General features: G+C 44.2%; 1 protein-coding gene across 3 annotated transcripts; it reads left to right on the top strand.

Moving 5' to 3' along the window:
• The first annotated feature begins 27334 nt into the window (after positions 1–27334).
• Positions 27335–126497, top strand: AP3D1 (adaptor related protein complex 3 subunit delta 1). Of its 3 annotated transcripts, none has more exons than XM_040417652.1 (33): positions 27335–27513; positions 49701–49796; positions 63390–63470; positions 63971–64051; positions 65142–65249; positions 68662–68791; positions 68873–69012; positions 69337–69410; positions 70011–70060; positions 73970–74019; positions 75340–75388; positions 75467–75612; positions 75710–75858; positions 78253–78483; positions 79976–80207; positions 85425–85570; positions 85861–86002; positions 86854–86925; positions 87130–87205; positions 96493–96692; positions 100838–100911; positions 101261–101426; positions 102264–102377; positions 102576–102623; positions 111641–111748; positions 112060–112233; positions 112757–112804; positions 113283–113472; positions 116264–116352; positions 120386–120471; positions 121552–121673; positions 121763–121842; positions 125018–126497. In XM_040417652.1, the coding sequence occupies exons 1-33, from the start codon at positions 27418–27420 to the stop codon at positions 125111–125113; spliced, it is 3744 nt and encodes a 1247-aa protein (XP_040273586.1). In that variant the 5' UTR covers positions 27335–27417; the 3' UTR covers positions 125114–126497. The 3 variants fall into 3 exon arrangements, with proteins under 3 accessions (XP_040273586.1, XP_040273585.1, XP_040273584.1); XM_040417651.1 differs by having other exon boundaries at positions 102261–102377; positions 112063–112233; XM_040417650.1 differs by having other exon boundaries at positions 102261–102377.
• Positions 126498–144179: the final 17682 nt, after the last annotated feature.

Here is a 144179-nt window from a genome sequence, read left to right as displayed (position 1 = left end):
TACCTTGTAATTTTTGTCAGCACTTGAACTTTATATACAAGTAAATATACAGGAAAGAATGTTTCCTAACAATTTTTCCTCTAAAATTGATTTTATCTTCGGTTTGGTGCGTATTATTGTCAGTCTGTAAAACTGGCGTACAACTCGGAGAACATCGTTCCAAGCAGCGACCTGGGAGTCCAAGATGTATCCAGACATCCTCCCCATGCTGTTCCTGAACCATTTAGGTGGTGTTTCCATCATTTTCTGACCTTTTCCTATGAACCAGGCACCCTACCCTCTTCAGAGCAGGGGGTGCCTGGTTTAATGCTCGGGTTCTCCCATTGACTTCCATTATACTCGGGTGCTCGGTCAGAGCACCCGAGCACTTTAGTGCTCGATCAACACTAATATACAGCAGTGTACTCATATGTGAGGTACGAGGTAAATTAGACGCACTGTGAACAGATATATAGCATATACAGCAGTGTACTGATATGTGAGGTACGAGGTATAATACACGCATTGTTTGGAGTGGAGTCTCAAGAAAGGGGTGTGTCCACACAGGCTGGACTGGCCCACAGGGGTATAGGTGAATCCCCCGGTGGGCCCCTAGTCTACTACCCCCTGCACAAGTGGCACATAACACAATAGAGTGATGTACTAGATATAGATAGCATACAACATCTCAACCAGTCTATGTTCATATAACAAAATGGATAGATTATTTAAGAAACTATCCAGTTTATTATCATAGATACATCAGGTGGCTGAGATGGCTTCTAGGTACAGAGACAGGCCAACCAGTATCCTCTTTTTTTAGGAACCCACCTTATTAAAGTCGTTGCAGGGACCCTTTTCTGCTGCTGTGTGAACAGGTCATATTTGGTCCCCCAAAATAAATTTTACTGGTGAGCCCTAGGCACCCCAGTCCGACACTGATGGGCCTGATTATACCACTAACCCTAGAATCAGCTACATTAAGTATAGGAATAGAGGACATCCCTTCTGAATTCAGATGGGTGGTTGCCTATATAACGCCCCAGAGCGGCAATACCACTTTTGTCTGGCCCCCACTATTTTTAATGGTGCATCCTGTGTCATTTTGTACATCTAATATCATGTCCTGCATAATGTGTATATATATTTCCTCGCAAATGACTGTTAAAGTGTAATGTGCCTGGTTCACCAGCAAATGGCGGCAACAGTGGCAGAGCTAGTTTCCCTGGAGTGGAACCTTCTAGCCATTCCAGCCCACTCTAGAGAGGGAGGTGTCCAATGTTAGTGAGAAAAAATACAATGCAACAGCACTCTGCAAACAAAATAACGTACAATAATGCCATATTAATAGAAAATATTCTGATGTTGATTGACTCCCTTTTCCTTTGCAGTTTGTACTGGAGTTGTGGCTGACTCCATTTAGTCTTGCACCCCTGACCAGCCAGTCTGCCCAATAGGCTGATTTTAATTAGTGCAAGTATAAGGCCTCATGCACACGGACGTTTTTTTTTGCAGTCCCCAAAACGGATTTCCGTTGTTCCGTGATCCGTGACCGTTTTTTCGTCCGTGGGTCTTCCTTGATTTTTGGAGGATCCATGGACATGAAAAAAAAGTCGTTTTGGTGTCCGCCTGGCCGTGCGGAGCAAAACGGATCCATCCTGATTTACAATGAAAGTCAATGGGGACGGATCCGTTTGACGTTGACACAATATGGTGCAATTTCAAACGGATCCGTCCCCCATTGACTTTCAATGTAAAATCAGGAGTTAATATACCATAGGATCTGAGTTTTCTCCAATCCGATGGTATATTTTAACTTGAAGCGTCCCCATCACCATGGGAACGCCTCTATGTTAGAATATACTATCGGATTTGAGTTAGATCGTCAAAACTCAGATCCGACAGTATATTCTAACACAGAGGCGTTCCCATAGTGATGGGGACGCTTCAAGTTAGAATATACTAAGAACTGTATACATGACTGCCCCCTGCTGCCTGGCAGCACCCGATCTCTTACAGGGGGCTGTGATCAGCATCAACTGTGGTTAATTGTGCGTATCATAGCCCCCTGTAAGAGATCAGGTGCTGCCAGGCAGGAGGGGGCAGACCCCCCTCCCCTGTATTTAACTCATTGGTGGCCAGTGCGGCCCCCCTCCCTCCCCTGTATTTAACTCATTGGTGGCCAGTGCGGCCCCCCTCCCTCCCCTGTATTTAACTCATTGGGGTACCAGTAGGAGGAGCGCCCGGCCGGTCACAGACATCGCAGGTAAGTATAATGCTTCTAAAAATTGCTAAGTAACCATGGCAACCAGGACTGCAGTAGCGTCCTGGTTGCCATGGTTACCGATCGGAGCCCCAGCGATTAAACTGGGACTCCGATCGGAACTCTCCGCTGCCACCAATGATGGGGGAAGATGATTTTAATTAGGGGGGGGGGAGAGGGGAGGCCGCACTGGCCACCAATGATGGGGGGGTGATTTTAATTAGGGAGGGGGGGGAGAGGGGAGGCCGCACTGGCCACCAATGATGGGGGGGTGATTTTAATTAGGGGGGGGGGAAGAGGGGAGGCGCACTGGCCACCAATGATGGGGGAAGGTGATTTTAATTAGGTGGGGGGGAGAGGGTAGCCGCACTGGCCACCAATGAATATAATACTGGGGAGGGAGCGAGGTGGGCCGTACTGGCCACCAATTAGTTAAATACAGGGGAGGGGGGTCTGCCCCCTCCTGCCTGGCAGCACCTGATCTCTTACAGGGGGCTATGATACGCACAATTAACCCCTCAGGTCCGGCACCTGAGGGGTTAATTGTGCGGATCACAGCCCCCTGTAAGAGATTGGGTGCTGCCAGGCAGCAGGGGGCAGTCATGTACACAGTTCGTAGTATATTCTAACTTGGAGCGTCCCCATCACTATGGGAACGCCTCTGTGTTAGAATATACTGTCGGATCTGAGTTTTCACAAAGTGAAAACTCAGCTCTGAAAAAGCTTTTATGCAGACGGATCTGTGGATCCGTCTGTGTGAAAGTAGCCTACGGCCACGGACGCGGATGCCAATCTTGTGTGCATCCGTGTTTTTTCACGGACCCATTGACTTGAATGGGTCCGTGAACCGTTGGCCGTCAAAAAAATAGGACAGGTCATATTTTTTGGACGGACAGGAAACACGGATCACGGCCGCGGATGAACAACGGTGCATTTTCCGAGTTTTCAACGGACCCATTGAAAGTCAATGGGTCCGTAGAAAATCACGGAAAACGGAACAACGGCCACGGATGCACACAACGGTCGTGTGCATGAGGCCTAAAGCTGTAGCCTGCTCTCCCTGGAAGCCTTTTGGCACCAGGAGAGGTATAGAGTGGACTCTCATTGCATTTATTGGAAGCCGTCTGGCACCAGGAGAGGTATAGAGTGGGCTCAGCATGCATATTTGTACCTGCATTCCCTAAATTTAATGGAGGCCATTTTGGCACCAAAAATGATAAAAAGTAGAGTGGACCAGCATGCATGTGGAACCTGCACTCCCAGAATTTTATGGTATCCGTCATGGTACATAACAGGTAGGATTTAGTGTTAGGTTCCCGTCTTACAGAGATCGCTTTGACGTTTGGCAGACGGGCCTAAATAATTTTGTACAAAATGTATTTGCCAAGAATCTCAAATTTACAAAATAAGCGTAGCATTAGCAGCAAAATATTTTCTATTACTATGGCATTATTGTACTTTATTTGGTTTGCAGAGTGCTGTTGCATTGTATTTTTTTTTCTTTGTTTTTCTAGCCATGGCAGCATGCATCAGAAATGTGCTGACTGACCCCCTTTCTCTTTGCAATGTTAGTGAGAGGCAGAGTAGCTTACACCCTGTAGAGGAAGCAGCAGGCCCTCGTCCCTCCTGGATGAGCCTGCAGAAGTCAGTCTAACCTACCCTATCTTGGGGAGAGGTTGTGTCTAGCTTACCCCCTGTAAGGGAATGGCTATGTGGCAGCCAGCAGAGCACTGAGCCAGGAGGAGAGATTCCCTGGATAAAGATAAAGATCCAGACAGAGTCAGACTACAGAAAGTTAAGCAGAAGAGAAAGGAAAAGTTCCTATTTAGTCCAGCCAAAATAACAGAGCTGAGCGGGTACAGACGTAGCAGTGCTGATTGTGTTTTCCTGCCAGAAGTTAAGCCTAAATCTGCTGATAACCAAGATAAAGTTTGGAAGACTGTTCCTTGATAAAAGTTTGCTGTGTTCAATTTTAATAAAAGTCTGGAATCCATTTCTTCCACCAAATCCCTCAACTGTTAACCCTTTTTAGCACTGCTTCGGATGACCACGCTTGGGGTTCTGGATATCCAGGTAGGAGCACAGTGACAAGTGCATAGCTGCACCTTAAAGGGACACTATAGGCAACCCTTACACCACTCTGGCAGTCCTACACCTTATACATAGGGGGATCTAATCCCTTGTTGCTGAAATGCAACTGGCGTCACAACAAAAACTCCAGAAACTCTCATAACACCTGTAGAAGAGACTCCTGGCATCGGTTATAGTCCGGTGCACCCACATCCTCACTGCCTCCCGGAAAGTCATAGCCAGAAATTGGAAACTCCCTCATATTCCCAATATCTCTGAAGTAGCCCAGTTGCTTAACTTTCCTATGCAATGTGAACTATCTTACGCACCATCCTTGCGATCCAGGATAAAAGCCCACAACCAATGGTTGCCATAGTTACCTTGCAAACATGCTACCCCTCTACCGGATGGAATATGGTAACAACTGTAGCTCACCATTTGTGATGATGTACTCTACTGGTGAGCGACATGATATATGATGTTATATTTGCTTTTCTTGTTTGTGTATTATCCTCATTTGTTTGTTCATGTAAATTGTAAACATTCTCAATAAAAACCAATTGATACTAAAAAAGCAGTCATATTTTCTCAGGGTCCGAGGGGAGGATAAATGGAAAACAGTAGAGGGCATTATAAAGACCTAGTAATGTCTTTTAGGCTCTGCAATGTTGTAGATGTCCAGTATCTTGGACAAGCCCTCTAATAGCCAAAAATAAAAAATCATGTTATACTCACACCTTTCTCCAGCTCCATTCTATGTGGTGCTGGTCCTGTCTTCCTGCCTCTGTTTGTATATAAACTAGTGGTGATGTGCTGGTATACTGTACATGACCAATCCAGCCAACCACTGTCCTAGGCGGTCTAATAGTGATTGGCTGCAGTGGTCACAAGCTATTTTCTGAAGTGACAAAACCGCTTTAACCCTTAATAGCAATCAGGTGTTATGTTCTGTGATGCCATTAACTACCATGGTCGTTCCCATCTGGTATTTGTGAAAGGAACATTGCCCACCCTTTGGAATGTCTAGGACACCGTGGAACCAGTCCTACAGCCTTTTTTGACTCAGGATAGAAGATCCTTCTATCTTCATTCAGCAGGACCTGCTCTGACGTCACCACGTGGTGAGCGCGATTACGTACTCAAAGGTCCTTTTGCAGGTCCTCAAAGAGAAAGAAGACGATGCAGGCTGCGCGATCAAGTGGATGGGGTGAGTTAATTTTTTTTTTTAACCCCTCAAGCATCATTTTACTTAGCATTCTGTATTAAGAATGCTATTATTTTCCTTTATAACCATGTTATAAGGGAAAATAATACAGTAAATTGGCTTTAATCTATTTACTAACATCTCCTAGAAACCATGCGTGAAAAACTTATTGCATCCGCACTTGCTTGCGGATGCTATGCGATTTTCACGCAGCCCCATTCATTCCTATGGGGCTGCGTTGCCTGACAAAACGCAGAATATAGAACATGCTGCGATTTTCACGCAACGCACAAGTGATGCGTGAAAATCACCGCTCATCTGCACAGCCCCATTAAAGTGAATGGGTCTGGATTCACCTCACCCATTGCACCTGCACGGAATTCTCGCCCGTGTAAAAGAGGCCTAAGGAGTAAGTGTTCCTCTGTCTTCAGAGAACTTCCTAATATGCTTTACAATATTAATTTCCACTAGGCTAGTATTGTATATGCGGTAAGAGATCAGGCAGGCTGTTCTCTGCCAGAACAGTACCACAATGGGGTCAGGCGGAGATCCAGCCGCTACCTAGCAAATATGTCGAGAATTGGCTGGACAATTCACTTTGGTTAGTTAATGGGCCGCCAGGCATTCTGGTACCATCCGGTAATGCCGGACACAGAGAGCCCCGGCAGGCTGTTCTCTGCCTAAACAGCTTGTCAGATCTCTTACTGCATATATGAAACTAGCCTTACCATATCACTTATGTCTTCTTGATGTTTTCAGTGTTTCTCTCATATACTGTTGTATGAAATAATCAATATAACTCATGGTTGCTTGAATGGAATGGAAGCCCCTTTGGTTTTATTACTGTCTGCCTTGGATCAAATCTGTGCACATCAGCCAGATGCAATGTCTGGAGGTCAGCAGAAGAAGGGCCGCTTTGTTTGATGGCTGCTTGGCTTTTTGAGTCACATGGTTCTATGTTAACTTGGCTGACTTCCACCTTCATGTGCCCATTCTCCTCTGCATCCGAAAATTCACTAGATGCATGCACCATTCTGATATAATTCACAAGTGAGCTCTCTGGACTATGCAAGCTCAATATTTAATGCATTCTTTAATGTAACCTCTTGACCAAGCTGCTGACACGGAGAAATGCATGTCAATTTGATAGTTGTGGTCTGTACCATAGCCAAACATGTCTAAGAGTAAGAATGCTTGATATATACACTATTGCAGGGCTGGCCAACCTGCGGCTCTCCAGCTGTTGTAAAACTACAATTCCCACCATGCCATGCTGTAGACTGATAGCTGTAGGCTGTCTGGGCATGCTGGGAGTTGTAGTTTTGCAACAGCTGGAGAGCCTCAGGTTGGCCAGCCCTGCACTATTTCATGTATTGAACTGTGTGGCCTTAGGAGCTCAAGGATAGGATGTTGGCTCAGGTTATGTTGGATATGCTAGAATAATTACTTGCTCCAACCTGGTCATTACCATGTCAGTTTTACTGATGCTTAGTGTGTATCGTCACACAAATGTTTGTAAAGAACAACTGGGTAGATGATTGATTTTACAACCTGTGACAATGGGACTAAATGAAACAGAGGTGTGGCCCAATACTTTTGTCCATACACACCAGTGGGAAAAAAAAAACACCTGGAAAATGTTGTAATGCGAGTGAGCTCAGACTGACAAACTTTAAACTGCTAGTGGTGCTTCGTCAGGGGCCACACAACTAAGGAGGTGCATCATTTATTTTGGCTTCTGCATCTGGGCATATGTTGAGGCAGGGGTGTCAGGGTCACAATAATACTGGGTGGCTGTTCTCCTTAATGTGATACAGGTTGCCACTCTGCATGGTAACAGTCATACTGATGCTGGATATCCTCCTGTGGTATGTCATTCCAAGCTCTCCCAATTTGGACCCATAGTTCTGCCAAGGTAGTTGTTGGCTATTGTGTATGGGAGATCCATAGACCTCATCCCATGCCAAAAATTCTTGATGGAAAAAAAAATCTGGAGATTGAGCTGGGCAGTGTGTGCATCCTCTTGTTGAAATACCACATCTCCTGAGTCAAAAAAGGCAGTAGGACTGGTTCCACTGGTATCAAATACCCGGCACCCGCCCTCTATGACAGGGCGCTGCGATCCCTGGCAGTTAACCCCTCAGGTGCCGAACCTGAGGGGTTAATTGCCGGGGATCGCAGTGCCATGTCATAGAGGGCGGGTGCCGGTTATGTGATACTGCTGCCTACACTTAAATTAATGTGTTAATTATATTCATTAGTGGCGCAGTGCACCCCCCCAACCCCAGTATTGTAAAGAATAATCATTGGTGGAGCAGTGCGCCTCCAACCCCCCAGTATTATAACCATTATAAGCAGTGGCCACAGGGCCCCCCCCTCCTCCTCATTGGTGGCAGTAGCAGTTCTGATCGTAGCCCCAGCAGTGAAGTCATGGGGCTCTGACCGGTTACCATGGCAGCCAGGACGCTACTGAAGCCCTGGCTGCCATGGTAATCTCCCTGCTGCCCTCTTGCTGTGTGCTTGGGAGAGGGAGAGTGTGAAGGGAGCAGGGAGAGTGTGAAGTCCTATTCACCCTAATAGAGCTCTATTAGGGTGAATAGGACAAGGGATGAAAAGATCCCAGGAAGCAGATTGTGAGGGGTGGTGCACGGAGAGCGGTCTTTGTAGAGAGAGGGATGCACGGCAAGCGGTCTGTGTAGATAGGGATGTATGGAGAGCGCTCTGTGTAGATGGGGATGTATGGAGAGCGCTCTGTGTAGGGGGGGGGGGGTGTATGGAAAGCGCTGATGCCTGCTAACGTGTTCACTGGTTGCAGTGGCGCCTCTCTTAGGTGATTGGGCTTTTAAGGAGTCCAGTGAGGATAGTTTTTTTTAACCCATTCTGTGTCACATATAGAAGAATATTGGTTTGAAACCCCCTTAAAAAAATTAACTCCTTAAAGGGTTTGTATAAACTAATTTCTGAGACTGGCAGGACCTTTGTTGGTGATCATACTTACCTGATTCCCAGTGCTGGGTCCCGGCTCGTTTGCTCCCCAGCTTCCGTTGTTTGTTTTGAATCCCGTCATGAAAACTTCCTCTTTGACGCCGTTACAGCCAATAACTGACCACTGCTTCCCTTGCATTATGTTAAATGGTCATGTAATACAAGGGGAGCAGATCTCCACTTTGGCCAATGATTGGCTGCAGCGGCATCAAGATAAAAGTTTTCATGGAGAAACCAAAGACAAGCAGCGGGGGCCTGGAAGCGAATGAGCCAAGGCCCAGCACCTAGGGATCAAGGAAGCATGATCAGCAACACGAATCTGGCTAGTCTGAGAGTTCATAGAAATTAGTGCACAACCCCTCAAGATTGATGGGGTTAGAAGAACGAATCAAAAGGAGAGACAAATGGGCAACTACACAAGGTAAGACACGTCTTTTTTTTTATTATACCATAATTATTTGCATTTTAAATTTGGCGACTAAAAATTTAATTTGGCTCCTAAATTTTTAAGGTTAGGAGCCAATGGCTCCTTGATATTGTTTATTAGTTTGGAGCACTGTCTTGTTACCTCTGTGTGCGCCATGCAATCAAAGAGATTTTATCATATCAGAATGAGGGCTTAGTCCAGGGATGGCAAACCTGCAGCTCTCCAGCTGTTGCAAAACTACAACTCCCAGTATGCCCAGACTGCCTACAGCTATCAGCCTACAGTAGGTCATGGTGGGAATTGTAGTTTTACAACAGCTGGAGTGTACATTAATTTCTGTGATTTTTCTTTAATAAATGTAGCTATGGGTAGCTGCATATTCATTACATCATGTAGGATATTTTTTTTATCCTTTTCTGTGATTTTTTAGTCTGTAGTATATACTTGAAGGAGTAGCACCTTCAAGTGTGAATGCGCTTCCATTTTATCCTGGGAGTAGCATTCATGTCCCCTTTTCCCCCGCCTATCCCACAGGTGACCTTCATTAGGAGGTACATATAGCTGTGTGTGCTCCTCCTCTCATTGGTTGCTTGGTGCACACAGAAGTGACTAGGAGCAGCACACTATATGTGCAGAGTCTGCTTGTCACGAGGGTGTCAAGAGCCACGCCTGACTCCGTTATACCCGGGGTCAGGAAGTCGCAGCGGGTGGCTGCGCGCTATATGTCTAAAGACAGTGCTGTTTATTAATGGTAGCTTTCTGGGTTTGCCTTGCAGCCCTTTTTGGCTCACTCAGGAATCCGTAGCTTCTCCTCCTCAGCTGTTTCTTGTCCAGCAATCCCAACCTCCTTATATTCCCCTCTCCCACTTCTCTGGTTGCCAGATATAGAGCTTCCTGCCTGGACTTCTATACTGACCCACTGGAGCTGTGTAGCTGTGTTCCCTGGTTGTTGTTCCAGAACGTTACCCTCCGGATCCCTGTTGGGCTTTTGTTGTCTGCTGTGGTCGCCCACCTGGGATTATATGTTTGTCTGTCCTCTCCTTGGTGTTTTCCTCTTAGTGTCAGTGGTGCGGACTAGTGATCCCACCGCCCCGTTCACTACATAGGGCTCATCTTAGGGAAAGCCAGGGTTTAGGCACGTGATCGGCGTACGGGTGAGGAACTGTCACGAGGGTGTCGAGGACCACGCCTGACTCCGTTATACCCGGGGTCAGGAAGTCGCAGCGGTTGGCTGCACGCTCTATTTAAGATAGGGCTGTTTTCCTTATGGTAGCTTTCTGGGTTTGCTTAGCAAACCCTTTTGGCTCACTCAGGGATCCGTAGCTCCTTCTCCTCAGCTGTTCCTTGTCCAGCACTCCCAGACCTCCTTATATTTCTCTCTCACACTTCTCTGGTTGCCAGAGATAGAGCTTCCTGCCTGGACATCTATTCTGACCTTCTGGAGCTGTGTTGCTGCGTTCGCTGGTAGTTGGTCCAGTACGCTACCCTCCAGATCCCTGTTGGACCTTTTTGGTTTATTGTGGTCGCCCACCTGGGTGTATGTGTTTGTATGTTTTGTCTGTCCTCTCCCTGGTGTTTCCCTCTTAGTGATAGTGGTGTGGACTAGCGATCCCACCGGCCTGTTCACTATCCAGGGCTCATATTAGGGAAAGCCAGGGTTTAGGCACGCGATCGCCGCACGGGTGAGGAACCCGTCTAGGGACGTCAGGGCAGTCAGGTGCCAGCCGCAAGGTGAGTTAGGGGTCACCACCTTTCCCTCTCCCTTGGGCAGGGCTTTCCCTGTTTTCCTCCCTGTGCGTGTCGTCGGTCATTACATTATCTCTGGCCATTATTTTGTGTAGGTAAAAATTTTTTTTTTACCTACTTAGAATCCAGTATGGATCAAATTGCTGCTCTGTCCAAACAATTTCATGGCCTGTCTTTGGAGGTGGTAGGATTGAAGGCGTCGGTCCTCCAGCAACAGCAGCAATTACAACTGACTGCAAGCCCAGCGGTTGCTACTGGTAACCAAGTTGTTGCGGAACCCAAGGTCCCTCTCCCTGACAGACTTTCTGGGGGAAGGGACAAGTTTTTGACATTCCGTGAGGCCTGTAAGTTATATTTTAAACTGCGCCCTTACTCCTCTGGTAATGAAGATCAGCGGGTGGGGGTTGTTATTTCCCTGCTGCAGGGGGATCCGCAGTCCTGGGCGTTCTCTTTACCTACTGATTCCCAGGCTCTTCGGTCAGTGGATGAGTTTTTTGGGGCCTTGGGTCTCATATATGATGACCCTGACCGAGTCGCCCTGGCTGAATCAAGATTACGGAGACTCTTACAAGGAGAGCGGCAGGTAGAGGAGTATTGCTCTGAATTCCGTAGGTGGGCTACGGATACCCAATGGAACGACCCGGCTCTCAGGAGTCAGTTCTGCTCTGGGTTATCCGAAAGGGTTAAGGATGCGCTTGCATTATATGAGACCCCCTTTTCCCTTGATGCGGTTATGTCCCTTTCTATCCGAATAGATAGACGCCTTAGGGTCAGGTTGAAAAAACCGGAGCAATTGGTAACCCCTCCCAAGCAGCAGTTAGTCTGTACGGACTTAGACGAGCCTATGCAGCTAGGAGGAACTACTCGTCAGGTCCGTCCTCCTGAGGCTCGCCGTAGGCGTGGGGTTTGTTTTTTTTGTGGGGAGAGGGGTCATTTCATTAATGTCTGTCCTTCTTTCCTCAGAAACAAAAGACCGTTGGAAAAACTACTAACCCCAGGCTGTGTGGAGGATGTCAGCCGGGGGGTATACGTTTCCTCCATACGTACAGTCATGTGAAAAAATTAGGACACCCTTTGAAAGCATGTGGTTTTTTGTAACATTTTTAATAAATGGTTATTTCATCTCCGTTTCAACAATACAGAGAGATTAAAGTAATCCGACTAAACAAAGAAAACTGAAGAAAAGTCTTTTCAAGATCTTCTGTAAATGTCATTCTACAAAAATGCCTATTCTAACTGAGGAAAAAGATAGGACACCCTTGCCCCTAATAGCGAGTGTTACCTCCTTTGGCTGAAATAACTGCAGTGAGACGGTTCTTGTAGCCATCTACCAGTCTTCGACATCGGTCTGAGGAAATTTTACCCCACTCCTCAATGCAGAACTTTTTCAGCTGTGAGATGTTTGAGGGGTTTCTTGCACGTACAGCCCTTTTCAAGTCACCCCACAGCATCTCAATGGGATTCAAATCTGGACTTTGACTTGGCCATTCCAGGACTCTCCATTTCTTCTTTTTCAGCCAATCTTTGGTTGATTTACTAGTATGTTTTGGGTCATTGTCATGTTGCATGGTCCAGTTCCGCTTCAGCTTTAATTTTCTAACTGATGGTCTCACATGTTCTTCAAGCACCTTCTGATACACAGTAGAATTCATCGTGGATTCTATGATGGTGAGCTGACCAGGTCCTGCTGCAGCAAAGCAGCCCCAAACCATGACACTTCCACCTCCATGCTTCACAGTTGGTATGAGGTTCTTTTCTTGGAATGCTGTGTTTGGTTTACGCCAAACATGTCCTCTGCTGTTGTGTCCAAATAATTCAATTTTGGACTCATCTGTCCAAAGAACATTATTCCAGAAGTCCTGGTCTTTGTCAACTTTATCGCTGGCAAATGTCAGTCTGGCCTCGATGTTTCTCTTGGAAAGCAAAGGTTTCCTCCTTGCACACCTCCCATGCAAGTTAAACTTGTACAGTCTCTTTCTGATTGTAGAGGCATGTACTTCTACATCAACAGTAGCCAGAGCCTGCTGTAGTTTTCGAGATGACACTTTAGGGTTTTTGGATACCTCTTTTAGCATCTTGCGGTCTGCTCTTGGGGTGAACTTGCTGGGGCGACCAGTCCTGGGCATGTTGGCAGTTGTTTTGAAAGCCCTCCACTTGTAGACTATCTTCCGGACAGTGGAATGGCTGATTTCAAAATCTTTTGAGATCTTTTTAAATCCCTTCCCAGACTCATAGGCTGCTACAATCTTTTTTCTGAAGTCCTCTGACAGCTCTTTTGCTCTCACCATGGTGCTCACTCTCACTTCAACAGTCAGGAGCACACCAAACTAAATGTCTGAGGTTTAAATAGGGCAAGCCTCATTCAACATGCAGAGTAACGATCTACTAATTATGTGCACCTGGTGTGATATACCTGTGTGAGATCTGAGCCAATTTAAGAGGGAATACATGTGAGGGTGTCCTATCTTTTTCCTCAGTTAGAATAGGCATTTTTGTAGAATGACATTTACAGAAGATCTTGAAAAGACTTTTCTTCAGTTTTCTTTGTTTAGTTGGATTACTTTAATCTCTCTGTATTGTTGAAACGGAGATGAAATAACCATTTATTAAAAATGTTACAAAAAACCACATGCTTTCAAAGGGTGTCCTAATTTTTTCACATGACTGTACATCGCAATTTGTGTTGCCAGCGGTTATTATTTTTGGTGATAAGACGGAGACTATTTCTTTCTAGACAGTGGAGCAGGGGTAAATTTGATAGATGCCCATTTTGCCCGCACTTTGGGTTTGTCTCTCTGTACTTTACAGAGACCCATTCCCATATTCGCTATTGATTCTGCTCCCCTGTCTCAGAGAAACCTCACGCACATGGTTCATAATTTACACCTTCGGGTAGGGGACCACCATAACGAGATGCTTTCAGGTTATGTTCTGGAGGGGCTTCCCACTCCGGTAGTGCTGGGTCTTCCCTGGTTGGTAGCGCACAATCCAGTGGTGGATTGGCAGGCCAGGGAGATATTGGAGTGGAGTGAGCAGTGCAGAGAAAATTGCTTAAATAGCAATTGCTCAGTCGCCTCCATAACTACCCTACCTACATTTATTTCGGACTTTGAGGATGTTTTTTCTGAAAAGGGTTGTCAGAAGTTACCACCTCATCGTCCTTATGATTGCCCGGTTAACCTTATTCCCGGCGCAAAATTACCCAAGACCAGGTTATATAATCTTTCGGGTCCAGAGAGACAAGCCATGAAAGATTATATCTCCGAGAGCTTGGCTAAGGGACACATCAGACCCTCTTCTTCACCCGTGGCTGCAGGGTTTTTCTTCGTTAAAAAGAAAGATGGGGGCCTGCGTCCTTGCTTAGATTTTCGCGAATTAAATCAGATAACCATCCGAGACCCATACCCTCTTCCTCTCATTCCTGACCTGTTTAATCAGATTGCGGGTGCTAGGTGGTTCTCCAAACTTGATCTTAGGGGTGCCTACAATCTGATTCGTATTAAGGAGGGGGATGAGTGGAAGACAGCGTTTAACACCCCTGAGGGGCATTATGAAAATCTAGTTATGCCTTTCGGTCTGACCAATGCTCCTGCCGTCTTTCAACATTTCGTTAATGACATTTTTAGTCATCTAATCGGCAGGTTTGTGGTAATATACCTAGATGATATTTTAATTTATTCGTCCGATCTGAAAACACATGAGGTGCATGTCAGACAAGTACTGCAGGTCCTACGGACGAATGAATTATATGCTAAAATTGAAAAATGTGTCTTCGCCGTTCAGGAGATACAATTCCTGGGTTATTTTTTATCTGCGTCAGGTTTCCGTATGGATCCTAGGAAGGTCCAGGCAATTTTAGATTGGGATCTTCCTGAGAACCTCAAAGCACTACAACGGTTCTTGAGCTTTGCGAATTTCTATAGGAAGTTCATTAAAAATTATTCACTTATTGTAAAACCGCTTACTGACATGACTAGGAAGGGGACTGATTTTTCTAAATGGTCTGACGCCGCTAAAGTTGCTTTTTCCTCTCTAAAAGAGAGGTTTACCTCAGCACCTGTACTGGTCCAACCTGATGTCTCTCAGCCTTTTATTGTTGAAGTCGATGCGTCAGAGGTGGGAGTGGGGGCGGTGCTGTCTCAGGGTCCGTCTCCTGGCAAATGGCGTCCTTGTGCTTTCTTTTCTAAAAAACTATCTGCAGCAGAAAAGAACTACGATATTGGCAATAGGGAACTATTAGCTATTAAACTTGCGTTTGAGGAGTGGCGTCATTTCTTAGAGGGGGCAGTCCACCCCGTCACTGTAATTACGGACCACAAAAATCTTCTGTACCTCGAATCAGCTAAGCGTCTCACCCCTAGACAGGCTGGGTGGTCGCTATTTTTTACCAGGTTTAACTTTGTGATTACCTATCGTCCTGGGGCAAAGAACACCAAGGCTGATGCACTATCTCGTTGTTTCCCTGGAGGGGGTAATGTGAGTGATCCGGTACCCATTCTTCAAAGAGGAGTGGTTGTTTCTGCGGTACACTCTGTTTTGGAGGGGAAGGTGTTAGAGGCCCAGGGGGACGCCCCGGTCTCTTGCCCCTCAGAGAAATTGTTTGTACCGTTGAACTTACGTTTCGAATTATTAAAGGAACATCATAATTCGGCACTTGCTGGGCACCCGGGTAGTAAAGCAACCTTGGAACTATTGTCTCGTCGTTTTTGGTGGCCAAGGTTGCGTCAGGATGTATTGGATTTTGTGTCTTCTTGTTCTACCTGTGCGCGCGCAAAAGTTTCACATACACGTCCTGCAGGGTCTCTATTACCACTCGTCATTCCCAATAGACCGTGGACACATCTGTCAATGGATTTTATCACTGACTTACCTTTGTCTGCGGGTAAAACAGTTATTTTGGTAGTAGTGGACAGGTTTAGCAAAATGGTACACTTCATTGCGTTACCCACACTACCTAATGCTAAGACTTTTGCTCAGGTATTCGTCAGTGAAATCGTGAAGCTTCACGGGGTCCCCTCCGATGTTGTTTCGGATCGGGGTACCCAGTTTATTTCTAAATTTTGGAAAGCTTTTTGTTCTCGTTTGGGGGTACACTTGTCCTTTTCCTCTGCTTTCCATCCTCAGTCGAATGGACAGACTGAGCGTACCAACCAAAACCTTGAGACATATCTAAGATGTTTTGTGTCTGAAAACCAAGAGTTGTGGTCATCATATTTACCGTTAGCTGAGTTTGCCATAAATAATCGTCGTCAGGAATCCACTGGCAAGTCACCATTTCTTGGTGCATATGGTTTTCATCCCCAATTCTGTACTTTCAAAGAGGGGGGGTCTTCTGGGGTTCCCGAAGAGGAACGTTTTTCGTCATCTCTTTCATCGGTATGGCAGAAGGTGCAAGCTAACTTGAAAAATATGGGAGGTAAATACAAATGCATGGCTGATAAGAGACGGTCGCCAGGTCCGGACCTAGGAGTGAATGACTATGTGTGGTTGTCTACTAGGAATATTAAATTGAAGGTTCCCTCTTGGAAACTGGGTCCTAGGTTTATTGGCCCTTACAAAATTGTAGCCATCATCAACCCCGTGGCTTTTCGCCTGGAGTTACCTCAGACTTTTAAAATTCATAATGTTTTTCATAAGTCGTTACTCCAAAAATATGTTCCACCTCTAGAACCATCACCGCTGCCACCCCCTCCTGTTGTCGTGGATGGTAACCTAGAATTTCAGATATCCAAAATTGTTAATTCTCGTCGGGTCCGCCGCTCTCTTCAATATCTGGTGCATTGGAGAGGTTACGGTCCCGAGGAAAGAATGTGGGTTCCTGCGTCTGAGGTAAACGCCGACAGGTTAGTTCGGGTTTTTCATGCCTCTCATCCTGGGAGACCTGGTCCTGAGGCCCCTCGTAGAGAGAGGGGTACTGTCACGAGGGTGTCGAGGACCACGCCTGACTCCGTTATACCCGGGGTCAGGAAGTCGCAGCGGTTGGCTGCACGCTCTATTTAAGATAGGGCTGTTTTCCTTATGGTAGCTTTCTGGGTTTGCTTAGCAAACCCTTTTGGCTCACTCAGGGATCCGTAGCTCCTTCTCCTCAGCTGTTCCTTGTCCAGCACTCCCAGACCTCCTTATATTTCTCTCTCACACTTCTCTGGTTGCCAGAGATAGAGCTTCCTGCCTGGACATCTATTCTGACCTTCTGGAGCTGTGTTGCTGCGTTCGCTGGTAGTTGGTCCAGTACGCTACCCTCCAGATCCCTGTTGGACCTTTTTGGTTTATTGTGGTCGCCCACCTGGGTGTATGTGTTTGTATGTTTTGTCTGTCCTCTCCCTGGTGTTTCCCTCTTAGTGATAGTGGTGTGGACTAGCGATCCCACCGGCCTGTTCACTATCCAGGGCTCATATTAGGGAAAGCCAGGGTTTAGGCACGCGATCGCCGCACGGGTGAGGAACCCGTCTAGGGACGTCAGGGCAGTCAGGTGCCAGCCGCAAGGTGAGTTAGGGGTCACCACCTTTCCCTCTCCCTTGGGCAGGGCTTTCCCTGTTTTCCTCCCTGTGCGTGTCGTCGGTCATTACAGGAACCCGTCTAGGGACGTCAGGGCAGTCAGGTGCCAGCCGCAAGGTGAGTCAGGGGTCACCATCTTTCCCTCTCCCTTGGACAGGGCCTTCCCATTTCCTCCTTTTTGCGTGACGCCGGTCATTACACTGTTCTCCTAAATGTAGATGCCCAGCAGCATGGATAGGTTTAGAATAGGACCTGCCTGACTGCGAGACCACCTTGTCACTAGTAGGCGGGCACAGATGTGTTTTGGCGATGAGTCTCAGATTGTATCATATCAGAATGATGTCTTAGTCCATTTATAATGTTTGCATCTAGTGCATTATTTTCAGTGATTTTTCATCATTAGTACCATGCCAGGTTCTGCTTTCATCACTGCACATTATTGTTTGGCATTCATGATGCCAGACAAAAATGTCTGTGGAGCATCTGTATTTAAAATAAAGATTTTGGAAATTTGATCACTACACACTCTCCAGCACTGTCATATGGTAAAACTGAAATTTTATCTTAACTCTCACAGTTTCGTTTTCCACCACCCAGACACAGGTGGCATCTTCCCTACACACACCTGTCTCTGCCTGGACAATTTCCAGGAGCTTAGCAGCAGGAAATTTGAACTCCATGTTCAGCAATGTATGAAGGTCTGCAGTACCCTATAACCGGACACTCGCAAATTGTTTATTCTGTAATGCTATTTAATGTTTTGTATGCTATTTTACATGTTTATACCTTGTATTGTATCCAGTATAGCTTTTGTATGGATGAGACAGGGTTAATGACCCTGGCTCAGCCCCTGCAGGATCCGCCCCTAGCTCAGGTTACTGAGTTCTAGTGTAGTCTAGCAGAGGAAAAGAGAGGAAGCTGCTACACGTGTTCCACTCCTTAACCCCTTAGTGACCACCCATACGTGTCTTTACGGAGGTCACTAAGGGGCCTTAGGCTGGGCCACCGCATTTTTACGCGCAGCGGGGAGCGGAGAGCCAGCTCTCACATGAGAGCCGTGGCCCTGCTCTAACAGCCTGGACAGGCAGGAGTGCCGATGCGGGCTGTTTAATACTTTACATGCCGCGGACAATGGCGCTCCCTCTGTCTCCCATCGGCACCCTGCAAATGCGATCGCTGGGTGCCGATGTGTGTGAAGGCTGCCTTGGGTCTGATGTAGGCCCCAGACCAGCCTTCAGTAACTTCCAGCAGGCTGTGCCTCTCTGGTGCAGCCTGCTGGTCAATGTCAGAATAGCATTGCCATTAAAATGCAATACACTATAAGGATCGTGCACTGCATTTTAAAAGCAATCAAAAAGCTGTCTGTTATAGTCCCCTTGTGGTAAAAAAAAGTATAATTTTTTTTTTATTAAATAAGAAAATCCCATTAAAAAATTACGCTTTTTTCCATTGCAAAAAAAAAATCTTCCCCATATGTTTGGTATTGTTGCGTCCGTAACAACCGGGACTACATAAATATCATGTAAATTATCCCCTACAGTGAACGCCGTAAAAAATGTTTTTTTTAAAAGACAGAATTGCTAATTTATTCTTAGTTGCCACCGAAAAAACTTAATAACAAGCGATCAAAAAGCGCCATTTACCCCCCCAAAAAAATACAAGTCGTCCTGCAAAAATCAAGCCCTCACACAACTCCATAGAAAGAAAAATAAAAAAGTTATGGATCTTGGGAAGTGGCAATGCAAAAACTTTTTTTCTTTAAAAAAGAAAAGGGGTTTTATAAAAAACTATATGTATTTGGTATCACTGTAATCGTACTGACCCAGAGAATAAAGATGTTATTTATACCGAAAAATTTACGCTGTCAAATTTATAACGTAAAAATGCAGTGGCAGTATTGCTGTTTTTCCTGAAAGATGAAGAAAGAAGACTATGTCGGCTGCGCGAACAACAGGATGAGGTGAGTTATTATTATTTTTTTAACCCCTCAAGCAACATTTTAGTAAGCATTCTATATTAAGAATGCTATCATTTTACTTTATAACCATGTTATAAGGGAAAATAATACAGTAAATTGACTTTTATCAATTTACTAACATCGTCTCCTTGCAACCATGCGTGAAAATCTCATTGCATCAGCACTTGCTTGCGGATGCGTTGCGATTTTCACGCAGCCCCATTCATTTCTATGGGGCCTGCGTTGCGTGAAAAATGCAGAATATAGAACATGCTGCGATTTTCACGCAACGCACAAGTGATGCATGAAAATCATTGCTCATCTGAACAGCCCCATTGAAGTGAATGGGTCCGGATTCAGTGCGGGTGCAATGCGTTCACCTCACGCATTGCACCCGCACAAAATTCTCGCCCCGTGTAAAAGGGGCCTAAGGGGTTAAAGGACTAGACCAAAGTTACAGAGAATTACCTTCTCTGAGGATTATTTACTGAATGAAAGACTTCACCTTTTCTGCAGTACTTAGGATAGAAAAAGGAAAGCACCAACAAGGGCTAGTAGCGACATGGTTCGATTTTTTTGCGGTGCGGACGGATCACGGACCGATTCAAGTTGAATGGGTCTTGATCTGTCCTGCCGCCACACGGACGTTGACCGTGCATTGGGGACTGCAAATAGCGGTCCCCAATGCACGGAGCGGCCGCGCAACGGCTGTGTGCATGAGGCCTAAAGCTGAGAGTCTGCACTTTAAGCCCATATTGATTACATAACTGTATCTTGAATACGTTTTGGTAAACAGCTAAAATACCAAAACTTGTGTCACTGTCCAAATATTTCTAGAACTAATGGTATACGGTGCGGGGAAATATGCTTATTGCACACTTATGAACTGTAGAAGCTTTGCAACAGGTTTTAGGCTCATGCATTTTAAAAAAAAAGTACTGTCTCTTTAACAGCTCATGTCTTGTGAAGTTATGAAGAGCCCTGGCTACAGACACAGTACGATAATTACCTCTACTGATAAAATCTGAGTAATTCAATCTACCTACCTAAATATAGCTTCTTCACAATCCCTACCCTGTCCCTGCAAGACCCTAAAATGGCTGGCCTGTGTGTCTAATTGATATCTGTAGAGACACCCTCACATCAGTGGCTGTGCTTCAGAGCTGCTAATATCCTCCCTCCTGACTGGCTGTCAGGTTGACTGCAAAGCATTGTGGGGTCCGACACTGGGTCATGTGACCGTCCGTTCTCGCCCTCCTTACCTCACGAGTGTGCTCAATTTTAAAAGTAAAATGGTGGGCACCATTTTGTGCCATTCATCCAAAGCCAATCACCAAAACTTCTGACTCTTTTGGAAGGAGATTCTTTTTGAAATTTGTGGCCATTTTGCTCATCACTACTCAGACAAGAAATGTCATGGCTATTAAAGCGGCTCTGTCACCTGAATCAACCCTACTGGGGTTGATGATGCTGATTAAAACATCTCCGGCTTCCTCCTGACGAACGTGCCGTTCTGGACACAAGTGCAGTCTAGAACTGTCAATATAAGGTAAGGGGGCGTGATAAAAAGCACAGACATAAGACAGGTATCGTTTTAATCAGCGTCATATATGCCTGGTAGGGTAGGGTTGATCCAGATGACAGAGCCGCTTTAAGAAAGTGCAGTGTGGCCTCCCATTGAAAATAATGGGAGGGAGATACAGCGCTGCTTCTGAAGGCTTTTTGCTGCAGCATCTGCCCCAAATTCTGCAGGTGCGGGGAAATATGCTTATTGCACACTTAAGCACACAAATTCTGCAGGTGCGGGGAAATATGCTTATTGCACACACAAATTCTGCAGGTGCAGGGAAATATGCTTATTGCACACAAATTCTGCAGGTGCGGGGAAATATGCTTATTGCACACGTATGCACACAAATTCTGCAGGTGCGGGGAAATATGCTTATTGAACACACAAATTCTGCAGGTGCGGGGAAATATGCTTATTGCACACACAAATTCTGCAGGTGCGGGGAAATATGCTTATTGCACACTTATGCACACAAATTCTGCAGGTGCGGGGAAATATGCTTATTGTACACACAAATTCTGCAGGTGCGGGGAAATATGCTTATTGCACACACAAATTCTGCAGGTGCGGGGAAATATTCTTATTGCACACGTATGCACACAAATTCTGCAGGTGCGGGGAAATATGCTTATTGCACACACAAATTCTGCAGGTGCGGGGAAATATGCTTATTGCACACTTACGCACACAAATTCTGCAGGTGCGGGGAAATATGCTTATTGCACACACAAATTCTGCAGGTGCGGGGAAATATGCTTATTGCACACACAAATTCTGCAGGTGCTGGGAAATATGCTTATTGCACACGTATGCACACAAATTCTGCAGGTGCGGGGAAATATGCTTATTGCACACGTATGCACACAAATTCTGCAGGTGCGGGGAAATATGCTTATTGCACACGTATGCACACAAATTCTGCAGGTGCGGGGAAATATGCTTATTGCACACACAAATTCTGCAGGTGCGGGGAAATATGCTTATTGCACACACAAATTCTGCAGGTGCGGGGAAATATGCTTATTGTACACACAAATTCTGCAGGTGCGGGGAAATATTCTTATTGCACACGTATGCACACAAATTCTGCAGGTGCGGGGAAATATGCTTATTGCACACTTACGCACACAAATTCTGCAGGTGCGGGGAAATATGCTTATTGCACACACAAATTCTGCAGGTGCGGGGAAATATGCTTATTGCACACTTATGCACACAAATTCTGCAGGAGCGGGGAAATATGCTTATTGCACACACAAATTCTGCAGGAGCGGGGAAATATGCTTATTGCACACAAATTCTGCAGGTGCGGGGAAATATGCTTATTGCACACTTATGCACACAAATTCTGCAGGTGCGGGGAAATATGCTTATTGTACACACAAATTCTGCAGGTGCGGGGAAATATGCTTATTGCACACACAAATTCTGCAGGTGCGGGGAAATATGCTTATTGCACACACAAATTCTGCAGGTGCGGGGAAATATGCTTATTGCACACACAAATTCTGCAGGTGCGGGGAAATATTCTTATTGCACACGTATGCACACAAATTCTGCAGGTGCGGGGAAATATGCTTATTGAACACACAAATTCTGCAGGTGCGGGGAAATATGCTTATTGCACACACAAATTCTGCAGGTGCGGGGAAATATGCTTATTGCAAACTTATGCACACAAATTCTGCAGGTGCGGGGAAATATGCTTATTGTACACACAAATTCTGCAGGTGCAGGGAAATATGCTTATTGCACACACAAATTCTGCAGGTGCGGGGAAATATTCTTATTGCACACGTATGCACACAAATTCTGCAGGTGCGGGGAAATATGCTTATTGCACACACAAATTCTGCAGGTGCGGGGAAATATGCTTATTGCACACTTACGCACACAAATTCTGCAGGTGCGGGGAAATATGCTTATTGCACACACAAATTCTGCAGGTGCGGGGAAATATGCTTATTGCACACACAAATTCTGCAGGTGCTGGGAAATATGCTTATTGCACACGTATGCACACAAATTCTGCAGGTGCGGGGAAATATGCTTATTGCACACGTATGCACACAAATTCTGCAGGTGCGGGGAAATATGCTTATTGCACACACAAATTCTGCAGGTGCGGGGAAATATGCTTATTGCACACACAAATTCTGCAGGTGCGGGGAAATATGCTTATTGTACACACAAATTCTGCAGGTGCGGGGAAATATTCTTATTGCACACGTATGCACACAAATTCTGCAGGTGCGGGGAAATATGCTTATTGCACACACAAATTCTGCAGGTGCGGGGAAATATGCTTATTGCACACACAAATTCTGCAGGTGCGGGGAAATATGCTTATTGCACACTTATGCACACAAATTCTGCAGGTGCGGGGAAATATGCTTATTGTACACACAAATTCTGCAGGTGCGGGGAAATATGCTTATTGCACACACAAATTCTGCAGGAGCGGGGAAATATGCTTATTGCACACACAAATTCTGCAGGTGCGGGGAAATATGCTTATTGCACACGTATGCACGCAAATTCTGCAGGTGCGGGGAAATATGCTTATTGCACACGTATGCACACAAATTCTGCAGGTGCGGGGAAATATGCTTATTGCACACACAAATTCTGCAGGTGCGGGGAAATATGCTTATTGCACACTTACGCACACAAATTCTGCAGGTGCGGGGAAATATGCTTATTGTACACACAAATTCTGCAGGTGCAGGGAAATATGCTTATTGCACACACAAATTCTGCAGGTGCGGGGAAATATGCTTATTGCACACACAAATTTTGCAGGTGCAGGGAAATATGCTTATTGCACACGTATGCACGCAAATTCTGCAGGTGCGGGGAAATATTCTTATTGCACACGTATGCACACAAATTCTGCAGGTGCGGGGAAATATGCTTATTGCACACACAAATTCTGCAGGTGCGGGGAAATATGCTTATTGCACACTTACGCACACAAATTCTGCAGGTGCGGGGAAATATGCTTATTGTACACACAAATTCTGCAGGTGCGGGGAAATATTCTTATTGCACACACAAATTCTGCAGGTGCGGGGAAATATGCTTATTGCACACACAAATTCTGCAGGTGCGGGGAAATATGCTTATTGCACACTTATGCACACAAATTCTGCAGGTGCGGGGAAATATGCTTATTGCACACACAAATTCTGCAGGTGCGGGGAAATATGCTTATTGCACACACAAATTCTGCAGGTGCGGGGAAATATGCTTATTGCACACACAAATTCTGCAGGTGCGGGGAAATATGCTTATTGCACACTTATGCACACAAATTCTGCAGGTGCAGGGAAATATGCTTATTGCACACACAAATTCTGCAGGTGCGGGGAAATATGCTTATTGCACACACAAATTTTGCAGGTGCGGGGAAATATGCTTATTGCACACGTATGCACGCAAATTCTGCAGGTGCGGGGAAATATTCTTATTGCACACGTATGCACACAAATTCTGCAGGTGCGGGGAAATATGCTTATTGCACACACAAATTCTGCAGGTGCGGGGAAATATGCTTATTGCACACTTACGCACACAAATTCTGCAGGTGCGGGGAAATATGCTTATTGTACACACAAATTCTGCAGGTGCGGGGAAATATGCTTATTGCACACACAAATTCTGCAGGTGCGGGGAAATATGCTTATTGCACACACAAATTCTGCAGGTGCGGGGAAATATGCTTATTGCACACTTATGCACACAAATTCTGCAGGTGCGGGGAAATATGCTTATTGTACACACAAATTCTGCAGGTGCGGGGAAATATGCTTATTGCACACACAAATTCTGCAGGTGCGGGGAAATATGCTTATTGCACACACAAATTCTGCAGGTGCGGGGAAATATGCTTATTGCACACTTATGCACACAAATTCTGCAGGTGCGGGGAAATATGCTTATTGCACACACAAATTCTGCAGGTGCGGGGAAATATGCTTATTGCACACACAAATTCTGCAGGTGCGGGGAAATATGCTTATTGCACACTTATGCACACAAATTTTGCAGGTGCAGGGAAATATGCTTATTGCACACGTATGCACGCAAATTCTGCAGGTGCGGGGAAATATTCTTATTGCACACGTATGCACACAAATTCTGCAGGTGCGGGGAAATATGCTTATTGCACACACAAATTCTGCAGGTGCGGGGAAATATGCTTATTGCACACTTACGCACACAAATTCTGCAGGTGCGGGGAAATATGCTTATTGTACACACAAATTCTGCAGGTGCGGGGAAATATTCTTATTGCACACACAAATTCTGCAGGTGCGGGGAAATATGCTTATTGCACACACAAATTCTGCAGGTGCGGGGAAATATGCTTATTGCACACTTATGCACACAAATTCTGCAGGTGCGGGGAAATATGCTTATTGCACACACAAATTCTGCAGGTGCGGGGAAATATGCTTATTGCACACACAAATTCTGCAGGTGCGGGGAAATATGCTTATTGCACACACAAATTCTGCAGGTGCGGGGAAATATGCTTATTGCACACTTATGCACACAAATTCTGCAGGTGCGGGGAAATATGCTTATTGTACACACAAATTCTGCAGGTGCGGGGAAATATGCTTATTGCACACACAAATTCTGCAGGAGCGGGGAAATATGCTTATTGCACACACAAATTCTGCAGGTGCGGGGAAATATGCTTATTGCACACGTATGCACACAAATTCTGCAGGTGCGGGGAAATATGCTTATTGCACACACAAATTCTGCAGGTGCGGGGAAATATGCTTATTGCACACTTACGCACACAAATTCTGCAGGTGCGGGGAAATATGCTTATTGTACACACAAATTCTGCAGGTGCAGGGAAATATGCTTATTGCACACACAAATTCTGCAGGTGCGGGGAAATATGCTTATTGCACACACAAATTTTGCAGGTGCGGGGAAATATGCTTATTGCACACGTATGCACGCAAATTCTGCAGGTGCGGGGAAATATTCTTATTGCACACGTATGCACACAAATTCTGCAGGTGCGGGGAAATATGCTTATTGCACACACAAATTCTGCAGGTGCGGGGAAATATGCTTATTGCACACTTACGCACACAAATTCTGCAGGTGCGGGGAAATATGCTTATTGCACACACAAATTCTGCAGGTGCAGGGAAATATGCTTATTGTACACACAAATTCTGCAGGTGCGGGGAAATATGCTTATTGTACACACAAATTCTGCAGGTGCGGGGAAATATGCTTATTGCACACACAAATTCTGCAGGTGCGGGGAAATATGCTTATTGCACACACAAATTCTGCAGGTGCGGGGAAATATTCTTATTGCACACGTATGCACACAAATTCTGCAGGTGCGGGGAAATATGCTTATTGCACACACAAATTCTGCAGGTGCGGGGAAATATGCTTATTGCACACTTATGCACACAAATTCTGCAGGTGCGGGGAAATATGCTTATTGCACACACAAATTCTGCAGGTGCGGGGAAATATGCTTATTGCACACACAAATTCTGCAGGTGCGGGGAAATATGCTTATTGCACACACAAATTCTGCAGGTGCGGGGAAATATTCTTATTGCACACGTATGCACACAAATTCTGCAGGTGCGGGGAAATATGCTTATTGCACACACAAATTCTGCAGGTGCGGGGAAATATGCTTATTGCACACTTATGCACACAAATTCTGCAGGTGCGGGGAAATATGCTTATTGCACACACAAATTCTGCAGGTGCGGGGAAATATGCTTATTGCACACACAAATTCTGCAGGTGCGGGGAAATATGCTTATTGCACACTTATGCACACAAATTCTGCAGGTGCGGGGAAATATGCTTATTGCACACACAAATTCTGCAGGTGCGGGGAAATATGCTTATTGCACACTTATGCACACAAATTCTGCAGGTGCGGGGAAATATGCTTATTGTACACACAAATTCTGCAGGTGCGGGGAAATATGCTTATTGCACACTTATGCACACAAATTCTGCAGGTGCGGGGAAATATGCTTATTGTACAAATGGGGTAGAATTGGGAAACAATGCAATTCTGATAAATGTTAAAAAAAAATTTTTACACGATACACTATGCGGTAAAATTTACCTGTTATCTTCATTTTCCAGGTCAGTACGGTTACGATACCACACTTGTATAATGAAAAAAAAATAAAACTTTGAGGAAATTCTTTTTTTTAGAACCATATTCTAACCCCTATAACTTTTTTGTAGTTATGTGTACGGAGCTGTTCTTTTCAGTGATACCAATCTGAAGTGTGTGCGACTTTTTGATCACTTTTTATAAAAAAAAACTGGTGGAGGGCTGTGCCTGCGCAGTGTGCCCCCCACCAGTTTCAGGGCTCAGTTATCGATATAAGTGCGGGTGCCAGCGGTGGACCCCGCACCTATTACTATTCTTCTACCCTTATAGGTGCGGTATTAATAGAGAAATAGGAGGATGTTTCCTGAAAATATCATGGCGGGTTGTCTGCATCACCACTAAGTTGACAGAGCGGAAGAACGCCGGCTACGTCCATCAAGGGGCGGGAATACAGGCAGTTAACCCCGCCTTCCTCGCTGTCAGTCACGTGAGCCCGGTGGGCGGGGAGTTGAGTCAGCTGAGTTGCGGCCATTTTGTGTGTCTGTGTCCGGTGACAGGAGAGTCCGGTGGGGCCCGAGCCACTGCACGACCATGGCGCTCCGCATGGTTAAGGGCAGTATTGACCGTATGTTCGATAAGAACCTGCAGGACCTGGTTAGAGGGATCCGTAACCACAAAGAGGATGAGGTGAGAGGTCTGCAAGTGGTGTCAACAGAGATGAAGGGGGTTCTGGGAAGTGGGGAACTGTGCTGGGGGCGTGAGTACAGTGGGCAGGGATCGGTCTTGGGCTCCTGCCGGGTGCCTGACAGTCATCTGACTAGTGGATGTCTGCAGCCGGGTGGGGAGAGGGGCAGCACAGGAATCGGGGCTGTGGGTGCACTTAGAAGAAAGGGTTAGTTGGCAGCTGCTTAACATTTGGGGGAATGGATGACTCTGGGGTGCGGAGACTCCTATCTGCTGAGTGGATGATGTGGCATCCTAAAGGCGTGAATGGTCGCAATAAATGAAGAGACTGTGATCTGCATCCACATACCTGACATATGCAGGTGTATCATGTGTACATGTGTGTGACACATCACTGCTGGTCTGCATCCCCATACATGACCTATGCAGGAGTCACCATGTGTACATGTGTGTAACACATCACTGCTGGTCTGCATCCCCATACATGACCTATGCTGGAGTAATCATGTGTACATGTGTGTGACACATCACTGCTGGTCTGCATCCACATACATGACCTATGCCGGAGTAATCATGTATACATATGTGTAACACATCACTGCTGGTCTGCATCCCCATACATGACCTATGCAGGAGTCACCATGTGTACATGTGTGTAACACATCACTGCTGGTCTGCATCCCCATACATGACCTATGCAGGAGTAATCATGTGTACATGTGTGTGACACATCACTGCTGGTCTGCATCCCCATACATGACCTATGCAGGAGTCACCATGTATACATATGTGTGACACATCACTGCTGGTCTGCATCCCCATACATGACCTATGCAGGAGTCACCATGTATACATATGTGTGACACATCACTGCTGGTCTGCATCCCCATACATGACCTATGCAGGAGTAATCATGTACATGTGTGTGACACATCACTGCTGGTCTGCATCCCCATACATGACCTATGCAGGAGTCACCATGTGTACATGTGTGTAACACATCACTGCTGGTCTGCATCCCCATACATGACCTATGCTGGAGTAATCATGTACATGTGTGTGACACATCACTGCTGGTCTGCATCCCCATACATGACCTATGCAGGAGTAATCATGTACATGTGTGTGACACATCACTGCTGGTCTGCATCCCCATACATGACCTATGCAGGAGTCACCATGTGTACATGTGTGTAACACATCACTGCTGGTCTGCATCCCCATACATGACCTATGCTGGAGTAATCATGTGTACATGTGTGTGACACATCACTGCTGGTCTGCATCCCCATACATGACCTATGCAGGAGTCACCATGTGTACATGTGTGTAACACATCACTGCTGGTCTGCATCCCCATACATGACCTATGCAGGAGTAATCATGTGTACATGTGTGTGACACATCACTGCTGGTCTGCATCCCCATACATGACCTATGCAGGAGTCACCATGTATACATATGTGTGACACATCACTGCTGGTCTGCATCCCCATACATGACCTATGCAGGAGTAATCATGTACATGTGTGTGACACATCACTGCTGGTCTGCATCCCCATACATGACCTATGCAGGAGTCACCATGTGTACATGTGTGTAACACATCACTGCTGGTCTGCATCCCCATACATGACCTATGCTGGAGTAATCATGTACATGTGTGTGACACATCACTGCTGGTCTGCATCCCCATACATGACCTATGCAGGAGTAATCATGTACATGTGTGTGACACATCACTGCTGGTCTGCATCCCCATACATGACCTATGCAGGAGTCACCATGTGTACATGTGTGTAACACATCACTGCTGGTCTGCATCCCCATACATGACCTATGCTGGAGTAATCATGTGTACATGTGTGTGACACATCACTGCTGGTCTGCATCCCCATACATGACCTATGCAGGAGTCACCATGTGTACATGTGTGTAACACATCACTGCTGGTCTGCATCCCCATACATGACCTATGCAGGAGTAATCATGTGTACATGTGTGTGACACATCACTGCTGGTCTGCATCCCCATACATGACCTATGCAGGAGTAATCATGTGTACATGTGTGTGACACATCACTGCTGGTCTGCATCCCCATACATGACCTATGCAGGAGTAATCATGTACATGTGTGTGACACATCACTGCTGGTCTGCATCCCCATACATGACCTATGCAGGAGTCACCATGTGTACATGTGTGTAACACATCACTGCTGGTCTGCATCCCCATACATGACCTATGCAGGAGTCACCATGTACATATGTGTAACACGTCACTGCTGGTCTGCATCCCCATACATGACCTATGCAGGAGTAATCATGTGTACATGTGTGTGACACATCACTGCTGGTCTGCATCCACATACATGACCTATGCAGGAGTAATCATGTGTACATGTGTGTGACACATCACTGCTGGTCTGCATCCACATACATGACCTATGCAGGAGTAATCATGTGTACATGTGTGTAACACATCACTGCTGGTCTGCATCCCCATACATGACCTATGCTGGAGTAATCATGTACATGTGTGTGACACATCACTGCTGGTCTGCATCCCCATACATGACCTATGCTGGAGTAATCATGTGTGTGACACATCACTGCTGGTCTGCATCCCCATACATGACCTATGCTGGAGTAATCATGTACATGTGTGTGACACATCACTGCTGGTCTGCATCCCCATACATGACCTATGCAGGAGTCACCATGTGTACATGTGTGTAACACATCACTGCTGGTCTGCATCCCCATACATGACCTATGCAGGAGTCACCATGTGTACATGTGTGTAACACATCACTGCTGGTCTGCATCCCCATACATGACCTATGCAGGAGTAATCATGTACATGTGTGTGACACATCACTGCTGGTCTGCATCCACATACATGACCTATGCAGGAGTAATCATGTGTACATGTGTGTGACACATCACTGCTGGTCTGCATCCACATACATGACCTATGCAGGAGTAATCATGTGTACATGTGTGTGACACATCACTGCTGGTCTGCATCCACATACATGACCTATGCAGGAGTAATCATGTGTACATGTGTGTGACACATCACTGCTGGTCTGCATCCCCATACATGACCTATGCTGGAGTAATCATGTGTGTGACACATCACTGCTGGTCTGCATCCCCGTACATGACCTATACTGGAGTAATCATGTGTACATGTGTGTGACACATCACTGCTGGTCTGCATCCCCGTACATGACCTATACTGGAGTAATCATGTGTACATGTGTGTGACACATCACTGCTGGTCTGCATCCCCATACATGACCTATGCAGGAGTCACCATGTGTACATGTGTGTAACACATCACTGCTGGTCTGCATCCCCATACATGACCTATGCTGGAGTAATCATGTGTACATGTGTGTGACACATCACTGCTGGTCTGCATCCCCATACATGACCTATGCAGGAGTCACCATGTGTACATATGTGTAACACATCACTGCTGGTCTGCATCCCCATACATGACCTATGCAGGAGTAATCATGTACATGTGTGTGACACATCACTGCTGGTCCGCATCCACATACATGACCTATGCAGGAGTCACCATGTATACATATGTGTGACACATGACTGCTGGTCTGCATCCCCATACATGTACACATGATTACTCCTGCATAGGTCATGTATGGGGATGCGGACCAGCAGTCATGTGTCACACATATGTATACATGGTGACTCCTGCATAGGTCATGTATGTGGATGCGGACCAGCAGTCATGTGTCACACATATGTATACATGGTGACTCCTGCATACGTCATGTATGTGGATGCGGACCAGCAGTCATGTGTCACACATATGTATACATGGTGACTCCTGCATACGTCATGTATGTGGATGCGGACCAGCAGTCATGTGTCACACATATGTATACATGGTGACTCCTGCATATGTCATGTATGTGGATGCGGACCAGCAGTCGTGTCACACATATGTATACATGGTGACTCCTGCATACGTCATGTATGTGGATGCGGACCAGCAGTCATGTGTCACACATATGTATACATGGTGACTCCTGCATACGTCATGTATGTGGATGCGGACCAGCAGTCGTGTGCCACACATATGTATACATGGTGACTCCTGCATACGTCATGTATGTGGATGCGGACCAGCAGTCGTGTGCCACACATATGTATACATGGTGACTCCTGCATACGTCATGTATGTGGATGCGGACCAGCAGTCGTGTGCCACACATATGTATACATGGTGACTCCTGCATACGTCATGTATGTGGATGCGGACCAGCAGTCGTGTGCCACACATATGTATACATGGTGACTCCTGCATACGTCATGTATGTGGATGCGGACCAGCAGTCGTGTGCCACACATATGTATACATGGTGACTCCTGCATACGTCATGTATGTGGATGCGGACCAGCAGTCGTGTGCCACACATATGTATACATGGTGACTCCTGCATACGTCATGTATGTGGATGCGGACCAGCATCTAAGGCCTATCTAAAAAACAAATGCCAATGGGTTTCTTCAGAGATTTTGAATTTCAAATCAAAATCTAAAAAATGTGCTGCAGCGCCTCAAGGTGGATTTAGATGGACCAACTGAGCGGCCGATTGTCGGGAAGGAAACGTTCATTCTTTACAGACGGCTCCTCGTTCAGTGAAGGAGACTGCGCATTTACATGCAGCGATCTCCTTTACTGTATGAGGATGAGGTATCACCATTGCGATCCCATGTTCTTATACAGAAGCAGATCACGGTATAGACCGCATTATCTGCTACCCAGAAGCCATGATCGGTGGTGCCTGCATGAACTACAGGATCACCCCATGAAGGAGCGATTCGCTTGTTTATCGGGTGATTGGCGGCACATTTAGATGGCTAGATGATCGGGAATAGCCGTTCCCTGTAATCTGGACCATTATTGGTGCACCTAAATCCACCTTCAGTCTGTAAAAGTTTGTACAGGCAACTACACCACCAGATTACCTGACAGTTTTCTGACCAATCAGAGGGTCACAGTTAGAGGGAGGGAACCCTCCGTCACCCTGTCATTAAAATAAAAATGTGAAAAACCTTTTTCCCTATGACAAAATGCTTTATTGTGCCAATATGTTTATAAATGATTTATCCTGCATGATACACCCTGTAAAAGAATACTTTTTTTTATTTTTTTATTCCGCCCCCTCCAAAAAAAAAAAAAAAAAAAAGTGTTCCAAAAAGTGTATGCAGACCAAAATATGTTACCAATAAAAGGTTCTGGCTCTATTATAGGACGCATAAGTAAAGACGGCCGGTGCCGGGTGGACGCTGCCACCTATGGTGGAGTCCGTCTGGAGTGCAGACACAATAGTGCAGCATGCACTAATGTGAATTTACCAAAAATGTATAGAATATAGTTAAAGTGGTTATCCGACCCTTTGTAACTGATGTCCTATCCTCTGATCAGTAGGCGCTCGACACCCAGGATCCCCGCTGATCAGCTGTTGGAGAAGGTCCTAGGTTAGTGATGTCACATGGCCTAGGCGCAGCTCAGCCCCATTCACCAGTCACATGCCGATGACCTATCGTGGATAGGTCATCAGTAACCCCATATACCATTTATACCGCACAGTGAATGCAAAGAAACTAAAGAAAGTGGCAAATTTGCAGTTTTCACAACATTATATGTACCACAAATGGTTAATTGAAAAATGCAACTTGTCCCACAAAAAAACAGCCTCATATTGCTCAGTTGACGGAAAAATAAAAAAGATGACTCTTGGAACACAATGCTGAACAAACTAAAAAGATAAAAAGCCCAAAATAGCTGCACTCTTAGGGTACTTTCACACTAGCGTTATTCTTTTCCGGTACTGAAATCCGGTAAAGGGGCTCAGTACCAGAAAAAAACGCATCTCTTTTGTCCTAATGCATTCTGAATGGAAAGCAATCCGTTCAGTATGCATCAGGATGTCTTCCTTTCCGTCCCTTGTACAGTGTTTGACTGGCCAAAATCCCAGAACACTACCGCACTTGCGCACTTAATTTCCATTGAAATGTATTAATGCCGGATCCAGTACCAAGTGTTCCGGAAATTGCCGCATTGCCGGATCCGGTTTTCCAGTCTGCGCATGTGCAGTTCTTTCTAGCTTTGAAAATATTTAATGCTGGTATTTTAATGCATAAGTGTAATGGATCTGGAAGAAAAAGATATCCGTTTGCATGCCGGATTTTTCTAACGCTAGTGTGAAAGTACCCTTAGGCTTCATGCACAAGACTGTATTTTAATAGAAATTATTTTTTTTTTTGTCTGTGTCCAATCCACTTTTTTTTTGTGAATTGCACAGAGATCCATTCAATTCAATGGGTCCGCAGAAAAAATAGACATCACGCGGACGTCAGCTGTGTGCTGACCGCATCCGTGTGGCTGGGACGCAAATGATAGAACCTCAGCTTTTTTTTACAGTGAGTTCCGTGAAAATTGCGGGATGCACACGGACTGCATCTGTATTATGTGCAGGAGGCCTTAAAAGGGTTTTCCAGATTTTTTATTTTTTTTTTCAAATGGGAATGGGGCTCACAGGAGTGTTGCTGCCTTCTCAAACAGCTGATCGGTGGGTGTCCTGGGTGTCAGACCCTCACCATTCAGATACTGATGACCATTCCAGAGGGAAGTAAAAAACTTGGAAAACCCCTTTAATCTAGGATTTTGATATTGAGGGCATATCACCAGGTTAGACCCCGCACCCCTGCCCAAAATCTTTTTAGTTGTAGATCTGGGGACACAGGTCTGTTTGTTGTGTAGTCAACGAAACAGAAAACACGGATACCAGCTGTGTGCGTTCTGCATCTTGGGGATCAGAACGTCCTTCCCTATGATAGAAATGCTAGATCTTTTTCGCCGGGCTGGGGAACTGAAGTGCCGACGTGGACAGCACACATTATATTGTCCGCATCTTTTGTGGCCCCATTGAAATGAGGTCTGCATCCAATCCACAAATTGTGGAACGGATGCGGACAGAAAAATGCGGTGGGGTGAATGGGCCCTTAGGTTAATCACAGGAATGAGTGGCTTTTGCTGGAGCGGACACTGCTCCCTTCAGTTCTTTGTTTGCCAGCACTTCTGAATGAGTTACTACATGTATGCTGGCTGTATGAACAGTCTAGGCACCACAGAAGTGATGGAACGCCAGCAGTCAGCCGACAGGAACTTCAGCCATGTGATTCTCATGTTGAATAGTGTGAAGATGGTTATGCTTGAGGCTGAAACTGAAAAACGTGAAGACCTCAAAAGCCTTGAGATAATTTTCTATTTAGGACTGAAGTGGTCACGGAGGAAAATTATAAAATGGAAATTATATAAGTACGGTAATTTAGTTAGTATTTGACTCCTTTCACATGATGCATTACTGAGTGCTATACAAAAGTAATATGTCTACTTATAATGCTTCGTAACCTATGTTATATCATCTCTACAGCATGCCCCATCCTTATTATCCCAGGGAGATAAGCTGCTGCCAGCCTACTCTTCTCTCCCTCTATAGAGCACACGTATGCTCAGGTGTGCCAAGCGTGGTTGGGAGAGATGGCACTGTCATCGTGTAACATCCTGAATGCAATGTAGAATCCTCTGGCTAGTCAGATCTAAGTGGCACATGAGAGAAGTTGGGCAAAATAGTCCATTTCGGCCTTTTTGATCAACTATTGTTTAAAAAGTGAAAGCGATGAGCGACAGCAAACTTCTGTCTGTGAAAATGTGACTGGGCAGCTAGGAAATTTCTGCTGACTTTGGCTCATGTATATGGCATTTGTCATTTTGTCCAAAGGCCAGTCAGGCAGCCAGTTTAAAAAAACAAACCAAAAAAAAAACTTTAGTGCTGTTGACCGGTATTTCTCTTGTGGCCCGCCTTGTCTCTGGTACAATAGTCTGAAGAGATATTCAGTGTAAAACATGTCTGTAGGTCCTGTCGCTCCATCTTAAAGGGATTTTACAGGATTATGGCCCCGAGAATATGATCCATAATGAAAAAAAATCATACTCATTTGCTCCATCGACGCTTTGTGCTGGCACAGTTCAGGGATCTGCCTGTCCCACCCTATTTACTTCCAGACGTGGTCACTGACTCCAGCAGCGTATGTGACCCCGTCGGTACACTGCTGTAAGTAAACAGGGTGGGGACCAGAAGATCTCCAAATAGGAGCCAGGGCGCTGGAATGGAGCGGTGGGGAGCAGTTAAAGAGGACCTTCCATCAGGCTAGCTCTAGTCTAATTACTATCCTACCTTTTATAGGGCGGCCCCCACTGATGCCATGGCACTTTTTCCCTACAATTCGTCCGCTGTTGGCCCTGTATATTTTGGCGCCTTATATTCTAATGATGTAACTCGGTGATACTAGGCGGAGACTTGTATTTTCCCTGGGCGCGGTTATCTTCTCCCTGTCTGTGAGCACATCCAATCAGAGCACCCCGCTCTTAGCCAGGGAGAATGAGCTCAAGTTCTCACGAGAACTAGAGCGTGTAGACATCCTTGAGCTCATTCTCCCTGGCTAAGAGCAGGGCACTCTGATTGGATGTGCTCACAGGGAGAAGATAATCGCGCCCAGGGAAAATACAAGTCTCCACCTAGTATAACCGAGTTGCCTCATTATAATATAAAGCGCCAAAATATACGGGGCCCAAAAAAAAAGTGCCATGGCATCAGTGGGGGCCACTCTATAAGGTAGGATAGTAATTAGACTAGAGCTAGCCTGATGGAAGCTCCTCTTTAAGTAGTATTTTTTTAATGAAGTTACGACATTCTCCGGGGCTAGTTAAAAAGGGCCATAATCCTGGAAGACCGGTTAACAAAGCAGTGTTGATATCTGTAGGCATTACTTAATAGTAGTGGGGAGACCTGTAATTATAGTACCTGTGCTTTCAGGAAACTTTATGAATAAAAGCCCTCTGTTTAAAGGCCATTTTCATCATTGCATAGCCCATTGATCGCTCATTCTAAGTGATACAAGTAATGAGAGGGCACAAGTAATGCCTTTATTTTCTATTAAGCATTTACATTTCAAGCTCAAAACTCTGACCCCAAGAACTGACCTCTACGACCGCTTTGTGCAGGATGAGTTTTTAATTTTTTATATTTGTTCGCTTGCCATAGACATCAGTAAGAACCCACAAAAAAGGCACCAGTGGCAAATTGGGATTTTTCGAGCCTTGTCATATGCACAGAAGGCACTGAACAAACCTTGTGACTTGTAATGTGTAGGTGAATCTATCTTGGGTCCGAAATCCTGTTAGTTTTTACTGGTTTGATCTCATCAACCACCAGAAGTCTAACAATTTCAGCTGGAGATGGCGGTAGGGTGATCTAGTAAGCTTGGCAGTTATACAACACTATGGAGCTCCCACGCACCTCCCTTTGTCCAACCTGCATCTCCCAATTTCTCATTTAGGGTACGGTACCTGCTGTTAACCTTTGTGGAAAATCCTCAGGGTTTACACTAGTCGCAGAGTGAATAAGATTTCTCCATGAATCTGCACATAACTTGTCATGCAGCCCAGACATTTTTGCGGCAAAGCTGTCACGTGTAGTGTACATACACACATTGTGGAGTTGAAGTGAACATTTTCCGCAGTAATCCACAGGAAATTTGTGCATCAAGTTTAGGAGTTGAGGATAGTAACTCCTATCCGCGTCTTGAGGATAGCGGTGTATTTCCACATCTTATTTCTCGTGCCAAACCCAGTGGTATAATCTCAATATAGCCAAAAAAAGAGATGAAAAACTGCAGCACTCCCAGTCTTGAATCCAAGCTTGTGTTTATTAACACCGAAAAAAATAGCAACGTCTTTTTCAAACTATATAATGTTACAAGTGAACACTAAAGAATTATTTTTATTTTTTTTGGGTTTAGGGTCATGTTCTCATTGCTGGTATGGGTTTCTATTACTATTTTGACTTATGCCCAGCATTGGATCACCGCATGGGTCCATTTTTATAAAGTTACAATATTGTACTGTACAGTTTTTGAGCTATAGGAACACAAAAGAAGGGGGCATATTTATGGGGCCATGTATATATCGCTAAGGCCTCCTGCACACGGCCTTTTTTTCCCCCGTTTACTGGCCGTTTTTTGCGTTCCGTATACGGTCCGTATACGGAACCAATTATTTCAATGGTTCCGCAAAAAAAACGGAATGTACTCCGTATGCATTCCATTTCCGTATTTCTGTTTTTGCGTTCCGTTTTAACATAGAACATGTCCTATTATTGCCCGCAAATCACGTTCCGTGGCTCCATTCAAGTCAATGGGTCCGCAAAAAAACCGGAACACATACGGAAATGCATCCGTATGCCTTCCGTTTCCGTTCCGTTTTTTGCTGAACCATCTATTGAAAATGTTATGCCCAGCCCAATTTTATCTATGTAATTACTGTATACTGTATATGCCAAACGGAAACACAACGGATCCGTGAAAAACGGACCGCAAAACACTGAAAAAGCCATACGGTCGTGTGCAATAGGCCTAATGGTGAAGGCTATGGGGGGCATTATACTATGCTGCTCTCTCTATATATGTTATCCAGATATGTTGTACGATCGAGCTGACCATTGGCCATTTCTCTGTGTCCCCGATTTATTGTCCTTCATATGCAGTTATCTATTCACTGTCCTCTATACATTGTCTCCACCTGGCATATGCGCATCGCTCTGGTGCGCTGTTTTGCTGACATTGTAGCGACGCTCCTATACCTGGCTGTCTGTGGGCCGGCCGACGTGCGCCCGTGTGTCATGTGATCGGACCCGGGGCGGGGAGGTGTGGCTGTGTGATGTCAGATGCGGCTCCCTCCCCCCTCCTGGTCTGGTCATGTGACGCGATGGGCGTGCCTCGCCTTGCTCTGTAAGCTGGGTGGCGTGTCTTTGATGTCATCCCTGGAACACTGGGCGGATGCGCAAATTAGCTGCCAGCTGTGGACCACACCATTTAAGGACGAACTCAGTTTGTTACTTTACCTCCTGACGAAGCCTCTCCAGGGGAAACGTACGTCGAGGGGCAGCTTTTGGTCACACGCTCTGGGTCCAGCATATCATGGGTAATATATGTTTTGTTGTTTTGCTCAGTTAGTTGTTATATTCCAATTACACACTTGCCTCTGTCTGTATCATACAGCTCAATGGCTATGTGCATACCTCATGCGGCCATCCCAGGTCTGTGGGTGGGCTAGTTTGCCTTGTGCTATTTGTATCTTTTCATTTACTTTTACTTTTTCTGTGCATACAGCATACATACCAGCACATGTTACTTTGAGTTCTCACAATTTGTGCCTTATGTCTTGTATATTGTTCGTTATTTGGTTATGTCTTAATAAATTACATATATTTTATATGTGAGTCTCCCATCTTTCTTTGGGGTATATATACATCCAATTCAAACAGGATTGGTTGGGGGGCTGTCCTGAGGTACCAGAAATACCCCCCCCCCCCCCCTAGACAATTCCACCAGTGATATCCACAGTGACCTCATTACCAACAACCTACATATGTGACAAGAATCCATGTATAAACTAGTACTTACATCGCAGCTGAGTCCAAGGAACAAACAGACAAATTGAATGAGGTGAACAGCGTCGCCAGCATGCTACTGCGCATGCCTGACGCTCATTTCCTGGTCTCCGCAGTAGGCCGAGCACATGATCGCTGGAGATGCCGGCCTACTGCAGAGACCAGGAAATGAGCGTCAGGCATGCGCAGTAGCATGCTGGCGACGCTGTTCACCTCATTCAATTTGTCTGTTTGTTCCTTGGACTCAGCTGCGCTGTAAGTACTAGTTTATACATGGATTCTTGTCACATATGTAGGTTGTTGGTAATGAGGTCACTGTGGATATCACTGGTGGAATTGTCTAAGGGGGACGGGGGGTTATTTCTGGTACCTTAGGACAGCCCCCCAACCAATCCTGTTTGAATAGGATGTATATATATGTATTAGTGTTCACTTGTAACATTATATAGCTTGAAAAAGACTTTGGTGTCAAAACGTTGCTATTTTTTTCAGTGTTAATAAACACAAGATTGCATTCAAGACTGGGAGTGCTGCGGTTTTTCATCAATTTTTTGGGCTACAAAGGGGGCCCTCAGGTCGGGCCTGGCACTGCCAGCACCACCGCTATTTTACACAGAAATAGACTAACAAGTGGTGCTGTCCGGTCTTCACTTTGACAAATAATCTCAAAATAGATACAATCACAGCGAAGATGAACACTAACGTGGGCCAAGGTAGTGCTGGTGTGGGTAGAAGCACTCTTTTGCTAACAGACTGGCCCAGGGGGAAGCGCCTTGGCTATAGATGCACCAGTTAGCACCAAAGTTGGGCCACAATTCTGGTGTAAAATAAGTCAGCCAATAGTTGTTCTAGAGCTAGACAAAAATGTCTAACCAGGCACCATATCCAGCCAAAGCCTTTGTGATTTATTCTGATGCAGGTCTAGACAGCCTTAAGTTTACACCATCCATAGGATTAGTAAATCTGAGCGATGATATCCAAACTCTAGGCAGCAGGAACCAAGTCCAGATGATAAGAGTTAACCATATAACATTATAACAGAAGTTCCAAAAACTGACTTGTAGCATCCTATGATAGGGCCATGTTTGAGGTTAGTGAAGTCATCACTACGACCCATGGAGATTGCATAGCCATTAACAATGGAATTGGCTGACACACTTGAACTCAATAATTGGGAGTGGTGTCTACATACTTTTGGCTATATAGGCTAAAAGTGGTGTTTACTTTACCCAGCATGGGACAGGAGCAGGAAGCGACATGGGTGCTTCCTGAACACTTTACATGGCATTTATTTAGTGCTGCGTTTTAGGGGTGGGCGATATGGCCTAAAATCTATATTGCGGTATAATTTGAAGCATGTGCGATTTATATATTGCGATATATTATTTTCTTCTGTATGTATACAAAAAATACAAATTACAAAACTTGGCATTTGCCATTGTCATACATAATTGTCCCTCAGAGCCAGTGCCATCAGCCCCATGGCATTTGCCATAGTCATACAGGATTGTCCCTCAGAGCCAGTGCCATCAGCCCCATGGCATTTGCCATCATCATCATACATGTCCCCTTGTGACCCAGAGCCAGTGCCATCAGCCCCATGGCATTTGCCATAATCTATCAGACTGTCTGATGATGGCAAATGCCATGGGGCGCTGATCTGATGGCACTGGCTCACTGGGGGACTCATGTCTTATTCAGACATGTGTCCCCCAGTGAGCCAGTGCCATCAGATCAGCGCCCCATGGCATTTACCATCATCGGACATGTCCCCCAGTGAGCCAGTGCCATCAGATCAGCGCCCCATGCCATCATCAGACATGTGTCCCTCAGCATTTGCCATCATCAGACTCAATGTGTCCCCCCCTGCTATATATTCAGATAGAGCAGCCGGTCTCAGTGCCATCAGAAGATGATCAGGTTCTGGCCATCCTTTGCAAAAAGATCCTTTACCTATCCACCCCCCCCCCCCCCCCCCCCCTCCAACCCCGATTTTCCAGCAAGAGTCCCCGTCCCCCAACAAGAGTCGCTGTTATTATACTTGCCTTTCCTGCAGGGTGCTCGGCAGCGGCCGGCTAACGGAGTCCGCAGATGTGGCGTTGTCTTCAAGCACTGGGCAAAGCGGGCTGACGCTGTGTGCACGCCGGCCCTGGCCAGTACAGCGCGGTGCAGAGTCGGGAGGCCAAGGAGCGGTGAGCCAGAAGCTTCTGCGCAATCATTCACTACCGTTCTGTGGTCATATCGCGGGGCGGCGATATAAGCGATATACACAAAATGCATATCGTGGCACATATCATATCGCCCACCACTACTGTGTTTGCAGCGATCCCAATCATGAGGCGGTAATAAATAGTTTCTACCTTCTCTGGGAGGAACCCAGCTGTTACTAACAGCTGGTTCTCCGCTCCTGCCAATCTCCGTTTCAGGAACATTCTTGCAGAGTATCTTAGTCACACTGGGCATTTTAAAGGGGTTCTGCAGTTTGTTTAAACTGATGATGTATCCTCTGGATAGATCATCAGCATCTGATTGGCGGGGGTCCGACACCTGGGACCCCCGCCAATCAGCTGTTGGAAAAGGCAGCGCCGCTCCAGCAGTGCTGCGGCCTTCTCACTGTTTACTGCTGGCCCAGAGACGTCACGACTAGTATTAATGGCCTGGGCGCGGCTAAGCTCTGTTCACTTGAATGGAGCTTAGCCCTGCCCAGACCAGTTGATACTAGTTGTGACGTCACTGGGCCAGCGGTAAACTGGACCCCCGCCAAACAGATGCTGATGATTTATTCACCTTTAAAAGCCTATCTTGACATGTGAACAGTCTGTGGAAGGACATAATTTGTCTTTCCTTTGATCAGTAATGCCACCATTGGTGCATGCAAGAATGAATATGAATAGACGTGCAGTCGTGTATTTCCACATTTCTTATGGCAGAGCTTCTGTATGTGGAAAGTGTTGAAAAGTCAACAAAGGTGTGTCGGGTAATTCATATTATACATGGAAGGTTTACTTCTCCCAACAAGGAGCCTTTGTAAAAGCAAAATTGCACATCTTATTTGTAGATATACCTTACTGTGCAATAGTTTAAGGGTACTTTCACACTTGCGGCAGAGAATTCTGGCAGGCAACTGCCTGCCGAATCCGGCAATACGGATGCAAACTGATGGCATTTGTCAGATCCGTTTTGCTGGAACACTCTGGGCTGGATCTGGCATTAATCCATTTCAATGGGAAAAAATGCTGAATCCGGCATTCTTGTAAGTGTTCGGGAATTTTGGACGAAGATAAAACCGCAGCATGCTGCGGTATTATCTCCGTCCTGAAAAGGCAAAATGACTGAACTGAAGACATCCTGATGCATCCTGAACTGATCGCTCTCCATTCAGAATGCATTAGGATAAAACTGATCAGTTCTTTTCCGGTATTGAGCCCCTAGGACGGAACTCTATGCCGTAAAAGAATAACGCTAGTGTGCAAGTACCCTTAGGCAGGTGTGAAAAATGATGCAAAGTAAGAATGCTTTCAAGCATAGAAGTGTTAGGTTTAATTTTATCAATGAACAAATGCAAAGTGATTGAACAAAAGAGAAATCTAAATCAAATCCATATTCGATGTAACCATCCTTTGCCTTCAGCATCAGTTCTTCTAGGTACAGTTGAAACAGTTTTTGAGGAACTCTGCAGGAAGGTTGTTCCAAACATCTTGGAGAACTAACTACAGGTCTTCTGTGGATGTAGGTTTGCTCAAATCCTTCTGTCTCTTCATGTAATCCCAGACAGGCTTGATGATGTTTAGATCAGGGCTCTGTGGGGGTCATATCATCACTTCCAGGACTCCTTGTTCTTCTTTACACTGAAGATAGTTTTGATTGCATTGGCTGTATGTTCGGAGCCGTTGTTCTGCTGCAGAATGAATGTATACAATTAACTATATTAACACTTTTTTATATTTATGAAAGAATTGTTTGCAGCATTTTTCCACCCCTGCCTGCATCTTTTGCACTAATAAAAAAAAAAAAAAATATATATATATATATATATATATATATATATATATATATATATATATATATATATATATAATTTATATTTTGTGGGGACTCGCTCTGGTAGACAGGATTAGCGGACGCAGTATAGAGGCAACAACAAGTTCTTTGGATCAAACCGTTCAGTGTTTTATTCACACTTTAGGCAAGTGACAAAACAAGCAGTCATTCAAACAAAAAAGTCACCTTGCGGTGTTGGTGGTAATTCACACCATGCGGCAATTCTGCCTCAGAGTCCTTGCTGATAAGCCTTCATCCAGACACAAAGCTCCCAGATCCCAACACTGAGACATGGCTTCTGAGCCCAGCTGCCTATTTAAGGATAGCCAGGTGCTGCCAAAACCTGGACTGGCATTTAAAATTTGGTACGGTATTTGACCTCACCTGGCTGTAAATCAGCCCAGCAGCACATGCTGGGAGGAAAATACCTGTTTTCCCAGACCAAACCTCTTGCTGTGTCAGGCCCTGCTCATTGGAGCCTCTTTACAATGCAGCATTGAGTGGTCATTTCAGAGGGGTTTCTATCTATATGTATATGAAATGAATAGCATTATCTTATGACGCCTGTCAAGAGGAGGAATATGTTGAGCAGCAAGTAAGCAGTCGGTTTTTGAAGTTGAAGACCTGAATAACTTTTGATAAAACAATTGACAGTAAAGAATTTGGCACATTATTAATCCTTTCCCGCCCAGCACCGTACATGTACGGAACTAGACGGGTCTTTAAAGATTAATCCCACTCTTGAGCACAGTGGACGCCATAGCTGCCAGGTATCTGCTGTTTTAAGCAGCAAACACCCAAGGCTAATGTATGCGATCATCGATGATGTTGATCATACACTATTTGACCACGGCATTTGACGGGTTAAAGTGACCATGCCAACTGGGAACTAAAAAAACCCAGGAACGAATGATCCCAGGCCTGCAACGGTTACCCCTAGCAGGGATTGGGGGAGCCAGAGAGTGTTTGTGGCAGCCTCGGTCCTCCTGAATGATTTCAAGGCTGCTGCAGATAGGTTCCAATAGAGTAATTGTGTAATTCTAATGCATTGCGGTCTATAAGTTCTCTATGGGAACTTATAAAAAGTCTTTGGTTGGGAGAACGACTTGTGTGCTTAGGGCTGTTATCTTGCTGCAATGACCCACGTTCTCTTAAGATTCAGCTCATGTACATATGTCCTGACATTTTCCTTTAGAATTTACTGGTATAATTCAGAATTCATTGTTCCATCAGTGATGGAAAGTCATTGTGGCCCATGTGCAGTAAAATAGGCCTAAACTATGATCACCCCAAAATTGTGGGACTCCATTCGGTTGCCATGACAGCGCAGGGAATTGTGAAGGCTACCAGTACTGGCAGTGAGCTGCCTAATAAGCCGTGGGGACTTGTGAAGGCTACCAGTGCCGGAAGTGAGGTGCCTAATAAGCAGTGTCCGAGGAATGGCCACATAAGCAGCCTGTCATAATCCTATAGACTTCAATAGTACTGTATGTTATTGCAGTCTCTGGGACAAGCGATCAGATCACATGTTCAAGTACCCTAAGGGGTCTAAAAATTACAGTAAAATAAAATTGTTGTGTTTGAAAATGTCTGCTATCAAGTTATGTGAAAAAAAAAAGTATAACTGGCCCAGTCCTTAAGGGGTTAAATGCTCCTTTACACAGGCCGAATGAGTAGGCAATTGAGTAGGCAATGAGTAGGCCGAATGAGTAGGCAATTAAAGGGGTTGTCTGGGTTCAGAGCTGAACCCGGACATATCCCCCATTTTCACCCAGGCAGCCCCCCTGACTTGAGCATTGGAGCATGCTCCGATGCTCTCCTTTGCCCTGCACTAAATTGCGCAGGGCAAATGCATTTTCTGGAGTTCCGGTGACGAACCGGGCTCGCCATAGGGCTGCCAGACAGAGGCTTCCGCCCAGCAGTGAGCCCGGTGACATCACCGGCACTGATGGGCGGGCTTTAGCGCTGCTCTATCCTGTAAAACGGCTAGGGCAGCGCTAAAGCCCGCCCATCAGAGCCGGAGTCGTCACCGAACACACTGCTGGGCGGAAGCCTCCTCTCGGCAGTGTGTTATTGTAAATAAGAGCCCTTGACCTGCGCGATCCAGCAACCCCTTTTAATGGGAGCAAACTGTGTGTTCCCGATAATTAAATGATCGTTGACGGAAGTTGAAAGCTTCATTTACATTCGGCAATCACCTCTGCTGTATGGAGACAAGTTATTACTACTGTGATGAATTGCCCTCATACAGATTCAATGTTGTAGGCAGCAGATTGCTGTTTACACCAGGCGATTTGCTTCCCAGAAACAATGGGGCACATTTACTAAGACCTGCTTTTTACATCGGTCTTAGTTTTCCCCTTGTGCTGCCATTCGATTTGTCAAATTTAGGGTGAGGTGTGTACCTTTTCAGAAATTAGCCGCATCTGTGGCTGTCCTTGTGCCTGGTGTACATACTACTCCAGCCCCTGATAGTAAATTACTGGGGTCCCAGCCCCGACATAGCCAGTTAAAAATGCTGACTATTTTATGCTTAGAGTAGTTGCAAGTCCCTTAATAAATGGGCCCCGTTACTTTGGGTGTTCATTACAATAAAGCTTTCACCCACTGAATGTGATATACTGTATATTATTAAAGTGTCATCGCACCCTTTGTGGTAACAATGTACTTTCATTTGGGCTTTTTTTTTTTTTTTCCTATTAATCCATTTCTTCTGCTTTGTGTCCTCAATTTTCACAGCATCCAGCATTTTCAGTTTTAGGGTCCATTCACACGTCCGTATGTGTTTTGCGCATCCGCAAAACACGAACACCAGCAAAGTGCCTTCCGCATTTTGCAGACCGCACATCGCCGGCATTCTCATAGAAAATGCCTTTTCTTGTCCGCAATTGCCCTTTTGAAAATTAACAGGTCCGCACCTGTTCTGCAAAATTACGGAACTGATGCGGGACCATTTTGCGGACGTATGAATGGACCTTTAGGCTCCATTCACACGTCCGCAATTTCGTTCCGCATCTTGCGTAACGGAATTGCGGACCCATTCATTTTTATGGGGCAGCACGATGTGCTGCCCCGACACGGAATTGCGGACCCGCACTTCCGGGTCCGCAATTCCGTTCCTGAAAAAAATAGAACATGTCCTATTCTTGTCCGCAATTGCGGACAAGAACAGGCATATTCTATTAGTGCCGGCAATGTGCAGTCCGCAAAATGCGGAACGCACATTGCTGCTGTCCGTGTTTTGCAGATCCGTGGATCCGCAAAACAGGTTGCGGACGTGTGAATGGAGCCTTAAACTGGGATGTTTCAAGCTGTTATTACCTGTTGCTTCTTTCTGCTTTCTCTCTGATCCAGGTTACGTAGACACGAGTTGGGTTTAAATATTTCATGACTGCTTACCATTCTTCAGCACAGATGTTATCCGATATTGCACACACAGATCTAATTTCCTACTGCTCACACAAAGTGATGAATTTTTGTTATTAAAGTGGGTCTGTCAGGTTTCCTATGCTTCCCTTTCTGAGGACAGGAAACGCAAAGCTTGGGGTATATAATTTTCTACATTTATCAGTTCAGCTTTCTGTAATGATTCAGTATTGTAACATATAAAGAGCCCATGAGCCTGCTTTTAATGCTGGTAATGCAGAGTAATTTACAGGGCAAGCATACAATATCTGGTAGATCAAAACCTGCCAGAGCGAGAAATGCTATTTTCAGCCAATCTGCTTTTGTACAATTTCAGCCAATCTCTTTCATTTTGTACAATTCTGATTCCCAGCACCCCTGCCAATCAAATTTTTTTTTTTTCCGCTTTTTCATTTACGAATTTCAAAAGCCATAACGTTTTAGTTTTTTTGTCAGTGCTTGTTATATTTTCTAATGGCATACATTTTGAGGCATTTGATATGTATTATACATTTTTATACTGAGCTGTCTGAGGGGTTGTTTATAGCAGGACAAATTTTGGTGTTCATTGGAGCCATTTTGGGGGTCACATTTATTTTTTGGGTTGCTTTTTATTGCATGTTTTGGGAGGTTGAATGAACCAAAGAGCAAATTTTCACATATCTTTTTATTTACGATGTTCACCATGTGGAATAAGAAAATATGATAATGCTGTCACATGGGATAAAAAATTATGTCCGTGTTATCCAATACATTCCAGAGCTGTAAGGGTTATATAGCATCATAAATCAATATAATGCTATGTGACCCCAGCAGTGCAGAAAATTCAGGACGGGAGCTGCTCCATACTCGCGCTGCAAAACCGGAGCGTGGAACTCATCCGTCTGAAAGGGGCCTTACAAGATGCATAGCCCCCCCTTCCTTTTGGGGGAATAAAAGTGTGTAAAAATACGGTACTTGGTATCTTACAGACTTCATATTGTGCTGACCAACAGAATAAATTTAAATTTAACATGTCAGTAATTTTCACTGTGCAGGATATACCCCTGTTGTCTGATAGGTGCGGGTCCCACCTCTGGGACCCACGCCTACAATGAGAATGGAGCGGGGAAATGAGCGGAGGAAGCACTACGCATGACACCCTCCATTCATTCCTACGGGGCCGCCCCCGAAAATAGCTATTTCCGTCTGCCCCATAGAAAAGAACGGGAGCAGGGGCCGCGCGTGCGCGGTGCGCTCCCATTCACTTCTATAGGAGCAGCGCTTGGTGGTGGACGGACCACGGGAAATCCGGGGTCTTCCAGCCACAGCTCTCCCCGCTCCGTTCTCATTGTACCATCTCTGGGACCCGCACCTATTAGACAATGGGGGCATATCCTAGCAATATGCCCCATTGTCTGAGATGGGAATACCCCTTTAAGAGCAAAACCCGAAAAAAACTATTATGAAATTATTATTTTTTTTTGTACTGTTGACTCAATAATGTTTTAAAAGTTAATCAATTCACCTGATATTCCCCAAAATGATGGCATAAAAAGTACAGCCTTTTGAAATATGATCAAGTAACAACAAAAAAATGCATTGCCTTAAAGGGGTTGTCCGAGTTATGAAAAAAATAAAAATATAGCACTGAAAATCTGATGGGCAGCAATATATAAGCTAAGCAAGTTTCAGGCAAAAAAATAAAAAATATTTCCTCATTTCCCTGGTTCTTTTCTGGCCCTTTGTTTACATGCAATAAAAACAATCTCTGCCCCCCCCCCCCCCTGCTCTGCTAAGGGAGTGAATACAAGTACTGCCCTGAGTGACATGTCGTCCTGCTGGGAGACTCTGTTGTATGTGTAGGACTACAAGTCCCAGCTGTATAATGACACTGCTAAGGGAGTGAATACAAGAGCTGCCCTGAGTGACATGTCTGCCTGCTGGGAGACTCTGTTGTATGTGTAGGACTACAAGTCCCAGCTGTATAATGACACTGCTAAGGGAGTGAATACAAGAGCTGCCCTGAGTGCTGGGAGAATCAACAGCAACTTGTAAGTGTAGAACTACAAGTCCCACCTGTATAATGACACTGCTAATACACACAGGATCTTCCCCCTACCTTCTTGTGCAATGCTCTCTCTAGTCTGTCAGCTCCTGTGCCCAGAATTGTCACTGCCTGCAGGTACCCAGTCGGTTCAGCTGAAGGGGTTAAGAATCCTAGGAGAGAGCAGACAGCCCGGCAGTGAAGGGGGGCGTGGCCAGCACAGTGACTTCTTGTTTACAGGCTTGTGCAACAAACTTTATCAGAGCAGAGAGAGAAGCTGACATCACAGGTCATGTGACCCTCAGTCAAATCTGATAAACCAGCCACTGGAGATAAAGTGAGTTAATTGTAAAGCTGTTACATTTGCCTAATTAGGAACATAGAACAAAAAAATAACTCTGACAACCCCTTTAATTGCCAAACTCGGCTTCGTTTTTAAGGTGTTAAAATAAGAGTATACCTGCACTGAGTATTCATCTATTTAAAGTGATTCCGCACCCATATACAGTTTTTTTTTGTATACATTCTTGGGGTGCCATTGAGTGCTTTTAAGTCCTTCAGATGACATAAATGTTCAGTATCGTCCGTTACGGTACTTGATGCTGCATTTGAACATTATATGACTGTAATCGATGGGGGAGCTTCACTTTAATAATTGAACAATTTACTAACCTGTAGATCAGCTGCACAAATCCTCCTCCTCCGCATACTTACTGACATTCCTGTCCTGGGGTGTACAACTTTGCAATGAATCTAACAGGTTTTCCAGTTTGCAACGTCCTTTAAATTCATCGTTCATGAAGGGAGCTGTCATTTTGTAATGTGTTTTTACCTGTTTTGCTCTTATCTTCCTTTCTAGGCTGTGGTCACATGAGGTCCATGCAGCTCTGTCTTATATTCTATGATGTTATGTCCATGGCCATGTCAGAGCAGCCACAGGGGCATTGATGAGGGATATGTAACAAGCTATAATCTACAGAAGTATGGAAGTGCAGTAGTGATGGGGAACGTAGTACGTTCGCTTCCAATCATTGGCCTGACTGTTGGGCCATATACATTGTTGTCCCTACATCTCTATATCTGGGTGGTAGAAACTGTGTGTTTTTTAATGTTGTCAGCTTGTTATTGTTCTATGCTTACTTTGCATTTGTTTTTTCTTCCAGGCAAAGTATATCTCTCACTGTATCGATGAGATCAAACAAGAACTTAAGCAAGACAACATTGCTGTGAAAGCAAATGCCGTCTGCAAGCTGACCTATGTGAGTAATTGTCTCCTTTATTATCTGCCGTTTTCTGTGTGTTTTAGTTTTTTTACAGTACACATTTGAATGCAGTTGCTTATGGATGTCACCCTTAGCGCAGTGCAGAGGGGGAAACCTGCAGCAATGCTGCGATTAATTCCGCAACAAAATCGGCACCATTTGGTTGCTGCAGAATTGGAAATGCAGATTTCTCCCTAACTTCATCTGAGAAGCTCTAACCAGAATTCAGCTCTGGTCATTAGAAACTATAAATGTACAACCACACATGGTATAAATGCTGCACTCTCTCCATAGTGGAATTTATGTAGCATTACAGTACAAGCATAGAAGATACATTATTATTTTTTTTTTTTAGAAATCTCATTGCCATGCTGCAAGAAAACACCGGAGTGTAGACTGACTTTCCACAAGGTTTTACCACCACATTCAAGCTTTGCAGTTGTGCAAAGAGGTATCTCTTAAAGAAGAGCACTGTCTCGCCTGCGCCACCTCTTCGAAGTTGCTCCCTATGAGACAAAATCCAGTTGACAAGGGAATATAACCATCTTGGCTATTCACCTTTAAAGGTCCAAGGGTTGTTGGAAAGGCGGATTTGACTCTTAGGAAGCCACTTCCTATAGGTGTTGTCAGTGAGATGGTTCTCTTCCTTGGGAGATACCTCTTTGCATTTTCTTTCCCTAGGAGCATTGCTAATAAGTCTCCATACATGGAGATTCAGCACCATGCCTAAGCCTTTGCCATTCAAATGGTACAAGCAGTGGAATACCTGCCATGCTGCCACAAAAATGGCTTATATTCTAACCAATATTTTTATTATTACTGTATACCGAAAACACCGGAACTCTCTGCCTGAGGAGGTGGTGACGGTGAGTACAATAAAAGAATTCAAGAGGGGCCTGGATGTATTTCTGGAGCGTAATAATATTACAGGCTATACAGTAGCTACGAGAGAGGGGTCATTGATCCAGGGAGTTATTCTGACTGTCTGACTGGAGTCGGGAAGGAATTTTTTATTCCCCTAAAGTGGGGAAATATACTTCAGTTTTTTTTTTTTGCCTTCCTCTGGATTAACTTGCAGGATAACAGGCCGAACTGGATGGACAAATGTCTTTTTTCGGCCTTCTAAACTATGTTACTAATATATCCTGGTGCAAGTTTTGGTACAGAAGTAAAAGAAAAAGGTGACTGGAAGCTACTTTACCACGATGATGATTAGAATTTCTTCTAGGTTTGTGATCTGCTTGTTATCGGTGAGCAGTGTTCATGCAGTACAGCTGCTGGTAATATAAGGCAGCTCTTATCTGAATAGAAAAGTAAATATTATGGAGGGCACTCTGTTTTCTGGCTGTTGCAGGGAAGCATAGCACAACAAGAGCAAAAAGAAAAATAATCTCATCTATAAAACACTATTTAAACCCAAAGAGAGAGATATATATATATATATATACACAGTGGGGGAAATAATTATTTGACCCCTCACTGATTTTGTAAGTTTGTCCAATGACAAAGAAATGAAAAGTCTCAGAACAGTATCATTTCAATGGTAGGTTTATTGTAACAGTGGCAGATAGCACATCAAAAGGAAAATCGAAAAAATAACTTTAAATAAAAGATAGCAACTGATTTGCATTTCATTGAGTGAAATAAGTATTTGAACCCCTACCAACCATTAAGAGTTCTGGCTCCCACAGAGTGGTTAGACACTTCTACTCAATTAGTCACCCTCATTAAGGACACCTGTCTTAACTAGTCACCTGTATAAAAGACACCTGTCCACAGAATCAATCAATCAAGCAGACTCCAAACTCTCCAACATGGGAAAGACCAAAGAGCTGTCCAAGGATGTCAGAGACAAAATTGTAGACCTGCACAAGGCTGGAATGGGCTACAAAACCATTAGCAAGAAGCTGGGAGAGAAGGTGACAACTGTTGGTGCGATTGTTCGAAAATGGAAGGAGCACAAAATGACCATCAATCGACCTCGCTCTGGGGCTCCACGCAAGATCTCACCTCGTGGGGTGTCAATGGTTCTGAGAAAGGTGAAAAAGCATCCTAGAACTACACGGGAGGAGTTAGTTAATGACCTCAAATTAGCAGGTACCACAGTCACCAAGAAAACCATTGGAAACACATTACACCGCAATGGATTAAAATCCTGCAGGGCTCGCAAGCTCCCCCTGCTCAGGAAGGCACATGTGCAGGCCCGTCTGAAGTTTGCCAATGAACACCTGAATGATTCAGAGAGTGACTGGGAGAAGGTGCTGTGGTCTGATGAGACCAAAATAGAGCTCTTTGGCATTAACTCAACTCGCTGTGTTTGGAGGAAGAAAAATGCTGCCTATGACCCCCAAAACACCGTCCCCACCGTCAAGCATGGGGGTGGAAACATTTTGCTTTGGGGGTGTTTTTCTGCTAAGGGCACAGGACAACTTATTCGCATAAACGGGAAAATGGACGGAGCCATGTATCGTGAAATCCTGAGCGACAACCTCCTTCCCTCTGCCAGGAAACTGAAAATGGGTCGTGGATGGGTGTTCCAGCACGACAATGACCCAAAACATACAGCAAAGGCAACAAAGGAGTGGCTCAAGAAGAAGCACATTAAGGTCATGGAGTGGCCTAGTCAGTCTCCGGACCTTAATCCAATCGAAAACCTATGGAGGGAGCTCAAGCTCAGAGTTGCACAGAGACAGCCTCGAAACCTTAGGGATTTAGAGATGATCTGCAAAGAGGAGTGGACCAACATTCCTCCTAAAATGTGCGCAAACTTGGTCATCAATTACAAGAAACGTTTGACCTCTGTGCTTGCAAACAAGGGTTTTTCCACCAAGTATTAAGTCTTTTTTTGTTAGAGGGTTCAAATACTTATTTCACTCAATGAAATGCAAATCAGTTGCTATCTTTTATTTAAAGTTATTTTTTCGATTTTCCTTTTGATGTGCTATCTGCCACTGTTACAATAAACCTACCATTGAAATGATACTGTTCTGAGACTTTTCATTTCTTTGTCATTGGACAAACTTACAAAATCAGTGAGGGGTCAAATAATTATTTCCCCCACTGTATATATATATATATATATGTGTGTGTGTGTGTATGTATGTGTATATATATATATATATATATATATATATATATATATATATACCAAAATAATTAAATAAGAAACAATAAAATTTATTTATTTTTTTAAAAAACCTGTTTCAATATGTAGATAATGTGCGCGTACATTCCACCAAAACATAATTGGTGTAGGTCGTAGTTTGTAACTAGACCTGATGGGTGATTATGCACGTACACTTTATCTGGATATCTATTGTATCATAACTGGTACGTGGTTATCTTCACAACAAGCTGTTTCCATAAATCACAATATATAATTGATCAGAAGATGCAAATCAAATGGATAGGGCAAATAGCCAGCAGTAATCTATATGAGTGTTATAATACCCTGAGAACGAAAATATCAAGGTCCGATTTGGAACAATGTCCTTACACTTTACTTGATTGCACCTGCGCTGTATCGATGTAAACTCTAGGTAATAAGTATCCACTTTAAAGAGGACCTTTCACCGATTCTTACCCTATGAACTAACTATACAGACATGTGGAGCGGCACCCGGGGATCTCACTGCACTTACTATTATCCCCGGGTGCCGCTCCGTTCTGCCGCTATGCCCTCCGGTATCTCCGCTCACTAAGTTATAGTAGGCGGAGATACCAGTCCCTAAGTTATGGTAGGCGGAGTCTGCCCTAGCGCTGGCCAATCGCAGCGCAGAGCTCACAGCCTGGGAGGTTATTTTCTCCCAGGCTGTGAGCTCTGCAGTGCGATTGGCCAGCGCTAGGCAGACTCCGCCTACCATAACTTAGGGAACGGAGATACCGGAGGGCATAGCAGGAGAACGGAGCGGCGCCCGGGGATAATAGTAAGTGCAGTGAGATCCCCGGGTGCCGCTCTACCTATCTGTATAGTTAGTTCATAGGGTAAGAATCGGTGAAAGGTCCTCTTTAAATGAGAGTTATAGACAGTCAGTCATCAGTGCAGACAGCCTTACTTGTTATCACTGGATTATAATTGTTGCAGTGACCGCTGTGATGGGTATTGATTTTCAAATGGATGCTTACATTACCAGTTCATCCATATGATCACGGAGCCTGCGTGCAGAGTAAAGGTATTAGCTGCAGTCTAAACACCTTTGACACTTCCACTATGCCTGGCGTCCCACGTGTTGCAGGGATGCCTATCTTTCCTGCTCCGAATTGCTTAAATGGGTGGTGAGGATTGCGGAGCGCTCCTTCTTGCTGTGAACAAATGAGTAGTAAATAGTCCAGTAATTTCAACGTATGGATAATACTGCTCCCATGTGTACTGTCACTTCTTTAGAATCCAAACGCTTTTCGCAGCTTCGTGCTCCTTCATCAGTGGTGGGAGGCGGAAACTCAAAGGTGATCTGCCGGGCTAGGAGGAGAGCCCCAACATACTAGAGAGTCCAATTGGTGCGCGCCTTTTCTTGTGAGCCTGTAGCCGCACTACTTCATAGATTGTATACAGGCAGCCTTCCCTGAAAACGTGTACTGTAGGAAAGGCATACTTTCCGGAGAAAAGTAGCAACTGACTCAAATTCGCTCTATTTAGAGAGGTAAGGTTGCAGATCCATACTCCTTCCGAAACCTCTGCCCTCCCAGACTTTCGAAAGGTAAAGTTGTGGTGTTTACTGTCCACAAATTAGCCGGTTTACCGGGGCTTTCTGAAAGAAGGCTGCAGGGTCATCACACACAGAACAGTACAAAACTGCTGCTACTTCTTAAACATGCATGTACAGTTTTTGACTCCCTGTTGCTCCCTACTATAACTTCTTGTTCCTGAACTAAGCGTGCCCAACCAGCAGGCTGAAGTTAAGCTACAGACTGTGATCCTAGGCAGCAAGCTCTAGACATGGCCTTTTAAAGGGCATCTGCCAGCAAATGATGTTTTAATATATGCAACTAAGCTTCTAGGAGCAACAGGGGCGTTGCTGTTACACCTAGAGGCTCAGATTTCTCTGCAACTGCTGCACCCTCTGCACTTTGACTGGACCAGGCAAGGTAAATGTCATCATGCCTACCTGGCCCTGTCAATCAAAGTACAGAGGGTGCGGCAGTTGCAGAGAGAGCAGAACCTTTAGTAACTGCAAAACCTCAATTGCTCCTAGAGGCTCTTTTGCATACAGTGAGGAACAGAAGTATTTGAACACCCTGTGATTTTGCAAGTTCTCCCACTTAGAAATCATGGAGGGGTCTGTAATTCACATTGTAGGTGCATTCCCACTCACATTGTAGGTGCATTCCCACAGAATAAATAAATATATCAGGAAATCACATTGTATGATTTTTAAAGAATTTTTGTCTTTCACTGCTGAACATAAGTACCATATTTAAACACCTGAGAAAATCAGTGTTAATATTTGGTACAGAAGCCTTTGTTTGCAGTTACAGAGGTCAAACGTTTCCTGTAGTTCTTGACCAGGTTTGCACACTGCAACAGGGATTTTGGCCCACTCCTCCACACAGATCTCCTCTAGATCTGTCAGGTTTCGGGGCTGTCGCTTAGCAACACAAAGTTTCAGCTCCCTCCAAAGATATTCTATTGGATTTAGGTCTGGAGACTGGCTAGGCCACTCCAGAACCTTGATATGCTTCTTACGGAGCCACTCCTTGGTTATCCTGGCTGTGTACTTTGGGTCGTTGTCATGTTGGAAGACCCAGCCACGACCCATCTTCAATGCTCTGAGTGAAGGAAGGTTGTTGCTCAAAATCTCACAATAAATGGATCCAATCATTCTCTCCTTAATACAGTGCAGTCGTCCTGTCCCCTTCGCAGAAAAGCACCCCCAAAGAATGATGTTACCACCCCCATGCTTCACAGTAGGGATGGTGTTCTTGGGATGCAACTATACCTTATTTTCCCTCCAAACACGACGAGTGAAGTTTAGACCAAAAAGTTCTACTTTGGTCTCCTCTGACCACATGACTTTCTCCCATGCCTCCTCTGGATCATCCAGATGGTCATTGTCAAACTTCATACGGGCCTGGACATGTGATGCCTTGAGCAGGGGAACCTTCCGTGCAATGCATGATTTGAAACCATGACGGCGTAGTATTCTACCGACAGTGACCTTTGAAACTGTGGTCCCAGCTCTCTTCATGTCATTGACCAGCTCCTCCCTTGTAGTTTTGGGCTGATTCCTCACCTTTCTTATCATCAGTGATACCCCACGAGGTGAGATCTTGCATGGAGCCCCAGTCCAAGGGAGACTGACTGTTGTCTTTAGCCTCTTCCATTTTCTAACAATTGCTCCAACAGTTGATCTATTTTCACCAAGCTGCTTGGCAATTGCCCCGTAGCCCTCTCCAGCCTTTTGACAGTTCTTTGGTCTTGCCCATGGTAGTAGTTGGCGTCTGACTGTGGGGTGGACAGGTGTCTTGAAAGAGCTCAGGTGCTACTAAGTTAGATAAATGACTGGAGTAGAGGTGGACTCTTTAAAGGCACAGTAACAGGTCTTTGAGAGCCAGAATTCTTGCTGTTTCTAAGGTGTTCAAATACTTATGTTCAGCAGTGCAGGACAAATAAATTCTTATGTCTCCCAGAGTGGGAATGCACCTACAATGTGAATTTCAGACCCTTCCATGATTTCTAAATGGGAGAACTTTCAAAATCACAGGGTGTTTAAATACTTCTGTCCACCATGTCCCATTTGAAGCCCCCCTGATGCACCCCTAGAGTAGAAACTCCAAAAAAGTGACCCCATTTTAGAAACTACGGAATAGGGTGGCAGTATTGTTGGTACATATGATTTTTGGTTGCTCTATATTACACTTTTTGTGAGGCAAGGTAACAAGAAATAGCTGTTTTGGCACCGTTTTTATTTTTTGTTATTTACAACATTCATCTGACAGGTTAGATCATGTGATATTTTTATTGACCAGGTTGTCACGGATGCGGCGATACCTAATATGTATACTATTTTTTTATTTATGTAAGTTTTACACAATGTTTTCATTTTTGAAACAAAAAAAATCATGTCTTAGTGTCTCCATAATCTGAGAGCCATAGTTTTTTCAGTTTTTGGGCAAAAATCTTAGGTAGGGTATGATTTTTGCGGGATGAGATGACTGTTTGATTGGCACTATTTTGGGGTGCGTATGACTTTTTGATTGCTTGCTATTACACTTTTTGTGATGTAAGGTGACAAAAAATGGCTTTTTTTTTTTTTTTTACAGTATTCACCTGAGGGGTTAGATCATGTAATATTTTTATAGAGCAGGTTGTCACGGATGCGGCGATACCTAATATGTATACTATTTTTTATTTATTTATGTAAGTTTTACACAATGATTTCATTTTTGAAACAAAAAAAATCATGTTTTAGTGTCTCCATATTCTGAAAGTCATAGTTTTTTCAGTTTTTGGGCGATTATCTTCGGTAGGGTCTCATTTTTTGTGGTGTGAGGTGACGGTTTGATTGGTACTATTTTGGCGTACATACGACTTTTTTTTGATCACTTTTATTACCTTTTTTGGGAAGTAAGGTGGGCAAAATTTCAATTTCATCAATTTCAACGGCGTTCACCATTCGGGTAAAGTAACATGACCGTTTTATAGATCAGGTCGTAACGGACGCAGTAATATCAAACATGTGTAGGGAATTTTATTTTTTTCATTTTTAATCAGTGATAAATGTTACTTTTTTTTTTCACTTCTTTTTTTTTTACCCAGACCCACTTGGTTCTTGAAGATCCAGTGGGTCTGATGTCTGTATAATACAGTACAGTACACTATATAGTGTACTGTATTTTCACTTTACAAAGTCTGATTAGACTTCTGCCTTTAGCAGAAGTCTAATCAGCACCTTGGACAGCCTCTGGTCAGAACCATGGACAGCCGGACGCCTGTTGGTACCCATCACTCGCTGCCACAGCAGAGCAGTGGGTGATGGGGAGGGAGGGGGTCCCCTCCCTCTCCCATCGGGGGCTGAAAATGCACAGTAGCCCCCGATGGGAGAAGGAGGGAGCTCCCTCCCTCTTAACCTTTTCCATACAGCGGTCCCTACGGACCGCGGCATGGAAGGGGTTAAACGCATGGCATCTGTGCCAGCACAGATGTCATGCATTTCGAGCAGAGTGTCAGCAATGTGCTGACACTCTGCAAACCGCTCGGCCATCCTGAGAGAGGGGGCGGGCGGATGATCGCATGCCTGCCCGCCCCCCCAAGCACCGCCCTCCCTGCCTCACTCCCCCCCGCTGCGCCCGCCGGCAGATAACAAAGAGGGCAGCAGGTGTGTGTGGGGGGGGGGGGGGTTGAACATTAAAATTAAGCTTATTTGAAGTTTCTGATCGGATCAGAAACTTCCAAAACCGCAGGTCTGAATTGGGGGGGGGTCACAGGACCTAGCCAAGGTGCCTGCTCAATGATTTGCGGCGGTGATCGGACCCATACATGACGTACTGGTACGTCATATGTCCTAAAGAGGTTAAAGGGGTGCACAACCTTTTCTGGTTGGGGGCCACATTGTCAGCCTGAAATCCAAGATGAAATAAAACTTAAAGGGGTATTACCAACTGAAATACTATATTTCTGGCATACTGAATATACAGTATACCATTAATGTTTAGGTACACTTCCAGGTGAACATGAAAGATACATGTGAGCAGCCACAAGACATACATCATGTCTTTTACCTGATGGTTGGGGGCTGCACAGAATGATATCGAGGGCTGCAGGTGGTGCAACCCTGGTTTAATGTAAAAAGTGCCCCAATTTTCTTTTCTTTGTACACCATGTCCAACCCTTGACAATTTTTGTCCAGTCTCTGACAAGCCCTTTAATGCTGGGTGCTACGTACAGAAAGGATATCATCTAATTACACCACTGTTTCTGTAAAGGGATTGTGCCCCGTTTATAAGTTATCACCTATCTACAGAACAGAGCTTGGCTATTGCCGGTGCTCCCATTAAGAATGAAAGGAGTGGCATGCACATGTATGACCGCCGCTCCATCATAACTGTGGATAAGGCATAACATAAACTTGGCACAGCCCCTTTAATATTTTGTGCCTGACTGTAACTGGCTGTAACAGTCCTGCCACCCTGTTTTCAGTGGGGCATACAGGTTGCTTAGCCTGCACTTCAGCTTTTTGGCTGTCTAAAATGGATCAAGTTAGCAGGAAATAGGATAAAAGGCTTCATTCTAGGAATGCAGACTGACAAAAGGCTGAGGTCAAGATTATGTCTGGTTTACTTTCACCATTCACTTCTAGTTTTAGTGTTCCTTTAAAGCAGTGTCCTCTGACTATTAGCTCAGCAGCCACATAAGCCTCTCATGTCCCCAACTTCTAAATTATCATCCTGTTGTACGCTAGTAGCACCACTGATATTACTAAAGCTTGGCATCATAACCATATCACCAGGGTAAGAAACATTTCATGGCAATCTGTTACTGAATGATCATGTTAGGGGCTGTTCACATTTCATTTTTGTTGTACGTCAAGCGGATACGTTTGTAAATGCAAAAAAAAGGTATAGAAACTTATGGCTTGACGTACCCATCTATAATAATATAATCCCTGTGTGAGTGCGCTGTGTCCGTGTGTGTGTCACCAATTTTGCACTGGGCATGTGCGGCGTCCAATCAGGACACAGCCCTCCACACGGACACAGTGCTACACACAAGTTTCCCTGCAGCCTGACTGCCCATAGATGCCTTCAAATGCCACAGCTTCACCGCCGCCATCTGCTCCTGCCACAGTTCCCGCTCAGGAGATGCAGAGCGCGCAGCCCCCCTTTCAGGATGGCAGCCGGCAGAGTGTTAGCTGTAATGTCCAGCTAACACTGCTTGAAACGGCCGACATCGGTGCTGGCACCGATGTCGGCCATTTAACCCCTTCCATGCAGTGGTCCTTATGGACCGCTGTATAAAGGGGCTAACCATCGGGCCGCTGCTCTGCTGTGGCAGCGGCCAATGCTTGAAGGGTAAACTGAGGGAGGGAGCTCCCCCATCGGGCTGCTGCGCTGTGGCAGCATCCTGATGGTTACCATGGCTACCGGGGGCCTTCACAGGCATCCAGCTTGCTGTGGTATATCTAAGCCTGATCAGCCTCCTGCTAAAGCCAAGAGCCTTATCAGGCTAAGGGTGCATTCACACGACCGTAAGTGTTTTGCGGTCCGCAAATTGTGGAACCGCAAAACACGGATACCGGCCGTGTGCGTTCCGCATTTTGTGGACCGCACATGGCCAGTTCTATATAGAGAATGCCTAAGCTTGTCGCGGTTGCGGACAAGAATAGGACATGCTCTATCTTTTTTGCGGGGCCGTGGGACGGAACAACGGATGCAGACAGCATACGGTGTGCTGTCCGCATCTTTTGCGGCCCCATTGAAATGAATGGGTCCGTACCCGTTCCGCAAATTTTCGGACCGGATGCGGATTTATTTATACGGTCATGTGAATGCACCCTTAGGCCTCGTACACACGACCGTTGTTCGGTTCAGTGTCCGTTGTTCCGTTTTCCGTGATTTTTTGCGGACCCATTGACTTTCAATGGGTCCGTTGAAAACTCGGAAAATGCACCGTTTGTCATCCGCGTCTGTGATCCGTGTTTCCAGTCCGTCCAAAAAATATGACCTGTCCTATTTTTTTCACGGACAACAGTTCGCGGACCCATTCAAGTCAATGGGTCCGTGAAAAAACACGGAGGCACACAAGATTGTCATCCGTGTCCGTTTTTTTCCTATCATTTTCAAGGCAAACTTGACTTAGATTTTTTTTTCACTTTTCTTGTCTGGTGATTCTCCAAAAATCAAGGAAGACACACGAAAAAAAAAAACGGAAACGAATCACGGAACAACGGAACCCCGTTTTGCGGACTGTGAAAATACTGTTGTGTGCATGAGGCCTTAGTGTGAGTTCAATACACTGCAGTACACTGTATAGTGTACTGCAGTGTATTGTAAGCCATCAGACCCACTGGATCTTCAAGAACCAAGTGGGTCTGGGTCCAAATAATGTAAAAAAAAAGTGGAGGAGAAGAAAAAAACTAACCAAAAAAAAATCCTTCCTATATCCACACATAATTGGTTAAAAATTTTAAAAAATAAACATGTTTGGTATCGCCGCGTCCGTAAGGACCCGATCTATAAAAGGATCATGTTACTTTTACCGCATGGTGAAAACCATAAAAAAAAAGAAAAACTATGATGGAATTTATATTTTGCCTACCGCACTTCCAAAAAATTGTTTAAAAAGTGATCAAAAAAGTCATATGTATCCAAAATTAATACCAATTAAACCATGACCTCCTCCCACAAAAAATGAGCCCCTAGATAAGCCAATCGTCCCAAAGATAAAAAAAAATATGGCTTTCAGAAAATGGAGACACAAAAACGATTTTTTTTCAAACCTGCTTTTATTGAATAAAATAAAGTAAAAAAATGCACGTATTAGGTATTGTCATGTCCATAACGACCTACTCTATAAAAATAGCATGTGATCCAGCCCATCTGGTGAACACCATAACAAAAAAAATAAAAAATGTGCCAAAAAATAAAAATGTTTTAATCACCATTGTGATAATGGTACCAATCAAACCATCATCACATCCCGCAAAAAATGAGACCCTTACCTAAGACAATCGCCTAAAAAATGAAAAAATATGGCTTTGAGAAAATGGAAACACAAAACATAATTAAAAATAAATAAATGCTTTTATTGTGTAAACTAAAATAAAAAAATGCACATATTAGGCATCGCTGTGTCCATTACAACCTGCTCTATAAAAATAGTATGTGAACCAACCTGTCTGGTGAAATTTGCGAAAAAAGCCCTTTTTTTTTTTTTTTATCACCTTACATCACAAAAAAGTGTAATACCAAGTGATCAAGGCCAGCCGTCTCAGCCGCAGCCGCCAGTCAGTGGCAGCCGTCCTGCAATAAAGACTGTATGTTTCCATCCATTAAACGTATCAGTTTTTTCAGATAATGTCTTCAAATCTTTAATTTAAAAAAAGAAACCTTTCACAATTTTTTATTTTTTTTTGTTAAAAAATGTACACAAATATATTGAAACATATGCACATCAGTCAAATGTATACATAAAAAAAAAGGATAACCACAAAATTGCATACGTTTCTATACTTTATAATTTTATTTTTTACTGCATGTCTAAATGTATCCAGTTGACGTAAAGCAAAAACATGTGAACAGACCCTTAAAGGGACACTTATGTCAGGAAGGAGTGTTTGTTTTTTATTTTATTTTTTTCCCCCTCTCTGGACAGAGCAATAAAAGTTCTATATAGATAGGGATCCCATTGTTATCCCATTTACTGCTGCAAGAGAAAGTTGCTATATGCTAGTATAATAGTAGATGAGTAGAATTAGGTTGACAGTATGACAGCTCTGTTCCACTTATTGGTGTATTGTGTGATGCTGTAATTGATTCACTCATCCCCTTCCCTCTCTGACTGAGAAAGTGATGAAGCTGTTTGCATAAACATAATACATAAACAATTTGCATGTAGTATGTGATAAAAAATGTATATGTTTCCTTAATTCTAAAGTGTCAACCAATATGATAATTTGTACATTTGGGCTAAAATCCTCTTTAAAAGATACATTGCGTAAAAAATGGATGTGATCAGCGGATTTTCACGATATAACAGCTGATCTCCCCATACATTTGACCTGATGTAGGAGCTGCAGAGGAAATATTGTATGATGTATGACTAATCGTAATACATAGCTGGACCGGTTCCACCAGAGCTGCTCCTAGTTAGTGGCTCTTACGCATAGGAGGTTCCTGCTGAGTAGGAGGCTCCACCTCTGATGTCCATATGCACTGCCCTAATAAGGTATATGGAAGGATTTGTGTTTGTGAGACAACCCCTTTTGATTCAGATTCACTCATAGAAAAACTCTCATGAGAGAGAACCTTAAAGGGTTTTCCTAGAATGAAAACCTATCGCTGCTCCACAGGAGATACCCAAGTGCTCTGCTCAGTTATCTTTATCAGTCAGTTTGAACGGGGCTTTCTTGACTGCTGATTCATTCAAGGGGTGGACATGCACCCCATTCTTGTGATCAGAGACTTACCACCTATCCTGTGTATGGGTGATACATTCTCATTCTCTGAAACCTCTTTAAAAGGGTTGTGTAGGATTTTATTATTGATGGCCCATCCTCAGGATGGCCCATCAGTATCTCTATTATGGAGGTCTAACACCCTCACTGATCAGCTCTTTCGAGATGGCGCCAACGCTACTGAAGGGCAGTAGCGCTTTAGTAACCAGCTCTGTCCACTCCACAGTAGTGTGTAGTTCAGGGTCCAGAGCTACTGTAGAACACCTGATTGATGGGGTTTCGGTCCCCTAACCATCAGATTTTGATGGCCTGTCCTGAGCATAGGCCATCAGTAGTAAAATCCTGGAGAACCACATTAGGAACTTAATTCGATTAAGGCAGATCCTGAAGTGGATTTCCATAATTTTTTATAATTCTTCTGACTAATATTGCTTGTGTATTAGTTATAGTGATTTTTGCTTTTCCCTTCTGTCAACAGTTACAAATGCTGGGCTATGACATCAGCTGGGCTGCATTCAATATCATTGAGGTGATGAGTGCCTCAAAGTTTACTTTCAAGGTAAGATTTAAAACAAACTTGGGACTTGTGTCTGCGTTTTTCATATTTCTGTTCTGCCATAGCATCAGAAATAGGACAAACATTGAACCGTAAAAGGGGGGAAGTACTTCACACACCCCATGCCTCATGACTTCATGTCGACAACACGTGACCACTACAGCCAATTTGTTAATGGATTGAATGACTGATGCAAACAGAAGACTTACAATTTCTATCCGTCATTCTCTGACATCACATTTCCGTTACTTTTTGTGGGAAAAAACCCTGCAGCAGAAAGCACTATTTCTTACGTCCAAATAACTGAAGCCTGACGCAAACTGAGCACAACTGATGGCAAATAGATTCCATTGGAGCTGTTTTTTCCTATATTTCTGTTCCTCTAATGCGACACAAAGACAATAACACAACACTACTGTGAGCAAGCTCATAGCTTGCAATTTTTTGACTTGTTTTATGCATGTAAGGACAGTTTTTTTCTGTTTTGCTTCTATGTTGTCCAGAGGATTGGATACTTAGCTGCCTCACAATGCTTTCATGAAGGCACGGACGTTATTATGCTGACCACAAATCAGATAAGAAAGGTAAGCAGCGCAAAGACCATTGGCTTAGTAGTTTTGAGCCTAGAGTATCCTCAATGTTTTATCAAATTGTTTGAAATATTTTTGAGGGTAAAGCTTTTTATCTATTATTTATTATTAAAGCGCCATTCATTCCATAGAGCTGTACATATGATAAGCGGTATACTTACATAATACAGACAACTGCACTAAGCATGAACAAGACGAGTTACAAACTGGTACAGAAGGAGAGAGGGCCCTGCCCATAAGGGCTTACAATCTACAAGGTATGGGAGAAGGACACAGTAGGTGAGGTTGAAGCTGGTCACGTTGAGGAAACTGCGGATGCGGGAGATGTTTTTGAGTTGGAGGCGGCAGGTGGTGGAAAGGGCTTGGATGTGCTGTCGGAAAGGAGAGGGCAGAATCCAAGGCAGCGGACTTGGGTGACCGGGGAGAGTGTGCAGCCATTGATTGCGATAGGGGGTATTTCAGGAGCTTGTGGAAAAGTGTGTAGAGTGAGATGAAAGATTGAAACATTATTTGCATTTACTATTTCTGTAATTTCCTTTGGTCCCCTTCTGGTGCAATTCTGGTATAATTCGGTATGTGCACTTAAAAAGTTGCCCTTAGATGTTGCATTGAAAAGACCAAGGACTGAAAGACCTAAGGACTTAGATTCATACCACTCAGTGTTCAATCAAGTGTGAATAAGAGGGGAGGGGGCTACATATGGCCTAATCAAGGGAGGACTAGATACAGGGGTGAATTGGTAAATGTAAACAAATACTCAATAAGTCCAGCAGGGAAAGAGACATTAATAGTTCAATGCAGACAAACCAGGGGATGAGAAGGAAAGATCAGGGTTGTGGACAATATCGGACTGGAAAAGCTGGGTGCAGCAGTAAGCTTCAGTGGAGACATACCTAGAGAGGAGAGAATTGGGTGATGGTCAGTAGACAGTGATGCCAAAGTGGATTCCATATCCATAATATTACATTCTGGTATAATTCGGTATGTGCACTTAAAAAGTTGCACTTGAAAGATGTTGCATCTGTTCAGATATGAGAAAACTTGAATGTAACTACTTATAACAAACAAATTTGTTTCTTTTTAGGATCTTAGCAGTCCTAATCAGTATGATACTGGTGTGGCCCTGACCGGGCTGTCTTGTTTTGTCACTCCAGACTTGGCCAGGGATTTAGCAAATGACATCATGACGCTGGTAAGTGCAGTAGACTACACTGGAAACATATGCTATCATTTAAAGGGGTTGTGTCATAAAGACCTCCTCTGTCTATTTGCCCTATTGAAAGGATTGTGCAGTGGCATAATATTGATGACCTGTCCTCGGGGCTTCGACTCCTGGCACCCCTGCCGATCACATGTCTAAATGGGGCATGGCACTCGTGCAAGCACTGCATCCTCTTTAAAATGACCCTCTGTAACCGCGCAGTGTATTATTTACAACTGCTCCATCCTGTTCAAGTGAATAGGATTAGCAGTTGTAGATACACTATGCCACTGCTACGAAGGAGGAGGAGACAATGGCAGGTCATTTTGAAGCGGAAGCCACGCTCACGTGAGTGCTGTGATCACTTCAAACAGGTGATTGGCAGGGGTGTCAGGAGTAGGACCCCATCTATCTGCAGTTGATGACCTATCCTGAGGATAGGTTTTAAGTCTTGTAGCACTGCACAACCCCTTTAACCTTTTACATGTTAATGCTAACATGTTAAAGGGCAATATAATCTCTTCCTCAATATTGGTTAGACCTTTGGGCTGTGATTATATTTCTAAAGGCTGGGAGACGCATTGTAAGCTTGTTTGTATTTCTTCCGTTTTTCCCCCCTCATAGCCCTGCAGGGGTGTGGAAATCGTATCTCCCGACGCCCGGGACATGCAGTTCCGGGCGCCGGGCAGGTAGCTTGTTCAGTAGCTAAGCCCCACTGCGGGCAAGTAGTGATGTCCGGTTCATGAACGAATCGTTCTTTTGAATCGATTCATTTCACTGAACCGGAGGAGTCGATTCATCTGACTGAGCTGATCTGCGTGAAACAGCTCAGTCAGATAGCGGAGCAGAGAGACGCTGGCAGCAGGGAGGAGTGGAAGCCAGCCCCGCCCCTCCCTGCAACCAATCGGAGCTCAGGCACAAGCACTGAGTCACACAGGGTACAGGGAGTCGTACACAGTCTAAGAATCCAAAGATCCTACTTAGTGATGGACTCATTCCATTCTTTGAGTTAAAAGAATCGTGTGTCACTAGAACAATACACTGAGTCTAATCACCAGGTTGCAGCAGTATAAAGCCCTTTAAGTGCCCTCCATACAATAGAACGCCTCCAGAAGTGCCCTCTACCTACTCAGTATAATTCCCCTTAGCATGCCTCCAGAAGTGCCCTCTACTCAGTATAATGTCCAAATCGGTGGCCCCAGCTCCCCCTTCCTGTTCTAGTCATCAGTCATGTCACCACTGATGTAACACTTATTACCTATGGGGGAGGGGGGGGGGGCGTGGTGCAGTGACAGCGTGGGGAAGAAGAAATGACAGAGCTGGAGGGGTGGAGCAATGAAAGGTTCTGTCACGTCTCCGGCTCGGGGGAAGGAGCAGTGACAGAGCCAGGGGCATTGATAGAACTCTCACCTCTGCCAGCATCCCTCAGAGGACCCCCTTTCTGCAGGTGTTGTCAAACTGGGAAGGTGAGGGGGGGGTCCTTTCCATGCCACATCGGCAGCTAATTTGCCTAAACCACCTAGAGGTACGGGTAGTAATGTGCTAAGAGCAAGAGTGTGCACTAAACTAATTGCTGTGATCACATTAAGGCCTCGTTCACACCAAGCAGTGCGTTCCGGCCTGATTCTCTCCAGAATGCACTGCACCGCATTGCGGCCGGCTAACTATATTGTGGAGCAGGAGGGGGCGTAGTGGTCTGTTGAAGTGATTGGCACCATAACCATGCCCAACGGCTGCAATGCAATCGGCTGCACAGGATCGCAAGGCACATTATGCCTGCGGTCCAGTCCAAACTAAATGCTGCAAGCAGTATTTTGACCGGAGCTCAGGCATAATTGTGTCTTGTGATCCCGTGCATCCGATAGCCTGCGGCTGTGGCTACGGTGCCATTCACTTCAATGGGTCGTCACGCCCCCTCCTGCCCCACAACATAGTGAGCCGGCCGCGATGTAGTGCATTCTGGACAGAATCCTCTGGTGTGAACGAGGACTAAACTTAGTCATTTCACACCACAAAGACTGGAACGCAAGCCAGCCACCTCCCTGCATAAGGAAGCATTGAAATATGGTTTTGATTTAAAATAATTTTTTGAATTAGGACAAGTAGATCGAGCCCCCGCTTTAGTCCTTCGACAAATATATATATTTTTTTATTTCCACACCCCTGGCCCTGGTATTCAACAGTTAATAACCCTTTAAAATTGAAGCATTACATTAATTTATAAGGAATTCCTGGAATTTCTCACAGTGCAGTGGTTTAAGGAGCCTGTGTGCTTCACCTGTCCATGATGTGCTGCTGAGAACCACATCACAAAACTCCACCTATTTGCTGGTTAAACAGCATCTAGTTCTTGGTCGTGGACAGAAACAGCCATAAGCTTACACTTTAACTTTTCTTTTGCTGTTAAATTTGTTAATGACTGAAAAATGTATATAAATGGCTAATGACAAAGCTGCTTGTTACATTAGGCTAGGTTTTTTAAAGGGGTTTTTCAAGTGTTTTTTTTTCTGATGAGCTATCCTCTGTCATCAGTTTCTGATCGGTGAAGGTCCAACACCCGGGACCTCCGCGAAACAGCTGTTTAAAAAGGCACCAGCGCTCACAGTAGCGCCGCAGCCTTCTCCAGCTTTTCCTAGGTGGTGTGACATTATGTTCATCGATCACATGGCCTTGGCGCAGCCCAACTGCAATGACGTGAATGGGGCTGATTGCAATACCAAGCACAGCCTTTATACAATGGATGGCACTGTGCTTGGTGAGAATGCTGTGGTACTGCCGTGGGCACCAATGCCTTCTCAAAAAGCTGATCAACGAGGGTCCCGGGATGTCAGACCCCCACCAATCAGATACTGATGACCTATCTAGAGGCTAGGTCATAAGTAACACTTGGAAAACCCTTTTTTTAAATTAGTCTTTTTTTTTCCCCTCATTGTGTTGTGTTCTTGAATGTTTTCAAGCGAACAGTAGCACAGTTTTCAACAGATGCCCCGTTATTAGTTAGATTATGTTCTCATAGCATTTTATACCACGTTTGGTATATGCATAGGGGAAACTTCTGATGCATAATTTAAATGCACCCATAGAGCACCACTTATGCGACTGTTGCAAATGAATGGCATGTAAGCCTCCATTGAAGCAGGTATACCATTTTATAACTGTATAGAGTTTTGCTAAACAAATCCTGCAAAAGAATATAGATTTTTATTATGGGAGTCTATGGACATCATATGTAAGCATACTTTATCTGTATACTTCCAAAAACTCCCTTAGACATGATATATACCAAACCTCAATGAGGTCTTTGAAAATTTCCTGCGATCCTGTTCAGGACAGAAGTCATGCTTCTAATGCGAACAGAGCCAATCTATGTAATATCAGTAAAAATCTTTCACATTCTTTACAGATGTCCCACACGAAGCCGTACATTAGGAAGAAGGCTGTCCTGATCATGTATAAAGTGTTTCTCAAGTATCCAGAGTCTCTCCGCCCAGCATTCCCCAGACTGAAGGAAAAGCTTGAGGACCCTGATCCAGGTAAGTGCTTTCCACTGCTTCTTCATTCAAAACATACTGATAAAATTTCTTGTAAGTGACCTATTTTTTTTCCCCTCCCAGGGGTTCAGTCTGCAGCGGTCAATGTTATTTGTGAACTAGCTCGTAGAAACCCAAAAAACTACCTGTCATTGGCTCCGCTGTTCTTCAAGCTCATGACATCTTCTACTAACAACTGGGTCCTAATTAAAATTATCAAATTGGTAAGCCTGTCATGTGACTTCCTCTTCCCATGTAATTAACATCTTCCTTAGACAGCATTAAAAACTCGCACCATATCTCAAGAGATGAATCAGTCGGCTAAGATCTTCACTTAAATTTAACCTTAACTCCTTTTTGTGACGACGTTTTTTTTCCAAGACATTAGCTCAAATTGTTTGTAGCCTTCCTGAGAGACAGTGTGAACTATGAAATAGAAAAGCATGAACTTTTGTAAACCTCTTGTATCTCTATGTATTGTACATAGAAACACATGCTATTTCCAGTGTTGGCTGACTTTATATTTCCTTTTGGTTTTCTCCATGTAGTTTGGGGCACTTACTCCATTGGAACCAAGGTTGGGAAAAAAATTGATTGAGCCTCTGACCAACCTCATCCACAGGTAAGATATTTCCACGCTACGTTGTCTGTATTTCTTTCCTCCACAATTGTACTTGAGATTGATTTTTATGTCACATTTGACATATGTTCAGTTGGTGCCATAGTAATCAATTTGTTTGGAGGAGACGTACAGAGACTTGGTCACCTCCGAACATTCTCCTTCCCAAACTGCTTTTTTCGGAAATCTCATAGCTGTGAATGGAGACAACCTTGCATGTATGACGTTTTCTACATTCCCATTCTTGAGAAAGGAATGGGTTCCAGAGTTGAGTCCTCTACAGATGCCATCCTGATGGATCCTAGGAGTTTAGCAGTTTTCTATGCATCTGCATCTGTTTGCAGATGAGTAGAAAGATAGATAAAATTGACAGATTTGGGATCAGCCTTTTAGCCATTACTGTCATTAAAGGGAGTTTTTGGAGGTGACCTCTCTTCAAATGTAAATGCAGTTTACTGGTCACTCGAGTATAAAGAGATGGCTTTCTTCTTTGCATTGCTTGTCTTGTGATGCTGTGCTCATGATTATACTCGCTTCTCATCCAGCTTCTTGCACCTTATGTGTTATCACACTTTTTAATTGGGTTCTTTTTCTTCCATAAAGTACATCTGCAATGTCTCTCCTCTACGAATGTGTGAATACTGTAATAGCTGGTAAGTGAAATAATGGGAACCGCTGGTAAACTTTACAATTAACATTACAATTCAGATATATTTTAAATGCCGAAACCATAACCTGAATGCTCTTGTGCTGTGACTCTGCCATCTGTCTCTTGGAAGCTCAACCATTTGTATTCTAGCAAAAAAGGAAGGAGGAAATTCTTCTTCTAAAACATTAGCAGCTTTTATTGCAAAACATAAAAAAAATCCATATAAAGATAAGGTCCAGGAGACCTAAGTGTTTCATGATATACAGACGTGGCAGGACACAAGACATTGTAAACCCTAAGGGACCAATGGGAACAGATACGTATCCATGCATGGGAAGGAATACAGCTGAGGAAGCGATGTGCCGCTTCCTGTCCCGGCCTGCTGGTCATGTGACTGCTGGGACCTGGAGAGTGCAGGAGCCTTCGGGTCTTCCATGGACCTTGATCAGCCCTGCGCTGAGGCTGTACAGCGCTGAATAATACTGTACAGCCCCTCTGGGGGGCATTTCCCTGTAACTGGAGCTACTATATCAGTTACAGGAGAAATCAATAGTGAAAAAATGAAGATAAATGTCCCCAAAAGGTCTCTCTGTAACAACTGGCTCTACAAAAATATCACATGATCTACCCCATCAAGTGAACGGCGTAAAAAAAACGAAAATTACTCCAAAACAGCTATTTTTAGTTGCCTCCCCTCCCCTCCCAAAAACATAATCAATCAATCAAAAAATCATGTATACCCCAAAAGAGTAGCAATAAAAACGTCACCTCATCCGAGAAAAAAAACAAGCCCCCACACAAGACCATAGCTAGAAAAAAAATACAAATAAAATATGGCTCTAAGAAAATGGCATTCTGGGCTATTCTCCTGTTATCTTTTGTGAAAAAGGAAGTTTGGGCCGAAAGCACTATTTTAAAAAAAAATAAACAAAATGGTGCTTTAGGCCCAAACTTCCTTTTGCACAAAAGATAACAGGAGAATAGCCCAGAATGCCATTTTCTTAGAGCCATATTTTAAATTTTATTTTTCTAGCTATGGTCTTGTGTGGGGGCTTGTTTTTCTCTGGGATGAGGTGATGTTTTTATAGCTACCCTTTTGGGGTACATACGATTTTTTGATTGATTTGAAAAATGTAATTGCATATATTATTTTTTTTTCCACAGCCAAGTTTTATAAATTCTATGAAACGCCTGTTGGGTCTAGTGCTCACTACATCGCTACACCACTTAAAAATTCCTTCGGTGGTGTAGTTTAGAAAATGTGGTCACTTTTTGGGGGTTTTTACTGTGGGCATACCTCAGGGTCTCTTCAAATGCAACATGGCGCCCTAAGACCATTCCAGCAAAATCTGCCCTCCAAAAATTTATGACGCTTCTTGCCTTCTGCGCCTTGCCGTGTGCCCATACACCGCTATACAGCCACATTTGGGGGTGTTTCTGCAAACTGCAGAATCAGGGTAATAAATATTCAGGTTTGTTTTGTTAACCCTTGATGTGTTACAGGAAAAAATTGATTAAGGCTACTTTTACACTAGCGGCAAGGACCTCCGGCAGGCTGTTCCGTCGGGTTAACAGCCTGCCGGATCCGTCCTGCCGCTAGTGACAGTGTGCCTCCGGACTGTCGCTCCGTTCCCGTTCACTATAATGGGGGCGGGGAAGGAGTTCCGGCTAGGCATGGCGGCGCACGGCGAGAGGCTGCCGCAATAAATGTCGGCCATGTCGTAGTTTTATTCCGGCAGCCGGAACTCCGCCCCCGCCCCCATTATGGTCAATAGTGACGGAGCGGCAGTCCGGAGGCACACTGTCACTAGCGGCAGGACGGATCCGGCAGGCTGTTAATCCGACGGAACAGCCTGCTGGAGGTCCGTGACGCTAGTGTGAAAGTAGCTTAAAATGGAAAATCTGAAAAAATAATTCACATCTGTGTTTCTTTAATTCCTGTGGAATACTTAAAGGGTAAATAACATTTCTAAAGCCAATTTTGAATAGTTTGAGGGGTGTAGTTTCTAAAATGGGGTCATTATGGGTGGTTTCTATTATGTGATCTCCTCAAAGCGACTTCAGAACAGAACTGGTCCTTAAAGTTGATTTTGGAAATTTTTAAAAATTTCCAAAATCACTGCTAAAGTTCTAAACCTTCTAACGTCCTAAAAAAAAAAAAAAATTACATTGCCAGAATGATGCCAACATAAAGTAGACATATGGGGAATGTTAATGAGTATTTTATGAGGTATCACTATCTGTCCTAAAAGCAGAGAAATTCAAATTTAGAAAACGGTGAATTTTTTTGTTTACTTTTGGATTTTTTTTTATAAATGTAAAACATATTGACTCAAATTTACCATTAACATGATGTACAATGTGTCACGAGAAAACAATCTCTGAATGGCTTGGATAAGTAAGGGGACTTTCACACTAGCGTCTTTCTTTTCCGGCATAGCGTTCCGTCCTAGGGGCTCAATACCGGAAAATAATTGATCAGTTTTATCCCCATGCATTCTGAATGGAGAGCAATCCGTTCAGGATGTCTTCAGTTCAGTCTTTTTGACTTTTCAGGATGGAGATAATACCGTAGCATGCTGCAGTTTTATCTCCGGCCCAAAAAACGGAACACTTGCCTGAATGCCGGATCCGGCATTTTTTTCAACAGGAATGTATTAGTGCCGGATCTGGCATTCAAATTTCCGCATTGACGTATCCGGTATGCGCAAACCTTTAAAAATGTAAAAAAAATAAATACCGGATCTGTTTTGCCTGATGACACCGGAAAAACGGATCCGGTATTGCAATGCATTTTTCTGACTGATCAGGCATTTTTCAGACTGATCAGGATCCTGATCAGTCTGAAGAATGCCTGTTCAGTCAAAAGAAAATGACATGCGTTTGCATACAGTTTGCCTGATCAGGCAGGCAGTTCGGGCAACGGAACTGCCTGCCGGAATCAAACAACGCAAGTGTGAAAGTACCCTAATAGCTTTCCAAAGTTATTACCACATAAAGTAACACATGTCAGATTTGCAAAATTAGGCCTGGTCAGGAAGGGGGTAAATGGCCCGGTCTGGAAGTGGTTAAAAGGGCCTCCTAAGGACGAAGTCAGGAGAAAACAGCTTGTCCCGTTATTTAAGAATTATGTAATGTACTTACATGGTCTGGCGCTACCTGGTATATAGCACACTCTCCCCTCAGCCAGGTTTCTTCATATCCAAATAAAAATTGGTTTGTGCAGGGAAAAGAACAATTGTTTGTGAGCTCCTCTGCCTTTTAACATTGCTGTGATACGCTGCTCTGCAGAGATCTGGCTGTGGGGAAGCAGTACACAGCTCAGTAGATTGACGTGCGCATTGCTATACACGAAGTTTCTAAGTAAATTGACCTTTTTTGTTACAGCATACATATGCATTTTATAGATCATAAAATCTATTTACAATTGTAGTAGGATAACTGACCAAGTTAAAGGTTGGCATGAAAGTCTCATTATGTAAAAGGTTCTGATTTGGAAACTGATTCCTGCTGACTGCACCATTGAAAATGTCCTTGTTGCATGTCAGATGGACGTAATTCTTTATTCCCTCTTTGTAAAAGTTTTAAAAAAATAGTTCATTTTCTGGTCTCTGTTCTAGGGTGGCTATACATATTAGGTAAATGCCTTCTGACCCCACCAGTTTCGGTAGGGCTGGAAGACCATCTAATCTGTATGGTATTCTGAATCTTCCCAGATGGCGGCTGTTGGGGAAAGAAGAGATGGGCATTTTGGATCTCAGCATGCCCAGTCCTTTGTTCTCCAGGGAGATAAGCCACTGTCCGATATGTTTGCAGTGGCTTTTCCCTTCTCCATATAGAGAACACATGCAAACTTTGCCTAAATTCTTTATGCAGCAGTACAGTCAAATGAATTGTTAACTTTGTTTCACAGTTTTGATATCGCTGTCATCAGGGATGCCCAACCACAGTGCTAGCATTCAGGTAGGTCAATCATTTTATTTCATAAGAATTGGCTTAAAGAAGCACTCCAGGAATCTTTTGTTTGCTTGTAGTGTGCAGGTTAGGCCATGCATACCTACTGTTCCGATGCCTGGCCCTGGAATCTCATGCATAGGTGCAGTGAGGATCTCAGAGCTGTCATCCCTGCTTTGATATATTCACTGCATATGCACCAATGGTACTCTGCCACCGGTGCATGTACGAGATTACAAGGCCAGGCATCGGAGCAGTGAGAATTCGTGGCCCTGTTGATCTCACTAGGAGGGGGAGCAGCAACAGGGAGATGCGGAGGTGAAGTGGTGCTCTCGGGGTCTAGCCCAGCTCCTTGGTGCTCTGAGCACGTCACTTATTGCTAAAGATAAGAGTATTATTAATGCATTAGTAATACCGGTTGCGGAGACACCATGATCAACACTAACAGGCACTATGCCTGGTTTAATAGGGTTCATTATCATGACAAATGTCATATTTAAATTGCATTCCACACTACCAAACATACAGGAGAACACAGAACTACATGATGTCTCCTAATGTAGACATTCTCTCTTTCCTTTTTTCCATTTGGCCCACACAGTCACAACATCTTTGTCACATGTTGCCACCTTTGCAAAGTTAACCAGGCATCTTGGGTTCCCCCCATTTCAATCATTTTCCCCTCCTTCTCAAGACATCCTTGTGCCCCCACAGTGTCATCCTACTGACTCCCCCAATAATGTGCCCTATTCGCTCCCCAATTCTGCCAAATACTATACTGCAGAGATAATAGGCTCCCTGAAAATACTTTTACTACAGATAGTTCCCCCCTTCCATAATTATGACCATATACTATCCTAAAAAAAAATTGAGCCCAGCATATAGTGCCCCTGACTGTCATAGTGCCACAGTGTCCCCCAAAAATAATTGTCAAGCTCACACCTATAGTAATAATTCTCTCCCAGTTGCCCCCATATTGCCCATAGTAATAGTAGTAATGCTCCCAATATTACTACACCCTATAGTACCCCAGTAGTAATAAAGCCCACCATAGTGCCCCTGTAGAAATAATTCTCCCATTTAGTGCCCCCAGAAAGTTCTTTGGCTGTCCCATTCATGCGAATGCTGCTTGCATGACCCTTACATTACCCTTTTGGAATTTCTCCTTGATATGTTCTATATAGCAACAGCTCTCAGTCCCATAACTATTACTCAGCAGGAGCAGGTTATAAAGTGTGCCGCTATCTTATTGTGTACTTTGTACTAGTGTGTCCACCTCTGTAGTAGATGTCTGCATGTTACTATTGTTGTTGTTGTTTTTTTTTGTAGCTGTGTGTTCAGAAGCTGCGGATTCTTATTGAAGATTCAGACCAGAATTGTAAGTGAAATGTTTTAGCAAACTAACATCCCACCTCCCCACCCCATAGTATGGCTGACAGTGTACTTCTTTTGGCAGTGAAGTATTTAGGATTGCTTGCTATGTCCAAGATTTTGAAAACTCACCCAAAGTCAGTACAGTCCCACAAAGATCTCATCCTTCAGTGTCTGGATGACAAGGATGAATCTATTAGATTACGAGCCCTGGATCTTCTTTATGGAATGGTAAGAAACAAGAGCTCTGCAGGTGCCCTGGTCCATATGACTGATCAGTAGGTTTGCACTGACAAAGTTTACATTTCACTGTCTTTTTGTCTGACAGGTGTCGAAGAAGAATTTGATGGAGATTGTCAAGAAGCTCATGATTCATGTTGACAAAGCAGAAGGAACTGCCTACAGGGATGAACTACTGACCAAAATTATTGATATATGTAGCCAGTCTAACTACCAGTACATTACCAACTTTGAGTGGTTAGTATTTAAGCACATGGTATAATTGTGTTTATATCAATGTATATATAAATGTTGAGATCTCTACAAAACCCTTGTCCACCCTTTTGACCTGGAAGTGCATATATAAAATTAACATTGGCAATTGTTTGTTTTGTCTTTTAATATCTAAATTTGGGAAATTAGAATTTTTGAATTGAAACTTTTTTTTTTTTAAACTAATTTTGAGTCCCCTTGTATCGTAGACTTAAATAGAATGCTATTGCAGTGTATGGAATTTTTACAGGCTGCCTGTCCAGTGGTCCTTCCGGCACGGCTTAGTAGGGAGCTTACTAGGACTGACCTGGCAGCCTTCACACGGCCTCAGGCTGTCAAAGCAACTGTTTGGACCCACACATTTGCTGTGGATGCTTTGATCAGAAGACGGAGAGAGCGCCCTCCCTCTGTCTATTATCCACTCATGTTGCGGTCGCTATTGACTGTGGCATCTGAGGTGGGTAAATCACTGAAATCACAGAGATCTCCAATCTCAGTCATTGCATATGGGTGTCTGCTATTATACTTGCTGCGTGTTATGTGGGCTCAGCTGGTGAGCCTGCTCCATGCATTCCCTTAAAGAGGACTTTTCATGTTTTGATTTATTTTTATTTTTTTTTAAGCTTAGATAAATACCTATCCTTGCGGGGTACCCCCGGCTGATGCTGCCACCCTGCCTGTTTTTTTTTCAAATATCGCTCCTATGCCCACTGTGCTCCCCTGCAGTTTTCTAGGGAGAAGGTGAGCTTTTTTTTCTTCTCCCTGGCTGTGACGCTCTCCGCTGTGATTGGGCAGCTCACAGCCAGGGAGAAGGAGACGCCCGTTGAAAAACTCTGGCGTCTCCTCCCTGTACCGATGCTCAGTATTTACATACTGAGCGGGAAAACTGCAGGGGGGCACAGTGGGGCGTAGGAGCGATATTAAAAAAAAAAAAAAAACAGGCAGAGTGGCAGCATCAGCGGGGGTACCTGGCAAGGAAAGGTTTTTATCTAAACTTAAAAAAAAAAAAAACATGAAAGGTCCTCTTTAAAGCAACTGACGTACATATTGGCATTTTGCGTTAATAGGATGACAGTGCTAAAACTATTTATGCTGTGTATGCAAGACAACGCCCAGCATGAGTGGTAAAAATATCCATAGTTCTCCATTCACCCAGTGGAGGACAGAAAAGTGTCCTTTTTGTTGGGTCACTATATAATGTTTTATTTTATTAATTTTTTTACAAATTGAATCAGTAGGCGACATATGGCGCTGTCTGCCTATACAGTGGCATACATCAAAGCCTTCTGTAAAGCGCATACATGAGTCTGTACACCTGACATACATGACAGAAGGCTCAGGCATAATGTGAACAGAGCCTAAAGCTGTTGACCTCGTTTGGCTGTATCTTTAGTATCCTGGGAAAGCAGGCAATGACAGGTCTTTTAACATCTATGGTAACAGAAGCTGATAGTTTCGGGTGTCTAGAAGACCTATCTGCACCACAGTTGGATAAAAAAAAACTCCTAAGAAAAGTAGAGTTGCCTTTATTGAAGACTGAACAGTAATGGATGATTAGACTAGATTTATTGTTCCCACAAATGTTAAATTTTTTTTGACCAAAGCCAAAAAAAAAAGGTTAAAACACATAATTTAACTCCAACCTCTGCAAGCATCAACTGTGCAAGGGAGCAGTGGCGGCAGTCTTGTCCATGTGAACCGGAAAAGACTATGGGGGAATTTATCATTGTAGGTGTACTGGAGTATAGTTTTAGATTGGAGTTGCTATGCAGACCTGCGGCAAATATATGAAGATGGGGCACAGTAATAATACGGTTGATGCCAGTGCAATGTAGTTGTGCCTATTTCAGTAAAAGGACGCCTGGGGATGCTTGCTGTGCAGTTGTGACTTTTAAAAAAAAAGCCGCACATCATAAATGTGTCACAAAAGTGATCTACACTGAAATTCTGATCAAATTTTCACTCCTAATATGTAGATTGTGCTGGAAGGGGCAGTACTCAAAGTCACAATTTTTTTTTGCAACAGGCCTCAAAAAGTTGCATAGCCCCTACTTGGGACTTTTTGAAGCCAGAATTCTTGCTTGCACCACTTGATAAATTCTCCCCTAAGTCTACCCAATTCTTTTGACGGCAACTTGACTGTGTGGCAGCTTACAAGGAAAACCATGCAGCTTGTATCATAGCTGTATATTTTGCGGCCTCTTTGACAACTCCTGTGTGTCTATTGTAGCTGCTATAAGGTTAACTGGTACGTTTTTGGCAAGGAGAAGCTGCAGCACATTACTGTAGCTTTAGTTTTACTTAAACTGGATTATTTATGTGGAAAGAATGAGTCTTCGAATTGTCCATTTCTAACAATGATTACTTTTTTTTCTGTAGGTATATTAGTATTCTGGTAGAACTTACTCGTCTAGAAGGGACCCGCCATGGCCACCTAATAGCTGCTCAAATGCTTGATGTTGCTATCCGAGTGAAAGCCATAAGACAATGTGCAGTCTCGCAGATGGCCACGTTACTTGACAATGCTCACCTTTTGGCCAGCAACACACAGCGCAATGGAATCTGTGAAGTCCTTTATGCAGCTGCCTGGATCTGTGGCGAGTTTTCAGAGTAAGAATTTTTCTTAGGCTGCATGTTTCCGTGTTAGGGTGCTTTCACACTTGTGTTGTTGGATTTCGGCAGGCAGTTCTGTCGCTGGGACTGCCTGCCGGATCCGGAAATCCATATGCAAATCAATAGCATTTGTAGATGGATCCGGATACGAATCCGTCTCACAAATGCATTGCAATACCGGTTCCGTCTCTCTGGTGTCATCCGGAAAAACTGATTCATTTTTTCCTGAACACTTTTTAATGGAAACTGGCAAGTGTTCCGGACTTTTGGACTGAAAAAATACCGCAGCATGCTGCGGTATTTTCTCCGGCCAAATACCGTAAGAGTGACTGAAGACATCCTGATGCATACTGAACGGATTGCTCTCCATTCAGAATGCATTAGGATAAAACTGATCAGTTTTTTCCGGTATTGAGCCCCTAGGACGGAACTCAATACCGGAAAACTTTAACGCTAGTCTGAAAGTACACTTAGGGGAATCATTTATAAAAACAGATCTCTTTTTTTTTTTTTTTTTTTTAATATAATTACTTCAAAAGTCCCTATAGCCATCTGAACCTTCCTCTTCCAGTAAGAACCTGGATGTTATACATTAGGCTACTTTCACACTGGCGTTTTGGCTTTCCATTTCTGAGATCCGTTCAGGGCTCTCACAAGCGGTCCAAAATGGATCAGTTTTGCTTTAATACATTCTGAATGGAAAAGGATCCGTTCAGAATGCATCAGTTTGCCTCCGTTTAGTCACCATTACGCTCTGGAGGCGGACACCAAAACGCTGCCTGCAGCGTTTTTCTGTCCGCGATGTGGTGTGAAGCTTGACGGATCCGTCCTGAAACATAATGTAAGTCAATGGGGATGGATCCGATTTCTCTGAAACCAGATTCGTCCCCCATTGACTTTCAGTGGTGTTCATGACGGATGCGTCATGGCTATAGAAGACATAATACAACCGGATCCGTTCATGACGGATGCATGCGGTTGTATTATGGTAACGGGAGCTTTTTTTGCAGATCCATGAGGGATGTGAAAGTAACCTTAAAGAGAACCTTTCACCGCTCCTAGTAACTACGTGCGTTCCCCATGTAATATTAATTCTAGAGCCTCTATTCTCATGGCTCTATGTTGTGCCATTCCTCTATTATTTCTACTAGAAGTTAAGAAAGAAATACTGGCAGCTTGCAAAGAAGGTCGAGCTGGGATGAGTCCCTGCAACAGACATACCAGGAGAGTTTACAGGTCCTCTTTAATGTCTGCTAATGCAATAGACGAAATGTCCGTCTGTAATCTGCCACTAATTCTCCGGAGCAGGTTGGAGTAAACTGCTTGCTATCTTGTATGGTTCATGTCTTATTGAGATCACAGGGGTCCAGTATTCTTCTAGCCTTCTCAGACTCCTTCATAGGGTTATTTCGTGAGCCATGTAAATGTATCTAAAAGCACAAAAAGTGTCTCCTGACAGAACTGCTTATTTTTTTTCCCTGGATTTTAGGCACCTCCTAGAGCCACAGCAGACATTGGAGGCAATGCTGAGGCCAAAAGTCACTACTCTGCCGGGGCATATTCAGGCAGTTTATGTACAGAATGTGGTGAAATTATATTCTTGTATGCTGCAGCGCAAGGAACAGGAGGGAGATCAAGAAGCCGCACAGGAGATCACTCAGCTTATGATTGACAGACTCCCCCAATTTGTACAAAGCGCAGACTTGGAAGTTCAGGAGAGGGTAAGCAGCAGCTATTTGGCTCTGGTCCAAATGTACTTGCCACCTATGTTCACACTTGCTCGCCAGTGTATTTGAGATCATTATCTTCCAGTAATCTGTCAGCATGTAGAGAAAGCTGGTAAACTGGGTATGGGATGCATTCACTAATGCACATTCATGAGGAGTCATGTCAGTATTCAGATTTAGGAGGTTCACAATCTTAATGGAAGGACGTAATCTTTCTATGATGATCTTCTGAAATTATATTTTTTTTCTGATTCTTTTCTGATTTCTTGTTCGATAGATGGGTCTGAAAATTCCAGAATTATTAGAAAAAGCTGTAGTACAATACTACTTATGCAGAGCTTGTTAAGAGCTCATTTGCATCCCTTTCTTCCCAGAATTCCAGAGGAGCATAAATGGCTTATAAGTCTCCTCACGCCAATTAAGGCAAAAGATAGTACCCCCCCAAAAGCATTTCCTTAAAGGAATTTAAAAGAAAAAAAACTGCCAATTCAGGTATTTAGATAGAGATATAGATAGATATAGATATATATATATATATATATATATATATATATATATATATATATATATACTGCTCAAAAAAATAAAGGGAACACTTAAACAACACAATGTAACTCCTAGTCCATCACACTTCTGTGAAATCAAACTGTCCACTTAGGAAGCAACACTGAGTGACAATCAATTTCACATGCTGTTGTGCAAATGGGATAGACAACAGGTGGAAATTATAGGCAATTAGCAAGACACCCCCAATAAAGGAGTGGTTCTGCAGGTAGTCACCACAGACCACTTCTCAGTTCCTATGCTTCCTGGCTGATGTTTTGGTCACTTTTGAATGCTGGCGGTGCTTTCACTCTAGTGGTAGCATAAGACGGAGTCTACAACCCACACAAGTGGCTCAGGTAGTGCAGCTTATCCAGGATGGAACATCAATGCGAGCTGTGGCAAGAAGGTTTGCTGTGTCTGTCAGCGTAGTGTCCAGAGCATGGAGGCGCTACCAGGAGACAGGCCAGTACATCAGGAGACGTGGAGGAGGCCGTAGGAGGGCAACAACCCAGCAGCAGGACCGCTACCTCCGCCTTTGTGCAAGGAGGAACAGGAGGAGCACTGCCAGAGCCCTGCAAAATGACCTCCAGCAGGCCACAAATGTGCATGTGTCTGCTCAAACGGTCAGAAACAGACTCCATGAGGGTGATATGAGGGCCCGACGGCCACAGGTGGGGGTTGTGCTTACAGCCCAACACCGTGCAGGACATTTGGCATTTGCCAGAGAACACCAATATTGGCAAATTCGCCACTGGCGCCCTGTGCTCTTCACAGATGATGACATCAGTAAGGGGAGATTATTATTATTATTATTATTATTATTATTTTTTAAACAATATTTTTGGAAAAACCCTTTAAGCAGAATATTATTAAAGCAGCACATTACCGCTAGAGAGGGAACCCTTCAAGTTACAGTTAAGAAGACTATGTGTCCAGGGCCCTAATTAGACATATAAAGGATTTTGTTGAATGGCACATATTTATTAACCGGACACATCCAATGAGATAGGCGTGGTATGTTGGTTGACCTCATGCCATTACTTCAGCATTTCTGGGTGACTAAGCACATCTATGTATTACATGACCAGTTTTTGCAGTTCCCCCACAGGGGAACTGGACACATGTGTACATGTTCCCTCAGTAGATACCCTGTGATCACCTCTTCTTCCAAGAAACCCATGTAGAATTGGGTAACCCCCTTAAGGAACGGGCTAATTTTCACCTTAAGGACCAGGCCATTTTTTGCAAATCTGACCAGTGTCACTTTATGTGGTGATAACTTTAAATTGCTTTGACTTATCCAGGCCATTCTGAGATAGTTTTTTCGTCACATATTGTACTTCATGACACTGGTAAAATTGAGTAAAAAAATTTACCCAAAATTTTGAAACATATTTTCAAATTTCAATTTCTCTACTTTTATAATAGATAGTAATACCTCCAAAAATAGTTATTACTTTACATTTTCCATATGTCTACTTCATGTTTGGATCATTTTGTGAATGCCATTTTTTTTTTTTTTTTTTTTGGAGACGTTAGAAGGCTTAGAAGTTTAGAAGCAAATCTTGAAATTTTTCCAAAACCCACTTTTTAAGGACCAGTTCAGGTCTGAAGTCACTTTGTGAGACTCGCATAATAGAAACCACCCCAAAATGACCCCATTTTAGAAACTACACCCCTAAAGGTATTCAAAACTTTTTTTTACACACTTTGTTAACCCTTTAGGTGTTCCACAAGAATTAATGGAAAATTTGATTTCAGAATTTTTTGGCAGATTTTCCATTTTGATAAAAAAATATTTGGGGTGGGCATATGCCTTTTTGATGGCTTGGTGTTGCACTTTTAGTGATGTAAGGAGACCAAAAAAAAGTTTTTTTAGCAGTTTTTATTTTAATCTTTTGACTGTGTTAAACCGGAGGGGTTAGTTCATGTGATATTTTTATAGAGCCGGTCATTACAGATGTGGCAATACCTAATATGTAAACTTTTTTTATTTATGTAAGTTTCACACAATAATATTTTTGAAACAAAAATAAAATCATGTTTTAGTCTCTCCATATTCTGAGAGTCATAGTTTTTTCAGTTTGTGGGCGATTTTCTTAGGTAGGGTATCATTTTTGCGGGATGAGATGACCGTTTGGCACTTTTGGGGTGCATATGACTTTTTGATCGCTTGCTATTACACTTTTTGTTATGTAAGGTGACAAAAAATAGCTTTTTTGACACAGGGGTTAGGTAATGTGGCATTTTTATAAAGCAGGTTGTTACGGACGTGGCAATACCTAATAATATGTATACTTTTTTTTTTTTTTACTTAAGTTTTACACAGTAACAGCATTTTTGAAACCAAAAAAACAATGTTTTAGCCCCCTTTCACACAAGCGAGTTTTCCGCGCGGGTGCATTGCGTGACGTAAAGGCATAGCACCCGCACTGAATCCTGTCCCATTAATTTCAATGGGACTGTGTACATGAGCGGTGATTTTCACGCATCAGTTCTGCGTTGCGTGAAAATCGCAGCATGTTCTATATTCTGCGTTTTTCACGCAGCCCTGGCTCCATAGAAGTGAATGGGGCTGCGTGAAAAACGCATTGCATCCGCAAGCAAGTGCGGATGCAATGCGTTTTTCACTGATGGTTGCTAAGAGATGTTGTTTGTAAACCTTCAGTTTTTTATCACGCGCGTGAAAAACGCATCAAAACGCATTGCACCCGCGCGGAAACAACTGAACGCAATCGCAGACAAAACTGACTGAACTTGCTTGCAAAATGGTGCGAGTTTCACTGAACGCATCCGGACCTAATCCGTCACGCTTGTGTGAAAGAGGCCTTAGGCTACTTTCACACTAGCGTTCGGGGCTCCGCTTGTGAGCTCCGTTTGAAGGGGCTCACAAGCAGCCCCGAACGCATCCGTCCAGCCCTAATGCATTCTGAGTGGACGCGGATCCGCTCAGAATGCATCAGTCTGGCGGCGTTCAGCCTCCGCTCCGCTCAGCAGGCGCTTGCAGCGTTCGGGTGTCCGCCTGGCCGTGCGGAGGCGAGTGGATCCGTCCAGACTTACAATGTAAGTCAATGGGGACGGATCCGTCTGAAGATGACACAATATGGCTCAATCTTCAAACGGATCCGTCCCCTATTGACTTTCAATGTAAATTCTGGACGGATCCGTTCAGGCTACTTTCACACTTGGAAATTTTTCTAAGTTATAATGCAGACGGATCCGTTCTGAACGGATGCAAACGTCTGCATTATAGGAGCGGATCCGTCTGATGAAACATCAGACGGACCCGCTCTGAACGCTAGTGTGAAAGTAGCCTTAGGCGCAATGCGTTTTGATGCGTTTTTCACGCGCGTAAAAAAAAAAAAACTGAAGGTTTACAAACAACATCTCTTAGCAACCATCAGTGAAAAACGCATTGCATCTGCACTTGCTTGCGGATGCAATGCGTTTTTCACGCAGCCCCATTCACTTCTATGGGGCCAGGGCTGCGTGAAAAACGCCGAATATAGAACATGCTGCGATTTTCCCGCAACGCAGAACTGATGCGTGAAAAACAACGCTCATGTACACAGACCCATTGAAATGAATGGGTCAGGATTCAGTGCGGGTGCTATGCGTTCACGTTACGCATTGCACCCGCGCGGAAAACTTGCTCGTGTGAAAGGGGCCTTAGTGTCTCCATATTTTGAGCCGTAGTTGTTTTTTTTGCGATGGTCTTAGGTAGGGGCTTATTTTTTGCGGTTAGACGGTTAGATTTTGGGGGGTATACACCTTTTTGATTGCTTAGTGTTGCACTTTTTGTGATGTAAGGTGACAAAAAAATTGTTTATTTAGCACAGTTTTTTTTTTTTTTTTGACTGTGTTCACCTGGGGGGTTAGGTCATGTGATATTTTTATAGAGCCGGTCGATATGGACGCTGTGATACCTAATATGTCTACTTTTCTTTTTTTCCCTATCTTTTTACAAATTTTTTCCACTTTATTTTGGCAAAAGGATAATTTTTATTTTTTTTAACTAGAAACGGTTAAATTATTAATTTTTTATTTTTTTTTTACTTTGTTTTTTGTCCCACTCTGGGACTTCAACTTTTGGGGGTCTGATCCTCTTTACAATGCATGACAATACTTCTGTATTGTGATGCATTTGCTGTAAGTGTATTACACACTGTACTACACTTACAGCCTTCCTGCCTGTGTGATACAGGGGGCTGGATCTCACAGACTCTCCCGGAAGGCAGCCACGATGCCTAAGGAAGGCTTTGTGCTGCCTTCCATGCCATTGGGTCCCCGTCACAGCAGCGCGGGGACCCGATGGCTTCTTCTTCCCTGCACGGACATCGCATGTGCCGCGGTCAGCGCTGACCACGGCTGTGCAGGGGTTAATGCACCGGCATCGGTGATTTCACCTATGCGGACGCATGCAGCAGGGGTCCGGCTATCGGTGACTGCTGGACCCCTGCCGCTGATCGGGCAGGTACAGCTCCTGCACCCGCCCGATCTTAATTCACGGCCAGAGATGACGTATGAGTCCTTAAGGGGTTAAAACATGTACCCCCTTCCCGCCCAACTACTAGAAAACTGTTTGCATGGACTGTTGCCAGTCAGTTTGCGTTGCTGAAGTATGAAACGTTTAATTTACTTTCCATGTTCTTTGGGGTGTTGCAGGCTTCCTGTATATTGCAACTTGTGAAATATATACAGAAACTACACGCAAAGGAGGTTCCTGTAGCTGAGGAAGTCATTGCCCTATTTGCTGGAGAACTTAATCCTGTGGCTCCAAAGGCCCAGAAGAAAGTCCCTATTCCAGAAGGGTATGTTGTGAATTACTTTTCACATTTTTCCTTTCACATAGGATAATGTATTGTGCCATTTTTAGGACCAAGGGTGTTTTCAGAACACCATACAACATGCTGTATTCCTGACATTCTTGTTTCTCTTCAGTTGGGTTAATGCAGGTTCATGTGCCTTTGTTACCATATGATGTGCTGTTTGTAGTGGTACAGTATGTAGCCTCAAGTTCCCCAAATTGGCAATTTGATTGTTTCTAACAGAACTGTTGTCTATGGCAGATGAATAATTAGTAATATGCTTTCCTTTTCAGCTTAGACCTGGATGCCTGGATTAATGAGCCTCCCTCAGATAGTGAGTCAGAAGATGAAAAGCCTAAGGCTATCTTTCATGATGATAAACAGACACATGTGAAGTCATCCCGTCCAGAGATAGATGAAGAAGAGTTGGCAAGGGTTAGTATGTGGAAAAGATGCATGTATAGGCAGCTCTACTTTAAAATGCAGTCCTATAAGCCTATAAGGTCTTCATATCTTCCATGTACTGATGATGTTAATATCTTAATTCAGATCTACTGTTAAATCAGTTGTCCCAGATTGGCAACTTCTCTTCCATCTCATCTAATCACTGGGATCCACACCAATCAGGAGAACAGGGGTCTCTTGTCCCCCACTTGAGTGAAGCCTAGATTGAAAGTCTGTGACTTCTGGAAGATAGCGGAGTACGGCACTTGACCATCTCCAGCAGTCCTATAGAGTTTGAATGAAGCATCTGTGCACTTGCTGTACCGCTGCTTCATTTAAATTGAGGATATAGGTCCACCGTACTTGGGAATGGTCAAGCTCCCAGCGATCAGACGCCTGTCACTTATGCTGCAGATACAGTGTTGGCATTCTGAGATAAATCCCTTCAAGTAATTACCGTATTTTTTTGCTTTATGGTACCATGCTGTATGGTAAAGGGCAAAGATCCCTTCTAAGCAGGGCCTGACTTCCTGATCTGGTATCTGGTAACAGCACTGTATATGTAAATCACATCGCTAATAACAGCACTGTATATGTAAATCACATCGCTAATAACAGCACTGTATATGTAAATCACATAGGTGATATAAGGGCTGATGTGATGTCCTGATATGGGTGTCTGATCTGATGTCCTGATATTTTAGGGATCTGATATGAGGTCTGATGAAAAATATTTTTTTCTTATTTTCCTCCTCTTAAACTTGGAGTGCGTCTTATCATTGGGTGCGTCTTATAAAGTGAAAAATACGGTAATCTACCGAACTGTTTGTTTTGTTCTACAGAGACGTGCTGCACGGAAAGAAGAACAAGCCAATAACCCGTTCTACATTAAAAGTTCTCCTTCACCTCAGACGGTATTTACAGTTGCTATTAAATATATTGCCTTAAAGTTTTTTTTTGGGCTTTTTGTTTGAACGGTATGTGGATTTCTGTCATATTCAATGCACTGATTCATAGAGATTGGAGACTTTCTCATGTTCATGATGAACGTCTGTGGTGTCACCCATCATACAATTATATATGCTCTGCCACCTCTCTGAGTACTTTTCTTTCCACAGCAGTACCAAGACTCGCCTGGAGTTGACCATATACCTGTTGTGCAGATTGACCTTACAGTTCCCCTCAAAGTTCCAGGTACCAGACACACCATTTTCTACAAGTGTAATAAAAGTCTGCAGTTGCGGGAGATGATATGGTCTTAAACGGGTATTGGAATCTGTATCTGATTGGTGGAGCCCGATACCACTGATTAGTCACAGTCTGACAATGTGTGGTTAGTTGGGCTGGTTAGTGCAGAGCAGTTCCCACTGAAGTGAATGAGAAGCACTGTAGTAACCAGCTCCGTCCTCTACACTGTGGGCCTAGCTGTGTAATTCCAGTGCCAGAGATATTCGCCAACAGCTGATTGGCAGGGTGTGGATTGACAGACCCTTGTTAATCAGATTACAATGGTCTGGTCCTGAGGATAGGTCATCAATATTAAAATCTTGGAATACCCCTTTAAGGCTGCACACTGAATAGATTTTATGGCCTCATGTGGAAGGAAATGGTCTTTATATATAAAGTGGTTGTCCAAGTTAATTATAAATTTTATTGTTGCCAATCACTTTATTGTTTGTGTACAAGCTGCAGTAGTTACATTCAGGTATATGGCATATGACTGCTGCAGCCAATCAATGTCCTCAGTGGTAAATGGAGTAAGACTGCTGAGGACAGTGATTTGACCTGCACGTCATTGCTGCAGTCTTGTATGCAAACAGCGGGAGGAGGACTGGACTGGCAGAGCAGGATAAAGAGGTGAATGTATAATCTGTATATATATGGGGGTTGTCAAGTCCATCGGACAGGGTTCTGGGAGGTTCCAATAATGTAATGTGCATGTAACCATAACTGCTGAGGCGCTGCTTCTCACCCTGCCTCTCATCCCATAACAACCAATCACAGCATTCATTTTCGCCCATAGCAGACGATTAGCACAGCTTTCGTTTTACTGCATTGCTTCTTACAAATCTGTACCTATGTTTACCAACCTGTGGCTCTCATGATGTTGCAAAACTACAACTCCCATCAATCCCTGACAGCCTGCAGTCATCAGGGCAGGATGGGAGTTGTAGTTTTGCATCACCGGAAGAGCCACAGGTTGGTAAATATAGGTCTACAGTATTTTAAGTGCTGTAGCATACCTACCAAATTTTGAAAAGGTCAAAAAAGGAACAACAGCAGTAGTGACCCCCACAGTAGTCATGTCCCCACCATAGTCACCCCACAGTAGTCTAGCCCTTTTACAGTATCATGCCCCCGCACTGTATCAACAGCCAACAATACACTAATGTGCACAGGGCCTGTGAAAAAAAAAAGAAAAGAAATTATTTATAAATACTGGATGTTTTATTTTCCCCCTCTAATTCGGCCAAAGACAACAAAGAGTATTACTGGGTAAGAAATGGCTTTAGAAAAGTTTTATATAGATAGGTGTACACCCAGGCAATGGCCAGGTGTATATATAGGAACATAGTTTGTAAGGCTGAGAAAAGACATCTGTCCATCCAGTTCGGCCTGCTATCCTGCAAGTTGATCCAGAGGAAGACAAAAAAAAAACCCTGTGAGGTAGAAGCCAATTTCTCGTGCATGGCATTGGGGGACACAGCACTATGGGTATATGTCCAACTACCACTAGGAGGGGACACTAGAGCTAAAAAGTGTTGGCTCCTCCCCGTTGTGCTATACCCTCTCCACAAGCACAAGGCTAATCAGTCTTGTTCTAGTGTCCGTAGGAGGCAGACCTGACCTGACCTGCCCTGCCCTTTTTGTGCAGGTCATCCTGCTACTTTTTTCTTTTTCTTCTCTGCAGGTTCCGGCCTGCTGCAGGGGTGGCTCCATCGTGTTCCACTTTAGTTGCCCCCCCTGCGGGCGCGTACTCGGGTACCTGGCAGCCACCCAGTCCCCAAATCTGCTTCTGCAGTGGAATTCCGGCAGTCCCACGGTTCCAGTGTTGAGTCCGCCGAGAGGGTGGTTATTGCTGCGCCTGAAGACGTCTGAGGGTGAGTATGTTAGATTAGGTCTCCCACCCTCCTCCCCGGGCCTGGGCGCATTCCCCCCCACTCCTCCCTTCCCGGATACCTCATCTTTTAGCTATATCATGGCCCCAGTAGCCCCCTGGCCTTCAGTTTTTCCCTCTCTGGGAGTCGCTTCTCCAGTTCTCTCCCCCACCTGGCCCCCGTTCGTCGCGGCAGCTCCGGTGCACTCCCGCGATAGCGGCCATTCGTCCCCGGCCGCGCTCCACTAATTTAGGCCCCGGCTTTTCGGGCCTACTAGGCCGCAACTCCCCGCCCACTTTCTGAGCTTTCCGGGCTTGCTCGTCTCCTCCCCTCCGTGGGGGGAGCCTGGGAGGGGCCTCTCCTGCCTGCCCAATCCAGCTCCAGGTTCCCTGCTCGGTCTCAGAGGGGCGGTTCTTCCTCCGGCTGTCTGCTTCTTCTCTGACCGGGTCGCCATCTTCTGCTCTCCTGCATGGGGCGCGCTGCACAGCTCCTGGGTCTGGTAGGCAGCCTCTGGCTGAATTGCTCTGCAGGCTCCTCCCCCCCCCCCCCCCCCATCTCCCCTCTCAATTGCCGCATTCTCCTGCAGCCCTGACCTGATCTATAGCTGCTGCAGCACCTCTTGGGAAAGTGGCATCCGGGGACAGATAGGACAGCCCTCTGCTGCTTTATGAGGGCCCCCTCTCCCAGCCTCCCTATCGGATCACCACGTATTTCACGTGCGTCCGTTGTCTACGGAGGTTTCCATGGGTGGGCTTGTCCCCCCTCCCTGTCGAACCATGGGAACCTTGCCTGACTCGCCCAAACCCTGGCGGAGTCTCTGGAGCGCTACCTACAAATTGCGGTTCTCCCCCCCCCCCCCCCCCCGGGTCCTCCCTGCAGATGGGCCACGTTCACGCTCAGATGCAGGGTCACGCGAGGTGTAGCCCACGGACCAACCTCGGGTGGTCTCAACTAGCTTCCACCCCTCCTTGGCATCCTCGGGTCGCCCCGGGACAGGCCTGAGGCTGGTGACGAAGCCTTCTCTGTCAGTTGCCTCTGGGTACACCTCTGCACCGATTCCCTCGGAACAGAGCATCAGGCGGTCTTCCACCATGCAGGATCCCTCTGTGAGGTCAAGACAAACGTGCACGGTGGTACCTACCCTACCCAGGTTTGGTGCCCCTCTAGTGGACTTTCGGATGGCGCTCTCCTGCCTGCACAAGTAATTACCGCACAGGTAAGGCAGCCGTCACCGTGCTTAGCAACTGGGACACCTACGCGGTGTCTCTGGTACGTACACCCTTGTAGGCTGTACACAACAGACCTTCCTGGTTCCCCTATCCAGGGGCTATGTTCTAGGCAAGCTGATAATTCAGGCAAACGCCTCTTGTAGGGTTGGTAACCCTTCTCGGCCTCTAAAGGTTCTTTTGTACCAGAGAATACAGGCCGGCTTCTATTTCCGTGGCGATTACATTTGTCCGTTTCCAGCCGCCTTGTTACTTTCATGGGTAGAGTTCCTACACCTACTCCAGATGCTGTAGCCATTACTCCAGGCTGGCTCTAGGGTGTTCCATGCGGCACTATTTCCCCCTACCGGGCGAGATATACAGGCCGCCTTCAATTGCCGTAGCAATTGCACCTGTCCGTTTCCAGCCACCTTGCTCCCTTCATAGGTAGAGTACCTACACCATCTCCTGATGCTGTATCCAATATCCCTGGCGGGCTCTTTTGTGTTCCGTGCGGCACTATTTCTCACTTCCAGGCGAGATCTAGAGGCCACTCTCAATTGCTGTAGCAATTGCCTCTGTTTGGTTCTACTGGGCACCAAGCTGCCACTTTGCTCCCTTCATAGGTAGAGTTCCTACACTATCTCCAGAGGCTGTAGCCGTTGCTCCTATCTGGCCTTATGGTGTACCTTGCGGCACTATTTCTCCCTTACCGGACGAGATATTGAGGCCACCTTGTATTGCCGTGGCCACCGCACCTACCTCATGATAGTGTGCACCAAACAGTCATCTTATTTCCTTCATAGCTGAAGTTCCAGCACCATCTCCAGATCTGTTGATGCGGCCCTGTTTCCCTCTTTTCAGGTGAAATAGGGGCCTCCTTCAGTTGCCATTGCACCTACCTGATTGTGGTGTGCACCTGTCGTTCTTTGTGGTACCGTGCGGCCCTATTTTCCCCTTCCCGAGCGGAATATAGGTATCATTGCTAACTCGGTAGCCGTTGCACTTCTCCGGTCCTAGGCTGCACCATGCGGCCACATCACTCTAATCTTAAATCTAGTACCTCTACCATCTCCAGATGCTGTACCCATGGCACCTGTCTGGTCGTATCCCTGCACTACCCAGCTGTATTTCTACCTTACAGGTTGAGGACCTGTATCCTCCAAATGCGGTCGCATTCCCGGATGCTGTGTTTTTGTTTCCACTCTCCTTAGAGTGCAGCATGCAGCCACTTTAACTCTGTTTTAGGCGAGTATTTTTAGTATCCCACGTGCTGGACCCTATAGTGCAATCCATGGCCCATACGGTTTCTGTATTACTGGGTGCTTTTCCTCCCCGGGCTCTAATCTGTGCTGCGGGTGTTGGTTGCTCCCCTTTTTGGTTCTTCCATACATCTGCCACTCAGTTACTGTCGTGCTCTATGGTCTCCTTGTACCTCCTCAAGGCACTGTCCACAATAGGCCATCCTGGTTCAGCATGTACATGGTAACCATATCTGGCAGGGGTGGGCCAGCCCAACCCCCACCTCCACCTTGTTGGTCTAGTGCTACTTCTGGTGTACCCAGTATATGGCTGATCTGTTCTGATCTGGTGGGTGGTCCACATACAACCACGGTCCCTACACCATGGCCAGGTGGTTGTTAGCTTTTGTGCTCGGGTTGCTCTTTGTGCTCCCTATAAAATACTACTGTCTGCGGCACTCTGCGTTACCCCGTATTATAATGGAGTGCCCGCGTTGTTTTCTATTACAGGGCGGACCATTCCTGGTGGAGGACAGTGATCTCCACTGGATCTTCTCCTTGTTGGGGTACGTAGCTTGGTGAGCACCGGCCGCTGCAGCATTTTTCGGCCATCACTGGATGTCCTCCGCCACACGCAATCCTTCTGGGATCAGCGACATTTTCCTCGCTGGACATCCTTCCTGATGAGTCAGGGACAGAACCACTGAGCGCCACACACCTGCCTGGTAGGTGAATTTTCTGCTGATTGCTCTGGCATCGGACAGGGTTCCGTAGTTCTTTCTGTGTCCGGGTGTTCCATTATATTCTCTGCTCTGTTGTGCTATCTGACAGAGGGCAGTCCCCTTGGACCTTGCTATTGTCTGCGCCTGTCAGGTACTTTCTCCCCCTGGGAGTCTTCTGTATGTCGGTCGCAGCTGGTTTCTACATTTCGTGTAGTCACACCCAGTTTCTTTCATAGCGACTTCGCCATTCCTTATGCATATGGGTGTCTGTCGATTTAGTGGTACAACCCAAGCCGCTGTACTTACCCTCTACCGGACAATGTATGCAGATTTCTAGCCACTATTCTTAGAATGGCTAGTTGTCCATGACCAATTCCTTCCCCTATGGCGCACGGGAGGGAGAGCAGACAGGCCGGCATCGCGTAAGGCGCATGCGCGATTCTGTTACATGATCGCGCTTTTGTCAGCAAGAAAGACGGGATCGCGCGGCGAATCAGGAGGACGGCGCATGCGCAGGTTTCGGAAGCGCCGTCCCGGCGACTGAGCCGGCTGTCAGTTAAGGAGCATAGAGGAGGGGTTAGGGCAGGGTTGGTACGGCCAGAGGAGATGGAAGGACTACCCCCTTGACTGGTTGCATGACTGTTGGAGCACCGAATGTGACGTTTATAAGACGATTTTTTGAAGTATAAAGAGCCCAGGAAAGCGGCACTAACATGGATAACAACACACTCAAGATAATCTATAAGGTACTGTTGCTAGTTTATAAAGTGAAAATGAGGTGAAAGGTTCGCTTTAACTTCATCACCTGCTTCGCGGTGGGGGGAGACCTGCTCCCTTCATATGTGAGCCTTGCTATGGCTTCCCTCACTCCAGTGTGTCCCTGCTGAGTTTTCCTGGGTTTGCATCTGGTTCCCTTCTTCCCTGATACTTCGTTTGGCCAGAGTTTCTCCGATCTTGCGCTTCTCAGCGATATTTTGTTTTCAGAGACTCGTTCCTCGTCTCCTGATTTTAGGATGCCGGTCTTCTCTTTTCTCTTTTCCTGGCATTTACTTACAACCCCTCCCTTTCCAAGGGTTGGCCGTTTCCCTTAGCGTGTTTTTTTTTTTTTTTTTTTCTCCTTTCAATAGGGCGCTTATCTTCATCACCTGCTTTGCGGTGAGGGGAGTCCTGTTCCCTTCACATGTGAGCCTTGCTGTTGCTTTCCTCACTCGTTTGGCCTTCAGTGATTCCATGTTTCCTTGCTACTCTGGCCTGTCAAGGGTTGGCCACAGGGTGTTTGTGCTTTAGCCTGAGACAATTAGAATATTAGGTAGCTCCAATACGCGGTGCTGTCCTGCTTTCTCTCCAGCCTTTGGATGAGCTAGATGTTCCCCTTTGCCGCCTTCTTGCATTTGGGACCTTCTCCCAGGCATTTGTCCTAGGGTGCTGGCAGTCTTCGCTGTTGCTTCCTTGGGGTTTCTCCCTTGTTATGAGGCTTCATGCCTATTCCGTGCTTTTCTCCTGTTGGGTCACATGGTTCTCCTGCACCTGTATGCCCAACCGGTGGCATGGCTGTTCATTTCCCACCCTCCGGGACTGCTTTGGGACGTCCCATGGTGCTGTGTCCCCCAATGCCATGCACGAGAAAATTTGATTTTTTTGTACTCGCCATAAAATCCTTTTCTCGTAGTAGGCATTGGGGGACACAGATCCCACCCTATGTTTTTTACTTCCGCTTCTCCGGGCTGGTCTCTTGATCTTTCCCGGTATGGGAGTTGTTGGTTCCTTGCCTTTCTTCTCTCTCCTACTGCTTTTGGTACAGACTGATTAGCCTAATGCTTGTGGAGAGGGTATAGCCCAACGGGGAGGAGCCAACACTTTTTATGTCTAGTGTCGCCTCCTAGTGGTAGTTGGACATATACCCATGGTGCTGTGTCCCCCAATGCCTACTACGAGAAAAGGATTTTACGGTGAGTACAAAAAATCCAATCTTTCCCCACTTTAGGGGAATAAAAAATCCCTTCCCGCCTCCAATCAGGCAATCCGAATAACTCCCTGGATCAACGACCAATCTCTACTAGCTATAGCCTGTAATATTATTACACTCCAGAAATACATCCAGGCCCCTCTTGAACTCTTTTAGTGAATTCACCATCACCACCTCCTCAGGCAGAGAGTTCCATAGTCTCACTGTTCATACCGTAAAGAATCCTCTTCTATGTTTGTGTACAAGCCTTCTTTCCTCCAGATGCAGAGGATGTCCCCTTGTCAGTCACAGTCCTGGGGATAAATAGATGATGGGGGAGATCTCTGTACTGACCCCTGATATATTTATACATAGTAATTCAATCTCCCCTCAGTCGTCTTTTTTAAGTGAATAACCCTAATTTTGATAATCTTTCTGCTAGTAATTTTCAGTTTTAAAGCATTAGGTGGCATGGGACAAATTTGTGATTACCTTGGACAACCCTTATAAGATGATCAGGTTTCCAACTTGGAACCAATTCTTACAACATGCTATGTATGTGACTGTGTCTATCTGATCAATCTATCTATGTGAAACCAGTCAAGCACTTTTCCTTTGACAGATTGCCATATACTATGCATACTGGTTTTCTTTTTAGAGTGCACCACCACTCCCATATGCACTGTGCAATTTTGGGTAGGCACCTCAAAAAGTTTGAACTGTAACAAAAAAAGCAGTGCCCAGTCAGTTATCTAGAGATATACAGATAAGGCTACTTTCACACTGGAGTTTCTGGGTCCGCTTGTGAGATCCGTTCAGTGCTCTCACAAGCGGCCCAAAACGTATCAGTTCAGCCCCAATGCATTCTGAATGGATAAGGATCCGTTCAGAATGCATCAGTTTTCTTCCGATCAGTCTCCATTTCGCTCTGGAGGCGGACACCAAAACGGTGCTTGCAGCATTTTGATGTCCGCCTGATGATGCGCAGCCAAATGGATCCGTCCTGACTTACAATGTAAGTCAATGGGGACGGATCCGTTTTCACTGACACAATATGGTGCAATTGTAAACGGATCCGCCTCCCATTTACTTTCAATGTAAGTCAAAACGGATCCGTTTACATTATCACGTACAAAAAAATAAATAAAAAATGTTGGTTCATGGTAATGCAAGCGTTTGATTATAGGTGCGGCTCCGTCTGTGCAGATACCAGACGGATCCGCAAGTAGCCTTAGAGATGTGTGGCAGATAATTTTCACTATTTGCCTATGGCAAATGCTTAGGCTACTTTCACATCTGCGTTTTCAATTTCGCTATCGAGATCAGTCATAGGATCTCAATAGCGGAAGAAAACGCTTCAGTTTTGTCCCCATTCATTGTCAATGGGGACAAAACTGAACTAAACGAAACGTAATGCACCAAAATGCTTTACGTTTCGTTTGGTTGCGTCCCCATCGCAGACAGAATAATGCTGTAAGCAGCGTTTTTCTGTCCGCGATGTGGTGCGGAGCAAGACGGATCTGTCCTGACACACAATGTAAGTCAATGGGGACGGATCTGTTTTCTCTGACACAATAGAAAACGGATCCGTCCCCCATGGACTTTCAATGGTGTTCAAGACGGATCTGTCATGGCTATAGAAGACATAATACAACCGGATCAGTTCATGACGGATGCATGCGGTTATATTAGCTGTAGGAGCTTCTCACTGCTGTGCCCAGCTTGTCTTATGGATCATAGCTTTTAGAAGTTGCTGGTTTTTGCGCTTGTTAACTTCTACTAGTAAGTTCTCTTGACTTTTCCATTTCCTGTCAAGAACATTTGCTTTCTTGTAGCTCCAGCACTCTCACCATAAGTGTGACTATGGTAAGGAGAATGTTTGTTTGGGGTGTTCAAGAAAAGCATGTCATTTTTAAATATCCCAGTCTTGGATATTCATGTTTAAGTACAGGAACTTTTACCATTTTAGCTAGCATTTTACATGTTTGTGAGGTTTAAAGGGAATGTATTGCCGATTTTTATTTAATTTTTATTTAATTTTTTCTGCCAGTTAAAACTATTGCCTATAATGATAAGCAAGTGACTGCAGTAATGTGATCTGTATAGACCAAGAATTGGGACTTATTAGTAGGCTTAGTGTCCAGTGCAAAAATTATCAAAAATTCTTTCAAACTGTTTAACAAATAATGGGTCATTTTTTTGGTGACCCATTTCCTTTAAGATGTACAAAATAATAACTCTTAACATTTTAAATTAATTGCTTTATTTAGGGCTACCCAATTCTGATCAGTATGTGAAGTTGGAGGAGGAACGAAGAAGCAAACAGCGTCATGAGAAGGATAAGAAGAGGAAGAAAGAGAAAGACAAGAAAAGTGGAAAGTCTCGGCGACACAAATCTGTTCACACTGAGAGCGATGAGGACATTGCCCCTGCTCATCACGTGGACATCGTTACTGAGGAGATGCCAGAGGTTGGACATGCTTAGGGCCACACTTAAATCTTTATTCTCTTCTGATAGGGATTTTTCTGTGAGGTTTATTATTATTATTAACCCCTTAGTGCTATATGACGTGTATACTCGTCCTGTAGCACTGCTACTTAGTGCTCCATGACGAGTGTACAGTCGTGGCCAAAAGTTTTGAGAATTACATAAATATTGGAAATTGGAAAAGTTGCTGCTTAAGTTTTTATAATAGCAATTTGCATATACTCCAGAATGTTATGAAGAGTGATCAGATGAATTGCATAGTCCTTCTTTGCCATGAAAATTAACTTAATCCCAAAAAAACCTTTCCACTGCATTTCATTGCTGTCATTAAAGGACCTGCTGAGATCATTTCAGTAATCGTCTTGTTAACTCAGGTGAGAATGTTGACGAGCACAAGGCTGGAGATCATTATGTCAGGCTGATTGGGTTAAAATGGCAGACTTGACATGTTAAAAGGAGGGTGATGCTTGAAATCATTGTTCTTCCATTGTTAACCATGGTGACCTGCAAAGAAACGCGTGCAGCCATCATTGCGTTGCATAAAAATGGCTTCACAGGCAAGGATATTGTGGCTACTAAGATTGCACCTCAATCAACAATTTATAGGATCATCAAGAACTTCAAGGAAAGAGGTTCAATTCTTGTTAAGAAGGCTTCAGGGCGTCCAAGAAAGTCCAGCAAGCGCCAGGATCGTCTCCTAAAGAGGATTCAGCTGCGGGATCGGAGTGCCACCAGTGCAGAGCTTGCTCAGGAATGGCAGCAGGCAGGTGTGAGCGCATCTGCACGCACAGTGAGGCGAAGACTTTTGGAAGATGGCCTGGTGTCAAGAAGGGCAGCAAAGAAGCCACTTTTCTCCAAAAAAAACATCAGGGACAGATTGATCTTCTGCAGAAAGTTTGGTGAATGAACTGCTGAGGACTGGGGCAAAGTCATATTCTCCGATGAAGCCTCTTTCTGATTGTTTGGGGCATCTGGAAAAAGGCTTGTCCGGAGAAGAAAAGGTGAGCGCTACCATCAGTCCTGTGTCATGCCAACAGTAAAGCATCCTGAGACCATTCATGTGTGGGGTTGCTTCTCATCCAAGGGAGTGGGCTCACTCACAATTTTGCCCAAAAACACAGCCATGAATAAAGAATGGTACCAAAACTTCTTCCAACAATCCAACAACAGTTTGGTGAAGAACAATGCATTTTCCAGCACGATGGAGGACCGTGCCCTAAGGCAAAAGTGATAACTAAGTGGCTCGGGGACCAAAACGTTGACATTTTGGGTCCATGGCCTGGAAACTCCCCAGATCTTAATCCCATTGAGAACTTGTGGTCAATCCTCAAGAGGCGGGTGGACAAACAAAAACCCACTAATTCTGACAAACTCCAAGAAGTGATTATGAAAGAATGGGTTGCTATCAGTCAGGAATTGGCCCAGAAGTTGATTGAGAGCATGCCCAGTCGAATTGCAGAGGTCCTGAAAAAGAAGGGCCAACACTGCAAATACTGACTCTTTGCATAAATGTCATGTAATTGTCGATAAAAGCCTTTGAAACGTATGAAGTGCGTGTAATTATATTTCACTACATCACAGAAACAACTGAAACAAAGATCTAAAAGCAGTTTAGCAGCAAACTTTGTGAAAACTAATATTTGTGTCATTCTCAAAACTTTTGGCCACGACTGTACACGTCATGGCACTAAACTGTCACCATGTCTGCAGTTCCTCCTCAGTTTCAGGATTGCCGAGTGGTTAGCGGAGTGTTGGCTGTAACATACTGTACAGCTGACACTCTGCTTGAAACAGCCGACATCAGTCGATGGCAGCTGTTTAACCCCTTCCATGCCCTGTATGGGCCACTGCTGTGCCATTGCGACCTGATGCTTGAATGGTTTACAGAGGGAGGGGGCTCCTTTCCCCATCGGGCCGCTGCGCTACTGTGGCAGCACCCCGATGGTTACCATGGCAACCGGCGCCTTCACAGGCATCCGGTTTGCCATAGTATATCTAATCCTGATCAGGCTTCAAATGGCAAATGGTATCTAAAAACCAGTCCAGCAAAATCTGCTCTCCAAAAAACCAAATGGTGCTTTTTTTCCTTCTGCGCCCTGCTACACAGCAGTTTACGACCACATATGGGGGGTGTTTCTGTAAATCGCAGTAATAGGGTAGTAGATTTTGAGTGGTGTTTGGCTGTTAACCCTTGATGTGTTACAGGAAATTTTTTTATTAAAATGGAAAACCTGACAAAAAATTGAAATTTAGAAATGTCCTCTACATTTTCCTCTAATTCCTTTGGAACAGCTAAAGGGTTAACAAAGTTTGTAAAATTTTTAAATACCTTGAGAGATGTAGTTTCTAAACTGTGGTCATTTATGGATGGGTGGTTTCTACTATGTAATCCCCAGAAAGTAAGTTCATAACTGAACTAGTCCTGAAAAAAGTGGGTTTTGGAAATTTTCTTAAAAATTTAAAGAATTACTTCTAAGGGTACTTTCACACTAGCGTTTTTGTTTTCCGGTATTGAGTTCCGTCACAGGGGCTCAATACCGGAAAAAACTGACCAGTTTTATCCTAATGCATTCCGTTCAGGATGCATCAGTTCAGTCCCTCTTATGTTTTTTGGCCGGAGAAAATACCGCAGCATGCTGCAGTTTTCTCTCCAGCCAAAAATCTTGAATATTTGCCGGAATGCCAGATCCAGCATTATTTTCCATTGAAATGCGTTAATACAGGATCCGGCCCCAAGTGTTCGGGAAAAACGGATCCGGTTTAGCGGTCTGCGCATGCGCAGCCTTTTTTAAAAATGTGAAAAAGATAAATACCGGATCCGTTTTTACGGATGACAACCATTGCAATGCATTTGTCAGACGGATCCGCATTCGGATCCGTCTGACAAATGCATCTGTTTGCGTCCGGATTGCCAGGTCCCACAGGCAGTTGCGGCGACGGAACTGCCTGCTGGAATCCTCTGCCGCAAGTGGGAAAGTACCCTAAAAGTCTAAGCGTTCTAACGTCCTAAAAAAATAAAATGACATCTACAATTTTTTCTTTTTTTTATATAAATAAAGGTGATTTTATATTGACTCACATTTACCACTATCATGAAGTACAATGTATCACGAGAAAACAGAATGGCTTGGCTAAGTAAAAGTATTATTACATAATGTGACACGTCAGATTTCCAAAATTTAGCCTGGTCCTTAAGATGAAAAATGGCAATGTCCTTAAGGGGTTAATGATGATAAACTAAGGTTGACATATGACTGCCGTGTAAAAGTTGGATTTTAAGTCTCTGTATTTTACCTCTGACATCTGTGTGGAGGTGATGCGTTATTTAGTATGCGTTATTTCTGACTTTAGAGCATAGTAATGTGTTGGATTATTAGAAACCCCCAAGAAAAGGAGCTTAGAGTTCAGGTCATGAGACATGTAAAGCTTAGGCTACTTTCACACTACCGTTCAGAGCGGGTCCGTCTGATGTCTGCACAGACGGAGCCGCTCCTATAATGCAGACGTTTGGATCCCTTCAGAACGGATCCGTCTGCATTATAGTTAAAAAAAAATTCTAAGCGTGAAAGTAGCCTGCACGGATCCGTCCAGACTTTACATTGAAAGTCAATGGGGGACGGATCCGTTTGAAGATTGAGCCATATAGTGTCATCTTCAAACGGATCCGCCCCCATTGACTTCCATTGTAAGTCTGGACGGATCCGCTTGCCTCCGCACGGCCAGGCGGACACCCGAATGCTGCAAGCTGTGTTCAGGTGTCCGCTTGCTGAGCGGAGCGGAGGCTGAACGCTGCCAGACTGATGCATTCTGAGCGGATCCGCCTCCACTGAGAATGCATTAGGGCAGGACGGATGCGTTCGGGGCCGCTTGTGAGCCCCTTCAAACGGAGCTCACCAGCGGAGCCCCGAACGCTAGTGTGAAAGTAGCCTTAGGCTCTGGATGTCGGATGTGCATTGCTTTAGCAACAGGACTACGACAATGATTCCAAACTCTTATTACCATTACTAGAGTGAGGCTTTATAAGGGTGCAGACAACACCACCGTTGCACAAAATTGATTTGGTTTATTATTTTTCCCACACCATAACTTTTGTCATTTTTTTAACTTTTGAAATATGTTAATTTTAGAACGCTCTTCCCAGCGACGATGACGACAAAGATCCAAATGATCCCTACAGAGCTCTGGATATAGATTTAGACAAGTATGTAACCTAACCTATGTTTTTTCATGTATGCCTATTTTTGAGGTTCTAACATGCCACCAGCATGCTAAGTATGCTTTCGCATCAGCGCTATTTTTTTTCCGTTCTTCTGCTCATAATATGGAAAATGCTGGATGGGGCACATAACTCACGGGAACAGATCCCATTGATTGCGTTAGTTTTCCGCATGCAAGACTTTTCTTTCCGCTATTTTTGACAAACTGTGATGCAGCCTCTGACACGGACGGGAACATAGCCTAATAATGATTCTATTTGCTACAGATTAAGACCATTTCAGTTTTCTACTAAAACCGATACACATTGCAGTAACATGGCATTTGTCCTCCAGACCTTTGGCCGACACAGAAAAACTTCCAGTTCAGAGGCACAGAAATACAGACACCCTAAAATCTCCTGAAAATGATGCCTTCACATTGGATCAAAAAGTTAAAAAACACAGCAAGAAGGAGAAGAAACAACCGGAGTCTGAGAGAGTGAAGAAGAAAGAAAAGAAGGTTAGCATTTCATCCTCCTTGCATCCTCTCCCTCCCTTCTTCCTCTGTAAAGGGAAGACAAAGTGTGAAAGGGAATATGTCACCAGTTTAATGGTGTTCTAAGGACAACATAAACTAGTGACAGATCTCCTTTGTTTAATTGATCCAGCCATTTTGCTGAAATCTTGTATTGAATAGCTTGAGTGCATTCCAATGAGTCTCCATATTCGTGAGCTCCTGGCTCTCCCCGCTCACCTGCTTCTGAATCATATGGAAAAACCTGTCGGTCAGAGGCAGGTGGGCAGGTTCAGCATACATAGATCTTATGATGATCACCAACTTAAGGCTGGCCATACACGTTAAGTGGCTGTTAATCTATACCAGCCCTTTCATACACATGCCTGCTCGGCCCAGCCTGCATGTATCCTGAGCAGGAACAGGGAAGATGGCCACTGTCAGTCCTCTGGCAGCAGTGCGTCTCCCAAAGAACAAAAGTCTTAGGAAGTCCAAGTGCACGATCTCAGTCTCGCCCATCTGCTTTTGAAATGCTCATCCTGATCTCCCTTGACATTTGGAGTCGGAGGAGAGTCAGAAGGCCTCCCATGTGCATAAGATGGTTGTCCTGTTCCATTGGCACATATCTAGTTTGTATGATCAGCTTTAGTTACCTAAAGCATTTATTATCTCCTTATAAACATGTATGCTTGAATCATCCTGGTGTGCCTTCTTACACATTAGAACCAGCGCAGAAAACATATACTATGTGCATTTTCAGTGTATTTTCTTCTATAGCAGATAGTCATTTAAAAATATCTTTTTTTTTATTTTATTTTTTATTTTTCATTCTTGTGGCAGAAGAGTAAGGAGAAAGAAGAGAAGACTAAACGTAAGAAATCTACAACCAAGGAAGCCAGGGAAGATGAAACGGAGGTAAAGGATGAAGATGCAAAACCACAGGGAAAAACTTCAGATGTAAGTAAATTGCGGTTGTCTGTTACAGTGACCTTGATACTGAGTAACGTTCTGTTGCCACGTGTTTTTCTGTAGCATGTAGTTAGGTTATATCTATACATCAGTCACAGCTTGATTTATTTTTTTCTTCTTTTATTTTTATCTTATCCATTCATGGCCCATATAGTGATTATTTCTTTTTTTAAACCTTTATTTCAGGACATGGATTTATGGCTTGCTAGCTCTCAGATGCCACCAGAAGAACAGGTATGTGGACAGTAATATTTAAGATGTTAATGTATTGTCTAACTTTTTTAAAGTGATAGTTTATCCTCAGGAGAGGCCATCACTAGCTGATCAGCAGGGGTCCGCCACCTTGCACCCCCACCCTTCAGCTTTTCGACAGTATCTCAAGTGCCGAAAGCAGACATCTCTGTTTAATTTGTAGTGGACTGAACTCGTCACTGCAGCACCCATCCCATGGAAGTCAGTGGGAGCTGCAGGGGTGTTCTCAATATACTACAAGGTAGATGCAGCTGTTTGCATTTGGAGCTATTGCTGGACAGCTGATATTTGGGGATGTGGTGTGTCAGACCCCTGCACATCAGCTAGTGATGTCCTATCCTGAGCACAGGCCATCATTTAATAAAAGGTGGACATCCCTTTTAAAGTTACTGTGCTTTCACAGAAAGTTCTCAATTGGAACTCTTTACATACATGTTAAGATCCTTGTGATGTCAAGATTGCTGATCTAGCTAAACATAGCTGAACACATTTAGTTTAAAGGGATTGTCCAATGTTTGAAAAATATGGCTGCTTGCTTTCAGAAGTAAGGCTTCTTTCACACTTGCGTTTGGGGATCCGTTTGAGGGCTCTCACAAGCGGCCCCGAACTGATCCGTTCATCCCCAATGCATTCTGAATGGATAAGGATCCGTTCAGAATGCATCAGTTTGGCTCCGTTCCGCCTCCATTCCATCTGGAGGCGGACACCAAAACTCAGCTTGCAGCGTTTTGGTGTCCACCTGGCCGTGCGGAGCCAAAAGGATTCGTCCTGACTTACAATGCAAAAGGATCCGTCCTGACTTACGGATCCGTTTGACGTTGACACAATATGGTGCAATTGCAAACGGATCCGTCCCCCATTGACTTTCAATGTAAAGTCAGGAGTCCCTATTAATATACCATTGGAGTTTTCTCCAATCCGATGGTATATTTTAACTACTTGAAGCGTCCCCATCACCATGGGAACGCCTCTATGTTAGAATATACCATCGGATTTGAGTTAGATCGTGAAAACTCAGATCCGACAGTATAGTCTAACACAGAGGCGTTCCCATAGTGATGGGGACGCTTCAAGTTAGAATATACTAAGAACTGTGGACATAACGGCCCCCTGCTGCCTGTGCCGCACCTGAGGGGTTAATTGTGCATATCATAGCCCCCTGTAAGAGATCAGGTGCTGCCAGGCAGCAGGGGACAGACCCCCCTCCCTCCCCAGTTTTAAATTCATTGGTGGCCAGTGCGGCCCCCCCTCCCTCCCCAGTATTAAATTCATTGGTGGCCAGTGCGCGCGCCCCCCCCCCCCCCTCCTCAGTATTAAATTCATTGGGGGCCTCTCTCCCTCTCTCCCCCCCCCCCCCACTTCCAAATAAAATCACTCCCCCCCCCCCCCCCCATCATTGGTGGCAGTGCGGCCTCCCCCCTCCCCCCCCCCCCCTTAATTAAAATCACTTCCCCATCATTGGTGGCCAGTGCGGCCTCCCCTCTCCCCCCCCCCCCCCCGATCGGAGTCCCAGTTTAATCGCTGGGGCTCCGATCAGTTACCATGGCAGCCAAGACGCTACTGCAGTCCTGGCTGCCATGGTTACTTAGCAATTTTAGAAGCATTATACTTACCTGCGCTGTCTGTGGCCGGCCAGCCGCTCCTCCTACTGGTAAGTGAAAGTTCGGCGCATTGCTTATAGCACAGACCTTTCACTTACCTGCTACTTTGGGGATCTGGTATTAAGAAGGTGGTAGAAAAGGTCAGACTCTGCAGCCTTCTCTTTGATCTTTTACGTAAAGAACTCAGCAATGTCATGAGCTAAAATCTTAGAATCATACCAGGTAATCTAGAGTCCAGGGAACTGAGATATGCACATCTATGTGGCACAAGCTGCTAAGCCTATAAATCCATATACTACACTGTGTTCCATATTATTATGCAACTTGGATGTAAGTGTCATAAAGCTAATAATTAAATAAATACAGCATTAACCCCTTCTACAGATGCTGCATGTGCACTCCTGCCCCATGTGGTTACTCTTTCGCACTTCCCTTCAATCCACTGGATGTGGTACACTCCGTTTCATCCCACCCTCCCCTCCACATTTGGAGTATTTACACCATCACTGGTTACTGTATATCCTGTCGCATTACCCTTCTCCCATAGGAGGAGTGATTGCACTACCAATGTATACTGTGCTTTCTGTCGCATTTCCTCCCTTCCATGGAAAGAATAACTGCACTACCAATGTATACCGTGTATCCTGTCGCATTACCCCCTGCCGCAGGTGACGTAATTACCACTAGATACCGCACCCTCTGTTGCATTATCCTCTTTCATAGGTGGCATAGTTGCATTACCACAAGATACGGCTACATTACTCCCCCCCCACCAGGCAAATCAGGGTTGCTGTCACTTCTTGCGACCATTAATAGAGGCTTCATTGCTGGAACGCAACACCCTTTCTATTTGATGTCCCATCCCAAGACAAATGATTACACTCCCCCTTCTCTCCCCCCCCCCCCCCCCCCAGATACTGTTTCTGTCCACCTGGCCAGTATCCATACTTATGAGGTTGACTTCTTACTGCTCTGGAATACCGGTACTATTTTTTTTAATGTGACCAGTGTTTCTCTGGTACTGTTGGGACGTTGGAGATCGTCATCACACTCCCTCCTGGAGGAGTATTTCTCTCATCTCTGGCACTGATAACCACATTCTCCCCTTCAGACAGCATATGGTCTCTGATGAGGCTTCCCACCTCCGATGTTTCTGGGGTCTGCTTTGCTTCTGCCTATCACCAAGGTATTTTGTTGTTTGGCCTAAGGTTGGGCATGCCTGATTCAGGCAGCTATCTCTATGGAGTATCAGGCAGCTTCTCTCACTAGAAGTCTCACAACAAGCCTCTTCGGCTCTGGGGGCCTCTGTCTACCACTTCACCTTAGGAGTATCCTGCGGTCCTTACCTTTTGGTTCTGCTTCCATGAGTGTATTCCTAGGGAGCGTAGATGCTCTCTCTCATGGATTGTAGCCTGCTCCTTTTTCACAGTGTGGTTGTCTTGGCTCTGCACTGTTTTTTCTCAGGCTGTCTAAAGCCAGTCATGATATGGTTCTGGATGCAGCATCACTCACATTCTTCCTTGTCCAGTGATGGTGGTTGTGTTGGCCACACTTTCTTATGCACATTCCTCTCTGCTGCACAGCTGAGATGCTATTGATCCCCGAGGACACAGTTTTTTCCTCTCAGACTTCTCCCAAGTGGCCTATGGCCTTTCAATTTATACCTCTGACTGGTTCCCGTTATGGTTTTTTCATCTCCCTTTGCCGTACTTTACCTCTTATTGATGATTGATCATATTCCATAATTTCTATTCTCTTCTCATGCTGGATCTGGCTACTCCTCTGTTTTTTCTTTTTCTTGCAAATTGGCCCACAGATGCTGCCTCATCTACGTGGGAGATCGCTACAGGACTGGTCCTCCACCATCTAGCTAGTGATTCCTTCCAGATTACCAAGTTTTCTCCTGTGTTGAAAAATCCCATCCTGGTACTTACACATTGGTAAGGTCTTGTTTGGGTCCCTTTGTTCGTTTGTCGGGTCTCGTTCATACCCGGATTCTACAGACCCATTTACCTGAGTTGACCTCCCTCGGTTTTCTGTGGGGCCTATTGTCATGCAAGACTTCTTGGCTTTCCAGTCCGGGCTTTCACCGCAGATTTGTGATCTTCGATATCCAGAGGAACGTTCCGAACATAATCTTCAGTTGTCAGACACGCTTATCCTTCTTGTGGATATTCTGTGTTGCTATCCACGTTTTCTGAAGTCTCTCGAGCCCTTGGGCTTCCTTTAACTGGGCTTTCCTCTTTCTGCCCAGTCTAAGCCACTGTGTGTTCTTCACTCTGGCTGGCTTTCGGGTTCATGCTCTTCCTGTCCCATTCAGGGGTTCCTGTGCATCCTTTCCCCGCCTTTTAAAGCGGGATCTTATGACCAGCCTTGGCTTTGTTCTGGATTCTGTTCCCTCCCCATGGTACTGCTTTAAAACGTCCCATGGTCTCCTGTGTCCCCCAATGATATGAGCGAGAAAATAGGATTTTTGTGCTTACCTGTAAAATTTTCTCGCTGAGTTCATTGGGGGACACAGCTCGCACCCAGTATGTACATTGCTGGCTCTTCCTGTTGGGTCCCACCTGTTTTTGATTTGGACCCATCTCCAGTTCTCGTCTTGCTCTTGTTTTCTTTTGGCTTTTCCTACTGCTTTTGTACAAACAGTGTCTGCAGGAGGGATATAGCTGAGAGGAGGAGCTAACACTTTTTTGCTTAGTGTCGCCTCCTAGTGGCAGCCAGCTATACCCATGGTCTCCTGTGTTCCCCAGTGAACTCAGCGAGAAAAGGATTTTACAGGTAAGCATAAAAATCCTATTTTTTGTTTTTCGATTAAACTCCTGGATGGTATTGTGTCTCAGGGCTATTTGGATGACGGAAATCAATCTCAAACACCTGTGATAATTAGTTTGCCATGTGAACCTAATTAAAGGAAAACTTCTTAAAGGGGTTATCTAACCCGTGTAATTACCCCCCTCACGCCCGGGCCCCTCGTATAGGTTATACTTACCCCTCTCCCCGACACCTGCGGCCTGCCACTGGCTGCTCCCCCGACACGCCAGCTGTTTGGAAAATACAACTCCCAGAATGCTTCATTCACATCTATGGGAGTTCGAAGAACAACAGAGCATGTTTGAATGCTGGGAGTTGTAGTTTCACAGCAGCTGGAGTGCTGAAGGTTGCTTATCACTGCTCTAGCAGCTTGCAGTTTTGCATAAATCTACTATTCAGCCACACCAACCAGTGCTCACAAGTAGTGTTGAGAAAATTGAGCTTCAGATCTTAGATCCAAAATCAATTTGTTCAAAACTTAATTTGAATGCTGTACGGAGATTGGTCTCTGTACAGCATTAAAATTTATTGGCTCCAGCGAGGGAAATTAGTTACTACCAAAGTCTCGTGGGATTTTGGTGAATAACTTCAAGATTAGATTTTTCAACTTTAAAACCATTTTAAAACATCGATCCGATTTAAAGTCTGCTTTGGTACCGGGGTACCAGCCGACACTGAAGCAGACTTCAGATCCATGTTTTAAAATGGCTTTAAAGTTGAAAAATCGATGGCCGAAGTTATTCACCGAAGTCTTGTGAGACTTTGTTGATAACTCTGTTCACCTCACCGGAGCCCATACATTTTATTGCTGTATGGAGCCGTGTGCCGTACAGCATTAAAACGAAGTTTATAGCTAATCGGATCTAGGATCTGAAGCTCGATTCGCTCAACGCTACTCACAAGCAGAAATGGTTGCAGTGGGCCCAGACCTACATGAAGTCTAATTTTCAAATAGTCTTGTTTACTGATGAGTGCCGTGCAACCCTGGATGGTCCAGATCAATGGAGTAGTGGATGGTTCGTGGACGGCCACCATGTCCCAGCAAGGCTTCGATGGCAGCAAGGAGGTGGCGGAGTCATGTGTCAGGTCGGAATCATGGGGAGAGAGCTGATAGGCCCCTTTAGGGTCCATGAAGGTGTAAAAAACACCTCGGCAAAGTATATAGAGTTTCTTACTGACCACTTTCTTCCATGGTACAAAAAGAACCGTGCCTTCCGTAGCAAATTCATCTTCATGCATGACAATACACTATCTCATGCTGCAAAGAATACCTCTGATTCATTGGCTGCTATTAGCATAAAAGGAAAGAAACTCATGGTGTGGCCAGCATCCGCCCCTGATCCGCCCCGCCTTTTGGAGTATTCTCAAGAAAAAGATCTGAGGGCGGGAGGCAGTGCAGATCAAAACGGCAGCTTTAGGCAGCTATTTTGACTTCCTGAAAAGAAATTCAATCAGAAACTTGCCAAAAACTCGCAAGTTCAATGGATGCAAGAATTGTGAAGTTGATATCAAAGGAGGAGTCCAATGTTAACATGTAACTGTTAAGATGTTTTTGATTGAAATATCTTTTGTTTTTAGTAAATGTAACCTCTTAATGCTGCAAATTCAACAAATGACCATTTTCAGTTCTTTACAACCTATAAAAATGTTTTGAAACTCTGTTGCGCATAATAGAATATTGCATTTTGTGTTTCTTTTTATTTGTGAATAATAACCTGGAACGTGGCGCATATTGCCAGATTATTTCAGTTGAGCTCTGTTCACACGGTGTCGTGGCTCCTGTTTACAATTTAAACAGTTGTGCATTGGCGGATCTGTTGCACATCAATTGACTTTAGGGGTGCACCGAAATGAAAATTCTGGTCCGAAACCAAAAATTCAGGATGCCCTTGACCGAAAACCGAAACCGAAACTGCCTTTTTGCCCAAATACTTTTAAAATACATTTTTTTAAATGATTTTATTAATAATTCTTTTTCATGAATTTAATAAATCATATTATATAACATGGTGCTTCCTCATACACAAGTGATTGTACAAAACAACATGTACAAGTGATTGTACAAAACAACAGTGCAAGAAACAGTTGTAAAACCAACCTCAAACTGTAAACAGACGTAGCCTCAGGTCAAGAACAAATTTTTGCTGGGCTACACAATTTTTTTTAAATGTAAATAAAATAACTACACACAACTTGGACTGCTTTCTATTTAAGTAAAAGTGACATGTTTCTTTTCAAGAACAAAAGTTGCTCAGCTTTCTCGCATTTTATGGGGGGGATCTGTGGATGACGGACACTGTTATGGGGGGGATCTGTGGATGACGGACACTGTTACAGGGGGATCTGTGGCTGGCACTGTTACACATGACAAGGCACATGACAAGAGTTACGCTGCCGCCCGCCTGGCCTGCCTGAATTCTACAGATGCGATTAGGATGTAAGGTAGTAATAGGACTGAGGGGGCATGTTTAATAACCAATAAATGAATATGACATCTTATATTAGTATACCGGAGCGGCGGGGCGGGGCTATTATATTTTCTGCCGATATGTACCAATATCGGCCGAAATGGATTAGGCCGGAATTTCGGTGCACCCCTAATTGACTTATAATATTGTGTGAGGTTCTGTTGCAGTTTATATTTTGACCTTGCTATTATTAAATCTGCCGGGTCGGCCAAGAAGGTTTATTCGAGCTTTGGATACCAATATTAACAAGGCCTTATAAAATAGCAGTTCTGGGGTGCAGAAAAAAAATCCTTTCTGGACAGCCATTTTGTCAGGGAAAATACACTGCTCAAAAAAATTAAGGGAACACTTAAACAACACAATGTAACTCCAAGTCAATCACACTTCTGTGAAATCAAACTGTCCACTTAGGAAGCAACACTGAGTGCCAATCAATTTCACATGCTGTTGTGCAAATGGGATAGACAGCAGGTGGAAATTATAGGCAATTAGCAAGACACCCCCCAATAAAGGAGTGGTTTTGCAGGTGGTAACCACAGACCACTTCTCAGTTCCTATGCTTCCTGGCTGATGTTTTGGTCATTTTTGAATGCTGGCGGTGCTTTCACTCTAGTGGTAGCATGAGACGGAGTCTACAACCCACACAAGTGGCTCAGGTAGTGCAGCTTATCCAGGATGGCACATCAATGCGAGCTGTGGCAAGAAGGTTTGCTGTGTCTGTCGGCGTAGTGTCCAGAGCATGGAGGCGCTACCAGGAGACAGGCCAGTACATCAGGAGACGTGGAGGAGGCCGTAGGAGGGCAACAACCCAGCAGCAGGACCACTACCTCCGCCTTTGTGCAAGGAGGAACAGGAGGAGCACTGCCAGAGTTCTGCAAAATCACCTCCAGCAGGCCACAAATGTGCATGTGTCTGCTCAAACGGTCAGAAACAGACTCCATGAGGGGGATATGAGGGCGACGTCCACAGGTGGAGGTTGTGCTTACAGCCCAACACCGTGCAGGACGTTTGGCATTTGCCAGAGAACACCAAGATTGGCAAATTCGCCACTGGCGCCCTGTGCTCTTCACAGATGAAAGCAGGTTCACACTGAGCACATGTGACAGACGTGGAGAATGTTCTGCTGCCTGCAATATCCTCCAGCATGACCGGTTTGGCATTGGGTCAGTAATGGTGTGGGGTGCATTTCTTTGGAGGGCCACACAGCCCTCCATGTGCTCGCCAGAGGTAGCCTGACTGCCATTAGGTACCGAGATGAGATCCTCAGACCCCTTGTGAGACCATATGCTGGTGCGGTTGGCCCTGGGTTCCTCCTAATGCAAGACAATGCTAGACCTCATGTGGCTGGAGTGTGTCAGCAGTTCCTGCAAGACGAAGGCATTGATGCTATGGACTGGCCCGTCCGTTCCCCAGACCTGAATCCAATTGAGCACATCTGGGTCATCATGTCTCGCTCTATCCACCAACGTCACGTTGCACCACAGACTGTCCAGGAGTCGGCAGATGCTTTAGTCCAGGTCTGGGAGGAGATCCCTCAGGAGACCGTCCGCCACCTCATCAGGAGCATGCACAGGCGTTGTAGGGAGTTCATACAGGCATGTGGAGGCCGCACACACTACTGAGCCTCATTTTGACTTGTTTTAAGGACATTACATCAAAGTTGGATCAGCCTGTAGTGTGTTTTTCCACTTTAATTTTGAGTGTGACTCCAAATCCAGACCTCCATGGGTTGAAAAATTTGATTTCCATTTTTTTATTTTTGTGTAATTTTGTTGTCAGCACATTCAACTATGTAAAGAACAAAGTATTTCAGAAGAATATTTAATTAATTCATCTAGGATGTGTTATTTTTGTGTTCCCTTTATTTTTTTGAGCAGTGTACATTCTTATGACCATAGTCTTCTACCATGTGTCTGGAATGCTCTCTCTATGCCATCCTCTGTAAATGGGATATATTAGGATTTATATTAGGGGCACAGCAGATTACATATTTAAAAGGCTTTAAAATAAAAGATTGAAAGGTGTACCATCTAAAGTTATGTTGCTTTTAGTGTGAAAGTCTGTTCTTGCACAGTACTGTTTTGTATAACATAAAGAGCCTCTTCTTTCTTAACAGAACACTTCCACCCCGAGCCTGCCAGAAGCAAATACAATCAGTAAAGAGCCAGAAGAGCTTACAAAAGCAGAAGTACTGGATGAAAGAAATGAGGAAGAACCAGAGAAGGTCCTTATTGTCCCATTATATTCTGTTACTTAATATGATAACTGAGTTACCTTGTAGTGCATGGATCTATATCACCCTAAACCTCCCAATTACCATCACTTGAATAAATTTAATAGCACCCATGGAACTATATGTTTCTGAATGCACCTAAAGCGTTCTTTTTCATTTGATAAAACTAATTGATGTGTGGATGTGTTCAGAAGGACTTTTTTTTTTTTTTTTAAACAGTCCCACAAGTCAAAAATGTATTCTATAAAGTATGTGTAGTGGCACGGAATGAGATCACTATATGGTATGGTTTTCTTATTTAGCAGAAATCTCATCGGCACAAGAAAAAACACAAGAAGGAAAAGGATGAGCCCAAGGAGGATAAGAAATCTCGAAAGAAAAAACATCACCATCACCGTCATCACAGTGAATCTCATGCGGAGGATCATTCTGCATCTGTTCATAATGGGACATTAGATGAAGAAGAGCCGCTTCCAGTAAGAAAATGTGAACAAGTATACAAAGTAACTTTAAAAGCTATGTACACCTTTGGGGACAATGTATTATTATTGCATTGTACTCATTTTGAGCTAAGAAATCATTTTTTCAGTTGGTCTTTATTCAAAATATTGAACCACAGTCCGTGTGCAGCCTTTATTTTCTCTAGTAGCAGGATCTGAATTTTCACTCTCTTGTCTCAGTCAGCTCACCTGACGGCTCCTTATCTCTGATATCTGACCTTATAAACACTTAATATAGCTCTGTTCTTTTCTTACTGATAGGAATGTGGCTTAAATGAATGTTTATGACCTTTTTAGTAATTGGCTCAATAAAAGCAATTGAAAAAATTATTTTTAGTCCAAAATGTGTAAAATGCAATCATAAAAATTTGCCCCTGAAGATGTACATAGTCTTTTAAAGGGGTATTCTACTTATTAAAGTGTAACTGTTGTTACCATAACACAGAAGTTACAACACTTTTTGTTTTACTTGTACTTTTTTTATTTATTTTTTAAACAGCCAATGTCCAGTTACCAGCTTTTGGCTGAAAACAAATTTATCAAAATGGTAAGTTAACAGAGTCATATATTTTGTATTGGGGCAGTGAAAAAGGTGTAAAAGTAGAAAATGGTAAATGAGACCATCCCCTTCTCCACCAACGCCACGCTTACAATTTTAGATCTGGCGTGAGCAGGGAGAAGTCTCAGATTGCAGCGCAACGGTATAGGCGTATTTCAGCTTAATAAATGACCTCCCTTAGTTTATAATGTATAAAGATTCTCTAAGAGTGGTACATTTGTGGCACCTTTTCAAACATTCATGATGCTGTTGTGCTACTTGATGTCCTATATGTAATAAATAAATAAAATAAAATGCTCTGGACTGTTGAGAAGCACTTGTGGTGTGTGTGTGTATATATGTATATATATATATAGATAGATAGATAGAGAGATATATATATATATATATATATAATCTATCTCTATATATGTCATTTATAATTTATTTTGCTATGTCTTGAATTTGTACTTTGTCTTATTAACAGATGTATGACATTCAAGGAGACTTGCAGAAGGAGAGTCAGGTCACAGTCTCCATCATCTTAGAAAACCAGAGTCAAAGCTTCCTTAAAAATATGGAGATTAATGTTTTAGACTCTTTAAATACCAAAATGCAAAGGCCCGAAGGATCTTCTGTACACGATGGAATAGCTATTCCTTTTCAGTTGCCTCCAGGTAAGTTTGCATCCTGTGACAATATCTGTGTTAAAGAATCCAAACCAGATGTCATCTTCCGTGGAAAATCATGGTGTAAATAAAAAAAAAGTAATGAGTGCCCAATGTTTTTTCTGACCTTTTATGAGACAGACCATAAAAATGAAATTAAAAGAAATTCCATTGCAAATTGTTGTCGTACCGATAGCTAAGACCAGGTTGCCCAAAAGTGGACATGTAATAAATAAAATATTACAGTAGACAATGAAAATTAAAAATCTTTTTAGGATAATACTAGTTATTTATTTATTTTTTACCAGAAATAAAATATCTACACTGAGCAAAGATATAAACACAACACTTTCGGTTTTGCTCCCATTTTGCATGAGCTGAACTCAAAGATCTGAAACATTTTCTACATACACAAAAGACCCATTACTCTCAAATTGTTCACAAATCTGTCTAAGGCCTAGTTCACACGAACGTATGGCTTTTATAGTTTTTTGCGGTCCGTTTTTCACTGATCCGTTTTTGAGTTCCTTTGTGTTTCTGTTCCGTTTTTCCGTTCGGCATATACAGTAATTGGGCTGGGCATAACATTTTCAATAGATGGTTCAGCAAAAACGGAACAGATACGGAAGACATACGGATGCATTTCCGTATGTGTTCCGTTTTTTTTTGCAGACCCATTGACTTTGATGGAGCCACGGAACGTGATTTCCGGCCAAATATAGGACATGTTCTATCTTTCAACGGAACGGAAATACGGAAACGGAATGCATACGGAACACATTCAGTTTTTTTTTTCGGAACCATTGAAATGAATGGTTCTGTATACGGAACACAAAAAAACGGCCCGTACACCCGCAAAAAAAACGTTCGCGTAAACTAGGCCTAAATCTGTGTTAGTGAGCACTTCTCCTTTGCCGAGATAATCCATCCCACCTCACAGGTGTGGCATATCAAGGTGCTGATTAGACAGCATGAATATTGCCCAGGTGTGCCTTAGACTGCCCACAATAAAAGAGCAATCTGAAATGTGCAGTTTTGCCTTACTGGTATCTGGTGTGGCCACCATTTGCCTCACGCAGTGCAACACATCTCCGTCGCATAGAGTTGATCAGGTTGTTGATTGTGGCCTGTGGAATGTTGGTCCACTCCTCTTCAATAGCTGTGCAAAGTTGCAGAATATTGGCAGGAACTGGAACACGCAGTCGTATACGCTGATCCAGAGCATCCCAAACATGCTCTTGGGTCCAGCGTGGGTGGAGGACGGTGAGACCCCAACCAAGCTGCGGCGGTTCGTGGGGTCTGTGGTGGTTATGGTTTCCGGTGGAGTGCTTGGAGCCCTCAGGAAGCACTAGGAGCATCCGTCAGCGGAAGGTGCCCAGTCGGGGTGCCAGGCGTTACGTTACAGTGGTGGCTACTGTAACGGAACGCATGGCACCCCTACTGGGCAACTTCCGCTGATGGAGGCTCCTAGCGCTTCCCAAGCGCTCCAAGTACTCCACCGGACACCATAACCACCACGAACCGCCGTAGCTTGGTTGGGGTCTCGCCGTCCTCCACCCACGCTGGACCCAAGACCGGGCTTTAGCTTCCAGTGGGTGAACCTCTCCTAAATCCAGAAAGAAAGGAACCAGGAACAAGCTCTTACAAGAGCTTATACTCAGGGGAGTATTGTGATATAGCAATCCCCAAGAGTGTAGTTATCCCATCCCCCAAACATGGGCCAAGACTTCATGTAGGGGTAAAGCAGGATTGTTTAATGAGCACAAAGGCATTTCTTATATACAGTTTTCCCCACAGGACACAAAGTCACAACAGCCAATCAACACAGTATTGTACAGTTAGACAATCCTAGCTAATGTACACAAACCCCCCTCTGCCTTTGATACAATTAAGAAAATACAATGGCCATTGTCTGTGACGCAATCAACAAATACAATGGCCATTGTCTGTGACGCAATCAAAAAATACAATGGGCATTGACTGTGACGCAATTAACAAAATACAATGGGCTCTGCCTGTGATACAATTACCAAACACAATTAAGTTAATCACTCACAGGCAGAAAACACACATTTTTCCCAACCACAGAAAACACCACATATCCCCATAAAAGTCACATCCCCTGATAGCCTCGATCTGGGTGAACAAACAATCCAAAAATCACCCAGATCAGTTCAGGAATTTCCTGGAAGTCTTATTTTTACCCCACTGTGCACATGGTTCCATGCCCAAAATAGTTTCATACACTCGACGGCAAAACACTGCTGGACAATTTAAGATGGCAGCCGCCACATGTTTGAATTTGTTCCAGTTAAAAGTCCAAGGGGCAGAAACAGTGCCTTTAAAATTCAATATGCCCAAATAGTGTCCCAGGGACCATAGTCACAGGGCAAGAGGCTGGCAAGCAGGCCTCTCCAACTCCCAGTGACGAAGGTGCTTTTGTCACATCCAGAATTGCTATTACTTGGGGAATGCAAGTAGTTACTAAAAGAGACATGTCAGAAAAAAACTGACGGGTCCTCTTTAATCATACCGAAAGTGGCTAAACTGTCTTTTCCTGAAGACAGGAATTACCTAGTTCTGAACCAGTTAAAATACTGTGGTTGGTGGTGGTGTGATTGCTGCTATCACCATTGATCCCAAGAGTTCAGGTCCTTGTTTTTAGGTTAAAGATGACTGTGTGTTTTGTTAGTCTCCTTTAAAGTAAATCAGTTATTTTCTCATAACTCAATAAACTTTTCCCCAGTTTCCACTTGGTATCTGCAGAAAATTACAGACCAGGTTGTTTTTCTTTACCCAGGTGTCTCCAATGAAGCTCAGTTTGTGTTCACTGTCCAAAGTATTGTAATGCCCCAGAAGCTGAAAGGAACATTGTCATTCATAGTAAAGGTAATTTTGATCGGATTTGAGAATAACATTTACTACATGTTTGTTTTTTTGTTGTTGTTTTTTTACCACTGATTCATGTTTTGAGGCAAACCTATTGCTTTGCAACCTGTTGTGCAGTACATCAAACATTTTGGATCCTGTCAAAATGTAATAGTACTACCTTTACCCAAATATGGCTTTCAATCTGCAGTTGGTGATGGGGCACAGTGTAGGCACCAGATATCAGCAGCTATTCAGCTAGGACTGGGAGAGATGATAAAGGGTAGGTTTTAACTTTGAGTAGATGGATTATTTCCTCTGATTCCCTTTGCCCCTAACAATGTAGTGAATTCACTTGCTTGTTCTAAGGGCTGCAGCCTACCCACTTATTTTCTTGTTGAGGGAAAACTATAGTTCATTGGGGTTATGTTCTCTCCTCTTGGCAAAGTTAAAGGGTTAAAGATAAACCTATAATCAATATCAAACTGAGGGGTCCAGTTCTCAGCACCCCTGTCGATCAGCAGTTTAAAGAGACTGCATTTTTTTAAATGATTTTCCTCAAGTCTGTATTTTGGAATGCCATTCAATTAGTAGAGCCAGAGCAGCCGCTACTAAGTGTGTGGTGGACTAGGGTATGGATTATTACCAAAGTAACACTTCCTCTTCAAACAGCTGATCCGCTTTGGATACCGAGAGTTGGAACCTCACTGATCTGGCAACGATGGCTTAACCTCTTTAACGCTCAGTAATGTACTGAAGCTGGGCCCATTTCCCTGCATCATATAGAAGAAACCCAGCTCTCACTGCTAGGACCAGAGTGGCAGTTTATCCCTTCAGCAGGCAGCATCTCAGTGGTTAGAAAGAGGAAGGGAAGTCCTAGCACCCTGTGAATGCAATTGTAGGGTGCCAATTGCCTTCTGAAGGGCACCAGGCCTGCCATGTCCTGACCGCTATTCGATCCAGTTCACACAGCAGAAATTGCTAGCAGAATTTCAAAGCCTCAGTCACGCCAAGAAGTGACATGGCCCTTTTTGGCGATTTGTACGGTCGCCGACGCTTTATGCCATGGCAGCTGTCCACTTATGGCTTAGCTCCATTCAGTGGCGCTAAGCTTCGAGCTGACCCGGGGCCTATAAAGTGGACAACAGTGGCAGAAACCATTGTAGTTTCTGCTGCGGTATACATAGCAAATTTTGACAGCATCAAAATACAGGAGTATTACAGTAGATAGTACAAGAGATGGCAGGTTCTGGTTCCCTAAAGGAACTAAAAATATAAATTTATAAAATTACCCACAAATATTAAATATGCAGAACCGCCATTTCACATATATATTGTATAAAAAATAATTAAACGGATAAACATAATTCGTATGGCTTTTGAAATGCAGAGAAAAAAAATGGTCAACTCTAAGTACCCAACCAGGCGGTATCCTTAAGGGGTTAAACTAAACAAAGTATCTTTAGTTGGAGTAGTTATGGTTACAAGTAGAAGTAGTGTCAGCAGTATCTGGGACATTACCATATGCCATCAGTGTCAAATAGTTGTGGTCCTACCTTTTGTGACCTGCTCCTATCTCCAGAATGGGGGCCCTGAAGTGAGGCTCAGCCACCTCAGCAGTCACCGCTATGGGAGTGCCAGAAATGGCCATGCCAGTGCTTGGCTGTTTTTGGAACTCTCATAGCAGCGAACGGAGGATGGTTGCATGTCGGGCTGCCAGCCCTTCACTTTGGAGGACTCATTGTGGAGATAGGAGCAGGTCACAAAGGTGGGGCCCACAGCTGTATGACAATGATTGCATATCCTAGTGATATGCCATCAATGTCCCTGATGGGAACTCCTCTTTAAGCTCTCCATAGGCTATAGAGATCTTTTGTCCATGTGGTTATTTACAGTAGGCTTCGGATTCATCTCCCAACAAGAGATGCCCCAATATGCATTACCTTGTTGCTGCATCTTGTTGAAATTAGTGGATCCCAAGCAAATCTGTATTTGGCCAAGCTAAATTTCATTTGTTTCAATCAGCAGCAGCCTGCAGGCTTTGAATATTCAAGTGAGGATAAGTTCATATCTTCGTCAGAGGATCCGTTCAGGGCTTTTTTTTGTTGTTGTCTGCTTAAATTCTGGACTCTTGAATGGAAGCCATTATAGTCAATAGGATCCATTCTGCAGTGATCTGGTCAGCTATTTGCTGAATCAGCACTTCTGTAAATATCCTAGAATGGAACAGAATAACAGAAATAAATATAGTTGCTGGACAATCTGGCATTGAAACCTTAGGCTTTATACACTGCTCAAAAAAATAAAGGGAACACTTAAACAACACAATGTAACGCCAAGTCAATCACACTTCTGTGAAATCAAACTGTCCACTTAGGAAGCAACACTGAGTGACAATCAATTTCACATGCTGTTGTGCAAATGGGATAGACAACAGGTGGAAATTATAGGCAATTAGCAAGACACCCCCAATAAAGGAGTGGTTCTGCAGGTGGTGACCACAGACACTTCTCAGTTCCTATGCTTCCTGGCTGATGTTTTGGTCACTTTTGAATGCTGCTGGTGCTTTCACTCTAGTGGTAGCATGAGATGGAGTCTACAACCCACCCAAGTGGCTCAGGTAGTGCAGCTTATCCAGGATGGCACATCAATGCGAGCTATGGCAAGAAGGTTTGCTTTGTCTGTCAGCGTAGTGTCCAGAGCATGGAGGCGCTACCAGGAGACAGGCCAGTACATCAGGAGACGTGGAGGAGGCCGTAGGAGGGCAACAACCCAGCAGCAGGACCGCTACCTCCGCCTTTGTGCAAGGAGGAACAGGAGGAGCACTGCCAGAGCCCTGCAAAATGACCTCCAGCAGGCCACAAATGTGCATGTGTCTGCTCAAACAGTCAGAAACAGACTCCATGAGGGTGATATGAGGGCCCGACGTCCACAGGTGGGGGTTGTGCTTACAGCCCAACACCGTGCAGGACGTTTGGCATTTGCCAGAAAACACCAAGATTGGCAAATTCGCCACTGGTGCCCTGTGCTCTTCACAGATGATGCAGGTTCACACTGAGCACATGTAACAGACGTGACAGAGTCTGGAGACGCTGTGGAGAAGGTTCTGCTGCCTGCAACATCCTCCAGCATGACCGGTTTGGCATTGGGTCAGTAATGGTGTGGGGTGGCATTTCTTTGAAGGGCCACACAGCCCTCCATGTGCTCGCCAGAGGTAGCCTGACTGCCATTAGGTACTGAGATGAGATCCTCAGACCCCTTGTGAAACCATATGCAGGTGCGGTTGGCCCTGGGTTCCTCCTAATGCAAGACAATGCTAGACCTCATGTGGCTGGAGTGTGTCAGCAGTTCCTGCAAGACGAAGGCATTGATGCTATGGACTGGCCCGCCCGTTCCCCAGACCTGAATCCAATTGAGCACATCTGGGACATCACGTCTCGCTCTATCCACCAACGTCACATTGCACCACAGACTGTCCAGGAGTTGGCAGATGCTTTAGTCCAGGTCTGGGAGGAGATCCCTCAGGAGACCGTCCGCCACCTCATCAGGAGCATGCTCAGGCGTTGTAGGGAGGTCATACAGGCACGTGGAGGCCACACACACTACTGAGCCTCCTTCTGACTTGTTTTAAGGACATTACATCAAAGTTGGATCAACCTGTAGTGTGTTTTTCCACTTTAATTTTGAGGGTGACTTCAAATCCAGACCTCCATGGGTTAAAAAATTTGATTTCCATTTTTTTTTTTGTGTGATTTTGTTGTCAGCACATTCAACTATGTAAAGAACAAAGTATTTCCGAAGAATATTTAATTAATTCAGATCTAGGATGTGTTATTTTTGTGTTCCCTTTATTTTTTTGAGCAGTGTATATAGATTTGTATATCAGTGTGACTGAATAGACATTGTGCGGCTTCTTAAATAATCTCCTTTCATCCCAGTCAATTTCCAGAGGGCAGAATAGGGTATATAATTTCTGATTAATTGGTATATATTATCTTCTTCAAAGTGATTTTATATTTTTTTATTTTTTATTTTTGTTCTGCTTTTCTCACAGGATGATGAAGGATCGTCCCATGAAAAATTAGATTTTAAAATCACTTTCAGCTGTTCCTCTTATTTGATTATGACTCCATGCTACAGGTATGATCTTTGGTATGTTTAATTCCTTGACAACACGCACCGTTGTATTATTACAGCACTCTGGTCAGGAGCTGCAGCGGTAATACACAGCTACGGTCCTGTTTTTACTCCACTTTTTAACCCCTCATGTGCTGCGGTGACGTCATATTGCTTTGACACTATCTATAGCCATACTTTGTATCAGCACCTCCAAAAAACAAAAATCAAATGAATTTACAAGTGCACGCTACCATTGCTGACCTGATAAGCAAACACTACTGGCATCACAATGATACGTGCTCAGACATACTCGAACACTGAAAACATGGATCATTCAGAATTGCATTACTGCTGTACTTTTTGTACATGAAAGTATGACTCTTATTGCACAGCCACTCCTCTAAAAAACAAAGACCTGGCTGACATCTCTAGTTCCTATGCATCCCGAGAGAGCAGGTCGAACTAGACTTAAGTTTTTGTATTGTGCCAATGTAGCAGAACATAAACTATACATATTTGGTATTAGCATAATATTACTAGTCCATAGAATAAAGATAACCTTTTATTTATGTGAAATAGCAAGAAATATTTTTTCTTTTTTTTTTTTTTTTTCTTCTACAAACCTGGGTTAGTTTTTTAGTCAGGTGTGTGAGACAGAAAAATCCGTCACTGTAAAAATCTGTAACCAATGTTTTATTATATAACAGTTACAAAGGACAAATATCAAAATAGGATCTACAGGTATTACGTTAAATAATTTCAGTGTAAGGAATATTAAACATTGGGGAGAATTTATCATAGACCGGCATTTTACACTGATCTATGATATCCCATGTGCTGCAGGAGGATGCGTGTAACGAGGTGCATGCCTATGCTCCAGCAGTCCGTGTGCCAGCTCAAAGCTGCCACAGATTTCAGTCTTATGATATGACAGAAAATTCACTGGGCCTGCTGCCCCCCCCCCCCCCCCCCCAAACGACTCACTCCACCTTTTTTGGGAAAGTGGCGAGAGTAATGTAAAAAAGCACATTGGAATATAAAAAAATCTCTCCTATGTTTTCATCAAACTGCCCATACTTATATATTGTTTCCTGCCATCAGTGATGCTTTTGCCAAGCTCTTGGAATCAGGAGATCTTAAAATGAGTTCCTTGAAAGTGGAAAATACAAGTCTCTCTTTTCATCATCTGTTAGCAAAAATTTGCTTTTACCATCACTTTACAGGTGAGTGATGCTAGATGTAATAGTATATGATGTACAAAATATTGTTGATAGTTGGAGCACAAGTTTAATATGGCTGCTTTCCATTCCAGTGGTTGAACGAGTTGATTCTTGTGCATCCATGTACAGCCGGTCAATCCAGGGACACCACACTTGTCTACTGGTAAAAACGGTAAGTACAGAACCCACAAATATTAACTCCGTAGTGACTCAATACACCTTTTTATGGGGCAGCCTCATTTTTAGGGTGGCCTAGTCTAAGCGCTGCACAGGTCTCCTGCACCAATGGCCTTGACCGACAGAAGCGCTGATCTGGGCTGTTTAACGACCTGCAGCATCTAAATGGTTTAGAAGGAGGGAGCTCTATCTGTTTCCCATCGGCACACTGTGAATGAAGTTTGCAGAGTGCCGATGCCGACTCCCTGCACCCCCGGTCAGCTGTTTAAAGAGAAAGAGGCACTCGTACGAGTGCTGTCTTCTCTTCATTGTTTACCTGCTTGTCGTCGCAAACCACAGCAGCGAGCAGGTCTAATTACAACTATGTCCTCCTAGTCACTTTACTGGGATGGCTCGTAAGAGCACTGCTTTCTCTGCCAATCTGATGTTGAATTATCCCGAGGATAGCTAATCTATTTAAAAAGTAGAAAATCTCTTTAATTGCCACCCAAAAAACAAGAAAAAATAAAAAGCAATCAAAAAGTGTTATGCACCTCCAAATGGTACCAATGAAAAGTATGTCATCTTGAGTAAATCAAACGCTCACATACCTCAGTAAAAAGATATATTGTCTCAAAGTCTTTTACATTATTTATGTTGCAAAATAATAACATGATGACTTTATTTTCTGGGTCAGTACGATTACAGCAGTACCAAAGCGACACCAAGTAAAAGTACTGTTTACTACTTTTACAAAATAAAAAGCTTTTGTTGCTCTTGGAATGAGACCATTAAAATGTTGTCACAAAGGCTCAAAACAGGCTGGTTAAAAAAAAGTACAACAAAAATCTGTGTTCGGATCTATTTTAGCTTAAAGGGGTTGTCTCTCTTCAGCAAGTGGCATTTATCATGTAGAGAAAAATAATACATTAGTAAGTGGCTTGTATTTTTATTGTCATATTACTTTATTTGCTGGCTGGATTCATTTTTCCATCACATTATACATTGTGTCGGGGATATAAAGCAAATGCTTTATATAAAAGAAAGTATCAACGGAAACATTTTAAAGGGAATTGATCCTGGAGGTGGACATATAAAACACCTCAAAAAGAGTTTGTTGTTAAGTTAATTATATTGTGCAATCAGTAAAACATGGTACAAGCGTCTATGCAAAAATATAAATGTTTTATTATACAATAACTTAAAATACAATCAAAGCTTAGTCAATAGAAAAAACTCAATAGTATGCAATAATACACAATTATATGCAATGCCCTAAATTCGCCACTAGATGGCTCTAACACAAATACCAGCGTTCCATATTACTTCTCAAACATAAGAATGTAATACAACGTCCCGACCACAGTTACGAGATATAAAACTCAATAGTGATAAGGACAGATACGAACTCTTGCTCTGCTCAAACTATGACCAATCTTGGATATCGGGTAATATTGCTACACAACTTATAAATTATCAGGCCAGATATTGACTATGGAATATAATATTCCAATCAGAAAGTTTCTCAGATTATCAATATTAGATCTTTTATTCAGTAATATGCATCTTTACTAAATAGTGATAATATTGATGTAGCACTTTTAACATTATACATCTGCACTAAAGTGGGGAGTTACTAAATATCAAGCCAATTAATTCAATTAATACTACACATAATAAAGTTATACGTTACCCGAGAATGCAGATGATATGCAGAGTCTAAGGGAAGTCAGCTCGGAGTCTGTAATGATCATTGGACTTTTCCTCCTGGGGTGTCTCTCCTCTCTCTTTGTACTTTTTCTCTCTCCTTTTTTTCTTTCTTCCTTTCTGTGTTTCTCTGTGTTCCCCCTTCATGTGTGGTTTATGATCACAAACTTATCAGTTAGACACACCTTCCTAAGTTTTCCAATCATTGTCAGTTAGGCGTGTACATATGATAACGACTATGATGTTACTGTATTACCCAGAATGCATTTCTGCTGTTGGTGTAATGTTACTCATTCGTACCTAGGTGGCACTATTGCATAAGCTATTAACATCATACTAGTAAGTGTTAAATGACCAGGTCTGACTTCATCTTTCATTCCATGCACATATGTCTGATTTAGGATTCCATATGTTAAGGGATTATCTTTGACACATATACCAATTAAAGCATAGACATTTAGGTACTATTTGAGACGTTTCTCAAGCTACCAAATTTATGGTACCGATAAGAATACAATAGACCTTGTACTCTCACAGACATGTGTGTCTCCTCTGTTACTCCAACGTTTGATTGATTTGTTAGTAAAAATAACACTATCTTGCTAACAAAGTTTATACTTAAAATTCTTCATCATATTTTAGGAGTACATGCGTTCCTAGTGAGAAATATGTAAGATAATGGATGCATTGGCGTCCTTCATAATATTTAACAATATAAAACGATACATATGTCCTATTGATTATTTTATACAAAAAAAAAACTAAGGTTCATTATACGAGTATACTAATCACAGATTTTCTGCTTCATCAATAGACATTAAACTGTAGGGATACTTACTACCAGATGCATCTAGAGAATATCCTAGAGATATTAGAATGACTCTTCTCAGACTGGTACATCTACAGAGAAGAAGTTATACGAACTGTGTCCTCTCCATGAACCTCTTTCGGCCTACTTTAGAATACATACAAAATGGTGAATGTCACAATATGGCCTCTTATATATAATCAAATCAACTATAATTATGATATTTTAGATATAAATGTTATACACCTATTAAAAAGCACAGCAACTGCTCCTTTCCATGGTTACGACCACCCTGCAATTCATCAGTGGTGGTCGTGCTTCCACACTATAGAAAAAAAGGCTGGTGTCCAGTAACATGTGGGTGCACATAGGCCAGTGCTTTTTCCTATAGTGTACAACCACGGCCACCACGGCTGGATTGCAGGGTGGTTGTAACCATGGAAACAAGCAGTGTATAATGTGATGGAAAAGTGAACCAAGCCAGAAAAGGAGGCAATATGGATAATAACAAGACAGTAGCAAGTGGTTTGTATTAACTTTCTCTACATGATAAATGCCACTTGCCTAAGTGAAACAACCCCTTTTACTTTTTTAGGAGTTATTGCATGTTATATACCTAAATGTTTCCAGTTAAAATTTTAGGCTTTAAGTTGAATGTTTTTTTTTTTCTATTAAGGGTGACAAGTCTATATCCATTGATGGGAAATGCAGTGAAGCAACTCTCCTCAGCAGCCTTCTCAGCGAGATCAAAGCATCACTCTCAGAATCTTGAACAAGAGGAGACCATTCCTCTCATTTTTACCCCACCTCCTCTCTGCCCCTCCTGCAAGGCGCACTCAGACAGAACTGCAAGTGAAAAACTGACACAAAACCGCATGTTCAAGTCTCTCATCGTTGCAGAAGGCCCAATTTTACGGTCATTTGGAACTGTAAACTTTTTTTTTTTTATTGTGCTTAATTTTATTATCAGATGCTGGCCCTTAATTATTATTATTATTTTTTTCTTTTTTTTAAATATTACTTATTGATATCCCAATGCAGCAGTTGGACAGCCGATTTAATTGATCGTTCACATAACAAATTCATTTCTACTGCCACAATGCTGGATAGTAATCCCATAATGACTATTTTTTATTTGGCCTCTGTATTTCCGCTTATGCTAACATTGGGCTTATACTTATGACACCACATATCCTAAGATATGCAGTGGGTTGAGCAGTATCCGTGTAGCAGATGAGTGTCACTGTTAGCAGTGAATGAGGAACTGTATTGAATTGCTTAGAGCGGCTGTCCAGCATAGCACGTAGGCGATAAACACAATCTTTTGCCTTGTTTTGCAGTAATGCATGAACTGCCTTTAGAAAAGCAAGATACTTCAGTCTTGCTTTTTTGAACTATTTCAATATCACTGTCTTATATGGGATAATGAGTTTTGTTTTCTTTTTTGGGGGGTTTGGGGGGCCAGCAAGACATTCCTAAGCATAAATTATGATCATAAACTGGAAATTCAATGTTTGGTTTCTCTAGAGTGTCTTATACGTGTGTGTGTTTTTTTTTTTTGTTTTTTTTTTTGCTTGCTTTTTTGCCCTTATGTGTTTTTACTCATTTTGGTTATGACTCTTAAGAGGTTCTCCTATACATGTGGTCCAAATTGTGTGCTGTGCAGTCTGCCTGACTTGTGAAGGTAAAAGATCTGGCTCATAAATCATGCAAGGACATTGGAACATAACTGGTGGTGCCTTAATATAACTTCTTGACGGAGGCAAGTGTGTAAAAATTATGTATAACCATAAGACAAGAGAAGCTGATCCATCTACCAGAAAGGACTGCAACGTAATTAAGATACAGTACCACTATTCTGTACAAAATTGTATTTATGAGATGGTTAGAAAATGAAGTGTTGCTTACTGCATTTGCAGCTTGTATCCTTTAGATTGGTATTACTTGCTGGTCCTGCAAGGCTTTTTGTCTTCTAGAATTATAGAACCCTGGCGCACTCGCCAAGTGGCAAAATATAAAAGTGATGTAAGTCTCAATGCGTTTGAAAAGAAATCAATCATTTCACCGCTCCATTATAAACACTAAGCCTGCTCTCTGCACCAAGCCCATTATGGTAGGAACTTCCGTGATTATATTTTTAGGTCACGTTTAGTATTGTTTACACAAAAATATAAGGATAAAGCCTCTGAAGTTGTCTGTAATATATTGCCCAGGTTATAAGGAAGCGTATTTTACTCTTCAGCTTCCTAGAATGGATACACCAGAGAACATAAATAGTTAACTCTGTTGTATAATAGAGTAGTTTTTGTTGCCTACAATTTGTATGTAGGTTTACTTTATTTTTATGTACCTACATAATATATTTGTGGAATTCTCCCTGTTACATGTCCTTACCCTTTGCACTGCTTTTGGTGTGTTGTTTGTCCAGGTCTTTCCCACCGTATTTCCTGGTCCCAGATATCGGATATATCTTAAAGAAATTCTGTCAAATATAACATTCTTGTTTTTTCACCCCGACCTTGCCCTCTAATATATCCGCATGTAGGTTATATTCTATCCAGATTCATGTTTGGTGATTCTTGAAGTTTTCAATCTGTATGTGTTAAATTTGCTATTCACATTCCCTTGAAGAGGACAGAGAAAAGGTACCGCAAAAGCTGCTGTAATTGTGTCAAGATGATCCACAATAAAATATGGAAATGGTTATAAACCTGTCTTTATTGGTCATTTGCAAAGATAAGCAATGGTTACTTGGCGTATTTATGGTGTAAGGGGTTCTCCGGGCACTTAATATTGATGACCTATTCTCAGGATAGGTCATCAATTTCAAATCGGTGGGGGTCCGACACCCGGCTCCCCCACGATCAGCTTTATGAAGAGAAGGCCCATCTTACTCTCTTCCTGCTCGCTGATGCCATGTATGCTGCTGCAGGAAGAGAGAAGGGAGACTGCGTGCCTTCCCTTCATACAGCTGATCAGCAGGGTTTCTGGTTGTCTGATATTAAAAGCCCGGAGAACCCCTTTAAGAAGGAATACTATACTCACCAGTGTATTCCCCCACCGCTGCTCTAGTTCTCCTCACTGGTCATTGTGTCCCTGGCTACATTGATGATGTTTCTTTATACCCATCAAAATCACTGCAGCTAATCACAGACCTTACAGGCATACAGACCACTAAGGCGACATGGGGTATATGGGCACATTATTACTCCAGCCATTATTACTCAAGTAAATAAGGCCTGAAAGGGAGGACTGGAGCAGATGTGTTGGAATCGGCCAGGGAATAATCTGGTGAGTGTAGCTTCTTTTTATTTTGTCACAATTCATGCATCTTGCCTCAGTTTTCAGTAATCCGGAAAACCTCTTTTAAGTACTGCATTTCAGTCATTAATGTCATAGTTTAAAGGCTATCTGCACCTTCACAAAAAAGTTTTATTTCCCTAAGTTCTAAAAACATTAGAATCTATTATCCTGTTAGCAAGTAGAAAAATTGCTTATCGCTCTCATTAAGAGAAACAAAATAAGAGTTGCAGGTATGATACCTTTTAATGGCTAACACAAATGAAAGCTCACTATTTAACATCATTGGTTCTGAGACAATATAAGGTGGATTTACAAGGGCACATTATTGGGCAGATTATCAGGAACAAACATTCCCGACAATCTGCACGTCTGCAGGTGAAGCAGATCACTTAGGCTGGGTTCACACGGGCGTTGCGGGAACACCCGCGATTTTTCCGCGCGAGTGCAAAACATTGTAATGCGTTTTGCACTCGCGTGAGAAAAATCGCGCATGTTTGGTACCCAAGCCCGAACTTCTAAACAGAAGTTCGGGCTTGGGATCGGTGTTCTGTGGATTGTATTATTTCCCCTTATAACATAGTTATAAGGGAAAATAATAGCATTCTGAATACAGAATGCATAGTAAACTAGTGCTGGAGGGGTTAAAAAAAAATAAAAAATAATAATTGAACTCACCTTAGTCCACTTGATCGCGTAGCCCGGCATCTCCTTCTGTCTCCTTTGCTGAACAGGACCTGTGGTGAGCATTCATTACAGGTAAAGGACCTGTGGTGACGTCACTCCGGTCATCACATGATCCATCACCATGGTAAAAGATCATGTGATGACCGGAGTGACGTCACCAAAGGTCCTTTACCTCTAATTAATGCTCACCACAGGTCCTGTTCAGCAAAGGAGACAGAAAGAGATGCCGGGCTACGCGATCAAGTGGATTAAGGTGAGTTTAATTTTTTTTAAAAAAAATTTAACCCCTCCAGCGCTAGTTTACTATGCATTCTGTTTTCAGAATGCTATTATTTTTCCTTATAACCACATTATAAGGGAAAATAATAATGATCGGGTCTCCATCCCGATCGTCTCCTAGCAGCCGTGTGTGAAAATCGCTCCGCATCCACACTTGCTTGCTGTTGCTTGCGATTTTCACGCAACCCCATTCACTTCTATGGGGCCTGCGTTGCGTGAAAAACGCAGAATATAGAGCATGCTGCGATTTTCACGCCACGCACAAGTGATGCGTGAAAACCACCGCTCACCTGAACAGCCCCATTGAAATGAATGGGTCGGGATTCAGTGCGGGTGCAATACGTTCACCTACCGCATTGCACCCGCGCGGAAATCTCGCAGCCTTAATTGAAATGCTCGTTCATCAGGCGATTTGTCGTTTGTGCAGGCACCTAAATTATTGTTTCTGGGCAGCAGATCCTGAAGTATAAACAGCGATTTCCTGCCCAGAAACAGTGCAGCTCAGGACAGCAATACTATTGAATTCAGGAGGGCACCTGCGGTCGCATAAGTGTCTGATGCCCCTATGTAAATTAATGCTGAGAGCATCAGATCTGGTTTTTGACCATGAGGAGGTCTTGGGTGGCCCCCTTGGTATCTGCCCACCAGGAAATTTCCATGTGGTGTCTATGGCCAGTCCTCCTCTATGGTGAAGGGTCTGCAGAAAATGTGCAGTTCATCTCTATTAACTACCCATCAATGAGATGAATAGCAATGATTGATACTGCTTTAGTCCATTGCACATCAAATAAGGCATCCCATAGATGCAAACGTCTCATTTGTCAATGTCCTTGACTGGCAAGGCTACTTTCACACTAGCGTTTTTTGCAAATCCGTCATGGATCTGCAAAAACGCTTCCGTTACAATAATATAACCGCATGCATCCGTCATGAACAAATCCGGTTGTGTTATGTCTTCTATAGCCATGACAGATCCGTCTTGAACACCATTGAAAGTCAATGGGGGACGGATCCGTTTTCTATTGTGCCAGAGAAAGCGGATCCGTCCCCATTCACTTACATTGTGTGCCAGGGCAGATCCATTTGACTCCGCTTCGTCAGGCGGACAGCAAAAGCTGCAGACAGCGTTTTGGTGTCCGTCTCCAGAGCGGAATGGAGACTGAACTGATGCATTCTGAGCGGATCCTTTTCCATTCAGAATGCATTAGGGCAAAACTGATCCGTTTTGGACCACTTGTGAGAGCCCTGAACGGATCTCGCAAACGGAAAGCCAAAACGCCAGTGTGAAAGTAGACTAAGTCATACTTCATATTGAATTAAATTGGCATGTAAGGAACATTTCAGCATCACAGCACATGGGGATAATAGATAGTAGGTATAAAATACTGTATAAACCTATGGGCAAGCCATCCTCCTGTTAATGCAGTTTATCAACCAAAGCCAGAAGTATAAGGCTTCCTAAAAAAAAAAGGTTTTATCCAACAAATGGCATTTATCAATTATCCACAGTATAGGTGATAAACTCATGATTGCTAGGGGTCTGACCACTGGTACCCCTAGCTCTCCTGAGTCCCCATTTAAAATGGTGGGGAAGAAAATAGTCTGTACAAACCGGTTAGTGACATGATAAAGCACAGCAAAGGACCACCACCTCAACATCCCAACAAGGAAAACAAGGGGAAAACTTAAAATAGTTCCTGACCCAGCACAAGATAAAGGTAAAGATGAAAACAATCAGAGGGCATCCTTGTATGTACTGATGTTGGGCTCCTGCTATTCATTAATTATATTTACAGAAATGCTATGAAAGCTGCAACATGTAACTTTACCAGAATTAAACAATTTCACTGTGGCATTAAAGTACCATTTGGTATAGCCATTGAGTTATTCAATAAAATCTATCTGTATAGCGCCACCATCAGTTTTTCTTATTTTTCTGTCCACCTTGCTGGGGTGGTCACATATGCTCACTTCCATCCTTCAACTACAATCCGCTATATCTTTGGTTAGAAGCTGTGACAGGCCTCATGCACGCGGCCGTTCTGTGGATTGGTGACCGCAGTTTGCGGTCCCCAATGCACGGGCAACGTCCGTGCGGCGGTCAGGACGGATCGAGACCCATTCAACTTGAATGGGTCCGTGATCCGTTCGCACCCCAAAAAATAGAACATGTTCTATTTTTTGGCGGTGCGGAGGCACAGACAGAAACACCACTGAAGCACTCCGTAGTGCTTCCGTGGGGTTCCGTGCCTCCGTTCCACACCGCAGCTCCGGATTGCGAACCCATTCAAGTGAATGGGTCCACATCCGTGATGCTGGAAGCATACGGCCAGTGCCCACATATTGCAGACCCGCAATACGACCATGGCTGGGCAACGGCCGTGTGCATGAGGCCTTACGGGGAGAGAGGTACGGCTGTAAGAACTGTTAGACCCTTTATCCCCTGACAAAGCCACAATTGCGGTAAAACATGTCGGGTGGGGTGCGCGAATATATCTTTTAGAGCAGTTGCCAGCAGGCTACAAATGAGTTTAGGCAGATAAGCCATAAGGAAAATATACCAAGCATGGTGTGGATGTGGTTATAGGGAGAGGTAACATAGGCAGGGGTAGTGTGTGAACAAGTGTGTAAGTGTGACCAGGGCCGCTGATAGAAATCATGGGGCCCCGTACAGCATACATGACGGGGCCCCCTTCAGCTCCACCCCCTGATCCCTCCTTCAGCCACACCCCTGGCCCCTCCCCAGACGCCGCCTTGAAACAACATGCAGATTTGTCTACAAGTGATATTTATGGCGCTGGGGGGTCGTCTGTGAATGGCGCTGTTATGGAGGGGATCTGTGAATGGCACTGTTATGGAGGGGATCTGTGAATGGCACTTTTATGGAGGGGATCTGTGGATGGCACTGTTATGGAGGGGATCTGTGGATGGCACTGTTATGGAGGGGATCTGTGGATGGCACTGTTATGGAGGGGATCTGTGGATGGCACTGTTATGGAGGGGATCTGTGGATGGCACTGTTATGGAGGGGATCTGTGGATGGCACTGTTATGGAGGGGATCTGTGGATGGCACTGTTATGGAGGGGATCTGTGGATGGCACTGTTATGGAGGGGATCTGTGGATGGCACTGTTATGGAGGGGATCTGTGGATGGCACTGTTATGGGGGGATCTGTGGATGGCACTGTTATGGAGGGGATCTGTGGATGGCACTGTTATGGGGGGATCTGTGGATGGCACTGTTATAGAGGGGGATCTGTGGATGACACATACCGTATATAGCATCTTATGCTATGTGTCATCCACAGATACCCCTCCATAACAGTGCCATTCACAGATACCCTCCATAACAGTGCCATCCACAGATCCCCCCCATAACAGTCATCCACAGATCCCCCCCATAACAGTGTCATCCACAGATCCCCCCATAACAGTGTCATCCACAGATCCCCCCCATAACAGTGTCATCCACAGATCCCCCTCCATAATGGTGCCATCCACAGATCCCCCCCATAAGTGTCATCCACAGACCCCCCGGCCCCCCCCATAAGTGTCATCCACATGACAGACCCCCCCCCCCCATAACAGTGCCATCCACGGATCCCCCGCCCTCCCTATAACAGTGCCGTCATGACGTCATCCATATAGATCCCCCCCCCCGCCACTCACAGTAGTATACATTAATAAATCGGTGCAGCCGTGCAGGCTGCAGACAGTAACTTTAATTTTAGCACAGGCACAGCGCTCATCTCTTTACTAAAATACTACCTTACATTCAGCTCCTGCCTCCTCCCTCCACCCTCCAGTAACAAGTGCGGGCGGCAGCGCTCACTCACTGACGTCACGCGCCTGCGCCGCCTAGTGGGAGGAGCAGGCGTGTGACGTCAGTGAGTGAGCGCCGCCCCCACACTGCCTGCTGTTACTGGAGCCAGCCCACTGACAGCAAAAAAATTAAAATGGCTCGGGAGTAGGGTTGCCACCTTTTCTTCAAGCCAAACCCGAACAGAAGGGAGGGAGGGCCCCCTTCCAGGCCCCGCCTCCAGCCACGCCCATGTCCCGCCTCCAACCATGTCCCGTCTCCACCCTTGGTCGCTGTCGCACCGCGATCGTTACGCCCCTGATCCCACACCTGCGCCGTCCCGTTTAGTATTCGGCGCAGGCGCGGGATTTACGGGACGAAGAGGAGAACTCGGACGTCAATCAACTGGACATGGGCGTGCCACTGCCAAAGGGTGAATAGACGGAGCCTCTAGGTGCTGCAGGAACGCCCTCATAGCACCTAGAGGCTCATTAGTATATGATAAGTCTTTATTTTAAGAGAACGGCGGCAGCGGCAGGCAGGGAGTTATGTACTGCTGACATCAGCACATCGCTAATGTCAGTCAGCTACATAACATAACGTTTTTTCTGATGATTGACAGATTCAGAAACCTGTTTAAAGGGCTTCTGTCACCCCACTAAACTTTTTTTTTTTTTTTTTTTTTTTGGCTTCTTATAATCCCTATACTGCGATATATGAATACATAATGTTATTAGTCATTTTGGTTCAGTAGATAATGAATAAAACAGATTTTTATAATATGTAAATTACCTCTCTACCAGCAGGCAGGGCGGTTACTTGCTGGTAGCATCCGCATCCTCCTATCATAATGACGCCCCCTCCTCATGTTGATTGACAGGGCCAGCGAACGCGATCGTCCTCTGGCTGGCCCTGTCTGCTATCAAGTTATTGCGCCTGCGCCGTAGCGGTCTTCAGTCGGCACAGGCGCACTGAGAGGAGGACGCTCGCTCGGCCGCTCCTTCCTCAGTGCGCCTACACCAATGACGTCACATCTACACCCGGCGCAGGCGCACTGAGGAAGGAGCGGCCGAGCGAGCGTCCTCCTCTCAGTGCGCCTGTGCCGACTGAAGACCGCTACGGCGCAGGCGCAATAACTTGATAGCAGACAGGGCCAGCCAGAGGACGATCGCGTTCGCTGGCCCTGTCAATCAACATGAGGAGGGGGCGTCATTATGATAGGAGGATGCGGATGCTACCAGCAAGTAACCGCCCTGCCTGCTGGTAGACAGGTAATTTACATATTATAAAAATCTGTTTTATTTATTATCTACTGAACCAAAATGACTAATAACATTATGTATTCATATATCGCAGTATAGGGATTATAAGAAGGCAAAAAAAAAGAGTTTAGTGGGGTGACAGAAGCCCACACTGTTACATACAATTACACAATTCAAATGTTTTATATTTCTACCTTTTTAGAAGTGAGTGACAGACTAGGACAGGTGTCAGGACTCAGGAGTCAGGACTGTCTTGGTCAGGTTGTCTGCAGGCAGGGCACAGTGGGCACTACATGGGCAGGCTGCTGGAGCTGGACTGGAGAGGAGAAGAATGATTTCTCCCACGGAGCTCCCTCTGCCTCTCTCTCTGATGTCATCACTTCCTTATCAGAGAGAGGGAGGGAGGGACTAGGAGGCAGGGGAGGAGCCTGAACAGTGAGTGAACACAGCGCTGCCTGGCATCACTGTACTGTAGTGTGTAGACTGGAGGAGGGAGGAGGGAGGAGGGGAGGCTCGGGAGCGCTGCGCTCAGCTGATCACCCGGAGTGACAGCTTAAATATGCGATTGGAGTCTCTGTCGGACCACACTGCAGTTTGAATGAATAATCCTGTGCCCGGGTCTAAGAAAGGCTTGTACCCGGGCACAGGATTACAAACCCGGACTGTCCGGGTGAATCCCGGACGGGTGGCAACCCTACGAGTCGGGAGTCGGCAGCCCGGGCCCCCCTGCCAGCCGGGCCCGGTACAACTGGGCCAGCTGTACTGGCCTATCAGCGGCCCTGAGTGTGACTAACGGTGGTAAAGCGCTAGTGGAAATAGACTTTTGAAGTGGCATGCGCTAGATTTATGCTCGGTGAATTATTGCAGTTGCTGAGTTTACAACCTTGATCTCAGCATTAACTGAGTTCGGATCAAGTTTAAGGCTATGGACACCTTTGTGCACTAAAAATCAATAACCACATAATAAAATTGCACTTGTTGGTTTACTGGTATCAGCTTTGCTTCACATGCCCTCAGAAATGCTCTGATATGAGTTTTGCTCAATGCTGTGATCTCTTCTGAGGTTCTGTGGGTGTTCCTGTGGATTTCACATGCACCAGCAGAAGCTCCACAGCCCCGCCCCCACATCCTGTTACATAGCTCATAGCTGCACGGCTACCAGCTACTTACATTCAGATGGCTTGTAATCGGCAGCTTTATTTCTCACTTTCCATTCTGTAGAAATCCATTGGACACAATATATATTTCTGTTGATAACATTAGTGCAGCGATCTACAGTCAGAACCATGGCGTTATAATCAGGATATACAGTCGTGGCCAAAAGTTTTGAGAATGACACAAATATTAGTTTTCACAAAGTTTCCTGCTAAACTGCTTGTTTCAGTTGTTTCAGTGATGTAGTGAAATATAATTACACGCACTTCATACGTTTCAAAGGCTTTTATCGACAATTACATGACATTTATGCAAAGAGTCAGTATTTGCAGTGTTTGCCCTTCTTTTTCAGGACCTCTGCAATTCGACTGGGCATGCTCTCAATTAACTTCTGGGCCAATTCCTGACAGCAACCCATTCTTTCATAATCACTTCTTGGAGTTTGTCAGAATTAGTGGGTTTTTGTTTGTCCACCCGCCTCTTGAGGATTGGCCACAAGTTCTCAATGGGATTAAGATCTGGGGAGTTTCCAGGCCATGGACCCAAAATGTCAACGTTTTGGTCCCCGAGCCACTTAGTTATCACTTTTGCCTTATGGCACGGTGCTCCATCGTGCTGGAAAATGCATTGTTCTTCACCAAACTGTTGTTGGAAGAAGTTGCTGTTGGAGGGTGTTTTGGTACCATTCTTTATTCATGGCTGTGTTTTTGGGAAAAATTGTGAGTGAGCCCACTCCCTTGGATGAGAAGCAACCCCACACATGAATGATCTCAGGATGCTTTACTGTTGGCATGACACAGGACTGATTGTAGCGCTCACCTTTTCTTCTCCGGACAAGCCTTTTTCCAGATGCCCCAAACAATCGGAAAGAGGCTTCATCGGAGAATATGACTTTGCCCCAGTCCTCAGCAGTCCATTCACCATACTTTCTGCAGAAGATCAATCTGTCCCTGATGTTTTTTTTGGAGAGAAGTGGCTTCTTTGCTGCCCTTCTTGACACCAGGCCATCTTCCAAAAGTCTTCGCCTCACTGTGCGTGCAGATGCGCTCACACCTGCCTGCTGCCATTCCTGAGCAAGCTCTGCACTGGTGGCACTCCGATACCGCAGCTGAATCCTCTTTAGGAGACTATCCTGGTGCTTGCTGGACTTTCTTGGACACCCTGAAGCCTTCTTAACAAGAATTGAACCTCTTTCCTTGAAGTTCTTGATGATCCTATAAATTGTTGATTGAGGTGCAATCTTTGTAGCCACAATATCCTTGCCTGTGAAGCCATTTTTATGCAACGCAATGATGGCTGCACGCGTTTCTTTGCAGGTCACCATGGTTAACAATGGAAGAACAATGATTTCAAGCATCACCCTCCTTTTAACATGTCAAGTCTGCCATTTTAACCCAATCAGCCTGACATAATGATCTCCAGCCTTGTGCCCGTCAACATTCTCACCTGAGTTAACAAGACGATTACTGAAATGATCTCAGCAGGTCCTTTAATGACAGCAATGAAATGCAGTGGAAAGTTTTTTTGGGGATTAAGTTAATTTTCATGGCAAAGAAGGACTATGCAATTCATCTGATCACTCTTCATAACATTCTGGAGTATATGCAAATTGCTATTATAAAAACTTAAGCAGCAACTTTTCCAATATTTATGTAATTCTCAATACTTTTGGCCACGACTGTAGATCTCATTACTGACTGCTCTCACTACATGCGCTCTTTTCTGAGTACAGTATTGTGTGCAGTCCGCACAGTGAGCGGTCAGTTTTTCCAACACAGATTAGTACAGTGTGACGACACACAAGACTATGTACGCATAAAAGTACACAGGGCACGAGATTTATCAAAACTAGTGCAAAGGAAAATCTGGCCTTGTCGCCCATTGCAACCAGATTCCTCCTTTCATTTTCCGAAGGAGCCGTGAAAAATGAAAGGTGGAATCTGGTTGCTATGGGCAACTAAGCCCGTTCCACTTTACACCAGTAAATGACTATATATACAGTCAGGTCCATAAATATTGGGACATCGACACAATTCTAAAAATGTTGGCTCTATACACTACCACAATGGATTTGAAATGAAACGAACAATATGTGCTGTAACTGCAGACTGTCAGCTTTAATTTGAGGGTATTTACATCCAAATCAGGTGAACGGTGTAGGAATTACAACAGTTTGCATATGTGCCTCCCACTTGTTAAGGGACCAAAAGTAATGGAACATAATAATCATAAATCAAACTTTTACTTTTTAATACTTGGTTGCAAATCCTTTGAAGTCAATTACAGCCTGAAGTCTGGAACGCATAGACATCACCAGACGCTGGGTTTCATCCCTGGTGATGCTCTGCCAGGCCTCTACTGCAACTGTCTTCAGTTCCTGCTTGTTCTTGGGGCATTTTCCCTTCAGTTTTGTCTTCAGCAAGTGAAATGCATGCTCAATCGGATTCAGGTCAGGTGATTGACTTGGCCATTGCATAACATTCCACTTCTTTCCCTTAAAAAGCTCTTTGGTTGCTTTTGCAGTATGCTTTGGGTCATTGTCCATCTGCACTGTGAAGTCGCCGTCCAATGAGTTCTGAAGCATTTGGCTGAATATGAGCAGAAAATATTGCCCGAAACACTTCAGAATTCATCCTGCTGCTTTTGTCAGCAGTCACATCATCAATAAATACAAAAGAACCAGTTCCATTGACAGCCATACATGCCCACACCATGACACTACCACCACCATGCTTTACTGATTAGGTGGTATGCTTAGGTTCATGAGCAGTTCCTTTCCTTCTCCATACTCTTCTCTTCCCATCACTCTGGTACAAGTTGATCTTGGTCTCATCTGTCCATAGGATGTTGTTCCAGAACTGTGAAGGCTTTTTTAGATGTCATTTGGCAAACTCTAATCTGGCCTTCCTGTTTTTGAGGCTCACTGATGGTTTACATCTTGTGGTGAACCCTCTGTATTCACTCTGAAGTCTTCTCTTGATTGTTGACTTTAACATACATACACTTACCTCTTGGAGAGTGTTCTTGATCTGGCCAACTGTTGTGAAGGGTGTTTTCTTCACCAGGGAAAGAATTCTTCGGTCATCCACCACAGTTGTTTTCCGTGATCTTCCGGGTCTTTTGGTGTTACTGAGCTCACCGGTGCGTTCCTTCTTTTTAAGAATGTTCCAAACAGTTGTTTTGGCCACACGTAATGTTTTTGCTATCTCTCTGATGGGTTTGTTTTGTTTTTTCAGCCTAATGATGACTTGCTTCACTGATAGTGATAGCTCTTTGGATCTCATCTTGAGAATTGACAGATTCCAAATGCAAATAGGACACTTGGAATGAACTCTGAACCTTTTATCTGCTCTTTGTAATTGGAATAATGAGGGAATGACACACACCTGGCCATGAAACAGCTGAGAAGCCAATTGTCCCAATACTTTTGGTCCCTTAACAAGTGGGAGGCACATATGCAAACTGTTGTAATTCCTACACCGTTCACCTGATTTGGATGTAAATACCCTCAAATTAAAGCTGACAGTCTGCAGTTAAAGCACATCTTGTTCGTTTCATTTCAAATCCATTGTGGTGGTGTATGGAGCCAAAAATGTTAGAATTGTGTCGATGTCCCAATATATATTATGTATAAAGAAAAAAAATGTCCGCACTCTCAAACACTTTCTTCACTCCTGTGGTCGCAATTTTTTCAGCTCATTCACAGAGTCTTTTTTCAAGCTATGAGCTGAAACGTTGCGAGTGTTTCAAGTTTGGCGTACATGGTTAGGGTTATCTAAGAATTCCTAAGAATAATTTATGATCCGTGGTAGAGGAATCCATAGCGGAATTGTTAGATAACCCAAACCTGAACCTTGAAAACACAAGTTCGCTCATCCCTAGTTGTGACCACAGGAGTGAATAAAGTGTTTTTCTTTTCACTCATTTTTTGTGAAAGTGCCATATTTATTTATTTTTTCTTACATTGTCCTGGATTTGTTGCCGGATACATTGACCTGCACCTCCATATTTATATTTGCCCTGCTGTGCTGCCATTGTGTGTGTTTGTATGTGTATGTGTGTGTATGTATATATGTATATGTGTGTGTATATATATAATATACACTGCTCAAAAAAATAAAGGGAACACTTAAACAACACAATGTAACTCCAAGTCAATCACACTTCTGTGAAATCAAACTGTCCACTTAGGAAGCAACACTGAGTGACAATCAATTTCACATGCTGTTGTGCAAATGGGATAGACAACAGGTGGAAATTATAGGCAATTAGCAAGATACCCCCAATAAAGGAGTGGTTCTGGAGGTGGTGACCACAGACACTTCTCAGTTCCTATGCTTCCTGGCTGATGTTTTGGTCACTTTTGAATGCTGGCGGTGCTTTCACTCTAGTGGTAGCATGAGACTGAGTCTACAACCCACACAAGTGGCTCAGGTAGTGCAGCTTATCCAGGATGGCACATCAATGCGAGCTGTGGCAAGAAGGTTTGCTGTGTCTGTCAGCGTAGTGTCCAGAGCATGGAGGTGCTACCAGGAGACAGGCCAGTACATCAGGAGACGTGGAGGAGGCCGTAGGAGGGCAACAACCCAGCAGGAGGACCGCTACCTCCGCCTTTGTGCAAGGAGGAACAGGAGAAGCACTGCCAGAGCCCTGTAAAATGACCTCGAGCAGGCCACAAATGTGCATGTGTCTGCTCAAACGGTCAGAAACAGACTCCATGAGGGTGATATGAGGGCCCGACGTCCACAGGTGGGGGTTGTGCTTACAGCCCAACACCGTGCAGGACGTTTGGCATTTGCCAGAGAACACCAAGATTGGCAAATTCACCACTGGCGCCCTGTGCTCTTCACAGATGAAAGCAGGTTCACACTGAGCACATGTGACAGACGTGACAGAGTCTGGAGACGCCGTGGAGAACGTTCTGCTGCCTGCAACATCCTCCAGCATGACCGGTTTGGCATTGGGTCAGTAATGGTGTGGGGTGGCATTTCTTTGGAGGGCCGCACAGCCCTCCATGTGCTCGCCAGAGGTAGCCTGACTGCCATTAGGTACCGAGATGAGATCCTCAGACCCCTTGTGAGACCATATGCTGGTGCGGTTGGCCCTGGGTTCCTCCTAATGCAAGACAATGCTAGACCTCATGTGGCTGGAGTGTGTCAGCAGTTCCTGCAAGATGAAGGCATTGATGCTATGGACTGGCCCACTCGTTCCCCAGACCTTAATCCAATTGAGCACGTCTGGGACATCATGTCTCGCTCTATCCACCAACGTCACGTTGCACCACAGACTGTCCAGGAGTTGGCAGATGCTTTAGTCCAGGTCTGGGAGGAGATCCCTCAGGAGACCGTCCGCCACCTCATCAGGAGCATGCACAGGCATTGTAGGGAGGTCATACAGGCACGTAGTGGCCACACACACTACTGAGCCTCATTTTGACTTGTTTTAAGGACATTACATCAAAGTTGGATCAGCCTGTAGTGTGTTTTTCCACTTTAATTTTGAGTGTGACTCCAAATCCAGACCTCCATGGGTTAAAAAATTTGATTTCCATTTTTTTATTTTTGTGTGATTTTGTTGTCAGCACATTTAACTATGTAAAGAACAAAGTATTTCAGAAGAATATTTAATTCAGATCTAGGATGTGTTATTTTTGTGTTCCCTTTATTTTTTTGAGCAGTGTATATATATATATATATATATATATATATTATACAGTACAGACCAAAAGTTTGGACACACCTTCTCATTCAAAGAGTTTTCTTTATTTTCATGACTATGAAAATTGTAGATTCACACTGAAGGCATCAAAACTATGAATTAACACATGTGGAATTATATACATAACAAACAAGTGTGAAACAACTGAAAATATGTAAAATTCTAGGTTCTTCAAAGTAGCCACCTTTTGCTTTGATTACCGCTTTGCACACTCTTGGCATTCTCTTGATGAGCTTCAAGAGGTAGTCCCCTGAAATGGTCTTCACTTCACAGGTGTGCCCTGTCAGGTTTAATAAGTGGGATTTCTTGCCTTATAAATGGGGTTGGGACCATCAGTGGCGTTGAGGAGAAGTCAGGTGGATACACAGCTGATAGTCCTACTGAATAGACTGTTAGAATTTGTATTATGGCAAGAAAAAAGCAGCTAAGTAAAGAAAAACGAGTGGCCATCATTACTTTAAGAGATTAAGGTCAGTCAGCCGAAAAATTGGGAAAACTTTGAAAGTAAGGGCTATTTGACCATGAAGGAGAGTGATGGGGTGCTGCGCCAGATGACCTGGCCTCCACAGTCACCGGACCTGAACCCAATCGAGATGGTTTGGGGTGAGCTGGACCGCAGAGTGAAGGCAAAAGGGCCAACAAGTGCTAAGCATCTCTGGGAACTCCTTCAAGACTGTTGGAAGACCATTTCAGGGGACTACCTCTTGAAGCTCATCAAGAGAATGCCAAGAGTGTGCAAAGCAGTAATCAAAGCAAAAGGTGGCTACTTTGAAGAACCTAGAATATGACATATTTTCAGTTGTTTCACACTTGTTTGTTATGTATATAATTCCACATGTGTTAATTCATAGTTTTGATGCCTTCATAGTCATGAAAATAAAGAAAACTCTTTGAATGAGAAGGTGTGTCCAAACTTTTGGTCTGTACTGTGTATATATATATATATATATATATATATCAGTTGCAAGAAAAAGTATGTGTTTGTGAACCCTTTGGAATGATATGGATTTCTGCACAAATTGGTCATAAAATGTGATCTGATCTTCATCTAAGTCACAACAATAGACAATCACAGTCTGCTTAAACTTATAACACACAAAGAATTAAATGTTACCATGTTTTTATTGAACACACCATGTAAACATTCACAGTGCAGGTGGAAAAAGTATGTGAACACTTGGATTTAAAGGGAATCTGTCACCTGCTTTTACCATTTTAAGCTGTCATCATCGCTATGTTCACTAAAGTACCTTATTTCCAGCAGTCTTCTTTTTACTTTATTTCGTTTTGTCCTTTTGATATAAAAGCCCTTTTTATGATATGCTAATGAGGCTCCAAGGTGCCCAGAGGGGCGTTTTTTTCCCTTTCCGGTGCCCAGTGACGCCCCCCTGCAGTGCCCAAGAACGCCTCCTGATCCTCAAATAACCTCCCACAGCCCCAACAAACGGTTCCGCCCCCTCCCCACGTCATCGTCTACCTTCTAGAAATGCCCCGTCCTTCTTCCTGTCGGCGGCCAGAAAACTTGCGCAGGTGCAGTACCGCCTGCACGATCATCAAGCTCCTGAGCGCAACAGCCTCAAAAGTCTCACTGGGCATGCACCGAGCTCAGTGATGTAACCTGAGCGCTGTTGCCCTGAGGAGGTTGATGATCGCGCATGCGGTACTGCGCCTGCGCAAGTTTTCTGGCCGCCGACAGGAAGAAGGACAGGGCATTTCTAGAAGGTAGACGATGACGTGGGGAGGGGGCGGAACCGTTTTCCGGGGCTGTGGGAGGTTATTTGAGGATCAGGAGGCGTTCTTGGGCACTGCAGGGGGGCGCTACTGGGCACCGGAGAGGGAAAAAAACGCCCCTCTGGGCACCTTGGAGCCTCATTAGCATATCAGAAAAAGGGCTTTTATATCAAAAGGACAAAACGAAATAAAGTAAAAAGACGACTGCTGGAAATAAGGTACTTTAGTGAACATAGCGATGGTGACAGCTTAAAATGGTAAAAGCAGGTGACAGATTCCCTTTAATAACTGGTTGAACCTCCTTTGTCAGCAATAACTTCAACCAAATGTTTACTGTAGTTGCAGATCAGACGTGCACAACGGTCAGAAGTAATTCTTGACCATTCCTCTTTACCGAACTGTTTCAGTTCAGCAATATTCTTGGGATGTCTGGTGTGAATCGCTTTCTTGAGGTCATGCCACAGCATCTCAATCGGGTTGAGGTCAGGACTCTGACTGGCCCACTCCAGAAGGCATATTTTCTTCTGTTTTAAGCCATTCTGTTGTTGATTTACTTCTATGCTTTGGGTTTTTGTCCTGTTGCAACACTCATCTTCTGTTGAGCTTCAGCTGGTGGACAGATGGCCTTAAGTTCTCCTACAAAATGTCTTGATAAACATGGGGATTCATTTTTCCTTCGATGATAGCAATCCGTCTGGCCCTGATGCATCAAAGCAGCCCCAAACCATTATGCCCCCACCACCATACTTCACAGTTGGGATGAGGTTTTGATGTTGGTGTGCTGTGCCTCTTTTTCTCCACACATAGTGTTGTGTGTTTCTTCCAAACAACTCAACTTTGGTTTCATCTGTCCACAGAATATTTTGCCAGTACCTCTGTGGAACATCCAGGTGCTCTTGTGCAAACTGTAAATGTGCAGCAATGTTTTTTTTTGGACAGCAGTGGCTTCCTCTGTGGCATTCTTGTTTAGTGTTTTACGTGTCGTAGATTCGCTAACAGGGAGGTTAGCATATGTCAGGGACTTTTGTAAGTCTTCAGCTGACACTCTAGGATTCTTCTTCACCTCATTGAGCAGTCTGCGCTGTGCTCTTGCAGTCATCTTTACAGGACGGCCACTTCTAGGGAGAGTAGCGACAGTGCTGAACTTTCTCCATTTATAGACAATTTGTCTTACCGTTGACTGATGAACAGCAAGGCTTTTGGAGATACTTTTATAACCCTTTCCAGCTTTATGAAAGTCAACAATTCTTAATCGTAGGTCTTCTGAGAGCTCTTTTGTGCGAGGCATCATTCACATCAGGCAATGCTTCTTGTGAAAAGCAAACCCAGAACTGGTGTGTGTTTATTATTTTTTTATAGGGCAGGTCAGCTGTAACCAACACCTCCAATCTCATCTCAGTAATTGGACTCCAGTTGGCTGACACCTCATGCCAATTAGCTCTTGGAGATGTCATTAGTCTAGGGGTTCACATACTTTTTCCACCTGCACTGTGAATGTTTACATGGTGTGTTCAATAAAAACATGGTAACATTTAATTCTTTGTGTGTTATTTGTTTAAGCAGACTGTGATTGTCTATTGTTGTGACTTAGATGAAGATCACATTTTATGACCAATTTGTGCAGAAATCCATATCATTCCAAAGGGTTCACATATTTTTTCTTGCAACTGTATATATTTAATATATATTTTGTAGGTGGGTTCAAGGGATGATCGTGGATGATAGATATGTGTCACCGAGGTCCCTGGCCTCGGTGAAGTAAGAGCCGGTTTCATGTGTTAGCAGCAGTTGCTGTTTGACATGTTGCTGTTTAGTATGGCTGTAATAGCTTATCTGGGATGGCTCTTACTGGGAGTAGTCAATGTGCTGGGTGGGTGACTGCTCCCCACGTTCCAGGTCGGGTCTTG

Source organism: Bufo bufo, chromosome 2, assembly GCF_905171765.1.
Source record: "Bufo bufo chromosome 2, aBufBuf1.1, whole genome shotgun sequence".
Taxonomy (NCBI): domain Eukaryota; kingdom Metazoa; phylum Chordata; class Amphibia; order Anura; family Bufonidae; genus Bufo; species Bufo bufo.
Note: the sequence above shows the minus strand (reverse complement) of the source record. Positions and strands in the feature narration are given on the sequence as shown.

What these genes read in the sequence shown, in the direction of transcription:
- AP3D1 (XM_040417650.1), top strand. Translation starts at nt 27,418, where the DNA reads ATGGCGCTCCGCATGGTTAAGGGCAGTATTGACCGTATGTTCGATAAG. An exon ending in CATTGTCATTCATAGTAAAG is followed by an intron (nt 116,353 to 120,385) that starts GTAATTTTGATC and finishes CTTTTCTCACAG; the next exon opens with GATGATGAAGGATCGTCCCA. An exon ending in ATTATGACTCCATGCTACAG is followed by an intron (nt 120,472 to 121,551) that starts GTATGATCTTTG and finishes TCCTGCCATCAG; the next exon opens with TGATGCTTTTGCCAAGCTCT.